Source organism: Peromyscus eremicus, chromosome 15, assembly GCF_949786415.1.
Source record: "Peromyscus eremicus chromosome 15, PerEre_H2_v1, whole genome shotgun sequence".
Taxonomy (NCBI): Eukaryota; Metazoa; Chordata; class Mammalia; order Rodentia; family Cricetidae; genus Peromyscus; species Peromyscus eremicus.
Genome location: NC_081431.1, coordinates 31,847,303 through 31,991,481, shown reverse-complemented (window position 1 = coordinate 31,991,481; position 144,179 = coordinate 31,847,303). Strand labels below are relative to the sequence as shown.

Sequence of the window (144,179 nt, the reverse complement as noted above, 5' to 3'; positions counted from 1 at the left end):
TATTGGGTGTTCTGTGTTGTGTGAGACAATCAAAGAAAGAGAGTCACTCCAAGGTGAATTTTAGGCCCTCTGTGGCACCAGGAAGGTCCAGCTTCTGATGGGTTGAAACTCAAACAGCCATTAAAAAGCCTATTTATTGATGGTTACCCAAAGTTGTTTTTTGGGTATACAAGTTCCTCATACCAAAATACCTGATTTAATCTATATATTTTTCTGAAGGGAAGCATCATACCCATCACTTTAGTCCTAATTGTGTACTGTTTGCAGTACCCAAAAATTAAAGAGCTCCAGGTGTGCCAGGACCATCTTGTAACTAAAGTCATACAAAGGCTGTAAAGCTGCTTCATACAGCATACCTATCTGCCACCACTAATACCTTGAGTAACATTAAGGTTGGCTGGATCATATGGTCCAAGAGGTAGAACAGCCTAGATACAGTGAACTCTGTTAGCCTACAGCAGGAAGCTTCTGAAACTTGGGAGGCATCATGAGTAGATTTTTTTAAACTATGGGAAAAGCTATCAAGAGCTAACTATCACCACACACACATACACATACATACACACACACACACACACACACACACACACACACACACACTTTTTTGGTGTCTGTGTCAATAATTCAGCTATTTTTAGGAAAGCCATCTATGCAAATACCTAGCCTTAGTCTTTTCTTTCCATTTTCTTTATTGTCTCTGACGCCAAAGAGGACATCTCATTTTCTTCTTTCTGAGTCAGGTGTGCACAGTTCTTTTCTTAATATACACCTTGCTCTCAGTAAGTCACCAAATGGGAAATCAACCTACTGTCAAATAGGAAATAATTTTAATCAGGTGCAAACAGTAAGGAATCTGATGCTAAGAAAAGGTGGCTCACAATGACCTTCATGTGGTGGCCATTTCCCTTTTCTAGGAATTCCTAGAAGAAACTTGAACACGTCTTCCTTATGCAAATTGATCTCAGAAAGGTACATGTAAAGCTTAATGTGTTACTGACAATTACCTACATATTTCAAAATATCTACAAAAGGTTGTGAATGTTCCCAACACAGAGAAATAATGAATATTATTTTTTTAAGATTTATTTATTATTTATTCAGTGTTCTGTCTGCATGTATGCCTGCAGGCCAGAAGAGGGCACCAGATTTCATTATAGATGGTTGTGAGCCATCATGTGGGTGCTGGGAATTGAACACAGGACCTCTGGAAGAGCAGCCGGTGCTCTTAACCCCTGAGCCATCTCTCCAGCTCATAATGATTATTATTGATGGATATGCAATTATTGTGAGCTGATCACTAATCAATGTGTACATATACGGAAATATCATCTTACCCCAACAATGTATGTAGACATAATTATGTTAAGTGAAAATAAAAGATTAGTTAAAAACCAAAAGTTGATCTAGTTCTACAAGTATTCTTACACACATAACCAGTAAAGCCTCTTAAGCTGCAGCGAATATTTAGCTGTTGAAATTCAAACATTTAAGAGAATCCTAACAACAGGACTGTCTTTGAATTCCTGAAACCATACTTTACAAGCAATCAATCTCCCCAGTGGAATTTATATAAATCACATAAAACTCTTATTGTATTTTATAATTGCTTTTTAATTATGCACATTTTCAAAGTCATAAAGGTAAAGAGAAAAGTGAACCCCAGTGAAGACATCACCCCAGTTCCAATAAGCTACTGATGTGGTTCAATCATATTGCATCTTCCTTTACCTGGCCCCCAAAGCAAATCTCAAATATCAAGAATTTGGGAGCATATCAAGTGTTACCCCCCAGAGTCCATTCTTGTGCCATTTCTTCGCTGACTACCACTTGTCTCTTTCTTCGAATACAGTCTCTCAGTGGAATTTGGACACGATGGCCTTCCAGGAACTGAAGTCAGAGTTAACTGAGGTTCCTGCTTCTCAGATACTGAAGGAAAGTCCATCCGGCCAGCCCAGGAACAAAGAGAGAAACAATGGTATGAAGTTAGATCTCTTCCCTTCTGAGCCCACCTGGCCATTGTGTGTCTTGTTGTGTTCAGTTTGGGTAGAGCAACTGTTCACCCAGGGGACAAGACAGGTAACTTTCCTTGAAGCAGAGCTGGGGAGAGGGGAGTAGAACCCTCTCTGTTGCCTTGTCTAGAAGGGTGTACAGGAAGTCAACCTTTCCCCCACAAGCCCTATATCCTCCCACCTCCCACCCTTGGAGGGGCAGGTATATACCATGCATCATCTTAGCATTTCTGTTACTAAAGGTATTTTTCTGACCTTTGTCCATCAAGGAAAAGTACATCTGTCCCTCTCTAAGTGTTCCATGAAATAAGGCTGTTGTTTTCAGAAAATAATACAGACTGTGTTACTAACAATCCCTGCTAGCACTGAAGGGTATGGAAGGGTGTCCTGAGCATTTCAAGTGCAATTCCCTGAGGGAAAAGCATCACTGTTTGCTTTTTGTGAGGAAAACTCAAGGCACCCATGAAAGAAGAAAGATTTATGTTGAGTTCACTAAACTGAAATTCTCATCTATTTATTAGATTAAAAAAAATCACACTCTGTTTTTATGATACTTTAAATGGATGCATTAAATACGTGGCCCCTCAAGTTAGGCTTGAAAAATTTGAGATTATATATAGGGAGATTATACATAGAGATTATACTTACAATGAACTGATTTCTTGTTTAAATAAAATAAACCCAACTTGAAAATCATGAAGAGCAATGTAATAAACATCCACAAACCCCTGTCAAGCTCAAGGAGAGAATTACAAGCACAGTCAGAGCTCAATACAGCCTTTTCCCTTACAGAGTGCAAGATTCATCTCCCAGACTCATCACATGATATTTGCTGTGTATTTCTCTAGACACAGCACCTGGGTGTGTCTAATCACATCTATATTGACAACAACCTCATTACCCTAAACCTTTAGCCTCCTCTATAAATGAGAAAGCCAGGGGATTGGAGAGATGACTCAGCAGTTAAGAGCACTGGCAGCTCTTCCAGAGGACCTGGGTTCAATTCCCAGTGCCCACATGGCAGCTCACAACTGTCTGTAACTCCAGTTCCAGGGGACCTGACACCCTCACACAGATTCACACAGGCAAAACACCAACGCACATAAAATAAAATGAACAAGAAAGCCAAGGCTTATAGAGCTAAGCACCTCACTGGTCACATGGTAAGTGGGTGGCAGGGCTCAGATGTCCATCCACTCTGTCCCCACCTTCTCTGCTCTGCTCCCACAATCCTGCTCTCTGTGTTTGGAAGACTTATGGATACTAGATATATGGCTTTTTTTTTTTTTAATTCATCAGGATGTGGAGTGCTAGTCTGGGTAGGAGAGCCAGTCACTCTGAGGACTGCGGAAACAATCACTGGCAAGTATGGAGTATGGATGAGAGACCCCAAGCCCGCCCACCCCAACACCCAGGAGACCACATGGAGGATCGACACTGTTGGCACAGGCATCCGCCAGGTGTACGAGTACAGTCTGATAAGCCAGTTCGAGCAGGGCTACCCTTCAAAGGTTCACGTGCTACCTCGGCCCCTGGAAAGCACGGGTGCTGTGGTGTATGCGGGGAGCCTCTATTTCCAGGGGGCTGAGTCCAGAACTGTGCTCAGGTATGAGCTGAACACCGAATCAGTGAAGGCCGAGAAGGAAATTCCTGGGGCTGGCTACCATGGACAGTTCCCATATGCTTGGGGGGGCTACACAGACATCGACTTAGCTGTGGATGAGAGCGGCCTCTGGGTCATCTACAGCACAGAGGAAGCCAAAGGAGCCATAGTCCTCTCCAAATTGAACCCAGAGAATCTGGAAATCGAGCGTACCTGGGAGACCAACATCCGTAAGCAGTCTGTGGCCAATGCCTTTGTTATCTGTGGCACCTTGTACACAGTCAGCAGCTACTCCTCAGCCCACGCAATGGTCAACTTTGCCTATGACACTGGCACTGGAATCAGCAAGACCCTGACCATTCCATTCAAGAATCGCTACAAGTACAGCAGCATGATCGACTACAACCCCCTGGAGAGGAAGCTCTTTGCCTGGGACAACTTCAACATGGTCACCTACGATATCAAGCTCTCTGAGATGTGAGGACCCCATATCCCTACCTGTAAAGGCAGAGGAAGGTGAAGTTTGGGGTTCCTGGGTGCAGCAGCTGCAGAGAGAGCCAGCCCGCTGCACGGAGCTTTTCTCTGCTTTTCAAGCTTTCATTCATCCAGGTCAATGTACAGAGTCACCATCTGATTAGACAGAGATGCAGCCTAGGAACCTGGACAGTTGCGTGTACTATATTCTCTTCTGTCAGCTTTTAAAAGGGTGTTCATCTTAAAAGTTCATAGCTTGCAGCAATCTGGAGCAAAATCTATAAGCATGGTTGTTTCTTCATGAAGCCATTGTCCTTGTAAGCTGTATGGTGATCATAAGCTTTGAGAAGCAGCAGCGTTTCTAAAGGGGGACCACTCTTGTGACTGGAACTGTTCCTGCAGAAGGTTCATTTACTACAGTTTCTAAAGCTTCAGATAGCACTGAGTTGGGTAGTATTTAACCCTTTGCCCTGTGAAATAAAGTTATCTTACACAACGTTACTGGCCTTGAGATCTGTAGAAATCTTTGCTTAAAAGCACACGTTCCAGTCTTCAGACAATGCCTCTGGGTTGGAAGATATGACTGTAAGACATCCCAGGTGTGTCCATGGGTGTGTCTGTCTGTCTGAGAGGCTTAAGCCTGCTCTTTCCTGTTTTGTTCAGGTCAGCAATGGAATGCACGCCTTCCCACCTCCATCGAATTCTGTTCTTGCCTCTTCCTGAACAATCTTGGCATCTCTCCTTCAGCCTGCCCTTTTCTAGATTCATTTCAGGTTTTATCTGTTGTTACAGACACTAATTTTTTTTCTTTTTGAGGGAGGGTCTCTCTGCATAGCCTTGGCTGTCCTGGAACTCACTATGTAGACTGGGCTTTCCTCAAACTCAGAGATTTGCCTGCCTCTACCTCCTGAGTGCTGGAATTACAGGCATGTGCCATCAGTCCTGGTCCAGATACAAGATTTTTTTGTTTGTTTGTTTTGTTTTTCAAGGCAGGGTTTCTCTGTGTTTCTCAGTCCTAGCTCTCCTGGAACTTGCTTTGTAGACCAGCTGTCCTGAAACCCACAGAGATCTTCCTGCCTCTGCCTCCTGAGTGCTGGGATTAAAGGCGTGCACCACCATGGCCGGCTAGGTATCAGATTCTTAAGCCACAACTCTCGGGGGAGCATACCTTACAGAACTTCTCTTCCAATTAAAAAAATTATGGTAGAACACATATAATAAAAATTACCATTGTAACCATTTAAAATTACTAGTGTGTATATGGTCAGAGGGCAAATAAAGGAGTCAGTTTCCTCCATCCATGGTGTGAGACATGGGTTGAATTTAAGGAGTCTGGCTTGGTGATGGCAAGAGTTTTTAGCCAGCTGAGCACCTCACAGGTCACATCTTGACCATTTTTAAATGTACGTAATGCGTCATTAAATGGTTTTGTGCCAACATCACCACCAGATGCAGAACCCTTTCCATCTTGTAAAAACTGAAGCTGTCAGCTCATAAGTAACTCTTCATCCCTGTAGTACCTGTAGTATTGCTTCCTGTGTGTAAACATTTCATGTGTGTATTTGAGTATGTGCGTATGCATATGTGTGCCCGTGTGTCCATGCAGGTGTGTGAAAATCAGAGGACTACCTGGGACATCATCCTTCAGCCACCATCTACTTGTTCCTTTTTGTTTGTTTGTTTGTTTAGACAGACATTACTAGCCTGGCACGTGAGCCGGTGAGCACCAGAACTCCTCCTGTCTCCTCCCCCAGTGTTGGGATCACGAGTATGCACCACCACATTCAGCCTTTTAAATTTCCACATGGCTTCTGGGGGGTCAAACTCAGTCTTCGTCTTGCAAAGCAAACACTTTACAGACTGAGCCATCATCCCAGAGCTATGCTTTTTGGTAACTGAAGTTAATTTCCTTCTACGTGGTGTAATAGCGGTAGCGCATTTGATCTTGCCAGTTCAGCTTGAACTTTATCCCACTGGGGCATCAGTCAATCCAAACTTCCCGTCTGCCTGTCTCTGGCTGAGGTGCATCTGTGCTTAAGATGGGCCTGCTTTCACCGCACATGGGAGAATACAGGCAGATGGCCAGCATTCGTTACCAACGTGCGTGTCTTCATTGCGGGTTCCACATCTGCTAGCTCCACAGTCTGGTGTTTGGATCTCTCAGGTATGTTGTTTGAAAGACAGAAAAGGAGAGGAAGACTTTTACATCTCCCCAGGGTTACGGAGCATTTCAGGAGTGGGTCTGAAGCATAGGAACACGGGTTCCCTTTGCTCTTCTGCTGCTGTCCCTGCTGGGGATGGGCTGTTTTTCCCAGGGGCCTGATGAGCACCAGCTTCTCTGATTTCAGCTACCCACACAAGGTTTTTGTATACTGCATGCACATAGTCAGAAGGCAATTTTACATATCTTTAGGGTGACCTCATTTTGTTCGGCCCATCACATAAGGGTAAGTGAAGAATTTCCCACTTTGGGCATCATGTAATTGCCCTCAAACGTTTGGATTTTGGAGCATTTCACATTCAGGATTTTTCAGTTTGAATTAAGACTTCAACACAGGACTCTGGTGGAAGAATACAATTCAGGCTCTGACAATTGGGTTTTAACCATACTCTCTCTCTCTCAGACCCAAAGACCCAGAAGTCAGAAGGCACGGACTCTTTCATCCCACCAGCTGCCAGGTGTCTGAATGAGGAGGAGCTGAGAAGTGTCTTTGGGTCACGAATGATTGTGATGTGATTTCTCACAGCACACAGACAGGTGAGGCAGTCCATTCAGCCCCACCTTACCCTGCCCAGGTTCCTTCTCTCCCTCCATAAGCTATACCCTAGCTTTGGGAAAGGAGAGCAGAGGAAGAAGGGGTGAAAAGAAGGAGCCTTTCCTTTCTCAGCTTCCAGGACGTTGCTCTCCTGTGTCCCTGACTGCTTCGTCATCTGTTGTTTTAGTGTTTGTTGTCACCTCCTGTTTCTTTATTCTACTGCTTTCTCCTTTTATCCTCTGGATATTATGACAGAGGTACTCCAGGCTCAGGGCTGTTCATCTCTCTGGCAATCTTAGAATTGGGGTTTTAAGTACTGTCTCCATGCTTATGACGCCCCGAGTGTCATCGTGAGTGCAGTAACTAGTCTCAAACACCAAATTTGCATATTCCTTTGCTCACTCGACATCTCCATCTGGCCGTTTACTGGCAGAGATGGATTTCCTGGGTTGCCTCATCACACCAACCGGCGCCTCTTGCTGGTGGAATTCCATCCTTCCCATTGCTGAAAATCTTTTTCTAATGTTTTACTGCATTTATTTACTTGTATGGGTAGATGCACATGCCATGGCATTCATGTGGAGGTCAGAGGACAACATATGTTGTCCATATGTAGCTATGCAGGGACTGAATTCAGTTCATCAAGTTTGATGGCAAGTGCCTTTACCTGCTGAGCCATCATACCGGCCCAAGGCCCCACATCTTGGAATCATCCGTTATCCATATCTCTTATAATCTCTATCCAACCAATCTATCAGCATCTTTTATTGGCACTTCCTTCAGACACACGGGTCCAGAGTCTGACCACTCTTCTCTTTACTTCAACCGGTACGTGTTCAAATGACTGTCTCATTCCCAAGCTACTAGGACAGCGGCTGGACTGCTCCCACCCCTCCCCCATGCAGTCAGTTCTCCACAAAACCACCGGGACAATTCCATAACACGCAAGCCAGATGATCCTCTTTTTCTGAAAGCTCTTATAAATTCTCACCTTGTTCAAAGTCACAGCCAGAGCCTTTAGAAGCCTTCTGGGACTCACCTCCTCCTCTCACCTCTACTTTCTCATCTCCTCCTCCTCCTCCTCTCTCACCTCCGCCTCTCTCTCATCTCCTTCTCCTCTCTCTCCTCCATCTCCTTTCTCTCCTCCACCTCTCTCTCATGTCCTTCTCTCTCACCTCCATCTCTTCTCATCTCCTCCTCCTCTTTCATCTCCTCCTCCGCTCTTACCTCCACCTCTCTCTCATCTCCTCCTCTTCTTCCTGGTGACTTTATCTTCTACTAATTTCTTGATGCACTTGGGTCCAGCCAACCCCAAGTAGCCTCCTTGTTGTCCTTCAAATATGCCATGGATGCTTTTGTCTTTCAACCTTTGCAGCAGCTCTTCACTCTGTCTTCAACAACCATACACTTAACTCTGTCACTGGGTTTAGATGTTTACTCAAATGTCACCTTTCTAAAGAGGCTTGCCCACACAACTCTACTTCAAATTGCATCCAGTCTACAGTTTCCTAAGGCACATAGAATCTCCTTTACTCCTTGATTATTTTATTTATTCTTCTTCATTTTCTATTTTAGCCCTCCAGGTATATGATAGAATTTATGTTTGTAGGCTGCCAGTCTTTTCCTACTGGAATGCACACTCCACTGGGACAGAGAGTGATCATCCCGCACAACACTGTAACGCTAGCACACTGCCTGACTCATATCGCATGTTCTTGGCTACTTGTTGGACAAAATAAATATCCTGGAATGTGCGTCGAAAGCAAACTAGAAATGAGACTAACACAGGAGTGAGTCTTTCCAACCCTTTCCCCTCCTTTGCTAGCTGTGTGGCTTTGGACCCTTCATTTAACATCTGTCCCAGCAGTGTATGATAGAAATGTCTATAGTTGTCACATTCTCTACCTGCAATATCCACTTATCCGGTAGGGTAGCCACTAGCCACGGGTAGCTACGGAACCCTTGAAATGTGACCCGTGCAACTGTAGAAAAACATGTTCATTTTATCTAGATACATCTAAATGTAAATAACTACACCTAACTAGTGGCTACTCTAAGGGGCACTGAGGGTCCGTTTCCTCACTTGGCCAAGGAAGAGGTGGCATATGCCAAGCACTCAGATGGCAATGACAGGTTTCAGTGTGTGCCCCCTCCCTGCCTGACACTAGGGTCAAAGTTCACAGAAGAGAACACAGCCTAGCACTGTGGTGAAGAGAATCCAAGCACTGTTGCAAAAAGAGCTTCGTGAAGGAGGAGATGAAGTAAAGGATGGCAGACAAGCACATTCTCCAACGCGAATCTGAACAAACACATGTCCAATGACGTCAAATCATTCAGAGAAGCTCCCTAAGTCATTAGGGGCCCTATGGGTTCTACCTAGGGGCCTGGGCCAGCCATCCAAGAGATATACTGCTACCCACGAAATTATTCTATAGTCAGCTGCCTTTAAGGGTAGTGTGTTCTGTTACAGAACTTGAAAATCACTTCAACCACATAGAAGTAAACTTTGAAAATATTGACAATAAATTTAAAGCTCAACAGCCCTGGCATCAGCACAGGGGCTGGGAATGTAGTTAGCTTAGTATGAAAAGTCTATATGACTATGGGAGTGCCTGGTATAAAGTCTGATAACCCCCGAAACACCTCAGGATTCTCTGGACCATGGAGGTTTTTTGTTGTTGTTGTTGTTGTTTTGTTTTGTTTTGTTTTTCGAGACAGGGTTTCTCTGTATAGCTTTGGTGCCTGTCTTGGATCTCACTCTGTAGACCAGGTTAGCCTCAAACTCACAGAAATCTGCCTGGCTCTCTGTCTCCCGAGTGCTAGGATTAAAGGCATGCGCCACCACCGCCCAGCGATGGAGCTTATTTAAAAGATGTATTTTTATAATTATTCGGGTGTGTGTGTGGGGCATGTGTTACATGTGTGGCTATGGAAGCCAGAAGCAGCATCCAGTCCTCTGCAACTGGAGTTACAGTCAGTTGTGAGCCTGTGGGCAGTGAATTCAGGTCCTCCAGAAGAACATGAAGTGCTCTTAACCACCGAGCCCTCTCTCTAGTCCCCAGGCCTCGGACTTTTAGAGTTACTGTCATCGAGGCCTGGACTTCCAACTGGTTCAAGATTTTATCATAAACAAGACTCAATCATTTTAAGAAACTCAAATAGAGATGACAGCCAGCAATGTTCTAGATAGCATAGCCCAAATCAAAGAATAAAACCAAACACACACATCTCAGAGACTTGAAAACCCAGGTTGCCTTGAAATGTGTTAGTGGGGTGCTAGCTTAAATATGAACTGTCCCCCCATGGGCTTATGGGTCTGAACACTTGGCCCCCAGTTGGTGGCAGTACTGGGGAGGCCGCAGGGTCTCCCGGGGATAGAACTTAGCTGGAGGAAGGGCCACTGGGGGACGGGCCCTGAGGTTTAGCCTGACCCTGCTTCCTGCTGAGACAGAACAAGCAGCTGTCCCATACTTCTGCACTGTGAAGCCCCCCCCCTTCCTGCCATGCTACAATGTATCCCTTCAGAGCATAAACCCAAATAAACCCTCCTGTCCTTCTTCCTTCGGCTCTTCTGTCAGCAACTAGGAAAAAGTAAGAGACACACACAAGGACAAGCGACATTCAACAGCAGCTCTAGAGCACAGAAAGGGACGACAGTGATTTCTAGGATAGTCTTCAAAGGCAAGCCCCGAGACCCCAGAGGAGCTGGCGTGTCGGCATCTATGTAGAAGCGCGTCTTCAAATAATTGAATTTGTACTTGCTTATGTCGGTAGCATCAGCTGGAGAAGGAGGTGGAGCCGAAGGCACCCTGAAGTTGACTTTGCTGGTAGGCTCTTGTTCCACGGCCACAACAGGCAGCGTTTCCCTGTCTTCCCCACTTTTCTTGGTGACTGTTTCATCTCTAGGAGGAAAAAACATGTTATTCAAATAAAGGCAGGATAGGGTGTGGTGAGACGGCTCGGCCGGTGAAGACGCTTTATGACACACCTGGTAATCTGAGTTCAATCCTTAGGACCCGTATGATGGATGGACAGACTGACACCTGAAAGGAGTTGTCCTCTGACCTCCACGAGTGTCATGTTGCGTGCACGCGTACACGTATGTGCGTACACGTATGTACGTACACACACACACACACACACACACACACACACACACACACACACGCACACATGCACACTAAAATGCAGTGGTTGTTTTTAAAGGAGGGAGCGAGCAGGAAAGCCGGATCCCAGATACCAGCACCAAAGAGAAGCACTTTACATTTTACAGGTTTTTCAGGTCACCCTTTGATCATATCTGCAGTGCTACCCATGTGCAAAAATGAGAGAATTAGGTAGGAGGTGCCCTTCTCAGAACAAACTCACCAGTCCCTGTCGGTCCTGGGGAACCAATGGGGTACAGTTCACCTTCCTCGTCCCCAGAAGGGGCTCTGACGATTAAAGCAAAATCTCTCTTCCATTGCCTTTCTCTCCCCTACCGTCTACTCTTTGTGAAGCCACACAGCTTTGTCTGTACTCAGGGCCAGTGCCCCCTCGGGCTCTTCACACTCATCCTTCTTCTTCCTGACTTTCCCCTTTTCCAGCCAGCTGGGTTGGTTTTTGTTTGTTTTCTCCTCTGCTGAGGTGTCCTAAGCCTTTCCCATCTTGCTCAGGTATGGGCTAACCCTGTCTACCAGGGCATAGGACCAGCATATGAAGCTACTACAGGGGATTTTGCTGTTCCCTGAATGCTGAGTACATCCAGGGTATAAAAGTTAGCTTTCAGCTAGAGACTAATCACATGCTACACGCAGATTCTAAACCGCGATACGGTCTTAGACCTTTCTGTGGAAGAAACCGAGACAGAAGGGGATTTGCTTGGGGTATGTGATCCCAACAAAAGCCAATCCCTCATGCTGCTGAAAGGATGTGAGCAGAGCCGTTGGATGGTGAGAGGGAGGCCCCAGAATGTGTTTATGTGCACTTCTCCTTTCAGGTGGACATCAGGGCACAGTAAGCACAACCTTCTGGAAACAGGATCTTCCTTGTGATCTAAACCAGGGCTGTCAATTCCCTGTGCACCACTGTCAGCGAGGGTCCCCAACACCCATATGTGTGTACACTAAGAAAATGCACAGACCTTCTGTCAATTCACAAATACTTTACTTCTCAATAAACTCACGAGAGCACCGAGACCAGTACTGGAAATGGAAGGCCATTTTCCAACTCAATAATGTCTGGGTCTTTGGTCAGTATCTTGTAAGATTTAGTAAGAACAGGATGTCCAGATTTATAACTGTCGTAACACCGGAAGTGTCGCAAAGTGCTGGCTCTGCCGTTTCTTGGCATTAACTCGTATTTGCCGTATCAGAATGATTTCAACCTGAGGTCTCTTTGAAGATTTTTTTTAGGTTACTTGCCTCTTTTAAGGTAATTTAACTTATAAATCATGTAAACAAACTTACATGTTAGTATTTGTAAAAAAACAAAGCAATCTCCTTGCCCCTTGCATAAAGGAACCCACACGAACCTGCACGTGCCCCAACACAGTGAGGCCTACTGTGTCTAGCCAGGTGACAATTTCAGTAGAGTCCTACCATTCTCCACAGAGATGCCATCCCCAAAGTTGACATCACAGGCATGCCAAATGTAGTAACGCAGGGTGAGCTGGGTGTGGTGGCATACATCTTTAATCCTAGCAACTCAGGAGGCAGAGGCAGGTGGATCTCTGTGAGTTTGAAGCCAGCCTGGTCTACAGAGTGAGTTCCAGGGTAGCCAGAGCTGCACAGTAAAACCCTGTGTCAAAAACCAAACCAAGGCGGGTGGTGGTGGCACATGCCTTTGATCCCAGCACTCGGGAGGCAGAGCCAGGTGGATCTCTGTGAGTTCGAGGCCAGCCTGGTCTACAGAGCGAGATCCAGGACAGGCACCAAAACTACACATAGAGAGAAACCCTGTCTTGAAAAGCAAAACAAAACGAAAAAACAAAAACAAAAACCAAACCAAAACACCAATCAAACAAACAGATCACAACAGGGGGCCCAGTCAAATTTGTATTTGTACAGCCAATTGGTAGTATATCAATCACACAGATATATCTAAATTAAACTAAAAAAAAAAATTTCTTAAAACTCAAATTCAACTGAGGTTTCTGTATTTTACGTGCTTAATCTACCATCAACAGAATGTCCCTGGGTAGATGAGGACTTTGAGGGCTGAAACACTTCCATCATAGCATCAAAGAAGAGGTGGTTCAACACATCCGGGGGTTGATGACCTCAGTTCAACCCCGGAACTCCTAGGTGGACACACACACACACACACACACACACACACACACACACACACGCACTCTCTCACACTCACACACACACATACACTCTAACACACACATGCACACTCTCTCTCTCTCTCTCTCTCTCTCTCTCTCATACACACACACACACACACACACACACACACACTTAAAAAAAATAGACACAATCCCTGCATCCACTGATTCAAAGTTCACTCTACCATGCCCAAACACAGTACCATGACCTCTTGAAGGCACCCAAACACAGCATCATCACCTCTTGAAGGGACCTGTGAAAAGTTCTGCCCTGCACAGTACCATCACCTCTTGAAGGGTCCTGTGAAAAGTTCTGCCCTGCACAGTGCGGGGCAAAGTGTCTGCCTCCCCTCTCAGATGCAGCTAGGAGGACAGTGGATGAATACATTTGCACAATCCCTACTTCCTACAGCCTCTGCCAAACTAGGTGAGGCTCAGCCGCCATTCTCCCTCTTAACTGACAAGCAAGCTAGAAGACAACCTTTTGATACCTTGTGGCCATGGCAATTCTACGCTTGTTCACCTCAGAGACCAAGTCGATGGAGGAGAGGTGGATCTTTTCCATGGAGCTCTTCTGGGCCAAGCCTCACTCAGTGCCACGGAGGGATTTAGATATGCTGCACCTGGGAAGCAGGAAATGGAATCCGGGTGTCAGGGTGCTCAGCTGGGTCCAGCCTGGTCTCACTGCCACATCCTCAGAGCTTCACCCTCCCCGGTCTAGTCAAGAGGCAGATATTCCCTCAAACCTGGGGGTGGATGAGGGAAGGGCGGGCCCTGGTCTCATTGGCCCGTTAAACAAAACACATGTGGTTATTCCAACCAATAAGCGAAGAAAAGAAACAGCCATGACTGGCCCAGGTAAGGGAGAGGAAATGGAGACCCAAAGAAGGGAACTCTGTCTCCCCAGATTACTCAGTGGCCTCTTCTCATGCTGATTCTCATCTATTGGTTGTCACTCCAGGGGAGCATTTTTCCTGAAGGGTTCTTTGGCCCATGTAAACCTTTCTTCCCAGAGTCCCCACCTTCTAGGGGGACAAGAAAGGATGGATACAAAGCTGGAGCATAGAGTTAGGTCATTTACAGCGACACACTTAGGGTCTGGATACCAGAGGGTTGGTTGGTGCTGGTATTGGAAGTATTGGCAGCCCACCCAATTGCCATTCACCATGGGGCAGCCCTTTACATGCACTTTTTTGATAGCGATCATTTCTCTTGAATTATGACTTCCACAGGACAAATAGGGCAACTGAGCAAGAGAGAAATTAGGAGGCTTTGCTAGGAGGCACCGAGCTGGGACCTGAACCTGAGTCTGTCTGATGTTCAGAATTGATGCTCTCTCTACGACAGAGGCAAGCAACCTGCGGGTCCCGCCCTCCCGCCACGCCTTTCCTTAAGGAGTAGGAGGCTGTACACTGCACCCCACTCATGAGGTGACACTGCTATTGTGACAGCATGGGTTTCAATGGCCTGAACTCGACAGCCCGGGCTTCTGGCTGAACAGGTTGGTTCCAGGACAAACAATGAACTCACCTTTGAATCCCAGGTCTGCTGATGTATGGCCACTTCCGCACTTCAGCACATGGTATTGCTAAAACAACCACCCAAAAATGCTATCATTACACTCGGTAGCCACAGAACAGCCACACTACCTCTTCAGAGAAGGAAAGAGCCAACAAATGACCAACATCTTTGTCTCCTTTACTCTTTTATTCTCCTGGAGTGAGTCTCTCTGGAACTTGAGTTGATGGGATTAATTTGCACCTGCAGCACGTAGCAGCTGACTCCAATGTTCTCTACCCACCTAGCCTTGCAAATGCCCCCTGCTGTGGCAGGGCGAAGGTGGGGCTCCTGAACAGAGAAGAACTATGTTGCTTGGGCATGAGGAAAGGCACTCGCTTAGACCATGGTGAACCGACCTGGCAAACATCTTGCCCTGTAGCTGTTGAGTACACATTAAAAAGCTGGTTCATCCTAGTGCCTACGGTGAGACACTTGGCACACAGCCTTAGTGCAGGGAGGAGGGGCTTGGACCTGCCTCAACTGAATGTACCAGGCTCTGCTGACTCCCCATGGGAGACCTTGCCTTGGAGGAGGTGGGAATAGGGGGTGGACTGGGGGGGGGGAGCTGGGGAGTGGGAGGAGGGAGGACAGGGGAACCTGTGGTTGATATGTAAAATGAATAGAAAAAAATCTCTTAATTTAAAAAGAGAGAGAGAGAGAGAGAGAGAGAGAGAGAGAGAGAGAGAGAGAGAGAAGGTGGTTCATGAGCATCTGTCTTCCCAGAGTGAGCACAGTCAGTGACCCTTCCCCTTCCTGAAATGACTTCTGGTGGACTTAGGCAGCAGAGGCAGTGTGGGGCGTTTACCCACCAACCCCACAGCTCCCCAGAGTTTTCTTGAGTGTGAGCAGCAGGAAATATTAGATAGGAGGATTTATTGCGGAGAATATTTCGGAGATAAACAGAAAATAAAGGATAGCCTCGAGAGGGCCTGGAACCTTTTCCAACGGCCCCGACTGTCTCTGTCCCAGGGTATTTATAGAGATGCCAAGGGGTAGCGCAAAAGACCTCCTCCCCTAGCACAGCCAAGTGCAGACCATCTCAGACACCTGCACTCAGGCCCGTGGTCCTAATCATCCTCTATGTGGACATGCTGGGTAAAGCCACGAGGAACCCGAAAATGGGCTCCCACAAAGCAGACAGATTTCTGGGAGATGGAGGCCAGCATGGTCTACATAGTGAGCTTTAGGCCAACCAAAGCTACGTGCTGAGATCCTGCTTCAAACAAATTACCTCTGCCAGGGTGGCAGGTATTTTGGCTTTTGAAGTGTCAGCGAATTCCCAGCTTCCTCTTTTGAGCTGAATGACCTTGAGCAAGTAACTTAACCTCTGAGTTTTGATTTTTGTATCTGATAAAGAATACTATTTTTCTCCTAGGATAGTGGTAAAGACTGAGAAAATATTTGTAAAAATTCCTCCTTTATCAACTATCCCCATTTAAAAAATGTTAAAGTGAATGTTTGAATATATATGTCTAGCCTGGGAATGGGAATGATTATATGAATACAGGTAGATAGAGGTATTTTCACTCCTGTACTGCCATGGGTAAACCTGGTCCTCCCAAACCCAATTTCCTACATTTTGAAAGCAGGAGCCCTGCTTCTTCCCTCTGTATCTCAGAACATAGCAAAGTTGAACTCCTGAGACCCCAACAACGACTTAAGTTGAAGTAGGGTCTTGAAATTTCATCTTTTTTGTTTTTTTGAGCCAAAGCTCAGACCTAGGGCCTTGTGATCACTAGGCAAGTGTTCTACCAATGAGCTAAGTCCTCATGCCCTTGAACCCGAATCTTAACTAGCATTGTGCTCCTGTCTGTTTCTTTTAGCCATGTGATTTCTGAGGTACCTAAGTGCCTAAAATGATTCCAAAGCATGGATTCTTTTCCCCCTTTGCATTTGCTTGAAGGAGCCAGAAGCAATTACTGTATGCAAATTTCAGAAGATCTAGAGAAATTGTACTGAGTTCTCAATCTTTCTTCCTAGCCTCTCTGTTTCTCTCCCTTCCCTGCCTCTCCCTCCCTCCCTCCCTTCCTTCTTGTTTTTTTCTTCTTCAGGGTTTTGTGTATCCCTGGCTGGGCATGCCTCAAATCTGTTAGGCTGACTTCAAACTCGGTATGTAGATAAGGATGACCTGGAACCCTTGATCCTCTTGCCTCCCAATTGTTAGGATTACAGCTGTGCACCACCATGCCCCCTTAATGCAGTCCTGGGGACTGGGCACAGGCAGGGCTTGCTGCATGTTAGGCAAATGCTTTGCCAACTGAGCTATATCCCCTGGTCTTCTGATAGCTTAAACTGGCCTGCTTTTTGTGTTGCTGTTTGGGTTTAATAGCTTTGGAGATAGGAAACCTCAGGAGTTTGTTGTAGTTCATCTCCATCCAAAGTGATTGACAGTAAAAACTGTCCAGAAACAGCAATTGTCTTAGAAAAATCCTACAGCGGGGGTTCTCAACCTTCCTAATGAATCATAATGTAAATATCAGGTATGTAGAATATCTGATATGTGACCGCCAAAGGGGCTGAGACCCACAGGTTAGAACCGCTGTCCTAAAGTATCCTGTAAGATGTGACATACATTCCTCTCAGACAGTTCCTCACCCCCCAGCAACAGTGCGGAGAGCTTTGAGGGCTGATCCAAGGCTTTTCCCCAGGGCCCTGATGCCTAAAACCAGGAATATGCTCGGCCGAGCTGGTAATGGCTTGGGGCCAGGCCCTTGGGGGAGCTGTGGCTTCAGGTGCTGAGAACCAGCTCTTCCCACTCTATGGGGCTGTGGTTATCAGTCCCAAGGCTGCTATGCACTCAGTCTGCAGCGCTCTTGAGATACCAGTGTCCCCTTTGTGCGACAATGCTTGATTAGCTTCCTGCTGACTTCCTCCCATTAGCTGAGGAAAGTGGAAAGAAGCTTAAGAGAACTTCACCCCCATTATTCCTCCCCCCCCCCGCCCCCGCCCCCCAGCTTTGTGTTGGTGCTACTTAGCCTCTCACCATCTCCCTACAGGACTCTGACCAGCCAAACTGCGGAGACTTGAGACATCTGGACCCTTGAGCTGCCTGCAGGCTGTGTAGCGAGTCCCATAGTCGCAGCTTTCCTGAGTCATCCGGACTGGGATGGGCTTTTCGGTGGAGCAGCCACATTTGTGTCACCCCTGCTCCCTGTAGGCAGCCCCTCACTCACACTCCTGTTAGTCATCCCAATAAAAACTCATTGCTTCACCAAGTTGGACTCTGGTGCAATCATTACTTTGGTCTGGTGTGTGTGTGTGTGTGTGTGTGTGTGTGTGTGTGTGTGTGTGTGTGTGTGTGTTGTGTTGTGTCTCCACAGGAAAAGTTCATACAACATCATCCTTGATAATCAAACTTCCTCTTCCTGTTGGATCTTTCTCATCAGCATGCAAACCTGATAACCCCCAGATCAAACCCCAGTTTTCCCTACTACCAAGTAAATCAGAGAAAACTATAAGGGCTTCGCCTAGGGGCTGGGGCAATGGCTTGTTTAGTGGGTAAAATGCCTGCTGTGTTAAGCATCGGGGCCTGAGTTAGGATCCCCAGCACCCACTTAAAAGCTGGGCACAGCAGCACATGTCTGGAATGCCAGTGTTTGAGGGATAGAGGTGGGGAGACAGTCAGATTCCAGGGGCTTGTTGACCAACCAGCCTAGCAGAATCAGTGAGACCCAGGTTCAACAAGATCCTGTCTCAAGAAATAAGGTAAAAGTCAGAGACGGTGATACGCTTCCGCAATCCCAGCAGCAGGCAGATCTCTGTAAAGACAAGGCTAGCCAGGGCTACATAGTTTCAACCTAAACAAATACATAAGGTGGAGGGCAATTGAGGAAGATACCTGATGTTGACCTCTGCCTACATACACCACGTGTACACACACACACACACACACACACACACACACACACACACACACACACAGACTATAGGGGCACACCAAACCACCTACCCACACCCACGGGGGTGGGAGGAGAGAGACAGTGAGAGAGCGTGAGCGCGAGCGAGGGGGGGGGGGGGATAAAGAGAAAATGTCATGCTTTCCTGTCTTTTAGAGTAGCTGATGATAAATGTATTACTCTGTTGTATTTCTCTCTGTGCCTGAGTTAGCATTTTTCCATTACATCTTTTAATACTGTCTTTTGCTTTGTATCTTTGGTGTCCTGACTACAAAATGTTATAGAGAGGTTCATCTCTGGTCATATCTCCTGGGGATTCCAAATGCTTCTAGTGTTTGGATATCCAGTTGTTTTCGAGATTTGGGGGATTTCCTGCGATAACTTCATTGACTAGGTCCTTGTATGCCTACAGTCTTTCTCCCAGCTCCTTCTGCTCCATCACTTCTTAGGTTTGGTCTCTTGATCATATTTCAGAGTTCCTGCTGTGTTTTTTTTTTTTTTCTCTATTGATATTTGAATTTAGTATGTCCTCCTCTCCTGGTATTCTGGCTTCTGCCTGATTGACTCAATTGATGATACCCTCCACCGTTTCTTTGTTTTGTTGTTTTCCAACGCTAACATTTTTTTTTTGTTGTTGTTTTTTAAACAAAAATCTCAGTTTCATCCCTGAGTTTTCTGCAATGTTGTTTGCTTTTTCATCCACGTTGCTGATTTTTATCATCCATTTTCCTCATTTCCGCTGTGTTCCTGTTTTCCTCTCCATGTCTTGGGCAGATTTCTCCTACTTCGTTCATCTGCTTGTTCAAACACTTTCCTTACGCAACATTTTGCTGTTCCAGCATCTTTCAATCAGAACTGGAGGGCGATGGTCTCTTGCAGGAGCTATGTTGCACTGACTTTTCTATTTCTTGTGTTTCTGTTGTGTCTCACGCGTCTGGTGGTTTGGTTGTCCCCTCCATGCGATCTGGGGATTTCTCTTACAGAGTGGCCTATCCTGGAGAGGTAAATCTCCAGTATCAGAGTGGAGAAATCAAGTGGCTTTAACAGCAATGACATCAAACTGATAGGATGTGAAAACTGTATGTGCATCGATGATGTAAAGGAGTGTGGCAGGGAGAGGGGAAAACAGAAATGAAACAAGTAAACCAAAGAAAGAAATAGTGGCGAAATCTCTGAAGGGGAAGAGAAAATTAAGGAGATTAGGAAAAATTAAAGAAACATTTCCTAATAATGAAATTCATAACCCCAATTATATAAACATAAGAAGGGGAATATAAAACAAAAAACATGTGTGGGTTTTTTTTTTTTTGTTTTTTTTTTTTTGTTTTTTTTTTTTTGTTTTTTTTTTTTTTTTTTTTTTTTTTTTTTTCTGAGTCAGGGTTTCTCTGTGTACTTTTTGGTCCCTGTCCTGGATCTCGCTCTGTAGCCCAGGCTGGCCTCGAACTCACAGAGATCCACCTGGCTCTGCCTCCTGAGTGCTGGGATTAAAAGCATGCACCACCACCGCCTGGCACATGCGTGCTTTAAAAGCATAGTAGGATAAAGCCAAAATAGTACTAAAAGCATAATAGAAAAGGTTGAAAATAGAAAGCCAAAAAAGTTTGCCTAATAATGAGTAGAGAACTGTATGAAGAAAAATAAGCCTTTGAAATGTGATAATAATAGGGTGCTTAAGAGATGGTTCAGTGGCTAAGAGACTTGCTGTTCTTGCCAGGGAGCCAGGTTCGGTTCCCAACACCCACAAAACAGCACACAACCGTGTGCAACTCCAGTTCCTGGGGGTCTCTTTGGGCACCAGGCAGACATGATGTGTACATACATACAATCAGGCAAGCAATTATATACATGAAATAAAAATAAATCATAAATGATAACGATGCTACAAAAAATGGTTAAAATCAAACACACACAAGGGGCTGGAGAGATGGCTCAGCGGTTAAGAGCACTGACTGCTCTTCCAGAGGACACAGGTTCAATTCCCAGTACACACTTGGCAGTTTATAACTGTCTGTAACTCCAGTTTCAGGGGATACAACACCCTCACACAGACATACATGTAGGCAAAACACCAATGCTTGTAAAATAAAAATAAAAATTTAAACACACACACACACACACACACACACACCCCAAGGGAAAAAGAATAAAAAATAGAGTGTTGAGATAGATTCTTTCTGGATCCAAGGTGTATCTGTTGGGGGTCGGAGGTGTTGGGTAAGGGAAGAGGGTCAATTGAATTTGTGATATATGTTGGTTTTGAGCCCATACTGGATAAGTAACGGGCGTCACCTCAGTGTCTTCCCTTCTTTATGTACTAGTGACCTCTGCAGGTTGCACATAGCTTTACAGTGTATATGGTCTGGACAGGGTTTCCCAACTCCAGTAGATCTCCTAGCTTGTAGGGTGCAAGTGGTAACTAACATTCCAGTTGTGGGCTGGGGAGAGGGAGAGGGAGAGAGAGAAGCAATTACAGCACTGAGATCCAGACAGACGGACACCCTTTCCTTTGTACTTTCAAAACCCACTGAACATCACTTACCCTGCTAGAGAGATAGATGGGCCAAAAGATGCCAAAAGCTTTTGTGGCAGCTTCAGAGTTCTTTGGACTCTGTAGCAGGGAACCCCACAGCAGTTGCTGGCTCCAGTAGTTGGTCCACAGGCTAATGTCAGACTCTGGATTATCAGTCTCCAGAGTTCTTCTCAGTTGAGAGGTTTGATCCTAGGCACGGAGGGTACTTAGCCCCTTCTCTTGGTGAACTGGATTGACTTCCTTATGATTTCTCCTTTTCCACTTACCAGCATCCAGCATCCCCACCCCCAACTGTTTCCTGAACTGGGGCAGATTGGATTTATGCTCTCCTACTTGTGATTGTTCCCTGGTCTCAAGTCCTTAGGAGAGCTCAGTTTTAAGCCAATGAATTTGCTTTCCACTGTGGACCATCCTGCCAGACACAGCACTCTGCAATACTGCAACTGGATTTGAGGTATTTATTTTTATTTATCTATTTATCTATTTATCTATTTATCTATCTATCTATCTATCTATCTATCTATCTATCTATCTATCTATCTATCTATCTATTTTTTGAGACAGGGTTTCTCTGTGTAGCTTTGTGCCTTTCCTGGCACTCACTTTGTAGACCAGGCTGGCCTCAACTCACAGAGATCCACTTGGCTCTGCCTCCCGAGTGCTGGGATTAAAGGCGTGCACCACCACCGCCTGGCCGAAATAGTCTTTTTTTCTCTCTTACCCTGACAGTTTAAAATTTCTTTTTAAATTATTCTTATTTTATGTGCATTGGTGTTCTGCTTGCATGTAAGTCTGTGTGAAGGTTTCAGATCTTGAAGTTACAGACAATTGTTAGCTGCCATGTGGGTGCTGGGAATTGAACTTGGGTCCTCTGGAAGAACAGTCAGTGTTCTTAACCGCTGAGCCATCTCTCCAGCCCCCTTATGTTTATTTCTAAGTTTATTAATTTGACTCTTATTTAATTAGTTAAGGGTTTATTAATATTGCTCACCATTTCAAAAATCAACTCTTGGTTAATAAATTTTGAGATTTTCAGACATATGTACAATGTATTTTTTACCCTATTCACCCTTTGCTATTCACCTAACTAACTCCTACCAGACCCACTTCCCAACTTGATGCTTTTAAGCCATGGAGTTCATTTGTGCTTGCCCTCACCCTCTCTGGCAAGTTTGTCTATCCTGTTGCTGCTAGCAGTAAACCCAACTTCTTCAGGATTCCAATGCAGACTGAAGACAGGAGCTCTCCAGGAATCCTCCAGAAAGGACTGTCATGCCCGACTGGGACTGCTGAGACATCCAGCCTGTAGGCTGAACAACTATGGGATTCTGTGAGACAGTATTTGTTGACATACCTAAATCCCATATATATTTATTTATTCTATCAATTCCTATTCATTTAAGTGACCCTGACTAATACATTGGCTTTACGAATTTGATGTTTCTTTTCTAACTTACCTGGCTATTCTTCTTATGAGATCTGTCCTTTCTGAGCTCTAGTGATCAGGGCTTTCTTCATCTATGTTCAGGTTTCCACCAAGTATATTCTGCAGTGCGGTCTTGGGTGTCAAGGACACCTGCTTTACTTCATCTTTCTCTTGGAATTTCCTTATCTTCAAGATAACTTGGCTGGGTATCGTAATCTTGTCAGCTGTTCATTCTCAGAGTTCAAAATCAATTATTCTCGGTGTCCTTGACTTTCCATGTGTCTGTGGAGGTAACGATGTAATTTCTTAGCTTGCTGCTTCTCTTGCAGCTTTCACTGTTAACGGCACTAAGACAGAATTTGAACTATGTGACATGGAGAGTTCCTTTCTTCGGTCTATTTGGAGTTTTCAATGCCTCCAAGTGTCCATCTTCTCCTAGATTTGAGGGATTTTGTTATTTCACAGAACATGTTTTTCCTCTATACCAGACTCACATTTGGTCTCTCAGTCACATTCCAGGTCTTGAAAGTCACGGTTATGATTGACCATGTGGGATTAAAGATGTGTGCCACCACTGCCCGGCAGTTTTAAAAATTGATCTACTGAGACTTTCATTTGCATGATTTATCTCCTCCCAAACCCTTACCTCTGATAAATCTCTCATCCAAATCTCTACATGTCTTATCCACTGACTTCTTGTTTCCTCTTTGAGATCACTAGTCAGCTTTTTAAATTAGGTTGCATTCTTGTCTGGCATTTCAATCATTCAATATTTAGATTTAGAATTTGAACTCACAAACTTTTGGATTATTTTGCTTTTCTTTCCTCCCCTTTACAAATTTGGTTTCCTTGTTATTTGTGCAAATGTTGGTTTGGGTATCTTTTCAGATGGCATTTTTTTTTTTTTTTCCCGAGACAGGGTTTCTCTGTGTACTCTGTGTAGCTTTGCGCCTTTCCTGGAACTCACTTGGTAGCCCAGGCCTGCCTCTGCCTCCCGAGTGCTGGGATTAAAGGCGTGCACCACCACCGCCCGGCCAGATGGCAACTTTTTGACTAAAGCTTTCCTGCGACTAAGCACTTTTTCCCATACATCTATACAATGTACTGATTGTGCTCATACACACCCATTGCTTTCTGGTATACCCTCCCTTTCTTTTTGAATCCCTTCCTCCCACCTAGTTCCTTTAGTACACCATTAGAGGAAGTAACATCCCTTCCTGCAACCATTATGCCACTATTTCCCCAGGAATGGGTAGGGATTTATGGGTACTCTCTTTCCGTGGTGAAAGTTGAGGAGTCCAATCTCTTTTATATAGTTGTAGGTCTCTATATGGTCATTCATGCATCCTTTGCTTTTATCAATGCTCAGAGTACTAACAATGATACCTATGGTGATATTTTATTTGTACTGAAATTGATCTTATTTGTATGTTAATAAAGTTGCCTGGGGGTCAGAGCTATTAGCAAGCCATAGCGAAAGCTGGGCATTGGTGGTGCATGCCTTTAATCCCAAACTTGGTAGGCAGAGCTAGGTAGATCTCTGTGTGTTCAAGGATACAGCCAGCATGGAGACACACGCCTTTAATCTCAATACCAACCATAGAAGACCTGGAGGTCTGTACGGACAGGCAGTGACAAGGCAGTCATGTGGTTGGGTTTACAACCAATGAGAAGGCAGAACAGAAAGTCTTTATAAAGAATGGATACTTCGCCGGGCGGTGGTGGTGCACGCCTTTAATCCCAGCACTCGGGAGGCAGAGCCAGGCGGATCTTTGTGAGTTCGAGGCCAGTCTGGGCTACCAAGTGAGTTCCAGGAAAGGCGCAAAGCTACACGGAGAAACCCTGTCTCGAAAAACCAAAAAAAAAAAAAAAAAAAAAAAGGATACTTCTACAGATACCCACAGTAAGGGCGCTAAAATAGCTCAAGTATTTTTTGGATAAATTAGGAACAAAAAAAAAACAGGGAACAGGAAGAGGGAAAGTGAGGGGAAGTATATAGGATGAAAAATAGTGGAGAATAAGAAATACACAAATCAGTAACGAAATAGTATTTCTTCCTTGCTGAGATGGACAGATATGTTTCTTGTTTACTTGTTTGGGGGACAGAGAGAAAAGCAATCATTTTTTGGCTGGATTCAAACTAATTAGAAAATGGCTGTTTGGAGTGGTCCTGCTTTTTTTTTTTTTTTTTTTGTTGTTGTTGTTTTTGAGACTGGGTTTCTCTGTGTAGCCTTGGCTGTCCTGGAACTCACTCTGTAGACCAGGCTGGCCTCCAACTCAGAGATCTACCTGCCTCTGCTTCCAGAAACATGATGGGCTCTTAAGGTGAGGTAAGGCTCCATGTAAAGCTGGGAGAGCAGTTTCATGGAGAGGGATGGCGATGGAGGCGTGTACTACCCTGGCCTGGCTGGTCCTGCCTGTCATGACAGCACATCAGCCACAACCACAGCCCTTCACTGCTTCCCATATGCAAATTAGTATAGAACTCCCTTAAGCTGCTCCCACCAGCTGAGCCCACAGACCAAGTTGGATGACCCTTTTATAGAGAAGCATTCTGCCATCACCCATGTGGTTCGAAGAAATGTTAGTGAAATGGCTGTGCTTCTCACTGGTCATCTCTGGGGTATATGTGGAAAGCAGTCCAGACTGTGCTAGGACTGCAGAGACAGCATTGGCTTGTAGCATGAATCTTAAAAGTTCTTATTAATAAAGTCAAACCTGAGGCCAGTTATTCGGGTGAACACTGGAAGATCAGAGACACAGAACAGGCCACAGCCAACCTCACCTGGCCAACTTCTCAGCTGATCCTGCTTCCTCAGACTGGATGCCTCTGAGTCCTCATCCAGAATGAATCTCAGCTGAACTGCTGCTCGAAAGCCTGAATGCTTAACCAGCCAAAAGCTTCTATATATCTTTCTGCCTTCTACCATCACTCCCTGGGATTAAAGGCTCGCTTTCTGGGATTAAAGGTGTGAGTCACCATGCTTGGCTCTATCCTTGAACAGATTTCTGCCTCTGGAATGCTAGGATTAAAGGCATGTGCTAACACTGCCTATCTTAAGTATCTAGTGGCTTTTCTGTTCTCTGACCCCAGATAAGTTTATTAGAGTACACAATATTTTGGGGAACACAATACCACCACACTGGCTGATGGCCTACCCCTATCTGTCTCAGCCCACCTCTGGCATTGACTCAGCTCGTCTTGGCCCACTTCAGAGGTTGGGCTGCAATTCCCAAATGGATGTTGCTTCTGCAGTGCAAGCATATACATCTTCTGTGACTTGTGACCAGGTCTGCTTCCAAGCTCGAAGTTGGTGTAGCTGATTGATATTCAGGAAGGCCACTCTCTTTAGTTGGGGTTAGAGTAGGGTGAGGCTTTGGAGTCCACTGATACAAAAATGCTGAGGCTTCTGTTTGCTCTACTCCCGACGGTAAAAGGTCTGTTAAATACAATGGACGGCAGCACCAGTCTGCCCCCAAAGGGAAGTTGACACGTAACTAGGTGAAAACCAAACACACCAAAGATCTGTAAATTGTACTTAAAACAGGAGTTCTCAACCTTCCTAATGCCATGATCCTTTAAAGGCTGTTGTGGTGACCCCCCAACCATAAAACGATTTGTTGCTACTTTATAACTACTTATGCTACTTTTACGAATTGTATTGTAGTAAATATGTCTTAGACAACCCATGAAAGGGTTGTTCAACCCAAAGGGGTCAAGACCCCACAGGTTGAGAACCACTGACTTACACAAATGTTAACACTTTCCATTGCAGACCTAGGCCAAAGTATCAGTGGTGTTTTATGCAACTGAGTAGCACATATGGTATGCAGACACAATGCAAGCTTTATGGAAATTAAACTTAAGGTTGGATGGAATATACAAAGTAGCGGTGACAGAAGTGACTTAATAAGAAGGCAAATATGCGATGTAGTGACTTTAGCTCTTTGTCAGGGTTTCTAACCCTCTCACAGAAAACTATAGACCTGAAAGCTCAGCCAATGTCCGAGTATTTTAAGTGTGTAGGAACCACAATCTATCAATGACCCAGTGACTGGTTCTGCTAAAGCTCTGTCTAGAAGCCATGTGTCAAACATACAGGAATAAAGAAAATCTTCCAGAGCTTTGTCAAGTCAGGAAATAATGCTAGTGACTGTGAATGTGCTAAAAAAAAAAAAAAAAAAAAAAAAAAAAAGTACTGAGAAACATGCAAATATTCAGGTCTACTTTTGGTCCTTCCACTTCTATCCAAGAATGGTAAAATGTTTTCTGTTTGGCATTTTAAACCATCAAGATCAATCTTAGAGTTCTTCTCATCTGACTCTCTAATTATAGGTTGTTTTTATTTTTCCCTGAGATAGGGCTTCTATGGTTCCTCTCTCCCCCTCCCCGCACAGGGTCTCACAGTCCAGGCTGGGCTTCAAACTTGCTACCTAGATGAGAATGACCTTTAACTCCTGGTCCTTCTCTTGTTTCATCTCCTAAAGTCTTGATTATCCTGAGAATACGAGCTATAATTATTACCCTCCACAACAATACTGACTTTGACTGAATAAGCTTCAAAATTCTTGAAATTCATCCAAAATTTGGATGACAATATTTTCCCCCCTAGAGTGTAAATGTATTCTTGGTTATATTCTCTGGTACATTCACAAGCCTTGCTTCAGATTTTGGAATGGATTAGAAGCTGCACAATTCATTATTTAGAGAATACTTTATTAGTTTTTGTAATCAAACCCACGTAGATAAGACCTTACATATTTAATACAGTGCGTTACCCCTGTACAAATGGAAAAAAAAAATTAAGTTCAACATTTCTAGACCAATATGGCTGTTAATTTCTGTACAATGCCAACTCAACACGGTAAACTGGGATACTTTTTTCCAAAGTTGACAGCACAGCTAGTTTCCAAAAATTCAAATTATATATATGTATATATATATATTTATATTTATATAAAAAGACCAATAATAGCAGTATGTTATGCATCAATAGCAGCAACAGCTTTTCCAGGTTCTGCAGTCACTTGAACAAAATTGTAGAGACATCCAGCACACTCCATTAAAAAAAAAAAAAAAAGAAAAGAAAAGAAAAGAAAAGAAAAGAAAGTAAAAAAACAAAAACCCCAGAAAACAGCACAGTCCTGTTACTCTTGTGGTACCTGGCACCATTTTTTTTTTAAATTAGTTTCTCAATCATCATCTGAGCAACATCATTAAAAACAGCTCTGATAAAGCACAGTCACTACTATGTATCATAAAGCAGGTACAAGCTATTTTACATTCACAGAGGTATGATACAGTACTGTCCTACACCTATAATACTAGAGGATACAATTGAAAAGGCATTATTTGAGACTTGATTCTACTTTTCCAGCAGAGGGCCCAAAGGATGGTATGACAAGCTCTGTAAAGAAACACACTCTTAGATAGGATTTCCTTTCACCTAGTGGCACAGTTCTAAGGATTCATTCTCTCATGAACATCAGCTAAAAACCGTTATTTAAAAAAATGAAAGAATATCCCTAAAACAAAACCTTTTAACCACTGGATTCATATGAAGATGACCTAGTGGAGACAAGCAAGACCTCACCTTACCAACACTTTATCAAATCTGTTATGCGTAAATGGTGAGACCTCCAAGGAAGGAAGGAGATGCCAAGTAGTGCTTCAAAGCTTCGGACCACAATCAAAACACAGCATCATTTTAAACAGAAGCAGAAGCCAAATGTTGCTCACTTGAATATACTCAAGAATGCTGACATCAGTATTTAATCATCTGCTCACTCATCCAGGAAGGGGAGATCAGTTACTACTGTACTTTATTGTGTTCAACCAAATCACCATGTTACAAAAATAACAAGCTGCCGTAATAAAAAATAAGGCTCCTCTATCCAGCACCAGTTAGCATCATTTTACTTTTAAGCCTAGAAATGCCACAGACACATCCAAAGAACACAAGGGAGCAAAAGAACCACAGCTGATCTATCAATGGGACCACCCAGTGCCCAACTGAACCATGGTGGTGTCATTTTCCTTCTATTTCTGGTGTTTCATTGAATCACAAAGCTCCTTCCTTAGGTCTAAACTGTATGTACTTAGGCATGTGTGGACACACTTGTATATAAACCGACTGAAGATGCATGTCAACCAAGCAGACGTTACACAGTAGGTGCAAGCCTGTAGAGCCTCCTTTTAACTGGAGTGGCAGCTCTGTCAGTGTAAATGCTCTATGCCCCTGGAGCATCTTCAAGCTCTACACAGGATAACGTCACTGACCATTCTACCCCCTGGCTGCTGGCATTATTTGACTTCATTTTCCCTGCCCACCCATCCCCAATGCCCCAAAATAAACCAAAGCTTTTAAGATTTTGTTTCTTCGGTTTTGATCGCCTGAGGTTTGATTGGTCCAGTTCTAACAGGCTTGGTGGTTATGGTGGGTGCAGGGGGTGGCTTTTCTTCTACTTTTTCCTGACAGGCACCAGGAGGGTCCGTCAGTGTTTCGGGAGGTTTACTTGAATCACTGTCCACTTTCTGGGCTTTGCCTCCTATCTGTTTGCTCTGTTGCTGTTCAGAGAAGAACCGTTGCGTGGACTGAAGAACCTCTGCTCTCTGCTTTGCCTTAAAAAGTAAGAAAACAAGAACTGAAAATACTGCAACACCACCTAACATTACCAAAGCCTCTCAAATCAATCTCAGTTCAAACTTTTGTACCAATCACAAAAATCAGTTTTCCCTAAGTTGGTTTGGCCCCATTGATCTTTCAGTTTTTAATGCATAGGCTTCTTCCTATCTTTGAAAATATTCTATGTGATTTTTAAAAAAATTCCGGAAACAAGACCACCTCCCACCATCTTTCTAGCGTCTGCCCTCTTATAAACAATAAAATACACATTGCTGTTGGTTTGCATTTTTTAGGGGGGAACAGCTCACGGATACTTTATTCAGGAAGGCTGCTTGCAAATCTGAAAACATACATGTACTGTAACACTTAAAACTTCTAGTTATCAATATGTGGTCTACAATAAAATGAAAAGGAAGCACTTATATTGTGGCATTACCAACACCTAGGACCAAATGTCTTGTGGCTGAGTCCTCTTCCCACAGCTCTCTTCTGCAGGGGAAGAGCATCAGAAATTAGTAACTACAACTTCACTTGATCACTAAGTTCTGATAGCTCCTACCACATTCTGAGCTGGTAAATAATCTTAGTTTCATTGACTATGTGCCCCAAAGAAGATACTTAGGTTAATCTGTAAATTATAGTACTACAATATACACAATTAAAACCTAACTTTCTACCCCTCTTTCACATAACAAAAAGAAAACAACAACAACAAAACTCCTTCATGTTCTAGAGGTCACCTATACTATCTAAATAAAGATCTAGAAATTTAAGAAATTTGTATTCTCCCATCCCACTATTATTAAGCTCTAATGCCATTTCTAACAGGAGAAATGTTTGAAAATCAAGTGGCAAGTAGCCCGGAGCAGAAGGCTACACAATCTGCAAAGCTTTTGGGGCTGGTACTTTAGTAGTAACAAACAGACGGAGCCCTAGGCAAGCCTAACAAAACTAAGTGATGTGTAACAAGACTTCTAAAGGGGAGACTTTGAGGTGGATTACTCAGCATTAGAAACACAAAGGCTATCAGTCAATTAACTGAATTCTTTAATCAGCATTATCACAAACATGTTTCTAATTCAGAGTAAAGCATTACTGTGCACATTTCCCTGCTTGTAAGCACTAGTCTAATCCATGTCATGATAAAGCAAGTAAAATCACTAAGATTCTTAGAGTCACCCCTAAAGTAATTACAGAAACAAACTCCAACTGGTTATACAGGCAAACGGGTAAGATTTATGCTGACAGCTGTCCCCACACAGACTCCTAATGGCCTCAGCAAACCCATGTTTATTTGTGCCTTTCATCATGAAGGATCCCAAAGTGCTTTACTGAGTTCATTTATACTTATATTCTGGAATATAGCCACCTCAAGTGGCAGGCAAAAAAAAGACGTAGAAAAGAGTTTGAGATGAAAATTACTTAAATGACTTGTGAAGAAATAAAAAAAATCAAAGACAGCTAACATGTCTTACCCATTCCAGAGTTCACATAACCATGATTATGTATTACACTGGGTGGGGGAGGGGAGGTCAGGGAGGGAAGGGGAAAAAAGAAATAAAACGGGGTAACCTGTAATAAACAATCCATATCACATTTTTTAATACTTAAAAAATAGTGCATCCAAACTCAGATCTCCCTCACTTATTTCAAAAGCAATTCACTTGGATATAGTTTAAATGTTAATTTGATTCCTGACTACAGTGGCAAAGGGGGGGGGGTCATAAAAAGGAGGAAAAGGTAAGGATGGAAGGAAGAAAAAAACTGGGGGGTGTGTGTGTGGTGCGAATAAAAGTAGTTAGCTTGGTTAAGTCTAATAAAGACAACGAATGCCTGGATACATCATTATGGGTCCAGAGGCATTTAAGACATGGTTCAGAGACAGACTGTTGCTCTGTTGGCTGTTAACACTGTACTAACCTTCATATCTTGTTCAGCCTTCAACGCAGCCTGGGCCTGATTACCTCTGACTCCAGATAGTGATCCACAAGGACCCCTGGCTACATGTGGCAAACGAGCATGGCTCATGAGGCCTGTGGTCAGCGGAGGAGGCATCTGACTGGCCAGTGCCATTGGTGGCCTCTGTACAGGCGCTGGGAAGGTGTTAGTATGTGGGGCTCTTACCAATGGAGGGACCAGGTTAGGCTGAGAGAGAATCTGAGTGAAAAAACAAAACATACAACATTGAACTGTTAAAAAAAAAAAAAAAGCCACCTAGACTAGGTTGGCTTATCCCAGAGTAAACCTGTGCCCACTCTGCCAGTCAGTTTTTGGATCGTGCCATTCCATTAATAAGGACAAAGAACATACAGGCCATGCTTATAAAGTTTAACAGAAAAATTAGGCAAAGCATGCTATGGCACTTCAGCTGCAAATTCTACGGGGGAGATAGAAAGGCTCCAAATAAGTAGGATTGTGGGATCTTTAAAGGGACAACTGCAGAAAAGCACACTTCTAAGAGAAACATGATCTGAAGGCAAAGTAATAGTAGTTCAACAAATGTGTTTCTTAGGAACCAATTCTAGCCTACGAGTTATCAACCTTAGTCAGTCTTCAATATGATCAATAAGGGAAGGAGAAGCAAACATACCCACCCACTTATTTAAAACATTCTGAAACTCTTACTGCAACTACAGCTACCATAAAACCAAAAACCCACTTTAGGCCTGGAAAACTTAAGCACTGGGACCCTTCGCTGAAAATTAAAACTTCTTCAAAAAATGGAACAGGACTCAAACTTCAAGAGTTGTGTGGGGAATCTTGAGTATTTCTACTGTCTGCTTTAAAACTAAACAACTACTGCCTGTGTATTTATAAACAACAGAAAGAATATATTTGAGTATCATACATCCACTGTTAAAACCAGACAAGTCTTCACTCAGAGGTGCACATCTTAACTGGTTCACCCATGTTATGATTATAAAACCACAACTTTAGTCAGATTAGCCACTATTTACAAGCACTACATTCATTCTCCCTCAGAGCTGCCTACCTGGGGTGCAAACTGTGCAGGAAATGGTTGAGTCATTCTCACTGTGGCAGGGGCTGACTGGAATTGCTTCTGATAAACAATGCTGTTCATTTTGCTAGACTGGCTGTTTGGACTTGTTGAAGTAGCCCTTGGAAAAGAAGTCACTGGTTAGTAAATAATGCTCTTAGATTTTCAAAGACATTTTCTTTTGCATTTACATCACATTTAGTTGTTAATTAAAAAACAAAAAAATCCCATGGTAGTGCTACTAAAAGAAGCACAGGTGAGAAAGAGTTCCTATACTTGTATTAAAAGGATGTTCTTAAAATACAGTGTTAACATCTTAGATAAAACTAACAAAATAAATGTCTTCTGCTTAACTTCTGCTTAACATAGGACTGATAATACATTAAGTGTTAAACAATTGAATTTTTTCATTATTTTTCAATTTCCTAAGCAAATTTCTTTCTTTCTTTCTTTTTTTTTTTTTTTTGTTTTTTCGAGACAGTGTTTCTCTGTGTAGCTTTGCGCCTTTCCTGGGACTCACTTGGTAGCCCAGGCTGGCCTCGAACTCACAGAGATCTGCCTGCCTTTGCCTCCCGAGTGCTGGGATTAAAGGCGTGCACCACCACCGCCCGGCAATTTCCTAAGCAAATTTAAATGCCAATTCCTTACCGGAATGGACTAGACGTTGGTGTGGTGCTTCGGCCACCAATTGGAGGTGTCCCTGGTTTGATATCAATGCCACTCCCAAAGGCTTTTAGTTCCATTTCAGACATCTGAGAAAAAACACAAAATAAAGTTAACATTCCTTTAATTCTGTGCTTAATGTCCTATATATGATGGTTAAACTATAGAATCCTATAGTTGGTTTCAAATTTCATAGTCACTGGGTCAAGCAGACTTTTATAATTGAGAGATTATGTGTTTCTATAAAAACCCTTTGAATTGTTATTAGACAAAAGCAGGGAGTGTAAAAAAAAGTAGCAAATAATAATGTAAGAAAAACTAGCATACATGCAAGTGAGGTTTTCTGTGGGGTTGTAAAAATTGATGTTTTCTTTAAATTATACCTTACTTATGTATTTATTTAGTGAGTGCACACTTCACCACGAACATGGAGGTCAGGACATTTTGTGGGTTATCAGGTCTCTCCTTCCACCATACGGGTCCCTGGGATTGAACTGAGGTCTTAGGCCTTGGCAGCAGGTGACTTTACCCAATGAGCCATCTTAAAGCTGTATCTGTTTTACTGTGTGTGCGCACACGCATACGTCTGTGTGACTGTCGTGTGTACAACATTTTACCTTCGCGGACAACACTAACAGAACACACACATCTCTCATTTCTAAGCACCATCAGCAGTAAGCCCTTCTGTACACTAACCTTTCCTGTGGCTGCCATCATGCTATGCTGTGCTCCAGCAGGGATTAAGCCTCTGAAAGGCTGGCTGACTTGTGCAGGGCGGCTCAGGCTTGGGGCCTGTGCTTGTGGTGTTGTGTGCTGTAACTGGGGCTGAAGTGTCTGAGGCAAAGCAATCAGAGGCTGTCCTGTAGATCCAAAATTAGTCAAGGAGAGCTGAGATGCTGGTAAAGGTACTGTAACCTAGAAAAAGAAGCAAAGAGAAAACTGTAATCATTTGCTTATGATTATTGTGTATATATATCTACATGTATACACACAGAGATCTTCAAAGACTTTTAAAATTAACAATGTAAGAATATTTTCATCAAATATCCATCAAATCTTTAGGTAAGTATCACTATTTTCCTTTTCCTCTTTAAGACAAGATCTCACTATGTAATCCTGGCTAACCTTGAACTCAGAGATCTGCTTGCCTCTGTCTTCCAAGTGCAGGGGTTTAAAGGTATGAAGCACTGCTCTCAACCCTAACTATCTCTCTTCTTGTATAGCGGTCTGATGACAATATACAGCCATATGCTGTGTAACAACAGGGACCAGTCTTGAGAAATGTGCTGTCTGGTGATTTCATTACCATATGAACATCAAGATTACAGTTCTGTATATGTTAACTGTAGTGGAGAAACTATATTCAATGAAATGATGACTAACTTTGAAGGTACTCACAGTGCATGTCAAATATACAAAATAGAATCCAAGCAGCCAACGTTCCCTCCACCAATACTGCCATATTATTTGCAAGTCTGGTCAAAATGAGTGTTCTTAACAAAAACTTTCTATTTTTCATACAAACAATTTTTTTTTTTTGACAGAGTTTCTCTGAGTAGTTTTGCGCCTTTCCTAGAACTCACTCTGTAGCCCAGGCTGGCTTCGAACTCACAGAGATCCACCTGCCTCTGCCTCCCTAGTGCTGGGACTAAGGGCATGTGCCAGCACCGCCTGGCACATACAAACAACTTTTACTTGTCAATAAAATATTATGAACTGTCATTCCTATCAATGGCAAGCCAAAGCAAAGGATTAATGACTTGCCCTTCTCTAGACTTCTACCTTGTGTAATAATGTCAGAAGAGAACATTCATTTCTCATTGGAAATCTAACTGCATCCATACATTTAAGGTGCTGTCTTTACTGCCACTCTTTGCTATAGCACCAAAGTTATTAACTTGTTTAGAGTTTTTTTTACCTCAAACACTAATGGGCATGTCACATTATATTCTTGAAAAAACAGTTTTCAAACTTTCATTTTCATGGATTCTTTTCTTATAAGCTGTATCATGGAAACTCAGCTTTAAAAAAAAGAGGTGGGGCTGGAGAGATGGCTCAGAGGTTAAGAGCACCGACTGCTCTTCCAGAGGTCTTGAGTTCAATTCCCAGCACCCACATGGTGGCTCACAACCATCTGTAATGAGATCTGGCGCCCTCTTCTGTGTACATAATAAATAAATAAATCTTAAAAAAAAAAAATAAAATAAAAAAAAAAATAAAAAAAAGAGGTGAAACTAGAATGAATTAGAAGTGGAGGTACAGTGAAGAGCTGGCTGTTATAGGACTGAAGGAAGCACCTTTTGCTTTCAATGGAGCTAATGGAATCCCCAGAACATTGCAGTGAAGTTTGAAAACCATTTCCTCTATCTTGGTTCTATATAAATATCCAAAGAATAACAAAAGCAATACAAAGAATAATATAGAAAATTGAGGAAATTTACCATGCCATAGTTTACCTGCTGGAGAGCACTTGGTGATTGGGCAGTGTTATAGAAATTTGTCTGACCAGGCTGCTGTACTTGTCCAGAATAAAGATTTGAGGCCTGGGTAAGATTTGCTCTTGCCTAGAAAAATTTACAAGAAAACAGAAGAAAAACTAAGAAGGAAGTTCCCATGCAATCTGTATCAATATGATCATTTTAAAAGGGAAGATCTTAGCCAGGTGTGGTGGTGCACGCCTTCAATCCCAGTGCTTGGGAGATAGAGACAGTTTGAGTTTGAGGCCAGCCTGGTATACAAAGTGAGTTTCAGGATGGCCAGAGATACAGAGAGAGAAAAACCCTGTCTCAAAAAACCAAAACAACAACAACAACAAAATTCTTCTTCTTCTTCTTCTTTTTTTTTTTTTTTTTTTAAATTACTATGTGCTTAAAAGAATCTGGATAAAAAAATAAAAAACAAAATCAAAAACCAACAAGAACACCCTGAGTAAGCAAGCACTCCTTTACCTGAAGAAGATGTGTATCAATCAGCTGAGAACTTCCTAGTCCTGACGCCTGCCCCAGCTGATGCTCATATAGTATAGGGATAGGCTGAGTATTTGAAGTCTGCTGAAAGGCAAGGCCCGATTGTGCTTTGGCAAGTTCCTGGTGCTGGACAGTTGGGAAGTTGTGGATAGCCGTACCAGAAAGGACCACAGAAGGCTGGGACAGACTGCTTTGCATAAAGGCTGGCTGCGATCTATGTAAATATTAAGGAATAGAAGGTCATGTTATACATTAATTTTATTTAGAACCTGAAATTCTTAAGAACAAGTTTCTCAAACGACCAAGTACTCTAATTAGTAATGAGGTAGAGAAGGCAATGTCTATGGCCACTTTTTTCAAGACTACAGTCCAGCATGCATCAGAGCTCTATATGCAAAAGTTCTGAGGCTCCACGTGCAAAAGCCTGCTCTTAGAACAACAGTTTACATTTTACCTCCTAATTATGATAATGATTCAAGTTTTACATGTTCATTACAAAACTGAGAGCCAAATCTAGTTTTCTCTTTGATGTGTGTGTGTGACACCCACCCACCCACACACACCCCTTTGTCTGTCTTAAGACAAGTATGGAAGAAAATAAAGCTTCTTGTTTTGTTGTTTTGAGACAGGATCTCACTCTATGGCCTAGGCTGGTCTTGAACTTGCAGTGATTCCTCTGCCTCTGCCTCCGAAGTGCTGGGTCTCTTAAGTGTGAGTCACCATCCTCTAATCAAGATGGCTGCCCACAGGTTATAAAAATCCTATCTGAACCATGAACAAAACAGAAAACAAGGCCTAGCTGAAATCACCAAAGACAGGCTTGTAACATATAATGAACATGCTTAATTGTTTAGTTTATAACATGGTACCCTAGGGTTTGGGGAAACAGAGTTAGCACTAGATATCACATAATCTGCAATTATAATCTTAAAAACATCAACTTTTAATGCAATTTACCTATATGGTTGAATTGAAGAACTGAATAATTCCTGAGCCTGGGAAACAGCAGGTCCAGCCCCCAGACTCAGCTGGGCTTGATGCTGCCCTTGCAGTGGGGCATAAATAGGAATTGGAATCTGCTGAACTGATGTTGGCTGCAATGGAAAAAAAAAAAAAACAAACCAAAAAAACACCAGTGCATATATAGGTATGAGCTTCATACATACAAATCACAAGACTGAGAAAATAAAAACAACAAAAATCCAGACATAAAAATAAAAGATTTATAGTATATATCAGCTCCCTTTTAACACTAATTTTCTTTTTAATCTAAGACTTACTGCATAATGGTAACTATTAAGCTCTGGTAATTTGGGGAATTAAAATTTTTTCCCCAAGTTTTGCTAATAGCCTATCCACAAGACAATTCAAGGTGGATTTTTTTTTTTTTTTTTTAAACTAAGAATCCAAGAGAAGTGTCAAAGAATGTTTACCTGAGAGAGGCCTGGTTGGAAACCTTGCTGCTGAGCCAGGGAAGGTGGAGCCAATCGTGCATGCTGGGTATTGAATAGATGACTTGTGTCCATATAGAAGGCCGGAATTTGAGCTATAGACCACCAGGAAAAATAAACAGTATTGTCTAAATTTCATAATTTTCAAAGTAGTAAACCAAATTGCTTACAGCAGTAAAAAAATATTTTCTAGCTGATTTCAAATGTGAGCCCTCTAAAAATTAATAGTCACAGAAAAAGTGTAAATGTTAAGACATAAAACTTCTAGTAGAGAAGTGTATGTAAATAAAACACTACAAAGACCCAAGCATACTATTTTTGTGACTATTATACAACAGTCAAATGAACAACCTTAAACTTATCAGACAGGAATCAAGATTCTTATTTATAAAATAGTCAATATAGATGAATACACAAATCTTGTAAGAACTGTTAATTCACGAACTTTATGCATTACTAGTAAAACAGTATCTTTAGATATTAGATAACAGATGTTAGCTACTAATAACCTTATTATGAATGGCATTATTCAGAATTTAAACCATCAGCGAGTTTAAGCATTTGTGATAGCCACTGTAACAGTCACCATTACAACATTTTTCTTGTTCGCTGTTCTTATGTTCTTTTCACCAAGAACTTCACTATTTTTTTTCAAGTAGGATACTTTGGAGATTTTAATGAAATAGAAGGCACGAACAAATTACTTTGCAAATTGTAAGACACTAATTTGTCATAAATGTACAAGACAAAAAAACGGAGACACACATACATATGTCTCTCTAAAAGTCCCAGAATTCTTGTCATGGAGGGATAGGATTCAAATCTACAGAAGGACATATTTGAAAAGTACATTAAAAACAAAACAAAACAACAAAAACAACAACAAAAAACCCAACAAAACCACCACCACCACCACCAACAAAACAAACAAACAAAAAACCCCAAACCACCAAGCTTGAAAGAGTTTTGAGAAGAGAAAAGCATGAGTGTTCATTTTTTAAATTCCTATAACCAAACCTAAAATTATTACCTGCTGCCGACTGAGACACATAAACTTGTGGACTCTGCTGTTGCTGGGCAATCAGGGAAGGCATACAGCTTAACTGTGAAAAATGACTTGCAGAAGGCAGGCTGCTGGTCTGTAATTGTTGGGGTTTTACTTTACAAATATTAGGAGGGTCCGACGTGGTTGTAGATTTTGTACTCAAAGAAGAGGTAGTGTAAGTGCCAGCTCCTGTATTGGAAGAAGGGAGAAAAACATAGCGTGTTCACTCTTCATACCTATCATGTCTTCTGGTTCTATGGGTCCTATAGATATTAAAGCATTCAAGCAACCACAAATCAAAAATGTTTGAGGGGATTGGAGTGTCTCAAGGGCTGGCAATGGAGTTGAGTTGATAGAGGTGCTTGCCTAGCACACACCACATCCCCAGCACTCCATAAACCAGGCACAGTGGCATATGCCTGTAATCCTAGTACAGAGTTCCTGTGATCTTCACACTAGGAGGTGGAGTCAGAATCATTCACTCATCTACAGAGTTTTAGGCCAGTCAAGAATACAAGAGACCTTGTCTTGAAAAGAAAAGGGAAGAAAACTAAACAACGGCAACAACAATAGAAACTAGTCATGTCACTACCAAGTAAGAACAGACTTTTATCCCTGTCACATTTGCTCAATCAAACAGCAGAGGGAAGCTAGACCTGGAAAAAGGAGGTCACTGGATTTCAAAGAAAGACTGGGGAACATTCAAGTCATCCTACCACAATCTTATATATTTGTTTTGTATCAATCCCCACTCGAGTAGATGGGAATTCAAGCTAGTCTGTTAAGAAGTCTTACAAATGGGCAGTGCAGAATGACTGGACAAGTTTTAAAGAAAGGAAGATACAACTGGGCATTGTTTGGTACAGCATTACAATACAGGAATCATCTCTGAGGGTTTTCTTTCATTTTCTTTTGAGACAGTGCCTGACTGGCCTCAGTTTTCCAATCTTCCTGCTTCAGTATCTCAAGTGCTGAAATCACAAGTGTGTGCCACCACGCCCACATTGGGTTTGTCTAAATACATTAATTACAGATAACAGAAAAACAGGTACAGGACAGTCCAAACACCAGTGGTGGGTGGAGTGGGTTCTCAAAATTAGCACAATATGGCATAATATGGAAAAAGAACACTGTAATAATCACCAAATAAAAACCAACTAGAGCAAGCAAATTCTGTACAAAGTATATTTTTATCCATTAGAAAGGCATTTCTCACTGCTTTGGAAACATCATGGAATACTGTAAAAGCCTGAAATAAACTTTGTTTTTAACAGAAGCAGCATGGTTGCATTTAGGAAAAACAAAAGGGATGTGCTATCCTGGAAGTCAAGCATTTAGAAACCTTTGCTTTTAAGAACTGCAAAGCCTCTAAGTCAGCAGTTGTGCAAAACTGTAAGGAAGGATGGAGTTCCTTCTAAGTCCAGTCTGTGACAGACTTTCCCCAGACCTACTCCAACAGGAAAAACACTGCCTACCTAACCCTTCATTAGGAAATACTCCATTAGTACCTTTAAACCAGACATGGACGGGGGGGGGGGGGGGGGGGGGGGGAGAAAGCTAAGGGAATTTGTATTTCTGAACTGGGTTTTAAATTATTTAGATAGAGTAAAAATGACAACAAAAAGGTGAACTTCACAGAAAAAAAATTTAGAAAGGATACATTCTTTTCTCAATAAGGAAGGATGCAGCAAAATCTTTTCTACAAGCTATCAATAAAACAGTAACATTAACATTCTGAGAGACAAATAAGAGGATAGGTAAGAGAAGGGGAGGACTTTTCCTAAAGAATAGCATATCATTTCAGCTGGGAGCAGTTCAGAGGTCCAGTGCTTGTCTAGGGTCCATCAGGCAACTATGATCACTCCTCAGAAAAAAGGTATGTAAGGAAAGCTCTGACAAATGTCTACCTGACAATGATGCTGTAGGAGTGACTGAAGCAACAGGGATTTGAGGCACTGATGCACTGGAGAAGGAGTTATAACTAGCAGTGCTCGGTCCACTGGCACTACTGCTGACTCCACTCACAATGGGAGGTGCTGCAGAAGTGACTGGAGACCCCTTCTCCCTTATATTTGGAGAGTTCTCCCATGCCTTACGTGCAGACTCCATCTGCAATAAAACAGACTTCTGTTAAAGCAAACAAAATAGAACAAAAACAAAGAAAAACCAAAATACTACATTCTCTATATTCTAGCATGTAGATTCCAAATAGTGTGTCAGACTGAGAGTTTTCAAGCCTTTTACTTGTTCTCTCACCCAAAGGGTTATTATTTGAAAACAGAATTAATCGGAGGCTTTAAGAAATGCACACTGAGCCGGGCGGTGGTAGTGCACGCCTTTAATCCCAGCACTCGGGAGGCAGAGGCAGGCAGATCTCTGTGAGTTCAAGGCCAGCCTGGGCTACCAAGTGAGTTCCAGGAAAGGCTCAAAGCTACACAGAGAAACCCTGTCTAGAAAAACCAAAAAAAGAAAAAGAAATGCACACTGAACTATAGCTAAAGCTCCACCTCCCCACCAGTATAAGAAAAAGAGTATGACTCTATGGGACGGAAGTCAGAAAGGGCCTTCTGAAGCACCTTTTCTTTCCATTCTTTCTTTAAACCAATACTTCTCAAGTGCAGATGGCAAAGTACTAGGACAAAATTCTAGGCTAGTGTACTGTCTGTAGCCATTTGTATTTGTGGCCCTGATTGACCTGTACTCTTCATTTTTTAAAAGACAGAATTAGACCTTCAAATCAGAGCAGCATTGTTCACTAACTTTCAGACAACAATGATAACACATATACAACTTACAGTTTTCTACCAGCTACATTTAAAAAAGTAGAAACAAAAAGGTAGAAAAGGTAGCATTAATTTGTTTATCAGTTGATTTAAGACTATATATATATATAAAAACTGAAATAATAATTGATACAAAAAACACTAAGACATATCCTTTTCTCTAATTTGTCTCCACTGTTTTACTATATCACAGACTGGCCTTAAACTCATTACGTACTGGATGGAGGATGACTCTGAACTGCTTTCATCTCTGAAGTCCTGAGATTTACATAAACGTCACCACACCCATTTCTTAAGCTTTTTAATATTAAAATTTCAGATGCAGCATCTATTTCATTTTCTCTTAAGCACACATCAACTTAGATCAGCCACTGTTCAAATGTTGAATAATTTTAGCTATCTAGTGTCTGAATTGGAGGGCAGAGGAAGATCCCTCTACCAAGGCTATGAGGTTCTCAGTATTACTAGAGGAAGTTTTGGGTTGAAACGAAAACCCACGACAATCTCTACGATGATTTGTAAGAGGTCATTTTCCTAAGTAACATCTTTAATACTACTAACATGTTAGCTCTTAAAATGCCAATCTCTAAAAGCCTTTCCTCCTGAGACAAGATTTCTCTGTGTAGCCCTGGTTGTCCTAGAACTCACTCTGTAGACCCGAACTCATAAATTTGCCCGCCTCTGCCTCCAAAGTGCTGGGATTAAAGGTGTGTGCCACCACCGCCAAGCAATTTCTAAATTCTTAAACAATCTTAATGTGTACTTTATCATATTCCCTTTAAAACACACACACACATACTACTCATCACTTAATTTTATGCTGACTGTCACCATTAAACCATCAAATTGTTCAACTCCTTTATGTTTAAGGACACATATGTATTTCTCACAATCACTATGCTAATTCAAATGTACTTTATTTAAAAAATAAAAGCTGTGGAGGGTAGGGTGTTACTGGAACCTGTACCCGCGCCCCCCCCCCCTTCCCCCAGATTCTGAGATCCTTTCAAAATCCTAGAATGGCACATCTAGAGACCGTTCTACTTCTGCACTGCCCTGAATTTGAGCTCCTACTCAGAATATGTACCCTAGTACTTTAGTTGAGTTCTCCTTAGTTGTTCTGAATGATGAATCCACAGCCAGGTTTGTGGTATCACCTCCATCCTTTAAGGGACAGCTGAGGTTTCTGCCTAGCTTCTGACAGAAGACTTATTTTGCTGATGAACAGCCAACCTTATTTAAGTTCTACACTCTCCATATATAATGTAACGAGAGGAAAAGTCTAAAGACATTATTTTTTATTAATTGTGAGATTTCTTCTGAAATAAACAATCTACATATCTAGGACATGTCAACTTTTAATATTCATTAAAACCTGTTAAAAGTAACTGTAAAACAAAACCAAACATCTTGTAGGGAACTTAAGTTTGTTGACCACTGTTATAGTAACCTGACATTTTTGGCGCTGCAGCGCTGCAGTAATTTGGGAAGAATACTATGTCTTTTTAGCAGTAGGCAATTAACATGGTATGGGATATAGTTCATACATATACTTGGCTTAATTTCATTTCTTAAACAGCAAGGAAACAGTTTGTCTTTGGAAATTCAAGGATACTAAAATTATATTATTTTACATGCTGGAAATAATGCCCATATGGAACCTTCTACAACTAAGTATTTTTTCCAAGAAAGGTTAAAAAAAAAGTAAAACGACAGGATGACAGATCAAGCTAATTTAATTTTAACTCTGTATATAACAGTTCTTGGAATGTTAAAAGTGAGTAAAAGGCAAAGCTCAAGAGGTATTCTAAAGAATTAACAACTGACTCATAAATACGTATAAATGACATTTGCTTATATGAAATCCAATCAATATAATCATAAAAATCATCTGAATTATAAAAAGAGGTAACAAATCCAGATTGAGACAGTCCTGAGTGGAAAATCAGCAGCAAAGGCCCAACAAGAATTGGGAGTCAACAGGAAGAAGAGAGTACATCAGACATCTATGTCACAGACATCTATGTCACAGCCTCACAGGTCTATTAACACTCTTAACAAAGAAGTGACCATGAGGTTGAGCAGCAAGAGTCTAGAAATGAACACTAGCCACATGACTGAGACGACTTCACATTCCCTTCCTCTCCTGTACAACATCCCAGAGTCACTACAACCCAGTCAGGAAAACCTGCCTTTAGAGGCTGATCCTATGCTTGCCGGGATTATGAACCGAAAAGGGCACCAATAAATAAAGACATTAAAAAAATTCATGTTTTCTCCCCCTAACCACTAACCCATCCTGAGGTGAATCAGAAATCTAAAATAACCTCAAGTAACCTTCTTACAGGTTCACAGAGGCAAAAAATCGTGGAAACAGGCTAGAAAAACAAGGCAAATGCCAGGCCTAAAAATACAGGACAGTCTGTAACCCTTGCTATCTAAGAAGCTGAAGCAGAAGTGTGGCAAGGTTAGAAGCTAGCCTGGGCTACACTGTATCTAAATAAGTAAACAAACTGCTGGGATGTGGTGGTACAGTGCTTGCCTCAAATATGAGGTCCCAAGTTCAATCTTTAGTACCTCAAACTAAAACTTCCCAATTTTGCTTATCAAGTATGCTATGTTAATAGCCTTTTCATAAAATATTCCTGCATTCATTGAATTTACAGATGACTTATAAGAAAAAAAAAGCATTCTTACCATAATTAGTACTTTGTATTTGAGTACAAATCACAAACTGTAATTCTATTTTTATGTCAAAATTCACAAGCATAATAGACTTGCCATTGCCAAGCAGTGTTAAAAGTCAACGTAATTTTAAGGTATAATTTGATATAACTCAAAAACTACTATTACTGTGAACTTACATCCCTTGCATGCAATGATTAAGGAGCCTTGGAGATGGACGCTGTACATACCTTGAAGGTGAGGCTGAAAGTAGTGGGAGGAACTGAAGTTAGGCTGGAGCTCTGTTGTATAGTCTCCCTCTTAGGGAGGGGAAGGGTGTTGGGCAGGGGCACCTGAAAAGGCAGGCGACATATCACAATCTAAGTGTGCTGCAAAAGCCCCATCAGTCACAGTGCTAATGTATTCTAAGGGTGCTGTATCTGACTAGTTAAGTTACCATGCTTACAGAGGCTGATAACTATGTTTAAAGTTCTGAAGAGAAAAACTATCCGCTTGGGTATGCACAAATTGTCAGGAAAAAAAGAAACTGCCTTGAACATAAAATACATACTACTCAGGTAGTACTCTTCATACTTGAAGCGAAATCTTGTGTTTTAAACAAATTCCCAGGTAGTGTTGTTAATACTACTGATCCAAGAGTCATACTCCGTGCAATAAAGTTCTAAGAAATACGACTTTCTTATCCTGAGTATTTAACCTAACAATGCAAAGGTAGAAAACCTATTTCCAACAATACAATCAGCCTCTTTATACCTAGATTCAAGAACAAGAGCAACCTCTGGAGCCAAGTATGGAATCCACCCTTACCTCATCACATCAAATCGTTCTATTGTGTAAGGAGAGGACTACAGCAAATACTATTAGAAACTTTAGCTATTATGCACAATCTGCATTTTTTTTTTAACCTCATTAGTCCCTAGATCTTGTAATTTTACTATGTGTACTGCTTTATGTTTGTTTTTGATGATTCACTCATTTATTCAGAAAAAAATTGCTTGGGGTGATTTCAGATTTAAAAAAAAAATCACACAGAGATACTATGGACTATCTCTAATGGAGATCTCTCAAAAACATTTATTAGTTAACAAAGATTCTTTAATAAATCTTGAAACTAGCTAAACTACAGTAATAAAAAAAAGTCACCTGTACTTAACTCTGTGGGACATTTAAAATACACAATGATTTTAATACTGGATAATACGAGCTACTACACAAGTTAAGACATTGATTTGAAAAGCCTATACTGGGGCTGGAGAAATGCCTCAGTGTGCTTACTGCTTTTACAGAGGACCCAGATTTAGTTCCTGGTGCCTCACAACAATACAGTTCCAGATTATCTAACATCTTTTTCTGACCTCTGGGGACTCCTGCAAGCAAGTGGTGCACATAAACTCACTCAAGCTCATACATATACACATAAATATACTTTAAAAAAAAAAAAAAAAAGCCTATATTAAGTCTCAACAGAAATAAACCTACACACTTGGCCCATGGAAGCAACACTGAAGTCATCTAAACTGAATGCTCAACAGCCCTAACCTAAATTATGTTTTTGCTTTTATAAACGCCTTAGATATATTACTAATATATAATGTAGATTATTCACATATACACAAGACTGGATTTCTTCCTTCAAAGTAGTTGTCAGTGTACAAAGTCACATGCTAATTGTCCTTAGGAGCAAATGGAGACTAATGAAGTGCTCATCTCTGTATATATTTTCAAGTGACAAAATGTTATAGGTTTAGAGAATTATAAAATTTACATTTATCCAATTATATTTCAGATCATAGATCAGCAGAGAGCATCAAACACTTTCTAAAAAAAAGTGATCCCCCCGCCCCAAGACAGGGTTTCTCTATGTAGTCCTGGCTACCTTGAAATTCACTCTGTAGATCAGTCTGGCCTCGAACTTCGAGTATCTGCCTACCTCTGCCTCCTGAGTGCTGGGGTTAAAGGTGCGCATCACCACAGCTCAGCTGAAAAAGTGACATCTTACAAATATTTTTTTTCTTGTTTTAATAAGAAAAGATGGCACAATTAAAGCATAAACTCATGAACTTTACTGTAATGTTACTGGCTCATCATCTAGCAGTGGAAACTCAACAAACAGCTCTTTTTTCTAAGTTTCCTATTATATAGGAAATTCTCTCATAAAGGTGGAGAGGGGAGTGGTAGGTTCCAGGGTCTGGTGCATGAAGCAACCTTACAACTTCTACAAACTGGACAAGTTAATCAAGTTCTCAATATCAAGTACAACTCATTCCTCTCTATTCCTTTTCCTCAGCTATGTAGTGCAAATGCTTTGATTTGACTATCATTTTAATGAACTGACCCCTAATGTAGCTCACCTTTCTAAAATTCCACATACTTGATGCTAGAGGGACGAATAGACAGCATGAGGGGAAAAATATAAGACAAAAATCAAGATTTTTATACTGAAAATGATTAAGTCCTTTTGAAGAAAATTTTAATTGTAGCTATAAAAGTATTTTTGGAAAGAAAATCAACATTTAAATACGATAGCTTTTGATTATTATAGAAATTTATATTTAAAAGGGAGATCAGATGACCAAATTTCTCCCTTATAAAGTGAGGAACATACAAGAAACTTTCAGATGTCCAAAATTATACTGTGCATGTGACCACAGCAAGTTAGCATATTTAGAGTATTTTCTCATCTATAGTGAACTAGGCAAAACGATATATTGTACTGACTTAAAACATCCAATTATAATCTCGTCCCTGGTTAACTAAGGCTTAATTTGCCACATAACATCACCTAACACTAGAGAATTTAAGAAAATTTGGAATATTTATGTACATATTATAGATCAATTTTCATAAAAGGAATGCTGGCAAAGCCTGGTCTATGTATTTAAATTTCAAAAGAAATGCTTAATTCTTTGGAAACAGTTTCTTTTATTCTAATGACCTTAAATGAGTACAGCTTCATTGCACCATTAAAAAAAATCTCATTTGTGAACCAAATTACTTACCAAATAAAATTAACTGTAGTATATAAGGGAAAACCCAACACTTTTTACCAAACTAGGTTAATAGGATGAATGCCCATTTAAAAAAAAAAAAAAAAAAAAAAAAAAAACAAGCCTTAACACAAGTCTTGGTCTTAAAAAGCTGCTGACTTTTTTTTTTGGGGGGCGGGGGAGACGATGACGACTTTGATTTTAGTAGGCATATTTACTACAGTGCTCATAAACACAAACTTACTATCAACTCATTCCCTGTTAAGAGTCCAATATTGGTCATGACAGTGTATATAAGACAAGACAATGTATTAGATGACAGCCAGGTTTCTATCCAAACCCGTCAAATCTCTGATTACTTACATTATTAACCAAAGTATCCTCCATCTTTGCATTATTAGTAGACACAGTGTTAGGCAGAGAAGAAGAAGGTGTAGTATAGTCTGTTACAGACTCCTGTGGAGGAGTAACAGAAAAAGTCCTTTTAAAGCCGAACTTATAGGTCACCTTTTGACAGTTTAATAGAATAGAGGTAAAGCTGTTTTGGAAGGAAAGAGATCATAAAACTTTATGCCCTAAATTTCAATCCACCTACTAATAGAAGGCCAATAAAGCATGGTACCTTCAAGGAACAATATCTCAATTGCTGCTAGACTTTTGCACATATTTAAAATGTATTTCACAGCACTAAGTAGGAGGCTATCAACAAGATTAAATATTTGTGAGTTATTATCTTATTTATTATTGAGAATCTCTTCTTTGGATATGGTAAAGTAGGACTGTTTTAGTTCCTACTTACATGAAGAATTAAAGGTGTATGACAATTAAAAAAGAAAACTATTAAAAAAATGAACATAAAATATCACTTCTTCCTTCATTTTCAAGCAATATATGTCTCCAGATAAAAACAAGTATGTGTTCCCAGTCACTTTCCATAACTTGCCTTTACAGGCACATCTAGTCACATACTGGGCTTGCAGACAAGTGGATGTTGGAGTCTTTTACATAAAATGTTACAGTATCTCTACACAAACTACCATCTTTTCTACATTACTAACAACATGTAATACAACAAAATGTTCTATTACTGGATATAATAGTTTAAAGACAACAAAACAAAACAAACAAGCAAAACTTCCTAACAATAATAACAACAACAACCACCCCCTATTTTTCAGGGAGAGTATTTTTGATCCAGATTTGAGTTCGGGAATCCTGAACTCAGAGACATAAAGGAGCCGATTGTATTTTAAAAGATACACATCTTTCATTCAATGTGGAAACCAAAAGCCAAGTCAATATTTTTAGTGTTCAACCACAGAAACAGTAATTTGTTTCAAGCGTGTCCCTTTTTTAAATTTAGAATTATAATAGAAGGCCAGATAAAGCTATACTAGACAGAGACATCTTTGAAATGCTTACAAACTCAAGGGAAATAATTCTGATCTTATAGTTTTCTATTTAAGCCCATTCAACAAAATACAAACTTCTACAAAAATGAAACTTTTTTGCAGAGACATTTATATCATATGGGTATCTCACAAAATATGAAAGCTTGCTAAAGAACAACCAGCATAATACAATGCTCAGCATAACAAGTACATTACTGATGTTCCTGCCACTCACTCTGCACCAGGGCATGCTGCCTACCTTTGCACCAGTGCCGTACTCTGCAGACGACACCGAGATCATTGCTCCGATGTCAGCAGACATCTCTGAGACGGCTTTGGCTTCTTTTGCTGCTCCAGGGTCTGTGCTTCTGACCACAGCTGGGCTGGGTTTCTCCTGTCCTTCTGGCTCTGCCTGTTGGGCATCTTTCACTTTTCTATTTTTTAATGATCGCTCCTTTCCAATGGGACCAGGTTTATGTTCTTTGTTTTCTACCAGACTCAAATCTGGAAGCTAAAGTCAACGTTTATGACACACTTCATTATAGCGAAAGATTTATGAAACATTAAATCCAATTTAAAAATCATTTTCTTTGTCCATTTCAGAATCACATCTCCCTTATGAACAGTACTCACCTTCTGAGCTTTAATAGGCCCTGCCCGTGGCTGTTTCTGACGCTGCTCTTTAGGTTCAGGAACTTTGTCGGTTGGTTTTTCTGAAAGCACAGGAACCACCTCATTTTCATTCCCATTTGAAGCTGGAGCACCAAACTGAATTGTGTCAATTCCAATTTCCACACCATTCTCTTGACCATTTCTTGTTCCCTAATAAAATAATGTTTAACATTTGGTATATCACAGTAAACAAAGTTCAGACTTCACTGAAATATGTATACAGTTTAAATGTTCAAAGTCCTAGCTAGCTCTGTGATGAGAAAAATCAAGAAAAAAGCTTCAAGTTATGCCATCATTAAAACAAATGTAAAATCAATAAATGCCAAAGGTATAAATGGAAAAGTAAGATAGTAACTATCAGTATCAACAATTTCTTGGAAGTCTGCTTTGAGAGTAACCTAAATAAAAAACCCAATAAAGTACTATGTGAATGGTGAGGTGATATGTACACCCATGGAATCAAGCCACTAATTAAAACACTAATTTTCTGAACATATTCTTTGTGCTAGGCAATATCATTTGGATTTTCTTGGGTAAAATGAAGGGCCAAAAAGTTGGATAGGGGATATTACGAAAAGCTAAGACAGAAATAAGCAAATGGCCCTTTAGAATAGAGGAAATTCCTGAGCAAAACATACTGGAAAGGAATACCAATAGAAAGTGTCTCAGAAAAACTGGAACAGCTAATGTAGAAGTTAATAGCACAAAAGGTGAGTGAGGCCAGAGCACAACAGTTGACAGTGATGGAAGAGGGCATGCAGGAGGCTAGATTCATGAAGCAGTTACAGTAACTTATAAATTGCTACTTCCACATTATTTCTGACCTTACTGAACTTAGTGTGGCTAATTATACTATGGGTGCCAAATGACTTGTCACTTAAGTCTAGACAAAACTGTTGTAAGTTAGAATAAAATTTTATTTTAGTCAATGTTGAAATTTCTATAGGAAGTTAGAGTGTTCTTCAGTCATTAAGGGAGAATGGTACAGTAATTTACAAATGAAAATGACTAATGATGTAGAAATTACAACCTCATATGTAGTTGAATGAATAGAAAATGACCAATAGTAACTATAAGAGAATACCTGTTTTGAGTTCTCTAAGCTAACCGAAGAAATAAGCAAGGACTATTAACAGGGCCTGATAGAGGGCTCCTCGTACAGACTGATCCATGTTTGGTTCCCAGTACCCAGGTCAGTCGGCTCAAAGCTGACGGACACTACAGCTCCATGGTAGTGGATGCTTCTGGCCTCTTTTGGGTACCCACAACTGCACACATACCCACACATACATCTTAAAAAAAACAAAAACAAAAAACAAAAACAAACAAACAAACAAAAAAACCAGAACAAAACAAAAAACCTATGGGTCTTGATCACAGCACCCATGTAGAAAGCCAAGTGGGCTTGGACTGGGATGTACTTGAAATCCCATCAATAGACAGGTGGAAGGTAGATCCCCGGGCTTCAAGGGCCAGCCAGCTTAGTCTAATCAGCCTCACATTCTGGTCAGAGATAGTGGCTCAAAATGCAATGTTGATGACTCCTGAGGAATGATACTTCAGGATGACCACTGATCTCCACATGCACATACACACACATGTATACTCAAACAAAACATAATGGAAAGACATCAGAGAATTCTCTCCAATGTCTGAAATGCCAATTTTGCTAACATAAAAATTTCAAGGTAAAGGAACAGCTTTCTCTCAGAAAGCAGTTTCCAGCTGGAAATTGCAAAGAATGTGAAGATGGTGAGAAGCAAAGTGTGGGAGATAAACAAGATACTAGCAAAACATACAGTTGCAGAATGCCTGCAAGACAATTTCTGCAGCCAATCAACCAAACAAATTTTTCCATACTGAACCTTTTCGTATCAGTATGAATAAACTTACTGTAAGAAATGCACTCTATGATGAATCCTAATAATGCTAATACCAACAACAGATACTAAACGGAGGCTCTTATATAGAAATACAGTGACTTGAGTTATTAAAGAGGTCTCCAAAGAACTTTAATACCAAAATAGATGATGAAGCCTACTCCAGACCTGTCATGTTAGAAAAAAGGAAAGGCAGATAGGGTAACAGACTTCCGTAAAGAAAAAACAAACCGAAACCACTACATCCTATTTACTTCCCCAATTTTCTGCATGTCTTATCCCCACTGTGTTACTGTACATTACATACAGGGCACATTAGGAGGAATACATCACAAGACAATTGTTTTGTTCTGCAAGTATCAAGGTATACTAAAACTAAGACTAGCCACCAGATAATGCCTTATGTGCACAACATGACATTGGTGGTCCAAAAAAGACATTCTGATTATAAAATTCTTATGCAGCACATGGCTGTACCCTGAAGCTCTATTCACCTCATTTTCTCTTAATTTTATTCTAACAGGTATTCATGTCAATGTCACCAGTGGCCCTACAGCATTAATTTCAACTGTCAATTCAGCACAGGTACTACTTCTTCTATCAGCAGCATCTGACACATTTGATCCACCCCCTCTTTTCAGATGCCTCTCCAATCAGTTGACAGCTACACCTCCCACATTTCTGAGGGGGAAAGCCTCACTTATTTTTCATTTTTTCCCATTTTCTATCTTCATAATTCATTTTTACCTTTTATCCAACCTCATTGCTTTGCATGCTGATATGTTAATGACTTCCCAAATAAATCTTCAAATCAGACTCTCTTCTGACCTACAGACTCTTAAGAGCCAGCTAAATTGACATTTTCACTTAAATCATATGCTTATGCATGTGTGGGTAGGTAAGTACACCTGAATACCAGTGTCCATGGATGCCAGAGACATCAATCAGATCTCCCTAGAACTGGAATTCCAAGAAACTCTGATCCACCTGATGTGGGTGCTGGGAGCCAAACTTGAGCCCTCTGCAAGAGCAGTAAGAACTCTTAACACTTGTGCCCAGGCAATAACATCTTAGATGTAGCTATATGAACTTCTTATTCTCATCACTAATTCTGATTCTTGTGTAGCTACTCATTTGAAACTGATGGGAATTTTTTTCTTTCTTCCTGTTCACACCAATAGCTCTCCTTTTCCTGACATTGTACATTTATCACATAAGCTCAATGACCTTTAATGACATTTCTTTGGTTTATCATTTGACTACTGTCATTTTAACTCCCTTGCCCTCTCATCCACACAATTCCTAACAGAACAATCTATAGTCATGCCCTGTCACTCCTTTGCATCCATGACACCCTCCAACAGTCTCCCATGTCTTCCAAAGCCCCTATAACCTCTCAACTCTGTTCTTTGTTCACTCCAGCCAATGGACTTCTCTGACTACTCTGAATACACCAGATTTGTTCTTGCCTCATGACTTTCATAACTGCTATTCCCTGAACTGAGAACTGACCTTTTTTTCCTCAGATATTTGACTAGCCTACTCTCTGTATCGCCTCCAAATCTTTATTCAAATAGCACAGAGGTAGAATCTCTTGGCCACTTTAAATTACTTCCATCTACTTTGACAAAATCCTTGCCTAGTCTCCTCATTAAACAGAATTACTGTCGATTTCTCCGTACACTATAACGGAAGCCCCACGAGGACAGTGTCTTTTGTTCTATCTTCAGCACTAGTTTTGCAAACTTAGAAGGGAGAATGGGCACCGACAAAAACATCATTTACCAATACTGCACATAGTGAGAAATGACAGAACAGTAACCTGTAAATTGTAATTATCCTATTATATATGAATACGAGGAGAGCCTGGAAAATAGTGACTCTATTACGGTCTGTACCACAAGGTCTTTTCTGGATATCAGAATGAAAACAAATGTTTAACCTTTAGCTAAAGGTGAAAAAACAACTTGTAAATATAGAGGACCAGTAGCATTAATATCACCTGGGTACAAAACCCAACCCAGACCTAGTGGATCAGAAATTCTGGGCATGAGCTTAATCTGTTTCAATGGCCCTCCTAGGTTAATAATGAGCTACAATGAAGTATGAGAAATTATTTAGAAACTATTGAGAGCTGCTGGTAGCAAAGACCATGGAGTATACAGCAGGTGACAACTAGAGTTCAGAAGGTCAACCTATCAGAACTAAGGGTTCTGTTAGAGGAAATCATCACGCAAGGCATTATGGAATTACTGCCTTTTGAATGAATTGGCTGTTTCTTGTTGTAATCTTCTTGTGCAATAACAGCTATGATTCTCCCCATTTACCGTGCATTCTCATGTTATGTGTACATGTAATCTCACAACTGCATCTCAATCTTATGGGCACACTTAGTTGTGGATGGTCTAGAAGATGGTTTCTTACTTAACTGTACAATTTTTATGAATAGAAACATACTAAAATATGCCTCATACTAGATCTATTGTTCCATTAGAGGTCTTCTCCTCTATATTTAGCCACTGACAAGGTAAATATTGACCAGACAAAATGTCCTCATAGAACTTTCACAGAGCAGAATTGCACATGCCTGGCCTTGCTGGATCAAAACTCTTCAGAAGAATTAGAGTGAACTAGAAGTGATAGTGCAGGTATCTGGCTTTGGTATATCCTAGTCCTTCTAGAGATCGATAGCACCTATGTTGCCCTAAGCTTCCTCCACTAGCACCTCCCCACTCTGATTCAAATAACAATTAACACTTTGTTTTTATTTCTGTAACAGTTTTTAGTGCAAGACTTTTAGGCTCAGTAGACTAATCACATATAGGTCCTGAGATTCAGTGACTAACAGGAAAAGGCTGTTAGCTGACTAACCATGTCTGGATATTATTAATCACATATAATAGTACATGTATTCTTTGCCTTTTCCTAAAATCTCTCATTGGTTTAATTTCTTTCCTTGTAACCCTTGTAGCTATCCCTTTAAGAGAGAACCAGAACTTTTTACAACCTACAGCTGTTGTCAGTCACCAATTAAGCTGACCAAGTTTTTGCCAAGTGTGAGTCTAATCAGAATACTTGTCCCTGAGAGTTTATTTTGTAGATTTTACTAACAGTTGTTATTGAATGGAGGTTATGTATGTATGTACGTACACACACACACACACACGTACACACACACACACACACACACACACACACGTACACACACACCCCTCCACACTTGGGGAAACAGAAAACAAGAAAGATGGAAATAACTAGATAGATATGAGAGAACAGCAGAGAGGGGAACTGATTGAGAAGAACAAGATGAGGATGAAGATGGAAAGAACTAGATAGAGAGGAGAAAACAGCAGAAGAGACTGAGAGCAGCTAAGCATGAGAACAGAAAAGAAACTGTGTAGATAGAACTGACTTGGAATAAAGTGAATGGACTAAAGAACTCAGTGTGCTAGATTCATTGAATAGCCCTCAGATTAGTATCCTTAGCTGCTTGTAGCATCTGTTCTGGACCCTGGTAGAAATCTCCTCAAGGTGGGCACTTGGGGGGATTTTGGTAAAAAAATATGTCACTAATTCCATCAATGCCAGTAAGTCTATTCTCACCTCCGATGAAGTTGCTGATCCAAATGACGTCAAGGGCTTATTCCATGCACTGACTGAAGGTGGCTGTGGTGGACTAATAGGACCTACTAAAAGTCATCGAGAAAAATGTGACCATTAAAATTCAGATGTTGAAGTCTAATATTCAATCCTTAGTTGCAATGGTAGCCTGACAATAAAACAATTCTCTACATCACAGATTTTTTTTCACACTGCCCCCACTAACCCAACCCCAGCTGGGTTTCTCCTTGTAGTTCTGGCCGTCCTTGAATTCAGACTTGCCTGTCTTCTAAGGTGTGTGCCTTATCAAGCTAACAGATTCTTACATGTCAAAATAAGTAAGTTACACACATATATTATCACTTTTTCTACATAAAACATGTGCTGTTCTACCCTTTCATGCTATGGTGCCCTTCTTTCCATTTCATCTTAAATGGTTCTCTTTCTTAAGTTTATACATACTTTACATTTCACATGAGAGAAACACGTAGCTTTACTTTCTAACCTTCCAATACCTCTCTTGTTGGCCAACATATCTTTTCTACCTCCCATGTAGTTCCTCTTTACTTTTACCTGTGTGCACTCCCCTCCCCCATTCACATACAATCTAAAGCACACATAAAGAAAAACAGACTACTTATTGTGAATCTGGATTATTTTGTTTAACATGTTGATCCCCATTTCCATTCATTTCTCTGCAAATGACATAATTCATTCTTCTTTTGGCTGAATAAAATTCCACTGTGTTATACTAGAACTTTACTAATTTATCTGTTAATAGGCGTCTGGGCTGATGACTTATACTGGCTATTGTGAATACTGTTAAATAAACACCAAAGCTTGAGCATCTCTACTGAGACATAAATCTCTTCAGATATACACCCAGGAATGGAAGAGCTGGATCCTATGGTAATTGTATTTTTAGTTTTTTGAAGAACCTGCATACTGATTTTCATATTGGCAGAGCTAATTTACTAGTTGTGTATAAGGGTTTCCTTTTTTCTCAACTATCATTTGTTGGTTTTTCTAACAGCCATTCTAACTAGGGTGATATGAAATCTCAATATAAAAAAAAGTATGTTGTTGTTAACTATGCTTATTTTAGAAATAAACTATTTCAAGAAAGAAACTAACAACAATTGCTACTACTGCTCCCTACTAGGAAAAACGAGATGGCTAGGTGGGGAAAAAAAAGCTTAACTGAATTTTTAAGTAAAATAGAAAACAAATGTGTTTCTATATATTTTCCTACCCAATACTTCTCTCTGTTGCATACTTACATTTTTTAGAGATGTCATTCAGCACAGCTGGAGCAGCCACTTTGTTATCCCATAATTCAGCTGTTAGAGGACCATGGGATTGTGGAGTCTGGATAGATTTTCCTGTGGCTACATAATCTGTGCCATTAGATGTTTGAGCTGAAGGTAATCTAATTGAAGGTGGTGGCTGTTTTGAAGATGGTGTTGGAGGTGGAAGTGGACTCTGGACTGGTTTGTGGGTCTGTGTCTGAGTTTGTACTGGTGGGGCTGGGGCTGGGGCTGGGGCAGTGGTTGCAGCCGAGGCTGGGGCAAGTGGAACTGAGGCTGCTGGGGCTGAGGCTGGGGCAGTTGATGTTGAAATAGTTGGTACAGCTGGGGCTGAGACTACTGGGGTTGGGGAAGAAACTGAAGCTGGTGCCAGTGCTGAAGCCAGGATAGGAATTGAAGCTGAGGCAAGAATGGGGACGGAGGCTGTAGTTGATGCTGAGACAAGGATAGGAGTTGGAGCTGGAACCGAGACTTGGGGTGAGGAAGAGGCTGTGACTGAGGATGAAGTGGACACTGTAACAGGAGCTGAGGCTGGAGCTGGAGCTGGGGTTGGGGTTGGGCTTGAAGGGAGAACTGGAGCTGGGGTGGAGGCTGGAGCTAGAGCAGTGGCTGAGGCCAGAACCAGAACTGGAGCTGGGGTGGAGGCTGGAACTGAAGCTGCTGGGGATGTGAAAACTGCAGCTGAGGAAGAGACGGAAACCGCAGCCGAGGTTGGAGCTGGAGCTTGCTGAGTCCCTGTGGCTTGTTTTTTGGCAAACCTTGGAGGGAGTTTAGAAGTCTGACCTCTTCCTTTTTCATTTACATTTTTTTTGTTCCACACCTTAAAGAAATGGACAGAACCATTTCTGTTGTCAATAATATGCCCAAAGGAACAATGCACAAGTAGAAGTAATTTCTACTTCTTATTATTTCTAGAACTTCCTAGTACTAACTTGGCTATTTCAATTTTCCAAATTGGACACTGTCAGGGTACTAATGAGATTTAAAACTATAAGAAGATAATAAAGAGAAAAAAAAATTTTATATACAGGCTCAAGCACCCCTCCCCTGCAATCTGAAATATTTAACAAAGTTTAAAGTGAATTTGACCTCCCCCGAACCCTCCCCCAAAAAAAGACAAGAAGTCACTTCTGGATCTGTGCACTGTGACCATTCAATTTCCAAGGAAATTTAAAACAATCTGAATTCTACGATGGAACAAATTAGTAACACATAAGATCTATTGTTGGAAAAAGACAAGCTACAGCAATTATCTCATTTTGAAAATTACCTACTAGAGTTCCCAGGTGTGAAGATAAAAATCACTCAACTCTTTAGCTAAATACAAATGCCGTTCTGAGTAACCCTGACCATTTGCTAACATGCTCTGAAAAACAACATATGAACTGGCAACAAAATGACGAGCTTTGAACCTGTACAACTTGTTCTTCCTTCTTTCGGCGTTCCTCATCCTGTAACCGCTTTTGCTGTTTTTTAGATACCACTTCAGTAAAGCCATCATCATTCAAATTTGACTGGGGATCTTCAATTACAGTTACTTCAGGATGATCATCAATTATAACAACACCTGCAGGCACAAAAAATTTTAGAGTTTAACTTATTTCTTACCTTGTGAGATGGCCCATAATGGATTAGCAAATTTCAAAGCTATTGCACCTTAATGAAAAAGTTTCATACACAAGATTTAAAAAAAAAAAGTCCTAAAACTCCATGTTTGAAACAGAGTGTCATGTAGCCCACAACAGTCTCAAACGTGTACAGCTGAGGCTGGCCTTGAACTCCAGATCATCCTGCCTCTACCTGTCAAGTGCTGAGATTACAGGTGTGTGGCAGCATTCCAGTAGCTTATTGAGAATACCTGTCCATGAGCTACTTGGTAGCTTGCCAAACCAACTAGAGGTATTGCAATGCTTCTGCTGAAGTAACTCTTGTAACTAACAGTATATCCACCTCACATCACCACAAAAAGGGTAAAGAGAGCACAAGGTATTTGGAAAGAGGAGAGAGGCAACATTCTCCTAATAGGCTGGGGGTCTGCCACCATGGAAAGTCCCTAATTGCATATTCCCCATGTTCTGTTATGATTGGTTGAAGTTGAAGGATTGCCCTCTTTTGGTTTTTTCCTTTAAAATGCTTGCTCTCCCGTCTTGGGGACATGTTTCAGATTCTATACCAGCCACTTCCCTGATGTATCACCCTTTTTCAATAAATTTTCTGTTTGCTCGAACCCGGCCTTCCTGGTGGATTCTTCCTGGATTTTTAGACCCTAACAACTCAGTTGACCATTTATTTATTTATTTTCTTTTTAAAAAGAAAGTTCAGAACTGCTTCAGTTCTAATTAAAAATCTTCACTTAATGTTTTCCTGTGCTTTCTCATGCCCATTTTGCAATTTTAATGGTTTGATCAATTTTAACCTACACCCCCAATTCCATGAAGAACAGTGAAACCTTCCTGGAGTATCATTAACAAAAATTGTACTCAATGTTCATAAAGTTTAAGCCAAGTTAGAATTTCACAGTCAGCTTTATGTCTAACATAAAGGTCTAATGCTTTTTTTCCTTATGTTTTCATAGTATCTGCTTAAATTTACCAAGAAATAAAGGAATCTATAACATACTTGCATAATTGTTGAGATCAAACTGTGAGAGAGCATCTACTTTCTCTTTGGTCTTTTTAGGACCTGGTTTGGGGTCCTCTCTCTTTTTTCCAGTAGCATCCTTGGAATTCTTTTGTCCAGCACCATTAGGTGCTCCTTCTTGGTGGTGTGCAGCATTACCATTGACAGGGTCAACACCAGCTGTGCCTGAGGACTGGTCATCAAATGGCCTATAGAAAATAATGAGATGATTTTCACATACTCCAACAATAGAAAAATGTTCTTCCTGGCATGTGGGAGCCCGTTTTCGGGTTCCTTGTGGCTTTACCCAGCAGGTCTGCATAGAGGATGATTAGGACCACAGGCCTGAGTGCAGGTGTCTGAGATGGTCTGCACTTGGCTGTGCTAAGGGAGGAGGTCATTTGCTCTACCCCTTGGCGTCTCTATAAATACCCTGGGGCAGAGACAGTCGAGGCCCCTTGGAAAAGGTTCCAGGCCCTCTTGAGGCTATCCTTTATTTTCTATCTGTTTATCTCTGCAATATTCTCCGCAATAAATCCTTCTATCTAATATTTCCTGCTGCTCACACTCAAGAAAACTCTGGGGAACTGTGGGGTTGGTGGGTAAACGCCCCACAACGGCAGTTTGTAAAGTCATACCTAAGACACACCAGCACTGAAGAAGGCCCAGTCTGTCTCAGCCACCTCTGAAGGCATAACCTCACTAAAACTGAGGATCTCAAATACAGCAGAGGTCTTTGAAGTTCTCCCCAATAATTAAATTCTAGAATTCTAAACCTCAGGAGGTTATTGTGTCCATTTGTCCAATATTTTATAAATGAGCTACAACATGGATACAGGAAAAAAAAATCTGTCGTATCTGTGATTAGATCCACTCCTAAAGTGGGCACTATATGAAAACAGGATTTTAAAATAGCACTCTAAATGCTATACTATTTGGCATATATACATACATATATATATCTATATATCTTAGAGTTTTAGATACTGATGTAAACATATTAAAAACACCTTTAACAGAAAAATTCACTTCATAAGCCAAATACATTCCTAGTTTTTGTTCCCTGACGTAACAATTCTCGGGTTTATTTTAATAAGTTCCAAGATAAAAAAGGGCTTACTGATTAATTTTCTTATCAGTCCACACAATTTCTCAAGATAAAGGATTACTAAATGCCTGACATGACTCCCAACACTTGAAGAATTACTTATTTCTTCCAAATGGGCCCTTCAAAACTCTTGTTGCAACTACAACCATCCACTGGTATTTCTGTAAGTTTAAAGCTGTTGCTATCTACACAGCTCAAAAGTCAGATCAAAATTTTAAGTACTATTATGTGAAATTCGACCACCAAGGTGTTTGTTTTGCCTGTATTTATGTCTGTCCATGTGTGCACTGCCCAAAGAGACCAGAAGAGGGAGTTGGAGGACCCCCCAGAAAGGGGTTGTTAGCTACCACATGGGTGCTGAGGGTCCTCTGGAAGAGCTGTCAGAGTTCTTAACCACTAAGCAATCTCTCCATCCCCACCCAAACCTGGGAAATTTTGCCTAAGGAATGCTTACTGTGTAGTACATGCTACAATATCCCATACTCTGGTTTTTCTTCATATCCTTAATACTGAAACCAATATTAATTAACATTTAACCAACATTTTCATATTTAAAAGAAAAAGGCAACCTTAGCATAGTTTTAAAAAATTTTCTTTCTTTTTTCTTTTTTTCAAAAGAAGCAGAGTCTAATCTCTCAGGTTTTCTAGTCAAGGATGACCTTGAACTTGGTTTTATGTAGTTCTAAGCTACTATATCCCCAGTCCTGAAAACTCTAAAAATAAACAAATATCCAATGCCATGGGACTCATGTTGGCCACCCAAGCCAGGGTGGATGGGCAGGAATTTGCTTTCTGGGTCTCTCTAGTTGCATTATTTATTATAAATTTTATAACTCCAGAAGGGAGTATATGTTGACAACTCAATAAGGACTTTTGAGCAAATAGCACAGAGTGCCAGGATACATGTCTGTAACATATTCAAGTCTTAGAACACCCCTTGAGAAACGAAAAGAGGAGAGCTCCTCATTAGTGTCAGGAGCAATTAACAAATGAAGAAACTGCATGTTTCTTTCTCGTTGTACCAGTACTTCCAAAGCTATAGACACATTCCCAAGACAACTGTTTTAGAAGACGTGACTCAGCACGTGAGGATCCACACACGTAAGTCCTGCTGCTCAAGGACCACTACACCTGAAGAACAGAAAACAGCACTCAGGAAGGACAATGTCTTCTTCCTCTACCTAATTAGCCCCTTGTGCAACTTCCAACTACATCTCCTACTTTTACCTTTTTTAAAGGCACAAGTTTTAATTATTAAACACAGTGCTCACCCTCTCTTTCCACTTTTTGATGGTGGGCCGTTTCTTCTTTCATTTCTAGGACCTGAGAAATTCCTTCCTGATTTGGGTGGGCCATTGTTGCCACGACGATTCTGTCGATCAACCCCAGGTCTCTGACTAGAAAAACTTCTCTTTGCTATTTCTCTTTTTGGAGGCAGAACATTCTCGCCAGCCTTTACAACTGCTTGTGAACTCACATCGGCATTTTTTTTTTCATCCCTCTCACGTCTCTCATTGAAATCACTACTTTCAGAAGCAGTTTCCCATTCCTCATTTGCCTGATCTGAAGAGTTCTGATTAGACAAATCTGGGGTCTTATTTCCAGATATGTCCCCAGGGGGATGAACTGGCTCTTGAACAACATTACTAACTGTGCCATTTGTAGGTACCAACACCTCACTTGTTTTTGAAGCAGCCTCTCTCTCTCTTAGCCGTCTAAATCGAGGAGGCTTATCTTGCCTTGGTGGTCGAGTTGGACGTTGCCTTCGTGGCCTCTCTCTAGCTGGGTCGAATTTTCGCTCAAACTTTGGAGGTCGTCTATCTGCGGGTACAGGCATAAACTGCTCATGTCTTCTTGGTGGCTCTCCATCTTCAGGTTTGGGAGGTTCTGCTTGCCTTGGGTTCCACTGATTGTCCCGATAAGCAGGCCTTCTTAAGGTGGCAGGGCGTGATGGTCGGCCTCCGGGGTCCCTTCCACCTCGTCTGAATGTTCCTCCTCTACCTCTCCTTGTAGGCTCTCCTTTAGGAAGGAAACCTGGTTTAGGTTTATCTTCATCTCTTATATAAGGGTTTTCTAATGGCCTATTGTCTATTCGGACATGGTTTTCAGGCTTAAAAGACTGGGGCTTGATAGGTTTTTTGTTCTCAGGCCGTTCCTCTCTCTTAGGAAATTTGCCTTTGCTTAAACTACCCTTGTCACTCGCACTTTCATGAACGTCACTGTCTGTGTCAGTCTCGGAACCCCTCTGTCGCCGTCTTTTGGGAACGACCTCAAAATCGGAACTCTCACTTCGTGTTTCACTTTCTTCTCGTTGTCTGAGAGGTCCTGAAGGGCCATGCTCTGCTCTTGGCTTACTGTCTCTATACTGAGGATAATCACGAGTGTGCCCTCTACCACCTCTGCCACGACCCCCATAAGAGCCTCTGTAGCTTCGACCCCTGGAGTAATACTCTCCTCTGCCTCTGCCTCTGTAGCCTTGGTCTGGAAACCACTCTCTCTCTCTAGCTTCTTTCCAGTAGGTCCTAGGAGCTGGTAAAGGGGAGTCTTTTTTAACTGGTGCTCTAGAATCCGGCCGAGGTCGTTCTGCCCCAACAACGTCTTTGTGGATGACTTTCTCAGGCTGCTTTTCTTCTTTGACTGTTGGTGCTACAACATTTTGTTGGTTTCCAGTTTTAACCGGAGGCTCGACCTGGACACTAGCCACAGGTTCCAAAGGCTTCTCACTCTCTTGAGATGGCTTCTGAGCCAAAGCGGAAGGTTCTGTTGATGGTAGTTTCTCTGGTTCTGGCTGAACTGGTGGTGGAGCCAGTGACTGTGCCTGAACTGGTGTTGGAGGTGGTAGAGGAAGAGGAAGCTCTTTCTTCTCTGGTTTTTCTGTTTTAACAACTTTTTCAGTGACCTTTTCAACCTTCTCACCTTCTTTCTCCTTCCTCTGCTCCCGCTCCTCTTTCATGTCTCTAAGCACAGGTTTTTTAATGGGACCGGACCTTCTTACAGGCCTATCATTACCATCCTCTCTTCTGTTGGAGCTTGGTCTTGGACCCCAACGAGTTTCTGACTTAGATTTGTATATTTTCTCTGGTTTGGGTCCTTCAGAAGATCGCAGAAAGCCATCTTTTCTTGGCTTCTCCTCTGGCTTTTCTACAGTTTCTTTAGGATCAATACACCTGCTGCTAACTTTAGGAAGGCTGACAGAGGGCTCGTTTCTTTGCTCCTCTGCTTTTGGAGCATGGTTAGATCCATGAGAAACACTTCTTTTCCGGGCAGGCTGACTTTCTAGTGCCGAAATTCGCTCTTCTGGAGGAGTAGGTAAGCTCTTTTGATCACTCACATCAAAACAAGCAGACTGATTATTTGTATCAGCATGGTGAGGTCTTACATCTTCCACTGATCTGCTTAAAAACTTTTGTCCTTCTGTTTCAGCTGAGTCTCTAGCAGCATCTGTTTTTGAATGAGTCTCCAGATGAGTATGTTCTATAGAATAAGCAGCAGGAATTTGCTCATGGTCCAAAGCAGTTTCAGGCCTGTGATGATGAGAATTCAAAGGTATAACCAACAAAACAATCTTTCCCATGTGTACATATATCCCACCCCACAACATTATTCCCATAATTTTCCAATTTTAAATTATAAAGAATAAAATACAAAACAATGAACTCTAACCATAAAGAGCATTGTTATTCTCAAATAAAAAGCTTAGCAAAGAGAACACAGCATGTCTATAAAATTGAGTGAATGAAGCAAATATGACACACAGACAGTATTACTCAGGGACAAGTAAGAAAAAATACTGGTAAACACTATAACACAGATAAAAGTCTGAGCTAGTGGCAAAGACATCAACTGTTCCATTCCACTTACAGGGTGCATGTAAAGTAATCAAACTCATTCAAGTAGAATATAGAATGAGGTTTAGTAGAGGGCTCAAGGTAGTCTGAAATGTGGAAATGCTGTTCTAAAAATGGGGTCAAGTTTTAGTCATGCAATATGAAGCTCTATAGCTCTGCTATAAAATGCTGTAATTGCATACAGTAATACTGCCTTGTACACTTATATAATGGGTGTTACAACCTCAACTTAACAAACCAAAAAAAAAATGTTTAGACCATGTAGATGTGAACTTCTGATGCACTAAGACAAATAATTTCCTAACTAATATACAAAAGCAGGCCTATTCTAGTTAACTATGAATAATTATACAACATAATCATTAAACTACATCCTATAAAAGAAACCCCAACCCTCTGGTTGTAGATTATTAGAGTTCACCACCAACTGCCCCACTATAAACTATTATTTCTCTTTACCTGTAGTCTTAATTTCTCTAAGGACTGAAAATGTCTATCATTTCTCACTAATATAGGAATTTTATCACCCACATGCCAGACTATATAAGGTGGCAAACTTTTTTTTAATATATGATGTACTATAAAAAGTTGTTTTAAAACATCTACTAAGTTTAAGCATCTAATTCAGTCCAAAAAACTAATTTACAACTAGTTTGCCCTCATTGATTGTCCAAAGACAAAATGAAGCACATTAATAGGTTATCAGATCCATGCGCAGCCCTAAATGAGAATTATCTTTAAAAAAAAAATTTAATGTGTGTGTATATGTGTGTATGTATGTATGTAGTATGTATGTACGTATGTACGTACGTATGTATGTATGTATGTATGTGTGCACACACACAAACAGTGACAGAGATGGGAAGAGCTTGTGTCATGGTACATCTGTGGAAATCAGAAGACAAGTTTTAGGAGTTGGTTCTCTACTTCCACTATATGGGTTCTAAGCATCAAACACTGGTCATCAAGCTTAATGGCAAGTACCTTTGTCCCTGAACAATATTGCTGGACCCCAGAAGGATCTTCTGAGATACTATAAAGTTGCTTTCTTAAGCACAATATTCTAATAATCCTTTAATCAGTTAAATAATTTATTACCTTGCATCCCCAGGTTCTTCAGCTGACTTGGGAGTAGCTGCCTGCTGAGGCTCAGCATGATAGGGATCTGACCCCCACATCACTCGAGGTTCAGAAAGGGAAATTCCGTGATCTCTTGCAGATCGAGCTATATGCTCGAATGACTCCGAACTATTTGGTGACCCTTCCATCTGGTCTCTTCTGATTAATGGCTTAGGAGGAATCATCCCTGTAAGAAAAGTTCATACACATAAAAGAGAATTATATAAAGTGAGAGAGAAACAAAACCATGATAAAAACATACAGAATGAGTGCTGTTTAAAATTTAGTAAGAACAAAACCAAGGGGGAAAAACACAATAGGAGTCTACTTTACTTTAAAAGAAAAAATTATATATGTTAAAAACAACTAACAAAAAAACAGAGATCAGAATTATACCAACAAGGCAAGTTTTGGGAGAAAATTACTTCCTACAGCAATTTTATTCATCCTAGTTGCTCAATATCCTATTAATTAAAATATGTAACTCAAACATTCAAATACTGTAGATTTAGTATCAAGGTGAGATTTAAAAACAAACAAATATACATACATAAACCCTTCAAGATAGCCCTGACTGTACTATTTTGTGGCACAAGCCTTTTGGGTCCTGAGATCAAAGGTATCTGCCACCATGTTTTGAATCAGATACAATTTGTTATCAGCTTTTCAATCACTCCTAAAAGGTCCACAGTATCATTTTGATGATAGATTATCTGGCTTTATTTTAAGTAGATCTCAAAAGAGCTAACTTAACTTTTGGATAACTTATAAAAAAATTCAAGAGTTGATAAATGATGGAGGAACTCAAAAGGAAGGGATACACATGTAGATAAAACTCAAATGCTGAAATATTTGGCAGAGTGAGAATACTAATAACAGTTTTCCGCAAGAATAATTTTCATCTCCAAAATTTACAATACGTCTATAAAAGGGACAGCTAGCAGTTTGTTCTTGTCAAGAGAGCTGGCACCAATGCCTGCACTAAAAGCTCTAACTTTCGGATAAAGACCTAGAGGTCCTTGGTCCTAACAAATTTCTAATACTGAGGGAATCGTGACAAAAAGGGGTGACAGACAAAAACCCCTGTAATACTGCAAGTAAGCCATGTCACACTGTCACTATAACATACCAGGATGAATGGGTGGAATATCCATTGCAGGCCTCCCCGATATTATTCGAGGATCCATATAGGACTGCATCATGAGCCATCTTGGATCAAAACCCATAGAAGCCAAATGCTGAGGGTGGGGTTGCATTGGCTGGTAAAGAGGTCTGTGTGGTGGAGGAGGGACCGAACCATTAGATGGCTGTGAAGGAACCGTCTGTGGAAGTACACCTTGCTGCTGCTGCTGCTGCTGCTGCTGCTGCCACTGCTGCTGTTTCATCTGTTCCTGGAAAAGCAAAAATCACACGTTTAAGTTTCTAGTTATGATCAAATAAATTGTATTTGAAAACAATGGTGTTTTGTAATATTTAAAGACAAAGACAATTAGCACAGAGTTGGCAATAGATTAAATAAGTTACAGTACTTTCTTATAATGGACATAAGCAACTCATCATGTCCTAGTAGAGGAGGTATACATGAATAAAAAAGGCATTACAGAAAAAGTCAAAGTAAAACCAATTCCCACAAGTGTATTGAAAAGAAAAAAAATTAAGGCAAGTTTCTATGCTTTATATGGTTTAGGTTTTATGTTAAATTATCAGAAAACTGAACAATAAATCTTTTCAATCACACAAAAGTGGTGAAGCATTCTAGTTTTCCTATTACCTGCTGCCGCTGAAATCGTGGTGGCAATGATTTCTGAAACTGTTTGAAATAGCCCGATAATCCAGCAGGTCGGGGCTGAGAGCCGGACTCAGGTTCTGCTTCCTGCACCACTTGCGTGGTCTCCTTCTCACTGCGACTGCTGTCCTGTCTAGTGAAAACTGCTTCCTCTTCTGCTCAAAGAAATAGTCAGAGATATCCTATCAAATACATGCTGTTGTGAGAAAATGAAGCATAATATACTTTAAAGAGGAAAAAGCATTTCTCCCCTAAACCTTCATTTTGTATCCACTATTAGATTATTAGACTATTAGATTATCAAAACAGATTCTCATAAAGCTAGACTCTAAAGAGATCACAGATCCAAATCCTTCACTACACAAAAATATATTTACTTCACAGTAAACACTCAGGTCCTAATGTTTCCCATTTATTTCAATAAATATTGATGTGATACTCAATATTTACATGTTAAGAGCTACATGAACACCAAGTAACCTATATATATTAAAAAAGAGCAGAGAGTCAAGTGTGGTAGTGCACACCTTTAATCCTAGCACTCAGGACATAGAGGCCCATGGATTTCTGAGTTTGAGGTCAGCCGGGTCTACACAGGAATTTTCAGGCCAACTAAAGCCACATGGTGAGACCTTGTCAAATCAAAAACCAATGTACCCTGCCCCAAATCTGGACTAATGGATAGTGTATCACAAAAACTAGTGCAACTGAACAAACATGAAGACCTCAGAGTGGATCACTAGTTATGCTGAAACAAATTTATTCACAAGGGGGTGACTAGTATTCACACTAAACCTCAGACTTAGATTTTTTTTTATCCCAAGGAAAACCAGTTCCATATATTCTAGAGAATGCCATGTCACACATACATGCAAAGACCTGCTTCCAATCTCCACCACTCTCCAATAAAGCAGAGTAAGTGAATTACATATAAAATGTAGGCCGAGCATCATACCTTTATTACAGTTGGTTTCACTTTCTTGTTTTTCTGTCACAGGCTCTAAAATGGGCTCTTGGGGTTCGACTTTCTCTTCTTTCTCCTTTTCCTTCAACTCACCCTCTTTCTCTTCTTCTTTCATCCTTTGCAGTTCTTGTTCCTTCTCCCTCTGTTGTTCTAGCTCTTTCTCTTGCTGTCTTTCCTTCTCTATTTCTTTCTGTCTTTCCTGCTCTTTCTCAAGCTCCCGCTCCCTCTCTCGTTCCTGTTCCTTCTCTTTTTCAAGTTCTCTCTCCCGCTCCCTCTCCTTCTCCCTCTCCCTTTCTCGGAGTTCCTCTGGAGATGGTTGCTTTTCTATGATACCCAGCTTCTCGTCCAGCTGTTTCAATTTCTCTGCACACGCTGCCTTCCGCTGTTCCTCCATTCTTCGCTCTTCCTCCTCGCGCCGTTTGCGAGCACGCTCCACTGCTGCAGAGATTTCAGACTGTTGTTTTCGTCTTTGCTTCCAGATTTCATCATTATCAGGTACTGGAGGCTTTGAAGGAAAAGGGCCTTGTCTTCCAGGTATTTGTCGATCTGGAGGTGGGGGATGCTGAAAGGGCAAGATATCAAAGATGAGAATTCAATTTTTGAAATAATTTGTTTTATATCTATTTGTGTATGCAAGTGTGTACATGTGGAGATCAGAGAACAACCTGTGGGAATCAGCTCTCTTATTATTGCATTATATGGGTTCCCCAGAGTAAACTCAGGTTGTCAAGCTTGACAGCAAGCACCCTTATCCACTGAGTCATCTCATTAACCTGACAACTTTTTGTGACCAATGTTGGATGCCATAAACATGGAGAAGTGGGAAGAAGGGTCCACTAAGAGAGAGAGAAAAGAAATTAATTGCCCTGTCAAAGCATATACATTAAAATGAAAAGAAATAGGGCCAGCAAGATAGCCATGGAGGGTCAAGGCACCTACTACCAACTCCGACCACCTCAGTTTAATCCCAGGTCCCACACTGTAGGAGAGAACTGACTTCCCAAACTCTGAGTTCTGCATGTGCATACAACTTAGGAAATTAAAAATAAAACAAAAAGAAATAACATGTAAAGTCTAAGTCTGGACAATCCACCAAATTAGGAAGAGAAAAATTAGGTCATCAAATACTGAGTGAACAAATACCCATTCATTGTGCTAGGTAAGCATTACTGCTCAGTTTATGCTAAGATAAAAAGCACAAGGATTTTCAAAATATCAACTTAGAAATAACATAAATTTAAGCGTATGCTTTTATAGCGGCTTGCAGACAAAACTGCCTAACAGGGGAAATGCCTCAGGGTGGAAGAAGGGCCCAAATATGTAAAATGGCAGCACATGCGCACCGAGAATATGAACGAGGAAGGACTAGAATGAGGATTCAGAGAAAGAGATGGAGGAGATGGCTGCCAAAGAAATAGCCCTAAGTAAATTCTCAAAACTCAGTCTGGTAAGAGAAATTGACAACTGAATCCAGAACACAATGGGGAGTTGAGAGGAGCATGTGAGTGATACTTTTCATTGATGGTTTTAAATGATGGCTAAAGCTTAAACAACATTGCTGGAAACCCTGCAAAGATAAGAATGAGGAAAAGCACAGGAAGGGCTAGAATATAAACAATAAAACTCAAGATTTTCAACACGCAGAAATGAAAAGTTACCAGTATAAAGAAAGACTGAAATTCACTTATAGCCCAGTCAGGAGTCCAAAAAAGAAAAAGAGGAAAAATAATGGCCTGGTGGAAACAAACAACAGCTAAGAAGTGAACATGCACCAACAGTGCTGTCTTATTAAACCATCAATCTCTTTTCACGGCTTCACCTACAGCTCAGAGCCAATCTAAAAAAGGAGAAATAATTTCACAAAAGGATATGATATACACAGGAAACTTATTTTCCACCACTCTTCTGCTCTTATCCATGACTTCTAAATACCTTAACCATAACACTTTTTCCTGTCCTACAATTTCACTGAAGCAGAAAAAGTTGTATCTTTGGTCTATTTTCTCTGGTGCACTGTAATTAGTTTGGTGGTTAGTCTGTGGTAGCTTACACCACTCACTGCTGTTTAGTGTTTCTCTACCAGTACAGGAAACTATGACCCATGTGTATCCTGGGTTGCTCTTAGTATTCTACCTAACTACATATAAGAGTTATAAACACACTAGTCTGTGTATTTTCATTCTTCTGGACTAAAAACCTTGCAGTGACACTCTCATGTTTCCTTAACAAGAAACTGTCAAGCTGCCTTCCTACACTGTTCACAAGGTTTACAGACTTCAAAGCACTGTTCAAGTGTGTAAGCTATCCTATATCCTCGTTGTTATGGCAATGATGAATGCACAGGAAATACATCACTGTTGTTTAAATTTGCATTACAATAGTTAATTAAAGGTACTGACTACCTTTCCATGTGCTTACTGACCATTCATGTATTTTCTTTGTGAGTGTGTGTATATTTGTGGTTTGATGTACACAAATGCATTCATTACTTATGAGCAAAGCATACGTGCAGAGGTCAAAGAACAGATGTCGTCTTTGCCCTGTACCTTATTTTAAATAGGTGGCCGGGTGGTGGTGGTGCACACCTTTAATCCCAGCACTCGGGAGGCAGAGGCAGGTGGATCTCTTGTGAGTTCGAGGCCAGCCTGGTCTAAAAAGTGAGTTCCAGGAAAGACGTAAAGCTACACAGAGAAACCCTGTCTCGAACCCCCCCCAAAACAAATAAACAAACAAACAAATAAATAAAATAGGTGTCATTGTTGGTCATCACCGTGTACACCACAAACATCTATGAATTCTCCTGGATGTGTGTATTCTGGCGATTTGAATTCACATCCTCATGCTTGTATAGCAAGCACTTTAGTCACTGGGCTATGTCCCAGACCCCACACTCACATCATCTTCCATTGTGAAGCTGAAACCATTTTGCCGAGCTATTTGCCTTATTATTATAAAGTGGCTTTTTTCTAAACATAATTTAGTACAAGTTATTTGTTAAATTAATATTTGGAAATGTATTTGAAGAGGGAATAAGCATGTATGTGTGTAAATACACATGTATTCGTGGCAGTGGTGGTGACTAATGACTCATGCACCTAAGTTTAAATAACTCATTAGAAGAATGTTGCTATGATGGAGAACAAAGAAATGGAGTAGATGTGGCAAGACGATGAAGAGGTGGTATGTAGACAGCTTGTTTTTCTTAAATGCCAAGAAATAACACTGTAGTAAGTGACAGGACTGACTTTAGGGAACAAGTAAATGGCTGGACAAGCAAGGACAGCAGGGAGGAAGACTATGAGTGTGGAAGTGGCAGCTATCAGCCGAGTGCTTCTCACTCTTTAATGAGATGCACATTGTGCCTGTTAGAGATGAACGATGAAAAAACTAGAAGAAAAACATGCCAAAGCCACCGAGTGAACAATATACAACTATTTCATCAAAGTTATAAACATACAGCACCTTTTCATCAAAAGAAAACTATAAATAAAACCAAACACAGCATACCATACACCAACACTTATCTAAAATCTACCTGTTGTGCAAGCAACTTGGGAGGTGGTGGCAAGTGTGAAGAAGGTCCACGTTCCTGTAATGAAGAACAAAAGATTGGGGCGGGGGAGATTAAAAAAAATTATCTCAAATACTTACGATGCACTCTACTAATTTTCTTAATGAGAACACAAGATTGTTCAAAGTCAACCAATCAGCCTTGTCCGTATTTTAGGAAAAGCATTATCAGTCACTGTAAAATTACTTTTTACAGAACCATTCTCCCCACTGCCATTTCAATTAAGGTAAGAAACAAACCCACTATGCAAATGGTGAAAATTTCCTTTTCCTTTCAAAGACTACCTGCCTGCTTGCTCCTTTTAGCTTAGTGATGGGTATGTTCTTCCATCTGTTTTGTATAAATTCAAATACATGCCGCCTACACAATGATTCTTAATTAAAAATTACAATGAATTTCTTGAATATACCCCCTTTCAGTTTGCAAAGTAGCTATTGCTACACCATCTCAATTCATAGATGAGATCAAAATACACCTCTATTCTGACCTGAGTTGATTAACAAGACAAAAGCGAAGTCTCATTTTTGGCTTAATAATTTTAGCTACTGTATCAATAATTCTAATTAACAGGCAATAAAATCAGCAAAGGTTCAGGCTTATTTAAAGGAAACACACAGTCCCAGTCAAGTACTGTGACATAGGTCTGACAGTTCAGCACCCATGAGGGCAAAGCCCAAGCCACAGGGCAAGACCTTGTTTCAAATAAGCAGTTACATAAAACTACCACCACCACCCCACTCCTGCCTGCAAACCATATAACCTTTCCCAAGTCCCTCCAATTTTGAACGTAAGATTAATTCATTTGAAGTATTGTTAATGACAAGGATGTGCACGGCCCCAACGAACCTGATTAAATGGAGGTCCCTTTCCATAAGGACTTTTTGCTACTGGAGGCTGAGCAGGTATCTGAGAAGATAATTTAGTGCCAGACGCTTCATCTATTTCTTTTCGGTTTTCTGTGTTTTCAGGTGTTTTTGAACTTTGATCCTCACTGAAGAATCAAAATGGAGAAGATATCAAAAAAGCTAAATAGAATTATATCACAAGCAAATGACTTCTCTCTGTGTAGAAATGTTTTATGTATGATTTCAGGGGAAGAAAGTGTATAAGGCAATGAATGATAGGTTTGTGACTTAGTGATATTAATTCATTCAATAATACACACTATGTTTCTGTAGTGGCTTGAGGACTAGTTAGTTCACATTATCAAAAGTTAACTAGCATAGCGGTATGGCAGCTGCTCAAACTAGATACTCATCTGTGATGCAAATGACTCTAACATACCGTTTTTTTCTTTTTCTGCCCACTCAAAATATATCACCTGAATATAAATAAGTGATATTGGACTATATTCTAATTTATTCTGGTTCAGTAAGGAAAATAAATCAAATTAGTATATCACAGACATCTCACAGATGATTGATCATGAAACTATAGCATATTACAATGCCATGCCTGACAAAATTACCAACAGGGCATGGAAAAGCCTAATATTGTATTATACATTAACCCTGATTTACAGAGTGAGATCCAGGACAGGCACCAAAACTACACAGAGAAACCTGGTCTCGAAAAACCAAACCAAACCAAATCAAAAACAAACAAAAAAAACCCTAACCATTTTAAAGGTACAGGGGAAAAAAAAAAAAAAATCCAAGACCTTGAAGCAACTAAGTAGTCTAAGAAATTGTCTCTAGTTCTGCTAGTAAAATGGTCCCAGATACTCATAAGCAGGCAGACACCAAGTATACAAACAGCCTTTTGAAAAATGTACCCTCTGAAGAAATATAAAATCTTAACTCCTTGATTAGCTGTACTGTATTAATTAGGCTTACTAATCACTCCCCTACCTCACTAATACTTCAGGAGAAAAATGAAGAAATTTTATATATATATATATAAAAAAGTCTATGAAGCATCTTTGCAGAACAATATTCTATCAACAAAAATCACCCTGTCAACAACAACACTGTCCCAAGTTACCTGCTGTTCTCTTTAGGACTACTACTTCCTTGCTCATCGTCATCACTGAAATTCAGCTGTTCTGTATAATCTACTTCCATCTGAGCACCTGTTAAACGAATGAAAATTTAGATGGGCCTTATAAAACACCAATCAGTTTAAAATGCTTAATGAATTTTGCTTCTTACCTGCCCATCCTTCATCAGCTTCAGCGTCTAGGTTATCAAATTTATCGAGCTCCTTCAGTTCTGATGCACTAAGGATGGATGGGCGTTCAGGCTCAGAAGCCCACGAAGGAGGAGGACCTCTTCCTCGAAGGCCTCTAATGATTGGGAGGGCAGAGAAAAAAAACGCACCAGTTTCAATTATATTGAATTGAGAGTATTAAAATGCTGGAATTTAGTTTCATTTCAACATTAGTGTTTTCTATAGCAAGATATACATTGGCCATGATATGACTATAAAAATCACTATTATATAATTAGTAGCTTACAAAGTTCAAAAACTTATTTTATTTAAAAATGCATAATTAATAATATTATTTAAGAGGATACTAAAAATTTCACATTAAGCAGAGAAAAAGAATGGGGCGACCAACATGACAAGAAAAGGGGAGGAATAATTACCACTGGTTTTAGGATCATGATTTCCTGTTTTCAGAATTTGTGTCAATTAGATTTTTCAAATACTGAACTATTTTAGTTTTTTTCTTAAAAGAAGTAGCTAATTACTAGCAAATGTCCTTTTGAGAATAGAAAAATGAATACCTAATGTTCAAAAAAATCTTAATATGCACATATCTCTTGTAGGCTTTTCTAAATAGTCTTACTTGTTAGTTTCAGATAAAGAAGGTGGGAACCTCATGGGACCATGTAGAGGAGGATATGCCATCCTTGGGTACTGTTGAAACATCTGTGAAGAAAACAAGAAATTTAGTAACTTATGATATACAAATCAGATTGAGTGGCTCTTAAAATGTAATGAAGTATGAATGATTAAGGCAAATGATATGAATAATTAACTTTGTCTGCTAATATAGACATCACTCATCCTCAATAACAAACCACCTCAGTAACGAACCACTTATAGGAACAATGATTCCAGAAAGTCTTTTTTGTTTTCAAGGCAGAAGCCTCACTATGTAGCTGTGCTTGGCCTGGAATTTGCTACAAAACAGCTGTTTGCAAATTCAGAGATCAGCCTACCTTAACGACGTGCCCTCGCACCCCTCCAGCAAATTGTACCACAAAAGTATTAACCTGGGCATATGAAGAACCTCTGTATCTCATTAATAGAATTATAGCTTATGTAATGACACAAAAAATGTAAAAGCCACAAATTCGTAATACACAAACCCCAGGAAGCCTTATCCAAGTAGGAATTTTTTGTGTAAGACAAGTGGAAAGATTCACTAATAAAGAAGAGCTCACTTCAGATTACAGAAAGGGAAAAGTCCATACCAAAATTAGGGCAAGAGATGGGTAAAGGAGTATACGGAAAGACATTAAGCATGGCACGGAAAACAGGTTCTCAGCCAAGTTACTACACAGATGATATAAACTAAGACCTGATAAAAAGTCAAGTTGATTTTTGTGGGATCTCAGCTTTCAAAAGGAAAGCTTAAAAAAGGGGGGCTGTGGGGCAGGTTTTGAAAACACCAACAACTAAGGGATTCATCCTATGATCTGGAAGGGGAAAATCTCAAAAAGTACTTACTCTTTTACCGACACATAAGGCAATCATGTAAATAATATCAATGGTGTATCTTAAATACTCTATGTGTATTCTGAACCAGATTAGCTTCTGCTAAAAAATGTCTTGACACAAAACAAAAATCTTTTTCCATAAGGAAAAAAGGGTTGTTTGTATGACCAAACTTTTAAAGAAGGCATTCCTACTAATTAGGGCTGAAATGAGGTCAAATTAAACAACAGATGAAGTTCAACTATGAACTTTGGAGGAAAATGGGGTGGGGAAGGGGGGTGCACCTGTCTGCATCACACACCTATATTGAAAGGAGTAAAAATAGGCAAAATTATCTTTAGTTTATTAGATCCTCCTTTTGATATTTTCAGACATGATTAATTTATTTGGCTTACAGCTTAAAATTTGGAGTTTGTCATACATTAGTAACAGAAACAATTCCTAAATTCTCAATATATACTTGTGTTAAAAGGTGTTTGCTTTTGATAACTAGAGAAACACTTTTTCAACCAGAATCAGAGGCAACTGGTATTGAAGCCTCCTTCTCTTTCCTTTGCTTTGGCATTCTAACATTCAAACCTGGAAGCTCAAATATCTATAAGCAAAATCTAAAAATGAGGAGGTAAGAGTATAATCATTTTTAAAGATCAGGTCAGTTTGTAAAGTTTTTTTGTTTGTTTTTTTTAAATCAGCCTCATCCTTATTAGGATGTTCTCTCTCAGCACTGGGGAGACAAGGCCAGGGGCTCATGCACAATGAACTGTAACCCTCCACCTTTAGAAAATATTTAGCAATTCATTTTCCTCTGCTTTTCTAGAATGGTAAAACATGCCAGGAAGAAGGAATAGAGCACACACAACTTAAAACAACAATTCAAAACATAAAACAATGAAAGGAAAAGTATAAAAGACAGATGTACCCACAGGTAACAAGATCTCTAACAAGAAATAGGAACTTATTCCAAAGAATCAGTCATTGCCTGGATCCTAACAGTAATGTAATATTTAAGAATTCATTTTTTAATTTTAGCTGGTAATGTACTTTACTTGGTTGTCTCCTTTCAAAATACAAAAAAAATTAAAAAAATAAATAAATAAAAAATCCACAAATGAAAGAGTATCTAGGATTGCTTTAGTAGCCTGAAATCATGGAGAACGGGCATTTATCACCCCTTTTTTTTTTGTAAAAATTAATTTAGGTAGGCGTAACAGCATGCCTATAATCTCAGCACTCAGTAGCCTGAGATCGGACTCCTTTTGAAGCCTACTTGAACTTCATACAAATCTTGTCTCAAAAACAAGACCACACTATAGATTTAAAAATTTAATTAGAACTTAAACAGTTTTAACTTTTTTTCCCTAGCCATGAACTATTGCTTGGGCAATTTGGCAAATCCCATGAACCTCTTCTCCAAAAAGTTTTAAATCCATAAACCAAAATACACACTGATACAAAGTATTACAGTAAAATTCTATTTCCACAACAAATAAAAGCTGTGATATGACAATTAATATACGTGCTTCTTTTGTATGTTTGTTTTTGACGTAAGGTCTCACTATGTAGACCATGCTGGCTTCAAACTCATAGTGTTCTACCTGCTTTTGCCTCCTAAGTGCAGGGAATTAAAGGTGTAGGCCACCATGTCTGGTGATATATGCTTCTTTATTGACCCATAAATCCAATGTTGAGTGTAATGTTCTGTTATTTGTTAATGATAAAGGTACCTGTGCTGCCAATACATATGATTTGCTTACTTTACTATATTCATAATTAATTTTTAATTTGATGTTAATGAGACCAAAGAAGCACAATTTCCCCTAGTCCAATTTTCTTCTTGAATCCCACAGTAGAAATTCCTTTTGACTGCTTGCATGTTTAGCAATACTCACATATGAAGGCATCATAGCTCTATACTGAGAAGCAAGGGCAGCCTGTTGTCCATTCAGCTTGGTCTGTGGAGGACCACAAGCTATCCTCTTTTCCACTACTTTCAGAATATCATTTTGTTCTGATGTTATAGCCGTGCTTTCATCCTGGCCAAGTTGCTTTTCATCCTGATCAGAGGAAGGTGAGCCAGCAGACTTACCACCATCTCTCCAACAAGCAACATCTGGTACGGAGAGAAAAAAGAAAATATTTAGTAACATAACAGTGACACCAACCAATCTATGCCCATTTCAAGAAAATGTCATCAAATAAATGCAGTAAAGAAGTGGGGGAGAAACTCAGTGTGGGTCCACTAAGTCTCTTTAATGAATTCAGGCAATCTAGAGTCATGGCTTCCAAAGCAGAAAAGTTGTAACTCAGGCTGCCATGACAAGCCATCAGAGGAGGGCTATTAGAACCTCTACGAGCTTTATCAATATTTTTGTAGAGGTTTAAAAAAAAAAAAATCACTACTCTCATTTGCTCTACTGTCAGATAGTCATGTTTCAAGATACATGAGAATTCTAGCGGAGAGTAAGGTGAGGTGCAGCCCAGAAGAGTTGATGGAGATGCTCACATCCATTTATTTTCCGTCAATTATTACTAGTTACATGGGCCCAGGTGAGAGATTCAGTGAAATTATCTTGTTCAAATCCTTAACCAAGTAAAACCACTGTGTGCTTTTAAGGGAACCGTGAACAGATTATTAAAAGAGATAGATAAACAGTCCCCATTCTAGAAAAAAGTCCAATCTTTTACATCAGTCTCTCTATCACTTATTTTGGGGAAGACATGTCATAAACAGTACCAGGAAAGGGGCTGTGAGAGAATCCCTTAGTCATAACTTCTAACCAGGCTTCTTTTGGATTCCTAGCCTTCAGAAACATTGTTGGGTTCAGTTTGTTGACTCACTCTGCCATATTTATTAGGAGGCAATAAGTAACTTTTAGGTCAAAGTTTAATCAACTGCAGAAATAACGGAGCTGACACAAGTTCTAGTATGAATTAATTGATTACATTATGAAGGTTAAAAAATAAAAGTAGATGATATATTCAGGTTTGACAAGAACTAGGCCTAAAATGTGAAATACAATATAACATTAAAAATAAGAACCAGGGCTGGAGAGATGGCTCAGAGGTTAAGAGCACTGGCTGTTCTTCCAGAGGTCCTGAGTTCAATTCCCAGCAACCACATGGTGGCTCACAACCATCTGTAATGAGATCTGGTGCCCTCTTCTGGCTTGTAGACATACATGTAGGCAGAACACTGTTTACATAATAAAGAAATAAAATTTTTGGCCAGGCGGTGGTGGCGCACGCCTTTAATCCCAGCACTTGGGAGGCAGAGCCAGGTGAATCTCTGTGAGTTCGAGGCCAGCCTGGGCTACCAAGTGAGTTCCAGGAAAGGCGCAAAGTTACGCAGAGAAACCCTGTCTCGAAAAACTAAAAAAAAAAAAAAAAAAAAAAAAAGAACCTATAAAATTTTTGTCAGAGGAACCTCATGAATAGAGTGTCTGTTGAAATCTTTAGTGATGACATTTACACGTCTCTCAAACATTTCATACTTCTAGTTAAAAATATGGACCTATAAAATTTTTGTCAGAGAAACCTCATGAATAGTGTGTCTGTTGAAATCTTTAGTGATGACATTTACACGTCTCTCAAAACATTTCATAGTTTTAGTTTCTGCTTTATAATGCACATAAAGTATCCATCACTATCCAAAATAATTTATTTCCTCAGTCTGAGTTCAGAAAGCAAGAAACTGTGGAATACAAACAGAGTAAAGAAATGAATAGACCTTATACAACAGAAAAATATGCTTAAAAACTTGTTACTGTAAAAAGATCAAATATATGGCTAGGCACAGTAGCATATGCCTATAAATGCATGCAGACCTTGGAAGGCTGAGGTAGATGCATGCACTCCAAGAGGAAAGGGAATGGACAGGGCAAATGGCAAAGACAAGGGGAAAAAGGATAAGATATTATTTACATACAAGCTGGTGATACTTCTGGACATCTTAGAAGTTTTGATTTAGTAAGTTAAGTATAATACATTTCCAACAATCTCTAAAATTACAGTGGTACTACTGTTGGTCCCAAACCCCAGTTTTAAGTAAATACAGCATTAGTCTCTAGAAAGTAGAAAAGTGATACACACACACACACACACACACACACACCAGCATACATGAGGTGATATCCCAAGATAAAACAGGTAGAAAGCATTCTCACTTGGTGGCCGTAAACTGGGGCCGGGTCCATAGTTTTCATCATTTGCTTCTTTTTCTTTCTTTTCCTGATCTCCAGCTGCCTGCAGACTGGGAAATTCCTGCTGAAATTGACTGTTCACTTGGATTCCTACATTTATTTTTTATTTAAATAAAAAATTAAGGTAACTTTTACAATGAAGATAATTCAAGCAACCCTCCCACGATAGCTCTTGCTTCTTTCTGATTAATTATTCCAATGACTGCTTATATTAATAAAATTATTAAACTGCACCATAGCCTTTGAAAAGTTAATGAACAGCCATGAGAAGACAAAACTCTTGAGAGGAAGGGGCCAGATATATACAGAGGACTAAGGGAGGCTGAATAGGCAAGTGAAATGTTACTTTGTTTCTTTTGTTTCAACTCCTCCTACTCAGGTCCAACTCCTTTGCTAAAAGCTTTTAATAACTAGTTTAAACTGTATTACTGAAATAGACTTTTGGGCTAAAGATCACCAAGTCCCAAGCAAGGCTAAGATGCTTTAATTTCATTTACTACTTTAAATTATCACTAAATACCTAAGGGCATCTCACTATTCGCTTACATACTTGTTCATTTTTATAAGGAGTATGACAGCTACTACTGTGCTTTATGAACACTCTCTAATTTTTCAACACCCAGAAGTCCTGAAAAAAGTGTGGGACATTTAGGGAATACAATGTCTATATACAACATATTTGTATTGATCAGTGCTGAGGGTAAAACCCATGTCTTTTGAGCCATGTCTTGATACTTAGATTTTTTTAAAAGGTAGAGGATAACTTACAGCTCTCCTTCGATCATATATGACTTTTGACAAAGAAATTTAATTAGCCTAATAGAGTTTATAAGGCTATGAATATATCTCTTTGGCAATGCTTTTCACATTGATGATTTCCTACATGGCTGTTCAGTAACCATCAAACCTAACCAGATACCCCAGCTAATGTCCACTTACCATCTCCTTGCCCACCTTGCTTGTTACTGGCCCATGATTTGGGAGCAGGTGCTACTTCTGGGGGAGCTGCAACCCCAGGTTTTGGCTGTGCTGGTGATACTTCTGGTGCTCTTTAAAAAAATATTAATCCATTATTTCAGATATATCATGTTAAATATTTTTAATGCATGTAAATTAAGTGCTAACTTTGGCTACAAGTTTAATACTTATAGATTACAGCAGCATCTCTCATAAATGGTTTGTCCTTGTGTCATTCATTACCTTTAAAGTTATGGCTGTTTTCTTCTATTCATCTCTACTTTTGAATAACCCAGAGATGACAGCTCTGCTTACTTTCCATTTTGTTAAAGAAATACTCATAACCGAAAATTAGCCACCAATACAATGTTTCAAAGAAATACATATAAACAGAAATAGAAGTATATGTAGATATACAGTTTAGGTTGGAATAATTAGGAGTGAAGGCTAGGGAAACTCTATTGACAGTTGATAGATCCATTACTGCATTACAATTCAAACGTAATAGCAATCTGTCTAATCCATTCTCATGAATAAAACACGATTAAAAAGTCTATAATTTTATTCAATCCTTGTAATATGGCAATATTTAAAAATGAAAGGTAATTCAAGAGACTAAAGATGCCAGTATTATTTCTGGTACACCCAGCCCTAGCTAACTTGTTACTATAAAATAATTCCACAACCAACTAAGTTTCTACAAAGGTGGCCAAATATACTACATAAATTAAGCAGAAATATGGAAATTTGATAAGATCTATGCAAATAAAGCAATGTAAAACCTATCAACTCCTCAGTAACTTATTCAAGTTTTAAAAATTACTATTTAGCTCAGCTAATAATCTGGCACAAATCTCGACAAAATATTTACTGAATGAATGATTAAGGCAGACAGTACTAATTCTTGTTTTTCAGTTAATAGATAATGCTTGAGCATCTATGATACATCAAGCAGTTTTAATGCTAGAGACAGAATTCTTTAGCATCTTGCAATTTAGGCAATAGAACCAGTTTTTTAATTTTTCTTTTCTTCATTTCTTTCAGAATCAATTTTACTATTAGAAAGAGAATGCCTGATTTGAAGAGAGTGGGAGAGGAGGGAGTGTGGTGCAGACTGTAATGTAAGTAAACTTGCTGATTAGCTACTATGTCATCTATTCTGTTGACAATGCCACTAGACTCCAAGGATCTAAAGACTGTAATGCATTCATTATAGTTGTATGGCTACTAAATATTTACTTTTAGACAGAGAGAGAGAGAGAGAGAGAGAGAGAGAGAGAGAGAGAGAGAGAGAGAGTATCTGTATCTTTTTTCTGACAGTGCTTCTCTTTGTAGCTCTGTCTGTCATGGAACTCACTCTGTAAACCATACTGGCCTGGAACTCATAGACCTGCATGTCTCTGCTTCCCAGAGTTCTGGGATCAAAGGCGTGTACCACTACCACCTAGCCTTATCTTTTTAACTCTCAGAATTAATCCAGGACTTACTAAAGTAGAGTGCTGGGTCCACTTTATGAGAAAAGTTTGCAGTAGATGTGGCAGGACTCATAAATTTGTTCCTAGGATGTTTTATGTTCATTTTTCATGTTGTTGCTAAGTAGTGTTATGAAGTCCCAAGATTTTATCATTTTTAGATAGGAGGCATCAGATGAGCATGAAAGAGCAAGCTGACTTGTTTTTTTTTTTTCATCTGATGAAAGATCTCTCTGAATCTTAATTTTGTCATACAGTGTTTTTACATGTACTATACACAGAACTGTCAGCACACAGCAGTTACTGACACAGACGTTTCCTATAAAGATATGTGTTCTTTTCTAACAGATTTTGACTCACTTTTCTTCTTCATGCTGTTCTTGTTTTGATGCCCATCCTGTGCCGTCCTTCGGCACAATATTCACATTAGGATCGTTGCCTTTGTTCTCTGCTTTGAGACTTGGGAGGTTAGCAGGTGGAGGCATCCGCCGGGAAATACCAACTTTTCCAAGACTTTGTAATCCATGTCGAGCTGCAACTAAAAGATCAGTAACATCAATTTTCTTAGAACATCTACTGTAGTATCTATCCATTTTATTCTTCAAATATAGAGGCACAGGAATCAACGGAATCTCTGAATAGTCCTTAATCTTAAAGTTAAGCTCCATAAACTCAGTTTATACACCCGTAATATAAATTGAAGGCAAAAAATAAATTAGCCACTCAACAGATAAGCTATCTTGGGAACCAAGCAAGACCTGTCTCAAAAAACAAAAAACATCACCAAGCCACCCAAATCAACCCCCATTTCTAAAAATGCAACACTATATACTATGGGCCTGGCAGAGGTTGTTGTGTGTGACAATGCTAGTTTTAAAATGTTTCCAGGCAACTTATTCTATATTCAAAACTTAAAATGTTGAGAAGAAAGCTCAAAGAGGTAGCACACATCTTTAACTCTACAATCTGGGAAGTAGAGGCAGGGAAATCGTTCTAGGTTGGAGGCTGGCCTGTTCTAACCCAGATAGTTACACAGCAACAAGACTTTGTCTCAACACCCCCAATCCCAAACAAACAAAACCCACAAACAAAAGACTATTACAGAATAAATTATATTCATAAAACTGTAAATGCTCCTTCCACTTTTTCACTGTAGTTTCATCAGGACTTTTCTTCCCTGTAGCTAAACAGAGTATATATGGCTCTGTGTCTTTCAATATGGTTTCTTTTCTCTAGCCAGAAGGGAGACTAAAGCATGTATAAATGGTTTTGTGAGGGGCTGGAGAGATGGCTTGGGGGTTAAGAACACCAGCTGTTCAATTCTAAGCATCCATGTTTGGCAGCTCACAACCATATGTAACCAGCTCCAGCAGATATATCATTATCTCTGACCTCTGCAGTCACCTGTACTCACATCCACATACCCAGATGAAGACACACACACCTACATACAACTAAAAAATAGAAACCAATCTCCCAAAGGTTCTATGAAAGTGCATATTTTCAATGGTAAAATATTTAATTCACATTCCTTGAAAAGTATGTGAGTACATATAAGGCCAATATAAATGGGCTTGCCCTAACCTCTAATCAAAAGCAGCAGATACAGTGCCATCTACATTAACAAATCTATGAACATAAATGCTACTGGATCTACTCACCTGTAGTCTTCTGAGTTTCCAAGGACTTTCCTTTGTAAGTATTAAACAAACTGAGTGTTGCATACTTTTTCCCATCCTTTGCTTTTGTGCTCTGGCCTGACTTCTCCGACATTTCGGTGGAAACTCATCGAGTCCAAAACCTCCTGCCACACCCCTTAAAAGTATTCTTTGTGATACATGCAAGAAAGAAAAATAAGAGGAAATTTTTAATATTAGCACACTAAAAAGTTTAATAAATTTACATCTCAGGATCTTTTCAAAAAGATAGGTATTGAAGGAGATATTTATCTTCAATACATATGCCAATATTTTCATGACCTCATTAATATAGGCCAATGTTAACTAAAATAAAACTATATAATGCACTTGACAAATACATTATTCACAACTGCTTCTGTTAAATGGTATCCCAGAGTTATAGGGCTATAATCCTAAGATGAATACTTCAGATATGATGAACCTAGCATACTGTCTACTCAATAAAGACACAGAATTTAACTTAATTTTTGAAATGACTGGCATCAGACTACTAGACGGAATTCATGATAAAAGAAAGGAGAAATAGGGGCTGGAGAGATGGCTCAAAGGTTAAGAGCACTGACTGCTCTTCCAGAGGTCCTGAGTTCAATTCCCAGCAACGACATAGTGGCTCACAACCATCTGTAACAAGATCTGGTGCCCTCTTCTGTCCTGTAGTCAAACATGCTGTATACATAATAAATAAATCTTAAAAAAAAAAAAAAAGGAGAAATAGACGAATTATTTCTCATACAACTTCCTTTCAATTTAAAGAGATAATGTTCATGTGTGTGTCCTAGAGAGGCTGGTTAAGGCAAAAGCAGGGCAGGGGTCGGCTAATAATAGTTCACAACAGAAACTATTAATAGCTTAAAAACTGTAGAATAAGAGCTAAGGACAGTACAATTTTCTACACACACATTTTAAAAACTCATAAGGTATCAGCCACGTGTCATACAAGGTTTTTGTTTGCTTGTTCTGTAGTTCTGAGAATCTGACCCAGTACCTTATCTAATATGCTAGGCAAATGTTCTACCATCAGTACTACCTACAATCCCAGCCCTCCAGATATACATTAAATTAACCATATCTACTTGTCCTTTGATAGTTTGACTCACCTGTCATCAAAAGAACTACATGTACAACTTGAGTGCTGCCTGTCTTGCTATCTACCTACCTACCTACACAAATATGTTCAATTAATTAATCTCAACAGTGTTAATAATAATGAGGATTTTAAAAAGGAGGTATGTATCCAGGCATGGTGGCCCAAACCTTTAATTCTAGCATTGTGAGGAGGAAACAGGTTGATTCATGGCCAGCCTGGTCTACATAGAGTTCCAGGCCATCCATAGTGACACACTGAGACCCTGCATCAAAAATCAAAAGGTGCTGGAGCTGGAGTGGGGAGAAATGTATGTACTTACACAATCTAACCCACCAGCAAATTTTCAGTTTCATGATACAGCAAGAATTATGTACAGTGACAAGGAGGAACAAATATATTAAGACTCATTATGAATAGGCACATTTACACTGATTCTCAACTCTTGCTATACATTAGAGTTACCTGGACACTAAAATTATTCTAATACAGGAGTGAGAAGCTAAGCAGCAATGTGCAGTTCTAAAGTTTCTCAAGTGATTCTAATGTGTAAACAGCCTTAACCATTTTATCTTTTCTCTTACCCCAAATTAAGTTCTATTCTTCCTACTGTGGGGTATTAATTTCTCATCTCTGTAAGGACGTTCATCAAAACTCCTATTACTTCCAATACTAATTGATCATTCAAAATTACGTACTACTGAAGAATACATCCCACTGCCTAATTATATTTTTTCTCTTTTCAGAACATTTTTAACTGTACGTAGAATATAGGGACATTTAAGAAGGGTGTTTACCAGTATTTTGTCCAGCATAAGAAAATAAGTCGAAAAATGAAATCGGAGGGTACAAATACTTAAATATTAAACAGAACTCAACATAAGAAACCCAAATATTAAGTCTATGAACAGAATTCACCAAGCAATAAAACCAGTGAGCAAATGTACTAAAATGTTCAATTCAGAAAGTCAGGCACGGCTGGAGCATGCTTGTAATCCCTGCATCTCAGAGTAGAAAAAGAGGCTCGCTCAGGAGTTCTAAGCCAGCCTGAGCGGAGTTCCAATGTTGACAGTGTATACATATATAAACTACCAAGTGAAGCTTCCTTGTTCCAGATGTTTATAGTAAGACATCACTCGCTTAGAGAGATCTCCTATGAGATTAGCTATCTTCCATCCCTACCCCATGCATAAGTGCTGAGGCTCCAGCTGGTGCCATCCATTAAACTGTCTATCATTTCTTCATTCCCTCCCCACCTTAATCAGGTTTCCAAGCCATGCAGGTTATAGCACTGTTGGACATTTTGCTAAATGAAGTAAGTCAAAAACAGAAAGAGCAACACCAGTAATACTAAAGAACTTCCTTTATATGTGTAAAACTCAACCAACCAATACACAGAAACAGAGTGAGTAAGTGCTAGGAGGTAGAGAGAGAGAATTAGATCAAAAGAAGAGCCTTGCAATTGGACAGCATGAGGACTACAATTAAAGTATTGTATACTGCAAACTTAGTAAAAGCCATAATCCCAGCATTTGGGAAGCAGAAGGGGTATCAGGAGTTCATGGTCATCCTCAGTTACATAGTGAGTTCCACACCTACATGAGGTCCTACCCCAACAAAAATCAAAGAGTGGGTGGTTGGGTGCCTTTAACACATGTCCAAGTAACAATGGGAAGCAAGGGATACAGTGATTTACTTAAAACTCCAGTAGTCATTTGGTGTTTACCAAGACAGCACAATGTACACTTCAAATACATACAAAAACCTAACTTTAAAAGGGAAAAAAACCTCCTATAAATTATAAAGAAATTCTAAATCCAAAATAAGCAATTGTTTCCTGAAAACCACAAATTATTGGTTTTACATAAAATAAAGTAAAAACTTCCATGTTAAAATGGTTTTTTTGCATAGTTAACATTCTGTGTAAGATGTCTTTCTAAACATCCTTCAATAGTTCTTTCCAAATAAACTGTAGAAAGTATACAGTGAATGTACTTTCTTAATTTAAAAAAAGTAGACAAAGGATCCACCATTCAGTACATTAGAATAAAGTAATTTTTTTGTTTTCAGAAGTCACAAGTCACTCGATTTTGTTTCATTTTGTTACCTAGTATGCTGGGAGTGGGAGGAAGGTTGTTATAATATGATAACAACAATCAAAGATAAAGGCAAACTATAATCTACTTGCATATAATGCTACAAATATACTTCTTTGTTGTTTTAAGACAGGGTCTCTCTATACAGTCCTGGTTGTTCTGAAACTCCCTATGTAGACCAGGCTAGAACTAAAATCAGAGATCCCACTGCCTCTGCCTAGGATTAAAGGCATGGGCTACCATGCCTGGCTTTATAATATAATTTCTAAAGGAACAGATATGCAGCTAGAACCCAAGCAACTCAAAATGGGTGCCACCAAGAGTTAGTTTCATTTTTGAGGATTATAATGGGCCACAGAATTATGGCTATTCTGTTAGAACAAAGTAATGACCAACACAAATAGCACAGAGACATGAAATATATAAAAAACATCAAACACAGAAAGTAATTGGGTGCAGTGGCCCACATCTGTATCTCAGCAATGAAGGCTAATGTAGGACCAAGCCAATCAGGATCAGCCTATCAAGTTCCAAAACCAAACCAAAAAGACAGATTAGCAATTGAGTCTTTAAATAATAAGTAGTCATTTCTGTACATAGTATTTCCTAAAGAGAAAACTAGAAAAACTATGGTCAAAACCATTATAAATTTAATGAAAATTCCCATACAAAGACTTACTAAAGCTAAAATACAATATTCAAAGAATCACTTCAGGGGCTGGAGATATGCTCAGTGGCAGAGTACTTGTCTAGCTTGTGTGAAGCCCTATGTAAAGAGCTCAAGTACCACAACCAACCGACCAACCAACCAAACTCCACTGAGGTGGGGATACAGTTCAAGTATGTGGATTTGATTCTCAGCATGCAAACAAACTGGAAGGTATGCTTAACAGCCAACAATGTAATTTACCACAGTAGCAATGGAAAGTAGAAATATCATGTATCTCCATTGAGGCAGAAAAAGCCAAAACTCATTTATGATAAAAGCTCAGTAAATTAAAAGGAAAGGAACAATTACAAGACTGAATTGCTTACCCCTATCTCCTCAAAGATCAGAAACAAAGAAAGGATATCCACTTTCCTCACATCTGTAATAAAATTCTAGCCAGTAGAAGTTAAACAAAAGGGAATCAGATTGAAAAGAATGAAGTAAAATAGTCTTACCTGTTGATCATAGGGCAATATGTGTAGAAAACCTGGTAAGTGCCAGGGGAAAACTTAGAAAACACTTAGGGAGGTTTAAGACCTGTTAACTGAAAACTACAAAACTTTAGGATAGCCTAGATAAATGTACGTACGTACATACGTGTCTGTGTGTGTGTGTGTATGCATGCTACCAGGTTAATGAGCCAACACCTAATACGCGTGCACGTACGTGTCTGTGTTTTGTGTGTGTGTGTTGTGTGTTTGTGCTTGGGTATGAATGAAGGAGGAAAGACAACTTGAAGACAAGCTATAGTTTGGAGGAAAACATTTCCAAACTAACCTAATGCCTCTTACTCAGAACATACAGAGTTCTCAGAATTTTTTTTTTTTTTTTTTTTTGGTTTTTCGAGACAGGGTTTCTCTGTGTAGCTTTGTGCCTTTCCTGGGACTCACTTGGTAGTCCAGGCTGGCCTCGAACTCACAGAGATCCGCCTGGCTCTGCCTCCCGAGTGCTGGGATTAAAGGTGTGCGCCACCACCGCCCAGCGAGTTCTCAGAATTTAATTGGGGAAAACCAGTACTTTTAAAAATAGGCAAAAGACACAAGTGGCAAATAAGTCTATGGACATATTTAGAATTATTTTTCACCATAACCACAAAATACTTCTTCCACACCTTCAAGAGAACTAAAAATACAAACTAATGCACTCAAGTTTTGGTAAGGATATGGAAAAACTAGAATTTTCATACACTGTTGATGAAAAGAAATGGCACGGTGCAATCACTATGAAAAACAATTTATTAGTTACTTAATCCCAAAACAATTATGTTGAATGAAAACTGGGACCACTTCCACATATTAAATACTTTTTATGCTAACTAAATCTTAATAAAAATAGACTTGGGGGAAGGGTAAGGCAGGGTTCCATGTAGCCTCAAATTCAACCAAGTGAAAGACTTGGATTCTCCTGCTTCTACCTTGTAAGCATTGGGGTTAAATGCCTATGCCAGCATGCCTGGTTTTAAGTGGAGCTGGGAATCAAATCCAGGGACTCATGCATGCTAGTAGTCAAGTAACTGAACCAAATTCCAACCCCTAAAAAGGTTTTTGTTGTATTTTTTTAAATCAAGGGCTCCTAGATTCTTTGCTAACAAAATCTTACTACTAAATCTATTAGAGCAAATACAGGCCAAGAATAGGCCAATGAGAGATTAGAAATGAGATTAAATCACCAGGCAGTTGTGGTGCATGGCTTTGATCCCAGCATTCTGGGGGCAGAGGGAGGTAGATCTCTCTGAGTTTGAAGCCAGCCTGGTTTACAGAGCAAGTTCCAGGTTAGTCAAGGCTACACACAGAAAAGCCCTGTCTTAAAAAACAAATAAGTATACTGGGGGCTGTACAGATGGCTCAGTGGTTAAAAGTACTTACTGCTCTTTTCCAGTACCTAGGTCCATTTCCCAGAACCTACATAAGGCCTGTGATTCTAGCTCCAGGGGAACTGACACTTCTTCTGACTGCATGCACATGGCACACACACATAAACACAGAATAATATTAAAAATGGCCTATAAGTGATACACACATTTAGTATCAAAGGATGGGAGGACTGCAAGAGGTGATGGTAGAAAAAGAACTAGTCTAGCAAGACAGGGAAAGTGAGAAATCAGCAGCCCTGACCAAAAAAAAGTAAATGTATGCAACAGACAATATAGGAGAAGAAAAAAATCATCTCAGAACATAGTAAGCAGGAACTGGCATGAAAACTGTTTAAGATTATAACCCCATAAATGTAAGAGAATCAATTAAAATTTTTTAAAAAATCTGACAAGACACACACATGCAAATTCAAAACCAATACTGCAAAACTATTTAACAGAAAATACTCTATCAAAACACAATGAATATAAATCATATTTACACTCCAAGTCAAGTATTTCTATTACTAGACAAAGCAAGAAGTTTAAAAAATGGGTCCAGCATAGCTGTGGTTACATACCTCTGTTAGTCCCAGTGTTTGGGACATGGAGGAAGAGGGTCAGGAGTTTGATATTATCCTTTGGCTACACAGTAAGTTTTAGGCCCACATGGGCTACATGAAAAGTCTGTCTCAGAACAAAGAGCTATCCAAACAATGAAAGAAGAAAAGGTAGAAATAAATAAATTAGAAAACAAAGCCAGTAAGTTCAAGAGCTAGTTCTTTGGGTTGTGGGAATCAAGGCAGCTATAGCTTACTGGTCAAGCATTTACTTATCAAGGCCCCAGGTGCAATCCTCAACACCAAAACAAACAAACAAACAAACACTATACACAGAAAAACAAAATACCCTCCCCAAGAACACAGATGGTCTAATTTTAAAAACTAAGATAAAATTAGTGAGCCAGGATAGTGTCCCACATCTTTAATCCCAGCACTTGGAGGCAGAAGCAAGAGTTCTGATTTGAGGCCAGTCTGGTCCAGAGTTACACAGAGAAACCCTGTCTTGAAAAACTAAACCAGATAAAACTAGTGGTAAAATGACACACAAAATCTAAGTCTTAAGAAATAAAAGTTATCTAGGAAAACTACCAATTTTTGGCTCAGAAAAATCAAAAGAAGAGTTGTTAAAAAGCTATCTAGCCTCCCAACTCCCACCCATTTCTGGCTTGGCCCAGATAGCCAGTTTCACATGGGAATTCTGGAGTCCTCTCAACAGAAGTCTTAGAACAGTGCTCTAGTAAGTGAAGACTACTGTAATACATAGTCTTCCATGGACCGGAGATACAACAATCGATCATTAATAATTTAGGGCCTCATTTTCTAGTGTTGTGATTTAAATGACTAGAGTGTCATTTCAGACGCCAACAATGCCACAAATTAGGGCAACAGCATGAGAAAGGTGGACTCACTTCTGATTAGCTGGTCACTGAAGGCTTCTCTGACTTGGATCCAAAGGTGAGGAAGACAACTTTAAAGATGACAAAAAGAAAAGACAAATACCCCGAGGCCCTAAGATGCCTGTGGTGTTCAAAACCAGAGAAAAGAAAAGCAGAGGTGAATGAGAAGGGCCAAATTTTATCTGTGGAACACACATGAAAAGCCCCATGTGATGGGATGGTGTGCATCTGCAATGCCAGCAGCATTCCTACAGCAACACGGGAGGTTGGAGGAGAATCTCTAGGATGCTCATGAGCCAGCTAGTCTAAACATCTGGCTGCAGAAACAACAAAGACCCTTCTTCAACAGAACTGTCCCAAATGATGTCCTCTGACCTCCACACCTGCACTGTGACAACTGTGACACATACCCTGGTCTCTCTCTCTCTCATACACACACACAAATGCACACAAAGAAACTTTTAAAAAAGTACCACAAAGACAAAGGCACCATTTGTCTTTTTATAATACACCTTAACATTAAAACATCAAACCGGGCGGTGGTGGCACAAGCCTTTAATCCCAGCACTCGGGAGGCAGAGGGAGGCGGATCTCTGTGAGTTCAAGGCCAGCCTGGGCTACAGAGTGAGTTCCAGGACAGGCTCCAAAGCTACACAGAGAAACCCTGTCTCGAAAAAAAACAAAAAAAAAAACCAAAAAAAACAAAAAAAAAAACCAAAAAACAAAAAACAAAACCATCAAGTACAGCTATTAGCTTTCAACACATACCTGATATGTAAATGTTGCTGAATGAATATATACTCTGAAAAGTTTTCTTTGTGTAATTGGCTAAATTTATATTTGAGAAAATATATTAACTTGCTCCAGCAAGTTTAAAATAGTTTCACTGGATGAGGCTTTAGTATCCAAAGATAAATGTATACAACACAGAAGTGTTGGTGTTATCCTTTGGGACTAGTGTTAGAGGTACAAGTTAATTTTAATACTGTGCACAGTAGAGTTATATGTGCCTGTGATGAAAGGTAAGTTCCTGACAAGGACGAAACGAATGTCATATTAAGTATGCAAATGTTTGTCTATTACCTTTCTAATTTTTTCCTGTGTAAAACACAAGACTCCCTCACAAGTTAAGTCTTTGCTCATCAGCTCCTTTTCTATGTTCACTTGTAGCTGTACAGGTCATACTTTATGGAACCTGTAATCAACAATCTGTAAGTAAAACAAGAATGTGAGTGGAAAAAAAAATCAAGTGGGTAAAGGGCAGCAAAATTCTGAAGGCTTCTCTGAGGTAACATGAGCTAAAGACAAATCAATCAGTGCTCTCACTCAGGAAGTACAAATTTATCAAAGATCTTAAAAATAATCTATGCCGGGGGTTAAGAAAATGTTTCAGTAGGTTCCACCCAAACATTAAGACCCTAGCTAGAAACCCCAGTCCCCAGGTAAAATACCAGTCACAGTCATATATGCTGTAACACTAACATCTAGCTGCAGGTGGTGGGCGAAAGGCAGAAGGAGCTGGGCCTTGCTGGCTGACTAACTCTCCAGTACTGACTAACTCTCCAGTACAGATACACCTAATGGTCCTCTTCTGGCTTCTTCGCACATACACACCAACCACACACACACACACACTGTCTCATTACCAGCCAGTTTATGCAGAATTGCTGGGGCCAGGCTGAGTAGAAGTATTCTTTGAAAAACTTCCCCTATGTGTCTCTAAGTACAGCCACAGTTGTAAACCACTGAACCTTAGCCCAGAAGTGTAAGGCCAACTGTAAAATTCATGCCTAAAGGGGAAAAGGAGTTCAAGCAGACAGAAATCAGATTTTATAGAGCTTGCCAGGTGGACAAGAAGTGCTACCTTTGTGGACATTCTACATGCCAAGAGCCAATGGAAGAAAACTAGTTTAAAAAAGGGGCTGTATGAATACATGGTTGCATTTGACATTAATTTCTCAACAAACTTGTACAACTAATCTAATTAGTAATCTCCCAAACCTTTCAAACAGAAAGCTCAAGCATTTGTTTTTAGCCTTCGAGCTTGATTTCAAAAACACATCAGCATAATTATAGGGATCAAAAGCACTACATTCTCTACCTGTATCATTTCTAACTTTAAAATACCTCTTCAAGGATTAGAAAGATTGTAATACCCAGAGGAGCAGGATCTCTGGAAGTCACAAAGAGGTCACCTATACAAGACCAAAACAATGGTAACACCAGTTGATGTGCCAACATGGATGAAGGAACACCCACATATGAAAAACTACAGGCAATTAACAGCTGCTGAGAGAAGGAGAAATCAGTCTTCTCCAGGGATAAGGCTCCCCCTCTTATAGGCTATCGGATCCCAAGGAGCCTGACCTAACATATACATGGGAAAAGCCTGAAGGGATCCAGCAGGTTGTATTTATAATTATATGTATATATGTAGCAATAGTTATTAAAGAAAAAGAGGCTATGAATTTGTGAGGTAGTAGGGGAAGTGAGAAGAGTTGGAGGGGAAATACACATGAAATTCTTAAAAATAAAATAACAAAAAAAGCCTCTATACTTGTACAATATTAACAATACATTTCATGGTCACTCATACTAAGGTCCCTAAACATCTTAAGAACTCAATCTGTAAAAACAAAGCCTTTTAAATAACCCTTCCTTGCTTTTACCATTGAAAATAATAATTTTCTCTAAAATCAGAGGTTCTATGACTGAGAAAGCCCCCCAAAACAGGATTTTTCCACCGAAATTAGATATAGTGCATATGCATTTTCCAGATTTTGTAAAAATGTAGATTGTTTTCTAACAGATTTTGGCCAAAAAAAAAAAAAAAAAAAAACAAACAAACAAACAAAAACCCCCTAAAATTATATAAATAAATAAATGGTATACACGTGGTGAATCAGTGTTTTTAAAGCAAGTAGCTTGTTTCCAAAAGATCTAAATGAAATTTGGGAAGCAGTTTATCATAATACAAGTATCAGCCTTTCAAGATGAAAGGATGCTACTGAACAGTGCTAACAATGAATGTTTTTCATGAATGTTCAGCTAAAATGCAGATGTGGAAAAAATAATCTAAGTGGTTTTTACATCTTTGAAAGATGTAAAATCCCTTGGCTTAGCAAGTATAAAATTCTAGATTTTAATACTGCAAGCATTAAATAATCTTTAATATTCAATATATGCATAAAAATAACCCCTGTATTTCAATAAACGCCAATCTGCCCAATGTAAATAAACAACGAAAGTATGTTTCTGGCCATGCGGGTTTCTAAATGTTTATCACCCTGTCATTACTCCTATGTAACAATTTAGATCCCTTAAATATAGTCCAATGCTCCATTGATTTTTATGTGACAACATGAAAAACAATCTGTTGGGGGCTGAAGAGACGGTCCTTTCCAGAGGACCCAGGTTCAATTCCCAGCACTCACATGGCAGCTTACAACTGTCTGTAACTCCAGTTCCAGGGGATCTGACACCTTCACACAGGCATGCACAAAGGCAAAACACCAAAGCACATCAAATAAATAAATACATTTAAAAAAATGACTTGTTGGGGCTGGACAGATGGCGTGGCTCAGCTGTTAAAATCAGACTCCTCTTACAGAGGATCCAGGTATGACTCCAGAACTCATAACGATAACCATCCAATTCCCTCCTCTGGCTTCCTTGGGTACTGTACACACATGGTGCAGACATACACGTAGGCAAAACACTCAAACATACACATAAACAAATCTAAAATAAAATAAATCTGCAATCTGGGCAGGGCAGTCAGTGGGTATAGCTTAGGGTTTGGTATGTAAAATAATATAAAATTACTGGACTGGTTTTCAGTACTTAAAAATCTAAATCATTAAAACTTACAAATGAAAAACTTATCAAAAAACAAAATAAAGCAGTAAAAACAGCGGCATCAGTATTAATTCAGATGATTCTCAAAAAAGTGCCTAAGATAACGACAACTTTCATTAAGGAGATAATTTTTTTAAAAATAATTAACATGTTATTTAAAGTTAAAGAGATTCAATATAGTTGTTTCCTTCCTCATAATTCAATACAATATAAAATGTGAAAGATAAATCATTACAAGCAATAAGTGATGCCTCCACTAAATACATTCACCTGTTTGGAAATGTCATTTTCAAGTTGCAACAACATAAAAAGTACCACAGATTATAAGAGGAATTTGTGTAACCAGAAAATGACAAAGCCCTAACCCAGAGGTGATGGTATTTAGAGACATAGTTTTGAGAGGTTATTAGGCTTAGATGATAGCATTAAGTCATGACTAGATCAACACTTTATATAAGGAGACAATAGAGTTCATTCTCTGTCCTGAGAGTACAATAAAAAGGAGTCATGTGCAAACGAAGACAGTCCTCACTAAAACAAACCATGCTAGCAACTTTAGCTTGAACTTCTAGTCTCCATAACTTTGAGAAATAAATTTCCGTTGTTTAAGCCATCTAGTTATACTAGGTTCAGGGAGGAATGATGTATTAAGTCTAGAACACAGTATTTTATCACTTCAATTTTAACTAGATTGTCCAATTTAAAATGACCAAACATTTACCAGGCCCAAGCCATCCTAGATTCAAGGTATTCAGTATTCATGAAATTTAAACTTTCTAAAAAGTTATTTATTTCCCCCGTCTTCTGTGTTTTTGAGACATTACTCTAAGAACCAGACTTAACAATACTTCTTAAATAGATGATAAAAGATAAATTGGATATGAGACCTTAGACTCACAAATACAGGATAGGGTATTTTCTTTAATTTTGCCAAATATAAATAGACTAGATATTATAACTATAATTCTTTCTTGATAATTGTTTTGTTATATGTAATTTTACTATGTTAAAGTTAAAACCTTCCTTTAAAAAAAAAAAGGGTGCTGTGGATACGGCTCTGTATGCTGTGAATGTGTTGTTCTGATTTGGTTGATAAATAAAACGCTGATTCGGTCAGTAGCCAGGCAGGAAGTATAGTATAGGTGGGACAAGCAAAGAAGAGAATGGTGGAAGTGGAAGGCTGAGTCAGGAGATGCTGCCAGCCACCACCATGAGAAGCAAGGTGTACAGATAACCTGTAAGCCACGAGCCACGTGGCAAGGTATTGATTTATAGAAATGAGTTAATTTAAGATGTAAGATTTAGCTAGCAAGAAGCCTGCCACGGCCATACAGTTTATAAATAATATAAGTCTCTGTATTTATTTGGCTCTGAGCAGCTGCAGGAGCAGGGTGGACACAGGAAAACTCCAGCTACAATATTGGAAGCAGAAAAATCACTTTTTTTTTTTTGAGACAAGGTTTCTCTGTGTAGCTTTGCACCTTTCCTGGAACACACTCTGTAGCCCAGGTTGGCCTCGAACTCACAGAGATCCACCTGCCTCTGCCTCCCGAGTGCTGGGATTAAAGGCGTGCACCACCACCTGGCGAAAAATCACTTTTAAGAATGGGACCATTACTAAGTACAGAACCCACAAACCATTGTGGATAGGAAATACTTCAAGAAACTATAAACAACTTATAAGAAAACCCATAAACACGTAACATTTACATTGTTTAGGTATAGTAAGTAACCTCAAGGTGACTTATAGTCTATAGACATATAACTATGTGTTGTGGGATAATCTTTGTACACTGTGAACATGTGTCTCTGTCAAGCAAGGCATCTTCTGGTTGGTTTAATAAGGAGCTGCATGGCCAATAGGTAAGCAAGAGAATAGGTGGGATTTGGGGGGGGGAGGGAAAGGGGGAGAGAGGAGAGAGAGGAGGGAGGGAGGGAGGGAGGGAGGGAGGAGAGAGAGAGAGAGAGAGAGAGAGAGAGAGAGAGAGAGGAAGAGGGAGGGAGGGGGGAACCCGAAAGGCAGAGGGAATCAAAAAAACAGTATGGAAGAGAGGTAATGAGCCATGTGGCAGAATGTAGATGAATATAAATGGGTTAATTTAAGTTTTAAGAGCTAGCTGGAAACAAGTCTAAGCTAAGGCCAAGCTTTTATACTTAGTAAGTCTCTGTGTCATTATTTGGGAGCTGGCAATCCAAAGAAAGACCTGCTATAACCATATGCATTGATTAGATATGAACACCATGCTATTTTACTTATTTTGAGACTGGGTCTCAAAAGGTAATTAAGTTGGTCTCAACTTCACACTATGTAGACGACATCCCTGACCACCTGATCATTCTGTTTTCTACTTCCAAGTGTTATGACTACAGGCACGTACCAATCATTTATGTAGGATGACTTGGGCATTTATGGATTTTGCTTTGAGCAGGGGAGAGTTATCTGCACCCACTGGGTGGTATGGATAATCCTTCTGAACACTGTGTAAATTACTTAGTTCCTGTCTCCTCACCCTTATATACCTTTTTCCGCCCAGCTCTTTCACTTCCTTCCTAGTGCTGGGATTAAAGGCATGTGACACCCAAGTATTGTGATTAAAGGTATGTGCCACTACTGCCTGGCTCTGGTTTTCTCCTAGACTGAATCAATCTCATGTAATCCTGGGTGGCTTTGAACTCACAGAGATACAGACAGATCTCTGCCTGGAGAGTGCTATGATTAAAGGTATGTGCCACCACAGCCTGGCCTCTATGTTTAATCTTGTTCTGTTCTATGATCTTTAGGCAAATTTTATTAGGGTACAACAAAATATCACCACATATAATGATATCTCAACTCACTTAATATGTTATGTTTAATACACATAATATGTACTGATCAGATCAGAGCAACTGTCGTATCCTCTATCTCAAGTGTTCATTTCTTTGTGTAGGAAGCATCAAATGGTTTTAAATTACATTTGTTTCTATAATAGCAAGGATAAGAGTACCACAATATGTTGAAGGCCTCTAAAATATCAAAACTTATCATTTCATTTTCAGAATGAGACTGGTAGTCAGGTGATATTTGGAAACAACATTGCTCTATACCTATAATCCCAGCACTTGGGAGATGGAGGCAGGAACATCAGAAGTTCAAGCCCAGCTTGGATGAGACCACGCCTCAAACAAACAAAACCAAAAATAAAATGGAAATAAAAGAATTATGTTTCTGGGACAGAGAACAAGCTTTACAATTAGAAAAACAATCTAGCTAGCAAATCTTTTGTACTAACAAATGCTGAAAGAGTCAGCTTCTTATGTGGGTCATGACAGAAAATTTGGTAACAGTAAAAAGCTTCTAAATTTGTAATTCTACAATGAATCCTAAGTGCTTCTGTCAGTGCTCAACCATGTTGTTTGGGCAACTTTGTGTATACCCTCATGCCATGAGCCAGATGCTGACTCTAACACCTTGGTTAAAATTGGTGAAGGCTGTGTGCTATGAATTCCAGTGTTTTACTGTACATATAGCTTTCTGTTTGTATAGAAACATAATGGTTTAATTATGGAAAACTATTTTCCTATCAAATATTCCTCAGCATGTATCAAGTTAGTTTACCTGTTGATTGTATTATGCTTTACTGCTTGGTTTTAAAATTGCCCAAGCTCATTCCAGTTTAGAATACAATTACTACAAATTTTTAAGATGGTCCTTAACATACTTCTGATATTTGTATTATTAATTTATGCAAAATGTCATTCTTAGCACTATACCAGTCAACCTCTGAGAAATGAAGATCTTTACATCCTGCAAATCAAATACTTAAAGTTTAATTACTTATGCAATGAGTAAGCTATCACTAGTATAAAAAGTTTTTATCTTTAAACAGTAAAATGCCAAAAGAATTATTTTAAAATAAGTTAATGGCCGGGCGGTGGTGGCGCACGCCTTTAATCCCAGCACTCGGGAGGCAGAGGCAGGCGGATCTCTGTGAGTTTGAGGTCAGCCTGGGCTACCAAGTGAGGTCCAGGAAAGGTGTAAAGCTACACAGAGAAACCCTGTCTCAAAAAACAACAACAACAACAACAAAAAAAAAACCCAAACAACAACAAAAAAAGTTAATGATCATTACTAAATGTTTGACTTGTATATCTTATATAGCAGGGTCACAGACAAAAGAAGTTGTAAGTGAAAAGGTTAAGAAGCCCTGTCCTAGCAGCTGAAGCGATATATGGCTTAGTGGTAAAATATGGACTTTGCAAACATGGATGAGAATATGAGGAGCAGGATGCAGTGGGGGTGTGGGTGTAGGTGGAGAAGCTGCACTTGTAATCCCAGTGCTGCAGAGACAAGGATCCCTGGGATTTGTTGGCTAGTCAAACAGTGAGCTACCGGCTCAGTGAGAGATGATCTCAGTAGGTAGACAACTTTGAGCAAAACATCTAATGTTGGCTTCCACATATGCAAACACACACACACACACTCTGCACATACACACAAAGAAGCCCTGTTCTAAGTAAGAAGCTCTTGCATTTACTATTTATTTCAAATGATTATCAGGGCACCCTTACTGAAAACCTACAGGATTTTAAACTACTCTTTATATACAATTACCCTTAAGACTGATTTCATAGTTTAAAGCCAATCTTATTTTTTGGAAGGGCCAGAATGTTTTAAGCTATGGGGAGAGTATTCTTTCTCAAATGCTCACCCTTCTTATCAATCTTTCACATAACCGAAGGGTTACAATAGGGGATGGATTTTAAACATAGCATCTAAGTTATGTTACTAACTCTTCCAATACCATTGAAATGTTGGTCTTCAAACATTCAAGGGAGTGTATCCTTCCCTTACACTTTCTAATTTCATTTTTTCCAAGTTCAAGTTTGTCATAAATATTACATGACACTTTTGTCTTCAAAATGTCAGAAGACTCCTCCTGCCTATTGGGAGATGTTTTGTCTTTCTACCATTTGATCCTAATTGTGGTAGATAGTATACAAATTTCAGTATTAGAACAAAAAGTCCAACTTTATTTAATAAAAAAAAATAAACCTCATACAGCAATATAACCAAACTTCACACCTCTTTCCAAAGCCTCCATCCATTAATGCTCTTTTATTTTTTTGTTTAAGACAAAGAAAGTCACTTGCTAGATAGCCCAGGCTGGCCTGAAACTAGTCACAATCTTCCTGACTCACTATCGCAGAGTGCTGGCATTACAGGCTTGAAGAACTACATTCCCTTTTCTTTTCCCACTTTTAAACTAAAATTTGTATCCACTTCTCTAACTTTCAACAGAAATTCTATACCTCCCATATTGTGCTTCTTCAATTTAGATCCAAAAAATTTCAACTTAATTCTAAAAGTAGCTTCTTGAATTACAGACCACCAATAGCCACCATATTTTGAAAAATCAAAACAAAATGTTTTGAGGACTAAATTGTTATTAAATTAGGACTCTAAAATGCTTTCTTTGAAATTTGACATGGTATTTAATATACCATTTTTCACTCATACTAAAAATATTAAAAAGTTATAATACCCATCTTTAAAGTATATTAAAAATGGAACTGGAGTTACAGATGGTTGTGAGCCATCATGTGGGTTCTGAGAACCAAACCTGGTTCCTTTTAAGAGCACAAGTGCTCTTAGCTACTAATCTCTCTCTCCAGCCTGTTTCTGATGTTTTAAATGTGTATCTAGTCAGCTTCCCTAAGAAGCCTTGCAGAGGTATCCACTGGCCTCCACAAAGCCTTTGAGCAAATAGAAAATATATCCTTCTGGGAATAACTACAGTTCTTGGAGAGAAGCTGATGTCTTTAAGAGCACATAACTCCACTACTAGAAGATGGGTTATACTTAAGTTCTTGTTGCCTTCTTCAGGCTAGTACCTTTGTGTAATGCACTGACCATATAATCACGAACAACATTGCACTTCTTAAATTACCATCTGAAAAGAGGAAGGAAGATACATCACTCTTTTCTTCAGACTCAAAATTTAGAACCTTATTTGACATGGTCTTACAATATTGCCTTGGCTGGCCTGAAACACTCTATGTAGACCAAATTGGCCTTAAACTCAGAGAATGGCCTGCCTGTATCCCCACTAGAGTGTCTATCCTGACTAGAGTGACACCTATCTCCTCTTTTATTTGTGCTTTAAATATGGCTGAAGCCAGGCATGGTGGTGTACACCTTTGATCCCAGCACACAGGAGGCAGGTAGATCTCTGTGAGACTCTAGCCTGGTCAACAGTGAGTTCCAGGACAGCCAAGAGTACAGAGAGACTGTCTCAAAAATCCCCAAAACAAACAAAATAAATAAGGACAAGACTCACAACACATGGTACCATAGAATATTAAGTTCAAAAGATACAGAAAACACATTTAATGTTCTCTTTACAACATCAAAATACTGGACCTGAACTTGACAGCTGATACAAACTGAAAAGAACTAACTAAACCTAAGTTCTAAACTTATAGTTCTGAGTTTCACACCCATGAAAATCAAGGTCTCATTACTTTTCCCCACCACTCTGCCTTTTAACCTATCCCCAGTTCTTGACCTAATTTTTTTTTAGGGTCACCAAGGATATCTCACCTAAACCCAAGGCTGTTTACCACATTTTTCTGAATTTGTTACATTTAACTCTAGTACGCTTATGTTTATATTATTCCTTCTGGCCCAATTTCTGTAGTAGTTTCACTTCATCACTCTTGTTCTCTTGCTGTAGGGTCTTAGACATTAGAATGTCAATTTTATCTAAGTTCATGAAGATGGTTGTCAAGTATGCACTAGGACTACTTTGTGTTCTTTTCTGTAATGTTGCCATTTTCTGTTTAATCAATCCATTCCACTGTAGTTTTTTAATCACTTCTGGCCTTCATTATCTGCAACTGTTGCTTATTTTACCCAGCAATCATTTTTTATAGCAGTTATTTTCTAACGGGTAGAAGGACAGGCTGGTGGGATACTAATTTGAAGTGGCCCACAAGTCAGAATTTAAGAGTATACATATTTAAAATATATTAGATGGTTAAAAAAAAAAACACCAAATATCAATGTACATTTTAATTTTAAATTCACTTAATTAAAAGATAGTAAATTAAAACTGAACTGAGTGTAGTACATACCTGTAATCCCAGTACTCTGAAGGCTGAAGTAGAGGGTGGCAAATTTAAAGCAGAGACATGGTTGGAGGTGGGGGTGGGGCAATAAACTTACGTATTAACAACAGATGGGTTGAAGACAAAGCCAAAACCTGGTGAATGACTTCAGTTCAGGAAATACCAGCCACAGGGACTGAGTTATCACTCAGGCTCCTCTGGATCAATGATTAAAATCTTTACTGCTGCTTACTAGCTAGGTAACCATACTCAATCAGCTTCAAAAAATGTTTTCTAGGCCGGGCGGTGGTGGCGCACATCTTTAATCCCAGCACTCGGGAGGCAGAGGCAGGCGGATCTCTGTGAGTTCGAGGCCAGCCTGGGCTACCAAGTGAGTTCCAGGAAAGGCGCAAAGCTACACAGAGGAACCCTGTCTCGCAAAACAAAAAAACAAACAAACAAACAAACAAAAAAATGTTTTCTAGAGTTATAATGCAGAGAGAAGAATCCACTTCTAAGGTTTACTGTAGTAGAGATTTAAAGCTGCCCCCCGCCCCCCAAAAGGTGAGGGCAAAATTTTTAGCCTAGAGCTGGGTACGAAGTCCTTAACAAATATTAAAAAGTTACAGGGCTGGGGATATAGCTAAGTGGTAGAATAGTTAAGCATGTGCAAGACTCTACTCCAGCACTGAGAACAATCAACTAACTAACCATAACTCTGGAACACACCTGAACCATAGTACTTGAAAAGCTGAGGCAGAAGGATATGAATTAAAGGCCAGTTTAGCTACATTACAAGCCTCTGCCTCACACAAAACCCCAGTCAAGCTGGATAGCTAATGCCTGCAATTTTCTCACTAGGGAGGGCTGAGGTAGGAGTTTGAGGCCAAGTCCTGAGCTATGGAGCAAAACTCAGAAAAAAAGAAAGTAAACAAAAATTACAATTATTCGTATTTGTGTGCATGTGCCTGCAATCAGAAGACTAGACTATGCCGGTCTTCTAAGACTCTCCACTTACAGTCTCTCACTGAACCTGAAGCTTACTACCACCACCACACCCAACTGCTGGGGATACAGGCCTGTGAAGTAATGCCTAGTGTGGATGAGTGCTGGGGATTTGAACCCAGATTCTCTTGTTTTCACAGCAAACACTCTGACCCAACGAGTCACCTCTCCTACCCCACAATTTTTTTTTTTTTATCTTCTAGCCATCATGTCTTCCTTTACCGTAATCAACCAGACACTTGATCCATGCTATCTTTTTTTATGAGTAGATTTTCTTCACCAAATTTCCTGCACCTTCTCACATGCCTTTGTTTTCACCTTTAGGTATGAATCCAATGAATATAAGGGAACTTTTGTGCTGTGAAGGGCAGTACTGGGAACTAAACCTAGGGCTTCATTAATGCCATACAAACAGCTCTCTCTAGTTCTATGGCAACCTCCACCCACCTTATTTATATAGCCCTGGGTAGCCTGGAACTGCTAAATAAATCAAGCTGGCCTTGAACTCAGACAGCATCTACCTCCCAAGTGCTGGGATTAATTGTATATACCCCCACACCTCATGATAACTTTTAGTATTAATCTTAAGACTAAATATCTTGGTAGTAAGAAACAAAGCCACACTCCCCTGATTCAGCAGATCTGCCAAAGTGAAAAGGTTCTTTAATAGTTGAATAAAACGGAAGATTAAGCTGTGGGACCATAAGCCTTTCAATCCCAGCACCAGGGAAGCAGAGGTAGGCCAATCTGTAAGTTCAAGGCCAGCTTGGTCTACAGTGAGTTCTAGGCCAGTTAGAGCTAGTCTCAAACAAACAAGAAAATTTTGATGCAAATCAATCTCACAATGAGTATTATTAAGTATACTCTTTTGCATGGATCTATTACTTGGTATTTCTAACCCTTATTCAATAATGTAAAAAGAAACTATGCCAACCACTATATGAGGTAGATGTATTAGAATGGAAAATAATGCATGATAAACTATGTATGCCAACTACCATACAAGGTGGCATGGAAAAAGCCTAGTAGAGAAAAATAGACTATCAGGGAAATCAAAATTTCCCAGGAAGCAGTTTTTTAAGAATACTAGTGATGCTCTCTATAAATGCTGGCTGTACCTTCCTTTAACATTCAGCATCCAGCAGTGCTACTACAGGGGAATCCAACACACTAGCAGTAATAGCTTTCATCACATATGCCTGCCAATGAGACAGAAGTTGCCTGTTGAACCTCAGTAATAGCACTCATTTGATTGACTCTGCTAGCACATAGGTGCAGACATAGGCCCATAAACATGGCTGGCCTCCCGTTAATCTAACAAAATGAGAAATATGTGGCACAAAGACAAATTTATAGTTAGCTTTAGACGGAAAACACAACACAAAAGTGACTCTAAAGAATACTTGATCCACAAAGATGCTAGAACTATGACTCAGGAAACTAACACTAACTCAGACTTCCAAGCAACAATTAACATCGACTGAGATTGAGATAAGTATTCATTGTGTTACTCCACTCACAAGGCAATAGACAAGTGTTACTTTATTGAAGTCAAAATGTCTTAGTCAGAACTTTCCTCTTTTTTGTTTTTGTTTTTTTTTGGGGGGGGAGGGGCACAGGGTTTCTCTGTGTAGTTTTGGTGCCTGTCCTGGATTTCACTCTGTAGACCAGGCTGGCCTCGAACTCAGAGATCCGCCTGGCTCTGCCTCCCGAGTGCTGGGATTAAAGGCATGCACCACCTCCGCCTGACTGTCGGAACTTAGATATAAACTTCAGGGCTGCTTTCACTGTAAGAATACAGTCCTCTGCTATTGGTAGCATATGCCTTTGATCCTAGGACTTGGGAGGCAGAGGTAGGAGGACCTCTGAGTTCGAGGCCAGCCTGGTCTACACAGTGAGTTCCAGGACAGCCAAGCTACATAAAGAGGAGAGAGGGGGGGGGGGGGAGGGAGAGGGAGGGAAGGTGGGAGAGATAGAGAGAATGAGAAAGAATATACAGTTTTGTAAACATGCAATTGATTTCTTTTGCAATTTTACCAATGACGAACTATGTAGATACCGGTATGGCATAAATTGCATAGAAAGATGTCACCCAGCTAACCTCCAACTTGAAGTGTGGGAAGAGGGCAATGCACAGATTCAGGGGCACAGTAGTATCTTCAAAGACATTTAAGAAATTCTGCACTTTGTTCTGAGCTAGAACTGATCCCAGGGTTATTTACTATAGAGAGCACAAAGGAGGAATCTTTATGAAACAAAGCCCGGTATGTAAATATAAAGAGAAGCAGAACAGGAAAAAGAAAACTACTTAAGTAACCAAAGACTTGGGTTATTCTGAGAACACAGATTATCCTGCTTGGAAAAGTTTTATCTATTTATCTATTTATTTATTTATTTATTCTTAAATCTTTCTACCAGTACTCCACTGTTCTCTCTCCGTTTCTAGATGTCCTTTTTAAAAAAACCATGCACTAACCATAGTATTAAATCCTTTACACAGTCTCTAATTCTACAGCAAGCCTGAGAGGTGCTGCTATTATCATCTTTAGTTTATAAATGAAAGAATGGTCTAACAATAATTTCTCAAAATTAAAAAAAAGTCCCTTTCAGCATTCACCTGGTCTTACTACAAAGCCTAGACTGGCCTCAAGCCCATCACTGTCTTCCTCTAGTCTTCCTATCCACAAACATAAAACCCACAGTTAACACCTGGCAACACTTTAACCTTCATATGTAACAATGTTCAACACTGAAGGCAAGCTTAAAAAAAACTACCAGTTAATAATGTACCTCACTTTAGCAAGGATTATAAAAGCATAAGAACAAATGGGCACCCTGACAGTTCACAACATCCCCTTTGGGTTTCGAAAATACAGCTTTGACTACAGTACCACTAAAAATTTGTGTGACCTTCATCTATTACTTCAGTCTCTCAAAGACCATGTCCTCATCTATAAAACAAGTATAAGAGCACCTTCCTCAAAGATTAGAAGGAATAAAGAAGGATAATGTATATGAAGTTTTTGTGATTAGTATATAGAGGTTAAGTCATGAAGGGAGAACAGTCGGCATTCTATGCTCATCACACACCTACAGACCCCACCAACCCGTCCTCCAAAAACAAAACAAAAAACCAAAAAAACCAAAAAAAAAAAAAAAAAAACCACACCAACAACTTATTTGGAAAAATCCATTCCAGAAAAGCAAATAACAACTATTTTTACTATATACAACAAAGTCAATCTACTTCTAATTGCCGGAGAATCACTGTATTTGGGGAAAGCCAGAAAAGATGCTGCAGTGCATCTGTGACACACACCTAAAAATGGCTCCAGCCAAAGCAGCATCTTAATGACCAACACAGAAGCTTAAATCTACTTTTTAAAAATTCTGGAGGTTCGACATGGTGGTCGCCTAATACTCCCCTACCTATCACTTCTATTTACAGGAATTGACTACCAAGCACTTAATCAAGCATCCTCCAGTTCTTCTGGTGCGTTCCAAACGAGAAATCCTAACAGAGTCGCCTACAATTCTAAGTATCTGACCGGGGTATGAATTTATGAACCTAGGCTGAAGACCAGTCAATGCGGAAATCCGGGTATTTTTAACAGCTAGGAATTAGCAGGCAAGTTAAGACACCCGCACCCCAAAGATCTTGAACGAACTTTAGACAAATATACATCTCTTTAAAGGGATTAGAGCGCTTCATAGGCGTAAAACCAAACGGCGGTCCTCACTGACTCCCATGCTCTTTTCTTCACTCTTAAACCGGGCCTTTGCCCTAGCAACCAGCGGTCCTAAACGCTCTCTCTGAAGAACAGGCAGCCGCCGAGCGGTATTCCCGCAAATGCGGAGCTGGAGCGGCCTAGCGGGAGGAAGGACTACCCAAATCCTCCCAAGAAGTTCTTCAGCATGCTCCCAGCGGAAGTAGGGGTCGGTCCTGGGTCCCCGCAGAGCCTCTCGGATCGCCCTGGGCCCCCCACCACCACACTGCTCGCTACGAACGCGAGCATCACCCCAGGAGCGTCCACGGGCAGCAGGGGCCCTCGGAAGCAGCCACGGGCACCAATCCTCCACGCCGCGGAGGACCGCGGCGCGCGCAAGGCCCGCGAGCAGGAGAAGGTGCCTCGGCCGCCGCAGGGCCGGCCGGCTGCGCCGCAGCACACGCCGCGCACATGGGCGGCGGGCCCGCGCCCGGAGCCCCGCGGACGCCGCGATGCCGGGAGCCCCAGGCAGAGGCGCCGCGGGCCCCAGGCCTCCTCCTGCGCCCCGCGCTCGCCCTCCTCCATCGGGCCTCCTCACCGCCCGGACGCCCTGGCTCTCCTTACCCGCCAGGGTGAAAGACCAAGTCTGCGCGCTTCCCAGGGGCTCGCCAGGTACGGATCAGGGGGGTGGGGAGGGAGCCTCGAGGGACCGTCCGCAAGGCCGCCCGGTACGGGAAGCCCGAGCCGCAGCCGTACAAACCGCCAAAGCACTTTCGCTACCTCCTGAGAGGGTGAGAGCAAGCGAGAAAAAGAAGCAAGATGGCGGCTAGCCAGCCCCTACGTGTTACGTCATGACGTCGCGCACGTCAAGAAAAATCTCCGCAAGCCCGCCCTCGGGGGAGGGGGGCGGAAGAGGAGGGAGGGGGGGCGGTGAGGCTGCGGGATCACGTGACGCCTCCGTGGCAGCTCGACTGCGGCCGAGGGTAACGCTGCCTCCTACTGGAAGGAGGGAGCTCCACCAACCAGACCGCTCTCGGAGAGACAAAAGCTCTCCTCCACCTGGGAAGATTCCGGAAGTCTTGAGTCGTCCGGAATACAACTTGGTTTGTTTGTCTCCGTGCATCGCCACAATTGACGGATGAGCATCTAAATTTACAACCAGCGCTTTGCTAGACTCTTCCCAGTGAAGTAGGGGGGCAAAGTGAGAGGGCACGGTGTGGCACTTGGAGCAGGCTGAAGTTACCTCAGCGTGAAAAAAGTAATCCAAGTGTGAGGCACAAAAAAGGACTGGTGTGCTCTGCTGAGACCACTTTTGGCATTTGTAATTATGGGTGTAAATTAGGCACTGTTTACATTAATGATTTTCCTGGCAGTGTTTATCTCTTGGACCATCTAGCAGAGAAAACAGTCAAGAGTCAGTCACTCATGCAGATGTTTCCTAGAGAGGTGTGACGTAGAGACAAGAAAGCTAAGTGAGGAAGGAAAATTATATTGTATCTGGGGGCCGAGCCATGTAGGATCTTGCCTCACGTGTACAAGGCTCTGGGTTTGATCTTTCTTTCCCAAAAGAAAGAAAATAATTCGTGGATGTGTGATGAAGTATCTATAATGTGTAATAAGTTCAAAGATTTCTTGCCTGTCTCTCCTGGTCTAAGTAAAGCTCTCCGCTAGTAATTGGTATGTGTTCATGGGATGACACCACAGTGTTAGAAGGTTAAATAAAACCTCAGAGCAGTAAACCACAAGCAACTTCCTCCCAGTTGACATTTGTGATCATTTGTTTTAGACTGTTTTGCATTGCTGGGGCTTGAACCCAGAGCCTTCCACGTGTTAAGCAAGTGCCAATCCAACTAAACTATAGCCCCCAGCCCCTTCAATGGTCATTTAAAATGGGACATATTGACTGATTGATATAACAGGCCAGAGAGAGGCCAAGAAAGTACCTTGGTGATTTTCCCACAACCCATTAGAATCTGGTCTTTAGGATCCTGGTACTGAAATACCTTTCTTGAGCAATGTAGAACACCTCCAACAATCAACTGAGTTGACATTTGCCCAGGTTATGAGACTGACATGTACAAACAGAATATTAATTCATGAGTTTCTAAGAGCCGTGTCAGGGTTCTCTAGAGTAACAATTTATGGAATCAATTTCTATATGTGTCTATATAAAAGGGGAATTTATTAAAATGACTTGCACACTGTGGTCCAGCTAATCCAACGATGGCTTTGGATGATCACACTTCACTGGATGTCTCTGCTGGTCTTCCCATATATTCTGAAATCTCAAAGTAGGCTTTTATGCCAGAGAAGGAGTGGACTTGCTAGTGGGGCAAGAGCAAGCAAAGAGCAAGTTTCCTTTGTCCATGTCTTTCTATGGGCTTCCAGCAGAAGGCATGGTCCAGTTGGAGGTGGGTCTTCCGACCTTAAAATATCTGGAATAAAGGTGTGTGATCCCAGCTCAAAGATGCAGATTAGAAGTGGATCTTCCCACTTCAAATTAAGCAAAAAAATCTCTCACAGGTGTGCCCCACATTTTTGGGTTTTAGTCAATTCCAGATAGTAGTCAAGTTGACACTCCAGAATAGCCATCACATGCTGTAACGTGTATACATCAGTGCTCATATTTGCAGAGTTAGTGCTTTTCTTTCCTTCTTCTTCTTCTTCTTCTTCTTCTTCTTCTTCTTCTTCTTCTTCTCCTCCTCCTCCTCCTCCTCCTCCTCCTCCTCCTTCTTCTTTTTTTCCAAGACTGGGTCTCACTATGTAACTCTGTCTGTCCTAGAACTCACTATGTAGACCAGGTTGGCCTCAAACTCACAGAGATCCACCTGCTTCTGTCCCCCTCCCCCAGGGTTGAGATTAATGTCGTGGGTCACTTTTCCCAGCTAGCTAGAGCATTTTCCTATGTAGCTAAACTTACTTAGGAAACAAAAGCTGAAATCAGACATGGTGGCCCACACTTTTAATCCCAGCACTCTAGAGGCAGAGGCAGGTGAATCTCTGTGAGTTTGAGGCCAGCCTGGTAGTCTACAGAGCTAGTTCTGGGAAAACTAGGGCTGTTCCATGGAGAAATCCTGTCTTGAGAAACCAAAGCTGTTGTCAGAAGATGGTTGGTGGGCATAGATTCAGAATAAGTAGTTATATGTAAGGCCATTTCTTGATTTATCTAGCTCCACAAGAGGATGATTTTGTTCCAAAGGTTGAAATATATATTGAGTTTCTAGTGGTTGTAAATTTCTACATTGATTGCCAACATAGCAGGGACATCCTGCTGTGCTCTTGATTTAGGCTTCTTTTCTCCTTGACAGCACTTGCACGGCCACCAGGCCTGAAGTGCCCCTGTGTGTTCCTTCCTCTGTTTCCATAGCTACCTCTTAGCAATGTTCTCTCAATAAAAATCAAATCACAGTGGAGTCAGGTCAGTTTGTGCTTTAAAGGTGAGTTTACTCATTTCTGCTCTTACTCATTGCACGCAGTCTTAAAGTTTAACTCTCAGAGAGCAGGCTTCTTTTCCTTAGTTCCCATTGCTTTTGGTGGTGGGAGGGGGGAGAATCTGACTAAAATCACCATGCATTTTTTTTTTGTTTGTTTGTTTTTCGAGACAGGGTTTCTCTGTGTAGCTTTGCACCTTTCCTGGGACTCACTTGGTAGTCCAGGCTGGCCTCGAACTCACAGAGATCCGCCTGGCTCTGCCTCCCAAGTGCTGGGATTAAAGGCGTGCGCCACCACCGCCCGGCTTGGATGATTTTATTTTAAAGTTGTTTGTACAATAAACAGCCTTAGAAGACAGCATCATCTACACACACACACACACACACACACACACACACACACACACACACGTATGACAGGCAGAGAGATAAAGATCCTTTAGATAGTCTTTGAATTCTCCATACGCTATGCTCCTTGTGTTGTGGTCCCTCTTTGTACCATGCTGTGGGAATCAGAGGATGAGAAAGTAACACAAAAATGATACTGTGGCATCTGACATTGTTGCAGTTAAGATTACCCTTTGAGGGTTGGAAAGATGGCTCAGTGGTTAAGAACACTGGCTGCTGCTCCAGAGGACCAGGGTTCAAGTCTCAGCAACCACATGGTGGGTCACAAGCATCTCCAGTTCTAGGGTATCGAACACCCTCTTCTGGTCTCCTCAGGTACCATGCACACAACTGGTGCACAGACATACATGTAGGCAAAAACACTCATATGCATTAAATAAATCTTTAAGAAAAAATTGAAAAAAAAAAAAGATGCTTGCCACCAAGCTTGATGACCTGAGTTGTGGGAGACCAGCTGGGAGACCAGCTCCCACATTTTATGACAGAGTACTCTTAAGGAGTGAGGGATAAGAGAGTTAGATATAAGAATAGAGGGGAGAGAAACAGATAAAAACACAGAATAGCCTCAGGAGGGCCTGGATCCTCATCTACCACCCCTCCTGTCTCTTCTAAAGGGCTAGTTATAGGAATGCCAAGGGGTGGAGTAAAAGACCTCCCCCCAGCACAGCCAAGTGCAGACCCTCTCCAATCACCTGGTAACCACACATGTGGTCAAGCCCTCCTCTAATGCAGCTCTGCTGGGTAAAGCAAGCTCATATCTCACTAGGAAACCTTTGTGGGTCTCCGCACTGCGTTTAATCCCTAAGACCCATGATGGAGAACCAGTTTCCACATGTTATCATCTGTCCATGCATGCAAATGGCAGAAAACACTACACAATAAAGACATACAATGTAATAAAAGTGTTTTTAGAAAATATTACTTTATAAACACTTTTTGCATTGACTTGATGACTCGATGGATAAAGCACCTGTTTGAACCCCAAGACCCCCTCCCCACCATAGAAATGTCAAGTAGGTATGGCAGCCATCTGTAATTCTCAACACTGAGAAAACATACATGAGTTCCCAGGGCAAGCTGCCATCTGTGTGCTCTGGGTTCAATTGAGAGACCCTGCCTGAACAAATAAGGTGGAGAGCAATGAAGGAGGACTCTGATGTCAATCTCAGACCTCCACATGAATGGCACACACGTGCACCTGTACCCATACATACAGGCACACTTACCACATATGTATGCATGTTTGTACGTGTACACATATCAAAAAGAAAAGTTTTTTTTCATGTGTATATACGTGAAAAACTTTTTTTTGGTAGTGCTGGTTTTTTGAGACAGGGTTTCTCTGTCTAACAGTCTAGGCTGTCCTGTAGACCCGGCTGGCCTCGAACTCACAGAGATCCGCCTGCCTCTGCCTCCCAAGTGCTGGGATTAAAGGCGTGCACCACCACCCAACAACACTGGATTTTCAATTGCTGGTATGAAATTAGGCAAACTAGTTTTTAATTGAAAATGAATTGACTCCCCAAACAATATGATCTATTTCATTTGTAATTGTTGAGCCTTATTTGCTAATGATTTTTTTTTTTATAAAGTGTTTACTTAGCTGGTTGTGGTGGCACAAACCTTTAATCCCAGCATTTGGGATGTGGAGCCAGGTAGATCTCTGTGAGTTTGAAGCCAGGTTGACCTACATATCAAGTTCCAGGACAGGCAGGACTAAATAGAAAGACCTGGTCTTAAAAAAACCAAAAGTAGCCGGGCGGTGGTGGCGCACGCCTTTAATCCCAGCACTCGGGAGGCAGAGCCAGGCGGATCTCTGTGAGTTCGAGGCCAGCCTGGTCTACAGAGCTAGTCCAGGACAGGATCCAAAGCTACAGAGAAACCCTGTCTCGAAAAACAAAACAAAACAAAAACAAAACAAAACAAAAAACAAAAGTAAATGAAGATTAACTAACACCAGGCGGTGGCGGCACACGCCTTTAATCTCAGCACTCAGGAGGCAGAAGTAGGCAGACCTCTGTGAGTTCAAGGCCAGCCTGGTCTACAGAGTGAGTTCCAGAATAGGCACCAAAACTACACAGAGAAACCTTGTTTCGAACTGCCTTCTCCCCCCCCCCAAGAAAAAAGATTAACTAATTAATTAATTAAATGTTTAGTTAATCTTTGACTGATTCTAGAAAGCTAAAGGCACTAAAAATGTATGAGACAGCAGGTTACAAATAAAAGAATCAATCAGGATGGGAGTGGTGGTGTGCCCCTTTAATCCCAGCACCCTGGAGGCAGAGGCAGGTGGATCTTTGTGACTACAAAGCCAGGCTAATTGTAGCAAGTTGGAGGCCTGCTAGGTTTATATAGTGAAACATGGACTCAAACAAACAAGCAAATAAAGAAATGAATTAATAAAATGATGACGCTGGAAGCCCATGGAAAATCAGAAGGTGAAAGACAGGAGGGTGGTAAGTGGAAGGTCAGCTTGGGCTGTAAAGACTCAGCTTCAAACAAATCCAGGATGTCTCCGACTTAGTAAAACTGAGAAGCATGATAAACTGGATATAAGTAAAGATGTAACATCCAGACACTATATGAAAATGTAACTTCGTTAGTGACTGCAGATGTTACAAGTTTGCAAATGAAGACAAGAACAATATTACCATTGCTTCCAGGAACCTCTGTTAGGGCTGGAGAGAAGGCTCATGGGTTCCTGTTTCTCTGCTAGTGAACCCGTGGTAGGTTTTTAGCACTCACATCAGGTGATTCACACCCTTTGGTGTGAGCTCCCAGCCATCTTCTGGACTGACAGTACCTTGAATACATGTGGCACACTTATGCACTCACGCACACACACAAGATAAAATTGAAAAAGAAATAGCCTTTTGCCAACTCATAAGTTTTATTGAAGTATTGCAATGCAATACATATGTTTACATTATATATAAAGTGAGATAATATTTTTATTTGCCAATCAATTATTAATAGCAAAAAACTTTTTTAATTGAATAAAAGATACATTTTGGTTGAAAGTATTCATTTGTCATATCATGTGCCAATACATTCTGAAGTAATTGGGATTTACTCTTTACTCAAAATTTTCCTAACATCTTCTTAGCTGAGAGAAGCTAAGTTCTTAGAGTGGTGAGTACCAAGTCAAGAGGCTGTACTGCTGTTAGTGAGCAGAGAACATGATCTGGGACGTTTAGTCACCCTGGGCTGGAGGAGGAAGGCGGGAGGAAGAAGAGCGAGAAGATGGAGATGAGTTGGTTCACAGTTTGCCTCAAGCATTCTTAAGTGAGTTGGCCTGAGCCAGGAAGTGAGTCACGATGTAAGATTGAGATCTGAAGGGGAGACCACAAAGACGTGGTTCAGGTGGAGCAGATGCAGAAAAGGAATATAGGTGGTAGTAATTGGAGAGATGGGAAAAAATGCTTTTAAAATATTTTTAGGCCAGAAAATAGAGACTTGAGGTAATGCTGACAAATGTACTCACAACACTCAATTATTTCTGAAATTACCAGCCTGACTGCTGGGTCCAGCATTTTTTCAAAGCTGAAGGACCCTTTATTTGTTTCCTGCCCAACCTATTGTACATGCAGTACGCAAGTGAAGCTACCCAGTTTCAAATCTTTTCTTGCTCCATGGTAACCAGACATTTTGAGCAGCATCTTTGTGGAAGAGGGAATTTCCTGTGCTACAAGTCTACAGCCCATGCCTAGCTCAGTTCTTGTTTATTAGTGTCTTTGTATTCTCCATTCTTATTTCTGCTGGGGCTAATTAAATGGTTATTTCAGAAATACTTCTTTGAGTTGATTAGAGTCTCATTGAGATAATTGCTTCAAATGGGAATTAGTTCAATACTCAGTACAGAGCCACTGTTAACTTCACACGGCACACGGTCTTGGTAGAAAGAAGAGAAAATGGGATTAGTGACTAAAAGCATTAAAACGCTTTGTAAATATCTAATACCCTGGGTAAATTACACTCAACTGTAACTGTTCATTCCAGTATTCAGTATTGCTTATATAAAACTTAAAAAAGAATTTCCTTATTGTGTGTGTGCATTGCATCCATACAGGCACCCTTAGAGTCTGGAAGATCACGTGTCATAGCACACATGAAGAAGTCAGGAGTCAGTGTTCTTCCATTGTGGTTCTGGGGACCACATACAGGTTGTCAGGCTCACAAGGCAAGTGCTTTTGCCCATGGAGCCATCGCACTGGCCCCTGTATGAAACTTTTAATTTGGAAATCTCAGCCATTATAGTGACTAATAAAAGAGTGCTATACATTAATGTATATTTGACTATGACACCTACCCAACCTGAAAGGATGCTGGCAAAGTGACCAGCCATCCTGTTTTTCATGAAACCAGTCTGGTTTTAGTGCAGAGGGTCTTATGACCCAGGAAACCCCTTGGTCCAGGGCAAAGCAAGACAATTGGCCCACCCCTGATGCCTACAGTAGACTAGAGACAGGAATTGCAGCCTCAAGCCTCCCAAAAAGCTCCCCTTGAATTTTGCTGTCTGCCCAAAAAATATGCTCAAAGATCACAGGCAGAGAGCTGTGTCTGGTAGAGAGAGGGCCTGTTATCCAGGGGTAAGCCAGGCTGCAGAGAGCTGAGAAGGTAGGCCCCAGCTGCCAAGACAGCAGCTAGACATATTGCCTCTGTGCTTTGGTCTGGGTTGTTATCCCTCTATTAATTCCTTCTACTTTGTTACAGCTGCCAAGTTCTGAATACCTACTGGTGGCCAGCATGGTGTGAAACCTGTGCACATATTTGATACACTGATTTGTGGTACAAATTATAAAACTGAGGCTCAGAGATGAAATGATTTGCCTCTAGCAAATCATACTAGTGTCAGAGCTGGTGCTTGAACCCAGGTCCAATTTCACACATCCTCTGCCTGAGTCCTCATCACTCTAGGAGGTCCTCTCCTCCTCACATGCTTTCTGGTATGGGTGTACTAGGCAGTTTTTTTTACAGTCTGGCCGAATACCTAGGATGAAGAAACTCAAGGAAGGAAGAGTTATTTTGGTTTAGCGTGTTAAGGGCTACATTCCCTTGTTGCCGAGGGGTCCAGCCCCCCGCAGGTCAGAGAAACTGGAGAGGAGATGTGGACTAGGTGAGCGGACTGGAACAGACACACAGACACACACGGAAACTTAATTTGAGGGCCAAAGCTTAGTTCTCCATCATATTTTCTCTCTGTTGGCTGTTCTTCTGACCCTGTTCTTTCTCTGTTCTGTTTTTACCCGGTGGTTTTCCTTTTTCTTGTTTCCAGTTGTCTCCCTTCTATTTTTTTCCTGATGGTTTTCCTTCTACTTCTTCCCTGATGTTTTTCTTCTACATCTTCCCTTCTTATTATTTCTTTCTCCATCTCTTATTTTTCTCTTACTCTTTAATACCTCCTAAGACAAAAGTTTCTACGCAAGGAAAGATTACCTCACAACCATAAGTTATGTATTTTCCAAAAGCAAATTAAAATCTTTACATAAGATGAAATCACATTAAGATCACCAGTTACACATTTTCCTTAGAATCCCACAAGTAGTTAAACATTTTTCTTTGTATTAATTTTCCCACCATAACATCTTCACCCCAAAGCAATGACTCTTTTATAGTTGATTAACAAAGTTTTAAGCAAGCCAAGTATATTTCAGCCAACTGTTTGTGGTTTTAGTGCAGCAGATTTCTGTTCTTAATTCTATTCGAGAGAAATTTTAAATGTGTGGTCAGTTCATCATCTATTCTCTTTTACACACAATAGGGTCATTTAATTTCCTCTCACAACTTTGTTTTTTCAAGGTGCATACCGGGACCTGTAAGTTACATGACCAAGGAACTCAGGCCTAACCTTGGGTGTAGGGACATAATTGTTCTCTTTAGTCATCAGCCTGTTTTTTCACAGGCAGAATTCGTGGGTCTGCGACGCTTGAAACTTCCTTGTTCTTGTTTTCCTTCCACTACAAATCTCATGTTTACCAAAGGGGAAGGTGACTTCTAGCCTCTTTTTTACCTTTTTTGTATCTCATATTGGAGCAATGGGCAGAATAATCTAAACCAATTCCATAATCATCTTCACTAACTGTCTAAACCACCTGTACCTTTTAGGCTCACCCAGAAAGTCCAATTAAATCATAGATCTAACCAATCATCATTGCTCTTATAAAAATCAATAGGGTTGGGGATTTAGCTCAGTGGTAGAGCGCTTGCCTAGCTCTGGCAAGCGCCTGGGTTCGATCCTCCAAAGAGACAGAGTTCTCTTTAAAAAGCCGGGCGGTGGTGGCGGTGCACGCCTTTAATCCCAGCACTTGGGAGGCAGAGGCAGACAGATCTCTGTGAGTTCAAGGCCAACCTGGTCTACAGAGTGAGTTCCACAGTAGCCAAGGCTACACACACAGTAAGACCCTGTCTTAACATAAAGAGTGAGTGGGAGGAAACTTTATTTTAACTATTTAAATCTTTATTTTATCTATTTAAAATCTTTCAAACTATTTTAAATAGTTTGGGAGGCATCCTATGGCATGTCATATGTCATAAATATATATTTTTGGCTTTATTTTTAACTTAGTGTTTTCAACTTAAGATATACTTGAATTATTATTATTATTATTATTATTATTATTATTATTATTATTTTTAGACAGTCTCTCTATGTCAACTAGGGTGGCCTCGAACTCACAGAGGTCAGCCTGCTTCTATGTCCAGAGTTCTGAGACTAAAGGTGCACCATTACACCCAGCTAGAATTAGTTTTTTCTTTTTTAAGATAATTTATTTATTGTTATTTTATGTGCATTTGTGTTTTGCCTGCATATATATCTGTATGAGGGTGTTGAATCCTGGAGTTACAGACAGTTGTTGTGAGCTGCCATGCAGGGAATTGAACCGGGGTCTTCTGGAAACGCAGTCTGTGCTCTTAACTGCTGACCCATCTCTCTAGCTCCCAAATTAGTTTTTTCTTTCAATAAATATTTACTAAGAATCTATGATGCACTAGATATTTATTCTGATGATGGAAGACATAAAAATGAGTTCTTTCAGGGAGTTTATAGTTAGGTAGGACGGGGAGTGGAGTAAAGTAAAAAAAAAAAATTACAAGCAACTATGTCTAAAAGTTATGTGAATTTTCTTTAGAGAAGTGTGTGTGTGTGTGTGTGTGTGTGTGTGTGTGTGTGTCTGTGTATGTGTGTGTGTCTGTGTGTGTATACATGAAAATCTAGCAGGGTGTGGTGGGACCATGTTTGGACAAAAGGGAGGCAGTTGGTTTGTATATAGAGACATGTAAAGAGGTCCAGCAAGATGACTTAGGTAAAGATCCTTGATTTGATCCCAGAAATCTACATGGTAGAAAGAGAGAACTAACTCCTGAAAGATGTCCTCTGACCTCCACTCACATGCTATGACATGTCCACTGACCCCACACACACATGAATGAATGTAAAAAAAAAAATTTAGAGAGGGTGAAGAATGCTCCAGACACAGGGAACACCATGTGGAAAGACTCCCTAAAGCCAGGCATACTGAAGATTTCAAAGTATTTTAATTAGTAGCTTTGTGGTTTTGATCATGAAAGAGAAGTGAGGGGGAAGGACAAAAGAAGAAAACTTCAAAGGTATTAAAAAACCAGATCCTAAAACACCCGGCCAATTGAATATGAGTTATTGAAGTAGAATAAGGTAGAAAAGACCAATTATCACATAGTGACTTACTGATTTATTTAGTGGTTCACTTGAAACATCATTTGCACTACCTATTGCCTAGCAGACTTCACTTGCTACCTGGAACAGAGTGACCTAGAGAAATGGCTGAAACAATAGTTCATTGCCTTTAGCAACCTGACCTAAAAAGCTTACACCTGTCAGCTCTAACATATGCCTTGGAGAACCAAAAGCCCAAAAGCTAACTGCCATATAGGCTTCTGCTTGCCTGCTCATTTCACCTTGTGGTTTTAGAATATTAAATTAGAGTGCAATGTGACTTGAGACCAAAGCCTTTAGGGAACTATTCTGTCTTTGGTCCACTGGTGGCATCTCTTCTCTTCCACTCTTCTCGGTGTCAGTGTCAGAAAGAGTCCCATTTCATCCCAGGAGTCAGAGGAGTCTATTGGTAGGATGTTTCTGGATACTGTGTAGACTATGTAAAATTAATAAATTGTGTTGATAGCACATGTAAAATTGAGTACCAAGTTTATTAGTACTTAGGGCACTTCTGCTAGGTATTCATTGACTTTGGACTGTATGTTAGGTACTGTACTGGCTGCTGGAGATATAAGTGATTGTTGATTGCAGTGTTTATGTAGCTGGAAGGTAGAGTACGGTTTGCTTAGACACAGAAGCAGCTCTGAGGAGCTGCTGTCCTCAAATTGTCTTTATTCCACAGAAACTTCACCAACACCATTCTGCATAAGCTATTTTGTTTTGTGTTTGCATAGTTTGGCTTTAAGGTCCAGTCAGACTGCAAAATGGAAAGTCTTGCCAGAGGAAATTCTAAAGGTGGGTGGGAGACAAAACTAAACTCTGAGAAAATTTTTTTCTTCATTCAAAGGTAACTGGAGCAGTCAAAGGAATTTAAGAAAGGAAGAAACTTGTTTGTATTTTAATTTTAAGGCATCTGTCTGTGTTGTGCAATACCAGAACCTGATCCTTCTAATAGTGTACTCATTATCCTGCCTCCTTCTATTATTTCTTTTTTGTTTGTTTGTTTTTGGTTTTGGTTTTTTGAGACAGGGTTTCTCTGTGTAGTTTTGGTGCCTATCCTGGATCTCGCTCTGTAGGACAGGCTGGCCTTGAACCCACAGAGATCCGCCTGGCTCTACCTCCCAAGTGCTGGGATTAAAGGCATGCACCACCACCACCCGGCTATTATTTCTTCTTTTAAGAAGGATATCTCATTGTGTAACTCAGGATGACCTCAAACTCAGAATCCTACTCAGGCTAGGAATATGCTACCATGTCAGGTTTATCCATGTTACCAACCACCCCCAACTTTCAGCAATCACTATTCTACATCTAGGTCAACTTTTTTTTAGTTGGAGCATGTGAGAGAGAACTTGCAGTATTCCCCTTTTTGTGTCTATTTGACTGACCATACCATCATCAGTTCCACCATTTTCCTGCATACGACAAGGTTTCACACTTCTTTATGGGTGAATAACGTTACGGGTGTGTGATTACATCATGTTCTTTATCCATTTGCCCCTTGATGGGCAGCAAGGTTGGCTCCATATCTCAGCAGCTGAGAAAGTGCTTCAATATACATAGGAGCACAAGGATCTTTGCTTCGATTCCATTTGATTTGGATGTACACAGAGAAATGGGGTAGATGAGCTGTATGGTAGACCTACTTTTGCTTACTTACATTTGTTAAAAAATAAACAGGCACATTAAGTTTTTTTTTTTTAACAAGCTGAATTGAGTGTTCAGTGATTCATGAACCAAGCAACACCCGACCACAGCAGTTCAGTGAGTCACAGAGGAGGCACAACGGGAAATCGTTCATAAAGTTTGTTGGAGCAAGTAAAAGAACAAAACTACTTGATTGGTTAAAGTGGAAGTGGTTAGTTGCAGTTGATAATGGGCAAGGTCCCTTGTTAGCATTAGTGAGTGAATTCTAAGTGATTATGCTTACATTTCCATTCACTCTTGGTACTATCCATGTTGTTCTTGGTGTCCTTTCCTTCTGTAAGGATTCAAAGTGCTGTAGCCTTCTCAGCCAGTGGCCTCCTACTTAATAATTTTAGGATTCTGTTGAATTCTAGTGGGCATTTCTGTGGGGACAGGGCTTATGATTGTAGAATCCTTCCTTTATAAGCCAAGGAATAAATAAGGCGAAGCACTTAAAAAAAGACAAACACCATTTCTGAGCAGAGAAGTGTTATTCAGGAGGAAATGGGAGTGAGGGAACACAGACCAAAGCTGAGTGAGCCTCCAGTTGGTCCAGACCTCGGATGTGGTCAGATCTTATTGAGTTGTTAGTTTCTGGTTTCGACACATTTATTATGTATTCATTCGTCAAACATTTATATTGGATTACTGTATGTAGAGATTGTTCAAGCCCCCCTGGGTAATTATTCTCACATATTCTTGGTGCTGTCCAGCAGAAAAATGGCATTTAAAAACAATCCCTTTATGTGATTCTCATGAACTATTCTGAAGTAATATACTGGCAACATTGCTCAAAATCATAGAGATGCCGAGGAGAGGACTAAACATGACATAAGGAAAGCTGGGTCTTTTTTTTGGGGGGGGGTCAGTTTGTCACTCTGAGTAACATGAATGCATTTGCTCATACCCACCCCTCTACAAAATGCTACCTAAAGAGAAGGTCAAGCAATATTTTTTATTCATGCTACTGTTGATGGCAGTTAAATGGTACTAGTAGAAAACTCCATGGGCTGACAAAAATGTGTTTGTATGTACTCTGGTTTGTGGTTGGAAGCATACATGATGGTGTAAACCCTACTTAGGGCTGCTGAGTTTCTGGCCAAGAAAGGATGAAATAGAGAGGTGTGCCAAGTGGGCCGTCCAGCTAGAAAAATCAGGATTTCATTGACATAAACCAGTATCGATAAGTACCTCTTTATAAAGAAAATGCTTAGGCTTCACCTTCCCTGTAGACAATTCTCCGGTGTCCTTGAAAGAATGGTGGTGATGCAGGATATAAGATGACTTCACTCATGCCAACATAGCTGCAGCATGATCGTGCCATAGGTTGGGTCTAATATGTCTACCAGAGGCACAGGTGTTAAGTCTCTGTCACCAGTAGGAAGTGGTATTGGTAGGTAGCAGAACCTTAAAGAAGTGGGACCTAGTGGAAGGAGGTTAGGTTATTGGAGACAAACCAATGACTTGAAAGAGACATTGAGACTATGGGCTGGTTCCTCCTCCTCCTCCCTCTTGTTTTTCTTTCCTTCTTCCTTTTTCTTCCTGGCTGCCATAAGGTAAGCATCTCTGAAATCTGCTCTGGCCGTAATGTGTTGGCCTACTATGAGACCAAAAGTGGTAGGCCAACTAAAATCTCTCAAATTGTGAGCCAAAACAAACCTTTTCCTTATGAGTTATCTCTTTCAGATACTTTGTCACAGTGACTGGAAGTTGACTAACAAATTCTGAATACAAATGTATACATTTGTAATAGCAGGAAATGAACAAATACAGATCAAAAGAATGTATAAGAATTTTTTTTTTGTCTTCTTCAGTTTCAGAATGTGGAGTAATGAATGTTGATTGCATTTTGCATAATTGAAAAAAATTTATTCTGTTGGAAATTTAGTTTCAACATTAAATCTAATCAACAAGTATATTTCTTTTTGCATGTATATATGTATGTGGTAATGTGTATATGTATGTATGTATGAATGTGTATAGGCATGTATGCATGCAATTGTGTGCACATGGCTAATGCTGGATATCTTTCTCTATTGTTCTCTGCCTTATGTATAGGAGCAGGATTTCTTAATTCAACCCAGATCACCTTAATTTGGCAAATATAGCTAACCATCTTGTTTGGGGGATTCCTTTTTTCGAATTCGTTAACTCTGGGATTAAAAGCGGCCATTATACTCAGTCAGCTTTTATGTGGGTGCCAGGGATCTGAACCCTGGTCCTCACGTTTGCACAGGAAGTGCCTCATCCACAGAACTATTTCCCTACTTTCCCTGATTAACACATATTATTGTGCACCTGTTAAGGATAGATGGGTCTTGATAAACAATCAAATGGCAATAAAGGCACTGATACTTGACTAAGTTCATCCAAAGGCAAATAGTTGACACGCTAAAGTTCTCTAATTTCATCAATGTTTTGTTTTCATAAGGAAGGCAATATGATCTGTTGCCCTGCCATTTATAGTCTGTGAGTTTTAAATTTCTAGATGTTGAGTTTTTTGAGAGGGTTTTATATAAACTCTATGGAAGATGCTTGAATCATAGTTGAACTTGGGACAATTTTTTTCCCCCCTCAGGCAGAATCTCATCTAACTCAGGCTGGCCTCAAACTTGCTATGTAACAGAAGGTGACATTGAACTCCTAATCTTCACTCCTCTACCTCCCAAGTGCTGGGATTAGAGGTCTGCCCACCTCAGGTGACTTTAGGACAGACAGTTGACATAGGACTTTGATGATGAAGTAATCACCCCAGCGAAGGGAGGGACTCAGCTTCAGATTTAGGCTTTTTTTTTTTTTTTGGTTAAAAATTTCCACAATTGATCAAAAACACTTTTCCCCTAGAAAAGAAGTATGATGAAATATATTGAACTGAAGCTGAGTAAAATCTCAGGAAGAGACAAATAACTAAAAATAACAGGACATGATTAATGGTTTTGATTCACAGCCTATTTTTATTCTCTGGACTCTGAGCACCCACATTTACATTTGCACAGTGACAGAAGGAAAAATGAGGTAGAAAATTTTAGTTTTGAGATTTTTCTTTTTAATCTTTTTTTTTTTTTTAGAATTCTTAGCTTTATTGAAAGGTTGTAATTTAGACACTTGATTGATTTGTGTATACATAAAGTTACGTTTCTCTAGGTCTAGACATTGGTATATTTAAAGATTTGCTCCCAATTTTATGAGGTATGACAAAGTTAATGTGGGCATATTATTTTTTAAAAAAATCTTCATCTCTTAGAGATAATTATAGAAATGTTTGTAGATAAAATGACATAGTGCTTTAATTTTGCTTTAAAAATATTCCACGTGGCCTGAGAGATGGCTGAGTTGCTAAGAACACTTGTTGCTTTTACAGAGAACTCAAGTTTGGTTCCTAGCAACCACCTGTTGGATGGCTTATAGATCTCTGTGACTCCAGCTCAGGGGTTCTGGTGTTCTCTTCTGTTTTCCCTGGACATCCACATTCATGTGCACATAACTTCCCCAACACACAAACACATAATTAAAGATAAAATAAATCTAAAACTAAATTCCGTTAAGCAAATAAAAACAGAAAATTAAGTAAGAAAGCACATGGAATGAGACGGCAGAATGTTGATAATTGTTCCAAGTGGGCCTATGAATGCTTGGGAGTTTCTTATATTCCCTTCTTTCATGAATTGAAGAAAAATTTCATAATAAAGTATTTTTTTTTAAGTTTTTTTTTCTTGTGACTTACTCCACACCTTATTATTTTTCAGCTTCCTTTTGCAATTTTTCTTTTCACAAATTTTCTTCCTCAGCCAGCTCAGTCTGCTATAACAAACTACTGCAGCCAGGGTCATTTAAACAGCAGACAGTTATTTCTCACCGTCACAGAGGGTAGGAAGTACAAGAGCAAGGCTTGGAGCTGGAGACATGGCTCAGTGGTTAAGAGCGCTTGTTGCTCTTGGAAAGGACCTGTGTTAGATTCTCAGCACCCACACTGTGGCTCACTATTACCCATAACCCCAGTCTCTGGGGATCCAACAGGCTTCAAGCGTCGTGCACATACATGTAAATCTTCCATACACATAAAGTAAAATAAATTAAAAAAAAATAGCAAGGCAATTCAGTTCCAGATGATAGCTTTCTTCCAAGTGTCTGTAGTGGATGTGGAAGATAGCATGATTCTTCTTGTGGGGCCCTAATACACACACACACACACACACACACACACACACACACACACACACACACGCACACGGCTCCTATGGACTCTTTAATTGCCTCTCCAGGGCCCACCTCCTCATTCTACCACATTGAAGTTTAGGCTTTAACAAACAAAATTTAGCAGGCACATTCATTGCACAGTGCCTTGTTCTAGAAGCACACCTAACACATAAGCAACAACACCCCTCCCATTCATTGTTCACAGTATAACTCCAGCACACATTTGTTGGATGCTTGGTGGTGGTTTGTGCAATTGCTGCTGACACAAGAAAATTCAAAGAAGCTCATGATCCGGTCACCACGAACAAGTCACATTTCTAAGATTCATCTTTAGTTTCCTTACTGGAAAATGAGAAAACTAGACTCTATGACCTCAGCAATCATCTTTACTCCCCTTTAAGTCCAGCTTCTTGGTAATAAGGACTATCATGATCTTTTTTTCCGATTGTGTAAAATAATTAAAGACTTATGCTGTCTTGGTATGGCGTCACAGGCCTGTTGTGGTGGTTTGAAAGAACATGGCCCCCAAAGGGAGTGGCACTATTAGGAGGTGTGACTTTGTTGGAGTAAGTGTGGCCTTGTTGGAGGAAGTGTGTCACTGTGGAGGTGGGCTTTGAGGTCTTCTGTGCTCAAGCTACACTCAGAGTGACTCAGTTCACTTCCTGTTGCGTTTAAGATGTAGAACTCTCAGCTCCAGCACCATGTCTGCTTGCACACCACCATGTCCCACCATGATGATAATGGACTGAACCTCTGAACTGTAAGTGAGCCACCTCAATGAAATGTTTTCATTTATAAGAGTTGCCGTGGTCATGGTGTCTTTTCACAGTAATAGGAACTCTAGCTAAGACACATAAGCATTTGGGAGGATGAGTCAGGAAACTCAAGCATTTGAAGCTAGACTGGGTTACATTAACAAGACCCTGTCTCAAAACACAATGCAAAAAATAAAAACCAAACCAACCAAACAACCAGCTACATGTGTACTTAAAGATGGAAGACCCAATGTATGATCTTTTTATGCCTTTTAAAAAATACAAAGAATCTATTTTACTTCATCACTGAAAACAAAAAAACAAAACAAACTCTAAAATGTTGCCAGGTGTACGGGTGCGCACATTTAATCTCAGCACTCAAGAGGCAGAGGCAGGCAGATCTCTGAGTTTGAGATCAACCTGGTCTGCTGAGTGAGTTCCAGGCTATATTACCCAAAGCCAACACAACAACACTCCTAAATCACCAAATGTGTATATTTTGTGAGAGAGACTGAAAAATTACTTCCAACTTCACCTCGTAATGGTATATAATTTCTTTATATAGAGACACAGTCTGAAAGGCTTTCTTTCCTGAGAAACATATTCTCATAGTTATATTAACCAAATAAAGTAATTGCTACCACTTCTGGCAGCATATTGTAATAATGAACAAAAGGCTAAATTGCACTAATGCAATTAAGCAGATACATGTAGAATAAATACCATAGAATACATCAGTTAGATTTATTATGCAGAATATGGGAATAAAACTGTAACTTGTTCTGTATGGAATTACCTAAGATTAAGACTTTTAAATTCTGATTACAGTAGCTATTTTCATAAAAATATAGTCAACACTCATAATTTATATTTTGAGTGATCATTATATGAAATGAATGTATGATTCACACTTTCCTAAATCAAGATACGTCTGTGTCACATAGAGTAGTATTAGAATTTTCCAAGCAGTTTTTTTTTTCAGGCACAAATACTTTACCATATGTATCTGGCTAAAGTCCTCAAGAGTCCTTTTCCTCCCCAGCAATATAACAAAACCAAAAAGTACCAAAATATTTTGGTAGCAACATGTTTTTCTGATAGCATTAATGCTCAAGGGGTTAAATGTATTCTTTTTTTAATTTTTTATTTTTTGGTAGGTTTCTTTAGGTAGCACAGGCTGGCCTTGAACTCACAACCTTTTTGCTTCAGCTCCCTGAATAGCTCAAGCTATAGGTATGTAACACTGAGGTTTTAAATTATCATTCATGGTATGTGAAAAATCATGAACACTGTAATTACTTACAGTTTTGTTTCTTAGTATTGCATGTGTGTATGATATGTCATGGTGTGTGTGTGTGTGTGTGTGTGTGTGTGTGTGTGTGTGTGTGTGTGTAGGTTGAAGGATAGGTGTGGTATTGGTTCTCTTAGATCTTCATGTGGGTTCCAGAATTAGAACCCAGGTAGCCAGGCTTGTGTGGCAAATACCTTCACTCACTGAACCATCTTGCTAACATATTTTAATTACATCATAAAATAATTGTTATTCTTCTGAAATATATATATATATATATATATGAAAAATTAAGTTACAGATTACAGATTATTACTTTGATGGTATTAAATCATCACCAAAGTTTAGGTTATGGACTGTGGCTTTGATCCATTTCAAGATTATATTCTTACAAATGATTTTCCCCTTATTTATTTATCTATTTAATTTTTCTATGTGTATGGATGTTTTGCCCGTATGTATGTTGTGCACCAAATGTGTGCAGTGCCCATGGAGTCCAGAATAGTGTGTTGGCTTCCCTGGGTCCTCTGGAAGAGCAGTCAGTGCTCTTAACCACTGATCTCTCTCTCCAGCCCCTTTATAGGTTATTTAAAACAACAACAACACAAGTTCACAGGGACTAGAGAGATGGCTTAGCAGTTAAGAGCACTGACTGCTATTGCAGAGCACTGGGATTTAGTTCCCAGCACCCACTTATCAACTCTCAACCTTTCAACATTCTCTAACTCCATTTCTAAGGAATCCAATGCTGTCTTATGGCTTTTGTTGGCAATGCATGCACATGATGCACTTAAATAAATGCAGGTAAAACATGCATACACCTAAAATAAAATAAATAATTATTTATTTATTATCAGTATTACCGTGAGCTACCCAGGAATTAATCAGGTTCCTAGGCTATAATCGACAGCGGATGCTACAGGACACATAATCTTCAACTGCTATCTCACACTGCCTAAGGCGTTTATCCTGTGCATGGTGACGGCCACCAAAGTCCCACTCCTTCCTTAGTAGTGCCAGTTGCTGAGATATTCACTCCGTAGTTGACTTTGTCCTGAAGCGTCACCAAATGTGGCAAAATGTCAAGGGATGATAATTATTTTTCTCAGAGCACAGATCCCATCATGAAGTGCCACTCTGCACATCCAGTGTATTCTCATTTTGTCTTGTGGGTGTAGATGAATTGCTAAACAGTCTTATTAAATAAAAAACGTGGAGCCAGATATCGGGGTTGAGACCTGAGAGATCAGGGAAATAGGAAAAGCCACAAGCTAACCTAACCTCACCGACACCTCAGTCTCCAAAAAGAGACCTGCTTTCTGGATATCCACGCCTATATTCCTTCCTGTTCTGATCACTCATTTGCTCTCTCAGTCCAGCTACATCACTTCCTCTTTCTGCCCAGCTCTGTCACTTCCTGTCTGTCTGTACAGACCTCCAGACATAATGCTCTATGGTTAGTGCTGGGATTAAAGGCGTATGTCACCATGCCTGGCTCTGTTCCCAGTGTGGCCTTGAACTCACAGATCCAGACAGATCCCTGCTTCCCAAGTGATAGGATTAAAGGAGAGTGCTACCATTGCCTGACTTCTATGTTTAATATAGTGACTGGCTTTTTCCTCTGATCCTCAGATAAATTTTATTGGGGGGCACAGTATATTGGGGACACAATACATCACCACATGTGGGAGTGTTGACATATCTTTACTTTCTTTAAACATATTTGTCCACTTGACATTGCTTTGATGTCCCAGTTATTAAAAAGTGTAATGCAGTGTGATACTTAAATCTTGATTGTATCACGAGTTGACTAAAGCACTCATCTTGGGGAGGTCTGTGAGGGCATTCCAACCAGGACTAGCTTCGGGAAGAGGACAGCACCTTTTTGAGGAGGCTCAGCCATAAAGAGGACCCAGGAAAAATCAGTGCTTAGTTCGAATGCAATGGCAAACTCAATTTATGGGACACAAGTTTTGTTGAGATTGTAAAAAAAATGTTGCTAGTGGAGCACACGGGCTTGACTGAAAAGCGGAGATTGGAGATAAGCTGCCGGACAATGAAGACTTTCGTAAGAAAAGAGAAAAACAGCCCTCTGTTAGTGCTGTTTATTCACCTCCAGCAAGACAGCCTCTACTCTTGTTAACTAGTTTGAGAGGGTCTACAGTCCATTATGGCAGGGATGCGTGTGTGTGTGTGTGTGTGTGTGTGTGTGTGTGTGTGTATTTGTGTAGGTGTTTGTGCATGTGAGTACAGGTCTCTGCTAAGGCCAGAGGTATTAGGTCCCCTTGCAGTTGGAGTTACAAGCAGTTTTGAGCTCCCTGATGTAGGTGTTAGGAATTGAACTCAAGTCCTCTGGAAAAGCAGTTTATGTTCTTAACCACAGGGTAATCTCTCCAGCCCAGCTATGAGATTACTTTTGATCATTCATTGGAAGTTGAAATTAAAAATAAATATTTACATTTTTTAATATAAACTAGGTGAATTTCAAAAGTACTTCTCCCATCTTCACCTGAGTGACATTAGGTAAAGATAACAACAGTTTCATAGAAATGCCCTAAAGTCAGACTGTGGTCAGGGGAACCCCTAATGGCAGGAGGGAGCTTGGTGTTGTGAACAGGTTAGAAAACTAAGAACCAATTGTCCTCCCAAGCACTGTGTGTCAGAACTGCTCCTGCTTCAGTGAGCCCATGGTGCAGTGAGTGGATGAAATAGATGTGTCAAAACAATCCAGTTCTCTTTCCGGGCTGCGTGTAACTTTGGAAGATCCTGCCAGGCTTTGCTTTTGAGAATGATGAGCTCAGCACAGCCCTTCTGTGCATCTGTGGATGTTCCTGATGTGAACTCAGTCTGTATCAGAGTTGCTCTTGGCTCCTGGATTCAACGTAAAAATGACTTGTAAGAATTTCCAGGAGTCACCAGCCTACTTAAACTCACCTCTTGTGAATGCCTTGGCTGTGTATCCAGGGAACACTGTGAGACCTCCAAGGAACAACTTTGGTGACACAAACAAACTGCAGCCATGGGAATACCTTTGAGGCAATTCATTAGTGAACTACTGCTTCTTCTCCAGAAGGTAATGCTGCTGAGAGGTGGGGAAGCCAGCTTCGTGGCAAACAGTAATGCTCCCCTAGAGGCAGCAGAAAGAGAAAATTATGTGGCTGGTTGGTGGTGCTTTAAAAAAATGCTTCTCTCCATCAGAAGCTGTCATAGAATATTAGACTGTTACATTTGTTTATGCTGTAGAATATTTGTTTAATGATGCAAAGATGTGTTGCATTCTTTTATGTTGCATTTGTTTAACTCTGTGAAGCTGTTGCTGCTTTGCCTGTCTAAAACACCTGATTGGTTTAATAAAGAGCTGAGCGACCAATAGCGAGGAAAAAGGATAGGTGGGGCTGGCAGGCTGAGAGAATAAATAGAAGGAGAAATCTGGAAGGAAAAAAAAGGAGCAAGAGAACAAGGAGAGGAGGATGCTAGGGGCCAGCCACCCAGCCACCCAGCCAGCCACCAAGTAAGAATGAAAGTAAGATTACAGACATAGGAAAAGGAAAAAGCCCAGAGGCAAAAGGTAAACAAGATAATTTAAGAAAAGTTGGCTAGCAACAAACCAAGCTAAAGCTGGCTATTCATAAGTAAGAAAAAGTCTCCATGTGTGATTATTTGGGAGCTGGGTGGTGGGCCCCCCAAAAAGAGTAAAGAGCTCAGAGTAAAAGAACAAACAACAACAAGATGCTGACTTGAAGCAGTGCAACTCTGCAGACCCCCCTCCCTAGCCTCCTGAGTGCTGAGATGACAGCTGTGTACCATGCCCAGCTGGTATGTCTTCATTAATTTAGTAAATATTTGTTAACTCCTATTATGTTCTAGACACATGTATTAACCCCTCCCCCCAAAAAAAATTGAAGAATGCCCCTGAGGTTTCTGATCTTTCATTCTGGTGTGGGAAACATACTAAACAAGTGGATGTGTATAAAGATAGTTTCCGATGGCAGAGTGCAAAGTGCCAAGCAGACCTTACTACATACATAGTGCCATCCCTTCGTGTCTGTGAGTTCTGCACCCGTGGGTTCAACCAACGTGGGTTGAAAATATTGGAAGAAAAATTGCATTTGTATTGAACATGTACAAAAGTTACCCCTTCCCATTATTCCTTAAACTGCACCTATTTACATAGCATTTACATTGTATTGAGTAGTAGACACAATCAAAGGTTGATTGTGAATATATGGGAGAATTACACAGGTTATATGTGAGTACTATACCACTTTATATAAGGGACTTGAGCAGTCACAGATTTTGATATTCCCAAGGATCCACAGACTCTGAGAGATGGCTGTACTTATGATTATTTACATTCTTTTCAAGACTCTTTTAGATGTTGAGACAATAGTTTGTTTCAATTATGCTCTTATCTATGAAAGCATAATTTATAAAAAACCTTCCTGAATTTCAATTTTCAAAGTAAGTTCACTTCTTTAAGATGAGGAAATTGTGAATGCTCGTGTGGAAACAGAACTCACAGTATCAGTAAGGAATATGACATCGACGCTAAGCACCACGACTTTCACACAGGACACAGGTTTCAGTGGTTTGAAGGTCTAATAGTTTGGATATTCTTGCATCCCTAAATAACTTAAAACTACACTCATGATTTCCTAAATTTGTTTATCTCTTTCTTTTCAATGTTTTATCCCTTATAAGGGAGTAGGCAAGAGGATGATGATGATGTGATTTATGTGTGTCCTGTGGGCTATTTGTATATAAAAATGGCATGCTGAGAGTGTAAGGATGGTGTTTGTGTCTAAGTTGAAGGTAGCATCTGATTGTGTGTGTGCCTGTATGTGTATGGATATGAGTGTGTATGTGTGAAGATATGAGTATATGTGAATGTGTACATGAGTGTGAGTGTGTGTATGTGAGTATTGTGTGAGTGTCTGAGTATTTCTGAGTGAGTGTGTGTGTGTGTGTGTGTGTGTGAGAGAGAGAGATTGTATTTCCCTGTAGAAATTCACACATAAGAGGAAAACCAGCAAAGTATCCCATCAATTATTTTCCAGTGAGTGCATCTCTTTCTGATCTTGTAACGAAATTCCAAAGGGATGTGAGAAAACGGTCCTGTTAGCTTGAAGCAATCACCTTAGAAACTCATAAAAAATGAGTTCTTGGGCTGGAGAGATGGATCAGCTCTTAGAGGCTAAGCTTACAACCAAAACTTCAAGGATGGACTCTTAAACGGTTGCTCCTTCAAAGACTTATTTATTCAGGCTGGCTTTTATTGTTTGTTTTCTTATAGGAAGCTGGAAGAAAAGCTCCTTACAGCTAAGATAATTTAAAATCCCTCAATAAAAATTTTAAAATGTTGAAAGGGAAAACCTTTTAAAGATGGTTAAAATCTACCATTAGTTATTCAGTTAGTTTAAAGTTAAACACAATGTTCTGTTACAGGATATTTGGTCACACTGTAAACCCCGAGATTTTTATTATTTACTGAAAAACCAGTTCTAGTTGTGGTGTGGCTCAATCCTAGCATACATCTTTAATCCAAGAACATACTGCTTATTGTAAACAGGACTAAATAAAGTTAACCGTAGGTCAAGAGGCAGAGCAAGCAACCAATTGACAGGGAGAAAAACCATAGAGAGTAAGAGGGAGTCAGGAGGATGGATAGAGAGATACACAGGAAGTAGAAGGGAAGGATATTGAGTTTGAGGAGTCTTGTTTGAGATGGAGGAGAAAGGTCTCTTTTGGGGATGTTAACAGAAGACAGATCAGCTGGATGCTTTCTCTGCCTTTATGAGGTAGCAGGTTTTCACCCAGAATCAGGCTCCTGAGTATTGGTAAAATTGAACAATTGAGATTTTGATAAAAACAATATTGACTCCCAGTATCGCTTTAAAGTATGATTTTAAAATCAAATAGTTGACACAATTTTCCTTTTCTTTTATTGTAAATATTGGTGTACCTCTGAAGGAAATAAAAAGTGATTTGTGCATTTTTAGTTCGTAACAATTTTTAGGATAATGTTTTTATGCCTTTCTATTCTCTTAGCTTGTTAATTGAATATACCACCCTTTTTACATTGTTTATTTTATTACTACAGGAGACCATTAATCAAGTAATCTATTTCTTGAGGTAAACAGTGATTACATTTACATAAGAAGTAGTTTCCACTGAGTTTTACATTAATGAAAGTTGACACTCCAAGAAATGACTTCTGTAGCTTCTTTAGTATATTTTCTACTGAGAAACTTGGGAAAGCTTTTAGGAACCAGGATCATTTTAAACTGAGCTATTATTCCATTAAGAGGAACATCAGAAGATATGTTTTGTTATGCTAGCAAGTGAGTAATCAAGCTGGGGATGTGGTACATGCTTGCAATGCTAGCATTTAGGGGCCTCAGGAAGGAGAATTGTTCAAGGCTAGCCTGGGCTACACAATGGGACTGTTTAAAAAAAAGTATCACGAGTCTGGAAATCTTATAGTATTGATATTGTGGGCTGACACAAACAACCTGGGTAATGTGAGCCTGAAAAGTGAAGTGTGCAGTCTTAGAATTTATCACCTTAACATTCTACTTATGTTCTTACTATATCTCTCCTCGTCCTAATTTCTTTTTCTAAACTCTGCAGAATTGAAGTCATGTAGTTTGTCTAGTGCTTCTGTGTGCCAAGTATTATACCAGAGCCACCAAAGGAATGAGTAAGTGAAATTACCTTAGCTCCAAATGGACTTAATAAGACACATTAAGGTTCAGGATTTGACATTTAGGCTGACCTATTTTAAATCCATATTTCTCCACCCCAGTCATCTTAGACTTGATTTTCAGTTTTCACTGAAAGGTCAGAGGTTTCCCTGTCAGATAACAAAGTCTTTTAAAAAGTATATGTGCCATTTGTTATTCTGGGGCTTAGAAACACACTAGTGGACAAAATCTAAAAAATATCCAAGGTAGCGTCACTCACATTGGAACCAGCCACAGTCTTTTACCTCTTGATATCAGACAAGGAAGACATGCCACGGCTGCAGTCTTCAAAAATTACATTGCTATCATGATACAGATCTCATTTATTTTGGCTCTCACACTTTGGCTGTCTTGACACTGTGTCTTCAAGGAGTAGCTATATAGCAGAATGTGCCTGGCTCACCAATGCTGACTGCTGCCTAGTTTCACACTGAACACATATGACAGAGTTGTATTCCTGACTGCAACAAACAATACTGAGATGTACATTCTTTTTCAGATAAAGTCTACATCCAAGTTTCCCTGGGGATAACACTGATTGCTTGTTTCTATTTAGTTGCACAAATATAGTTATCTCTTGGTATTCTGTAGAAATTAGACCTCTCCTGCACATAGATACAAGTATCTTCCTAGGGTAAGATGTCACAGTATTTAGATATCAGATATTACTTATGTATAACATCCCCATGTTTTAATCATCTACAGATGACTTATAGTATAGAATATAATGCAAATACTTGTTATATTGTTTAAAGAGTTTGTCCATGCAGATACAATTTTTTGTTTGTTTGTTGAATCTCTGGACATGGAACCCACATTTATAGAGGACTGACTATTCTGTGAATTCACTCTTTAGTAACCAGACTGGCCTCAAGCTCTCAGAGATCTGCCTTCCTCTGCCTCCCAAGTGCTGGGATCAAAGGTATGCACTACCACCGCACCTTGCACAGATGAACAGTATTGATAATATTCATGTTTTCTAAATTCTTATCAATCCTTAGTAGTGTGGAAGCTTTAAGTGTTTTTTTTTTTTGTTGTTGTTGTTTTTTGTTTTTCAAGACAGGGTCTCTCTGTGTAGCTTTGCGCCTTTCCTGGATCTCACTCTGTAGACCAGGCTGGCCTCGAACTCACAAAGATCCGCCTACCTCTGCCTCCCAAGTGCTGGGATTAAAGGTGTGTGCCACCACAGCCCAGCTAGCTTTAAGCGTTTGTGAGGTGGTAGTTCATTGCTATTTTTTCTTTTTCTTTCCCTTTTTATTTCCTTCCTTCCTTTCTTCTTTGTCTTTTCCTTTTCTCTTTCTTTCTTTTCTTCCTTCCTTCCTTCCTTCCTTTCTTCCTTCCTTCCTCCCTCCCTCTCTCCCTCCGTTCCTTCCTTTCTTTCTTTCTTCTTCTTTTTTTTTTTAGATAGGATCTAGTGTAGCCCAATCTGGTCTGGAACTTACGATGTAGCCAAGGATGTTTTTGAATTCCTGGTCTTTCCGTTCCATCCTCCATGTGCTGGGATTACATCATGGCCCAGTTCTCTCATTGCTATTTTAACTTGTTTTCTTTTGATTACTAGAGTTTCTTTTTTCTTTCTTTCTTTCTTTCTTTCTTTCTTTCTTTCTTTCTTTCTTTCTTTCTTTCTTTCTTTCTTTCTTACTTTTTTGGTTTTTCAAGGCAGAGTTTCTCTGTGTAGCTTTGGAGCCTGTCCTGGAACTCGCTCTGTAGCCCAGGCTGGCCTTGAACTCACAGAGATCCACCTGCCTCTGCCTCCTGAGTTCTGGGATCAAAGGCGTGCGCCACCGCCACCTGGCATGAGGGATTTTTTTTTATTTTAATTAATTAATTTATTTTTCTATTATCAGCTTTATACAGTACAAATTCTTATCCTAAAAGTGAAATGTTTCACTGAGGCTTGCCCAGTAATTGAGTAAAACCCAAACTTATTATAAGCCACAGTCATCCTAGGGTCCCCCCTGCTGTGTAGCCTCCCTGGATCTGTGGGTTGCAGTCTGATTGTTCTTTGCTTTATATCTAGTATCCACTTATGAGTGAGTATATACCATCCTTGTCCTTCTGGGTTTGGGTTACCTCACTCAGGATGATATTTTCTAGTTCCATCCATTTGCCTGCAAATTTCATGCTGTCATTGTTTTTCTCTGCTAAGTAGTACTCCATTGTGTATATGTACCACATTTTCTTAATTCATTCTTCAGTTGACGGGCATCGAGGTTGTTTCCAGATTCTGGCTATTACTAATAGTGCTGATATGAATATAGTTGAGCATGTATCTTTGTGGTATGACTCAGCATTGCTTGGGTATATGCCCAAGAGTGGTATGACTAGGTCTTGAGGTAGATTGATTTCCAATTTTCTGAGAAACCGCCATACTGATTTCCACAGTGGTTGTACAAGTTTGCATTCCTACCAACAGTGGAGGAGTGTTCCCTTTGTTCCACATCCTCTCCAACATAGACTGTCATTAGTGTTTTTGATCATAGCCATCTGACAGGTGTAAGGTGGTATCTCAGAGTCGTTTTGATTTGCATTTCTCTGATGATTAAAGATGTTGAGCATTTCTTTAAATGTCTTTCAGCCATTTGTGATTCTTCTTTTGAGAATTCTCTGTTTAGCTCTTTAGCCCATTTTTTTTAAATTGGATTGTTCAGTATTTTGATGTCTAGTTTCTTGAGTTCTTTATATACTTTGGAGATCAGTCCTCTGTCAGAGGTGGGGTTGGTGAAGGTCTTTTCCCATTCTGTAGGCTGTCTTTTTGTCTTATTGACGGTGTCTCTTGCCCTACAAAAGCTTCTCAGTTTCAAGAGGTCCCATTTATTAATTGTTGTGCTCAGTGTCTGTGCTGCTGGTGTTATATTTAGGAAGTGATCTCCTATGCCAATGCATTCAAGAGTACTTCCTACTAGATTACTAGTTTCTAAAAATTATTTTTCATAGATGAGATATCAGATTCTTTCTGCTGTGATTTTCCCAGTGTAATATTTTATCCAATTTTCTGCCTTTCTTTCTTTCTTTCTTTCTTTCTTTCTTTCTTTCTTTCTTTCTTTCTTTCTTTCTTTCTTTCTTTCTTTCTTTATGTTTTTTGAGACAGGGTTTCTGGTATAGCCCTGGCTGTCCTGGAACTCGCTCTGTAGACCAGTCTGGCCTCAGAGATCCACCTGCCTCTGCCTCCCGAGTGCTAGGATTAAAGGTATGTGCCACGGCCACCTGGTCTGTCTTTTGTTTATGGACTTACAGAAATTCTCTACATTTTCTATATAATTCTAGAATTTTAGAGATGGCAGATAATTTTTTTTTCTGAGACAGGCTCTCCCATAACTCAAGCTGGCCTAGAACTTGCTCTGTATCCCAGGGTAACCTCAAATTCTTGGTCTTCCCTCCTCCCTCTCCAAAGTGCACTATCATGCCTGGCTGGCATATATTCTTCTCAGCTGTTTCTTGTCAACTATATTTATGACATTCTTCTTGAAAAACAATCTCTGTTTTTATGGTTTAAACCTATGAATTACTGCACTGACAGTGTGCTTTTCAGGCTGTCCTCCCTAACGCCTTATCTGTACCAAGTGCACAATGGTGCTCTCTCACGTGTCCCTTAGTGTCAGAGGTCTCAGGTTACAATGAACTCTGCAACTTACAAGGTGTAGTAGGACTCAAAATATCTGCTGTTCTTTGTACGCATTACAAACTGTTCCTTACAGCGCCTCAAAATTCCGATAGAGCTGAAAATATATTGTGAATATGTGTTAGTTTTAGAAGAACCTAGAGATTTCTACTTGCAAGCTATTTTACATAAATGTGGCATATCTTTTCTGGCCTTCCTTTTATGTTTTCAGTGAAGGACTATATTTAGGACTGTTGAGTGTGGAACATGTTAGGGGTGCATTTAAAGATATGCTCACAAAAGTGAAGTGAACACGTGGAAGCTGTTTGCATGTCCAACAAGAGAAGATCAGTTTAATGAAGGGATATGGGTGTATGTGCCAGTAGAAAAATCCCATCACCAAAGCCATTTTTAGACAGTCTTTGACGACACCAGAGAGGCTACTGCTGTACTGAGACATCACTAGTTGGTGAACTCACAGGAACTTACTTAAGCAGTCTTTATCATAGCTTTGAGGTGTGTCCAGATTTTTCTGAAGTGAGCATACTATATTTTCGTGATTGTTTCTTTTTTTCTTTAAAGAAAATTGTTGGAAGGAAATCAGTTTTGCCTTTACCACCATCTGACTCTCTATAGGAACACTGAGAAAACAGTTTCTGAATCATCTAATGAGCTCATCAAGTAGCGTGCATAACTCATATGCAAATTTCCTAGCTTGACTCGCAGCCTCTTCCATCTGCCAGGATTCTTCACAGTTATTTAGGCCGCCTGACTCAGCTAAGCACGAATGAATGTAACTTCACAATTTGCTTTTTCATGTAACAAATATTTAATCATCTGCTTCTGTGTGCCAAGTATTGTACCAGAGCCACCAAAGATTAAGGAATGAGTAAGTGAAGTTACCTTAGCCCCCAAGGGACTTAACAAGACACAGGAAGGTTCAGGATTTGGCTTCTAGGCTGACCTGTTTGAACTCCATATTTCTCTACTCCAGTCATCTTAGACTTGGTTTTCAGTTTTCTCCGGCTTGGAATTTCTCATCTTGGAATTCCTTCCTCTCTGTTATCACCTATAAAACTGAACTTACTCCTCATGACATTTGAGGACTTCCCTCGTCCTCTTACTTCCTCTAACATCACACTAGCACTTTAAATGTCGTGCAGACTTGACACAATGTTTGTGCTGCCTTTTTTTTAAAAAGTCATTTCTTGCAAAAGTAGTAATGGTGTCTTCATTGCTGTCTATACTAAATACTATGTTTCTGGCCTCATTGGGTAGGGAAAATGGGAATTCAAGCACTCACTCAGATTTTGAAAAACACAGTACCATACTTTTGCTGTTGCAGTGCTGGTCAGCAGTGGGAAAAACGGGGGAAATTGTCCTGGAAATCTTGGACATGTACCAGGCTCTATTAGTGACAAACCACTTTGACTGTTTGAGTTTCTTTCAAGATGATTATCTGATTTCACTGAGGCCAAGGGGTTGGTAGGCTGGTCAAATTAACAGAATGTGACAACTTTGGGACCAAAAGAGTTGAACCCAGGAAATAGTGCTCAAACAGTTAGAAGTGCTCCTGTCGACTCCGCACTGGCTCTGCTCACTTGGAGAAAGCTGCTTTTCTTCTTTTCTTGTCTTTTCTTCTCTGTAACATGAATTGCTAAATGGTCTTACAGTAAAAAAACCTGGAGTCAGATATTGGGTGAAAAATCAAGAGATCAGAGGAATAGGACAAGCCGCAGATAACCTCACCTCACCAACACCTCAGTCTCCAAAGAGACCTACTTCCTGTATACCCACGCCTACATGCCTTTCTGTTCTGCCAACTCATTTCCTCTCTCCGCCCAACTACATCACTTCCTCTTTCTGCCCAGCTCTGTCACTTCCTTTCTGTCTGTATAGACCTTCAGACCTTTATGGTTAGTGCTGGGTTTAAAGGTATGTACTACCATGTCTGGCTCTGTTCCCAGTATGGCCTTGAACTCACAGAGATCCAGACAGATCTCTGCCTTCTGAGTGATAGGATTAAAGGCATGTGCTACCATTGCCTGACCTCTATGTTTACTATAGTGGCTGGCTTTTTCCTCTTATCCTCAGATAAACTTTATTGGGGTACACAGATAAAATGTCACCACATGAGCCTGGCAGTGGTGTTGCACACCTTTAATCCCAGCACTCAGGAGGCAGAGCCAGGCGGATCTCTGTGTGTTTCAGGCCAGCCTGGTCTACAGAGTGAGTTCCAGGAAAGGCACAAAGCTACACAGAGAAACCCTGTCTTGAAAAACAAAAAAAAAAAAACATCAAAATAAATAAATAAATAAATAAATAAAGTCACCACACTCCCCCCGCCCCCAGGTAAGGTTTCTCTGTGTAGCCCTGCCTGTCCTGGAACTTGCTTTGTAGACCAGGCTGGCCTTGAACTCAGAGATCTTCCACCTCTGCCTCCTGAGTGCTGGGATGTACCACTACTGCGTTTGAGAAAGCTGGTTTTATTCTAATTCCCACAATGCCTTTCAGTCATCAAGCTTTGCTTCTCAGGCTAGGCTCCTCTCTGAATCTGCCTGTTCCTTCTTGGAGCAAAAACTGAGTAGGCCCAGGTGGCTCTCACCAAGCAAGGCAATTCTCTGAGATTCTCCCCACTCCAGGTGCCAAGAGACAGCCCTGCATTGTGCTGTGTGTGAGTGACTTGCTATAAATGGGGGTTCCCGTGATTCTCCCCTCACTCGGCTTGTTCAGTTTACTAAGAGCAGCTACAGAGCCCAGGGAAATACTTTATATTTACTGTTTTACTAGAAAGTATATTAAAATGACACAGATAAAGAGCTAGAGGAGGAGATGGACAGGGCAAGGGATCAGATACGAGCCCAGAGCTTTCCAGCCCTTTTTAGGTACACCACCTTGCTAGTATATCCAAGTGTTCAGAAATCAGAAGCTTATATAATCTCTGCATGGAGCTTTGGGCCTTACCCTCCTCCCTGGAGACTGCTGAATGAAGCTCAGTTTTCTAATCCTCTGACCACTGCAGTTTTAGGCCACTAACTCTGTCCTGGTGCTCAAGGACTCCATAAACTCAGATGGGACCCGAAGGCTTAGTTAGGGTTTCTATTGCTGTGAAGAGACATCATGATTACAGCAACTCTTATTAAAACAAACAAACAAACAAACAAACATTTAATTGGGGCTGGCTTACAGGTTCAGAAGTTTAGTCCATTGTCATCACGGTGGGAAGCATGGTGGCATGCAGGCAGACACAGTACTGGAGAGGTAGCTGAGAATTCTACATCTGGATCTGCAGGCAGCAGCAAGAGAGAGAGACCCAGAGCCTGGCTTGAGCATTTGAAACCTCAAAGCCCATTCCTAGTGACATATTTCTTCCAACAAAACCACACCTACTCTAACAAGGCCACACTTCCTAATAGTGCCACTCCCGATGAGCCTATGGGGGCCATTTTCATTCAAACCACCATAGCTTGTTATGAAGAACATGAGATGCTCTTATCACTTAGAAAATTCGGGAGTTTTAGTAGCTCTGTACAGACATCATATATTACAATAAAAGGTACTCCTATCACCACTGCCCCTCAGGAAACTCCAAGGGATTTATTCAAGAACTATGTATAAAGACTTTGAGATGATATAGCCATCTGTACCAGGGGCATGGTGGTGAATGACTTTAATCTTAGCACTCAGGCAGCAGAGACAGGTGGATCTCTGTGAGTTTGAGGCCATCCTAGTCTATATCACAATTTTCAGCCAGCCAGGACTATATTGTGAGAGTCTGTCTCAAAAGGGTGAGGATTCTGGGGATAGAACTCAGGCACTCAAGCTTGCAAGGCAAGTACTCTATCAACTGAGCTGTCTCCCCAGACCAGTAACATTTGTATAAGGGACAAACAACCCTAGATTTTAGTATTAGAGGAGATAGGTTGGGCAGTCCTGTGGTCAATACCCCATAGATAGCAAGGAGTGACTCCAATCCTTATTATGCAGAGTTTGGCCCAAGCTGGAATATCTAAGAAGAACCCTAAGAAATAGCGCAGTTTCTGCTTGAAGAAGGCAGGGAAGTCAAGGTTACTGGCCTAGAATCACCTAGGAGACAAGCTTCTGGGCATGGTCATGAGGAACTATTTAGATTAGATTAGTGGAGATGGGGAGACCCGACAGAATGTGGGTGGTACCATTTCATGGTCTGGAGTCCTAGACCAAATAAAAGGGAAACAGTGAACCAACTGTTTCCCTTTCTGCCTCCAGACTTCAGATGTGATGTGACCAGGTCCCTCAAGACCTTGTTTCTATCACTACATCTACCATGATGGACTCTACCTTTGAACTAGGAGTTGAAATAAACTCTTCCTCTCTTAAGTTCCTTTGATGGGTGTTTTAAAGACAATAACAAGACAAGTAACTTACACACTATTATAGGAGGAGGGGAAAACTTAATGTGTTTAAGGAGTCTGAGATTCATTGTTAGTGGGAGGGGAAGCTAATGCAATGTTTTTAACAGGGAAATGTATACTTTTGGGATTTGGAAGGGAGCATGGATTTCAAGGGGAAGGGTAGCAGCAAGGAGACAGATGCTTTAGCTGAAGTGGGAGCTGAGTGTGGAGATCTGCTTCCATCAACACATTATGGAATCTGGAGATCTTGTATTAGATGGGGAGGTGAGTGAAGAATGGGAGGGACTAAGGATGTATCTTGGGCTTTAACTTGAGACACTCAATGGGTAAGATGACTCTATCCCCCATGAACTCCTAGGAGAACAGGGATATTCACTTCACGTGTAGCTCGTTCTTTGGCTTGGATTCTAGAAAATTTGTTGTGATTGGATTTTTCTCTTTTATTTTTGTGATTATAATTACATAATTCCTCCCATTCCCTTTCTCCCTCAAATCCATCCTCCCATATACACCTCCTTTCTTTCTCTCAAATCCATGGCTTCTTTTTTCACTAATTGTCAGTACATGCATACATTTATATGTATGTACATATATATTCCTAAAGTTAACCTGCTCAGTCTGTATGTTACTCATATATATGTTTTCAAGGGTTTTGAAGAGTCAGTTTCACTAAGAGCTCTGAAAAAAGGCTTGCTTGCTTTTCAGGTTCCTCCTGATGTTCTCTAGCGCAAATGATATCCTGTTACCTCCCATTCCTCACCAACCTCTACTGTTACATTCTACTTTATCAGTGTTGTTGTTAGAATGTTTCTTAGAATAGATGTGGTGTTCTGTGTGTGGGCTGGGAATGGCAGAGTGCCCTTCTTAAGCTGTTACCTTTTTTGATGTAGATGCTATTCTTATATCCATCCACCTGTTTGTGTTTCTCAGTTTGTGGTAAGATAATAATTCTGGAACATTTTACCCCTCGGGGTGTTACTGTGCCAATTCTTCCTACAATCCTATACTTACAGAGTTACATACTTATTGAGTATGACTAGTCTATGATATCATTCAGACTCATATTTAGTAGATGGGAAACCATGTTCCAATTTATAATGCTATAATCCATCTATATAATGCTATAAATATAATAATCTTATTTATCATCAGTATCGTCATTTCATGCATTTGTGTGCAAGTTTGTGTATGTTTCTAGAGGCACATGTACCTATGTGTGTTTACACACACACACACACACACACACACACACACACACACGAGCATGAGAAGGCCAGAGGTTGATGTTAGATGTCTTTCTCTGTTGCTCTCCACCTTATTTTTTGAGACAAGGTGTCTCACCTGAAACTCATCAGTTCAGCAATCTAAGCTGGGCAGAGAGCTCCAGGAATCCGCTTGTCTCCATCCCCAGTGCTGGGGTTACAGAGACATACATGCTGCTGCACTCAGTGAAACTCATCAGTTCAGCAATCTAAGCTGGGCAGAGAGCTCCAGGAATCCGCTTGTCTCCATCCCCAGTGCTGGGGTTACAGAGACATACATGCTGCTGCACTCAGTGAAACTCATCAGTTCAGCTATCTAAGCTGGGCAGAGAGCTCCAGGAACCCGCTTGTCTCCATCCCCAGTGCTGGGGTTACAGATACATGCTGCTGCACTCAGCTTCCTTACGTTACATGGATGCCAGGAGTCCAAACTCAGGTCCTCGTGCTTGTTTGGCAACTGTACCATCTCTGCTGTCTGACGCTAATGTAGAACCTGACTTTCATAGCATCATGTAAGTCAGAGTCAATAGATATTTAGTTTATTCAAAGTAGCCATTTCATAGGTTGACATACTTGCTCTCTCAGCTGGGTATATGAAGCCCCTGCTAAAAGCATATGCACATGTATGTTGCAATCTTGATTTTATTTTAGGAACCACCACTGCCTAGCTGCTTTAATCTCTTATTGCATTTTTCTTACTGTAAAAAAGAATGTCTTAGACAAGTTTTAGAGCATCGGCTAACACTGTTGTGTGTGTTTGTGGAAAGGTAGTATATTAAGGATGACATTTCAAAAATCAGTGGCTTTTCAGACCAATGGAAAACAATGAGATGTCCAGTTATTTATAAGAAGAAAGAGTCCATTCCTATCTCACAGCATGAATTACACTAATTTCAAGTTAGTTAGAGACTAAGTATAAAGATTAATTCCCGAGGGGCTGGAGAAATGACTTAGTGGTTGAGAGCAGGCACCGCTCTTGCAGAAGACCTATGTTTGATTCCCAGCACCCATGTTGGATAGCTCACAACTGCTTCTAACTCCAGTTCCAGGTGAGCTGATGCTTCTGGCCTCTGTTTGCACCTACACTCATCTGCAAACACTTCCACCCCCATACATGCAATTAAAATATAATAAAAAGTAAATTTTTAAAGAGTTAAAAATCCATCCCATAATGTACTAAATTAAAACAAGTCTTGTGTTTTGGTTAGGGTTTCTATTGCTGTGAAGAGACACTATGACCATGGCAACTCTTTTGTTTTTTGTGTTTTTTTGAGACAGGATTTCTCTGTGTAGCTTTGTGCCTTTCCTGGAACTCACTCTGTAGCCCAGGCTGGCCTCAAACTCCCAGAGATCTGCCTGCCTCTGCCTCCCGAGTGCTGGGATGAAAGGCATGCGCCACCACCACCGCCCGGTGACCATGGCAACTCTTATAAAGGAAAACATTTAATTGAGGTGGTGGCTTACAGTTTCAGAGGTTCAGTCCATTATTATCATGGTGGGACATGGCAGTGTGCAGACAGACATGGTGCTGGAGGGCTAGCTGAGAGTTCTACATCTTGCAGGCAATAGGAAGTGACTGTCTCACTGGGCATGGCTTGGGCATGTGGGAGTCCTCAAAGCCCATCTCTACAGTGACACATTTCCTCCAGCAAGACCACACCTGTTCCAACAAGGCCACACCTAATAGTGTCACTCCCTTTGGGGGCCATTTTCTTTCAAACCACCACATCTTACCTTAGTCATTTTCTGGAAGGGAATATGGGAAGTGAGACATAAGCAAGATACCACACCTGGAAGCCATGAGAAAAGTAGGCTCACTTAAAATTCAGTGTTACAGTGGTGAAAATGACCATAAACAAATCTCTGCACACCTATAATCCAGCTCTTGGGAGGCTGTTGTAAAAGTTACATAGGACCTTAAATAGGTGTTAGGAAACCCATTACTAGGAATTTCACCCAGAGAAGAATATGTCTATATAAATATCTAAATATGGCAGCCTTATTCACCATAGCCAATGTCTGCAAACAACCCAGGTGCTCATCAACTGGTGAATGGAAACAGCTTGTCTTATGTGGAGCATGAGATGCCTCTCAGTGGTAAAGCTTGGAAAAATTACCTCCTACTAGCCCAACCTCCTAAACACTCCAACACTTCAACACCCCCATACTGGGACCAGGCAAACCACTTCCAGTCTATGGGGTTAGAAATCAAATCAGTGGTTGCTTTGGGCAAGGGGCAGGAAAACAAAGGTGCCCAGGACACCAGGGCACATTTTGAGGTGACAACACTGATGACTGACAACCATGTGAATTAATAAAAATTGTCACACTGTATGCTTAAGTGGAGAGTTTCATCATAAGTAAATCATACTTTAGTGTGATGTTAAAAACTCCATGTAGTATTTAAAACTTTAGAAACATGAATTAAGTTGTGTCACTTTTACATTTAGGTCAAATCAGAAACACTGACCTTGGCCTCAAAAGTCGTGATTTATTTGACTTTAGCCTTGGGTCTTCATTGTCCGTCATCTTGTCCCTTCAGCAATGTGATAACACTATCCTTTGCTCAGGGACGTCTTACTTACTGTCCTTGGTTTGCAACACCTTGACTCCTGCACTCGGTATGCAAAGAGCAACTGTGTCTCCTCTGAGTTTAAAGGCTCACTTCCCCCAACCCACTCCTCCATACACCCCTTCCCGAAATGAGGTCACTGGGTTATTCCCTCCTGTGCTGTCCCTTCAAAGCCGATCTCACGTCTGTCATTATTTATTTTGTGATGACTTATTTAATTTTCATCTTTCTACTTGAATATAAGCACTAGGAGAGTAGGGCTTATTCTGTACATTCACCTCCAGTGTGTGGCTGCCTACTGAATTGGTTTATATAAAATGAATGAGCAGGTTAGTTTATTGACTCAGAATTTCTACAGGTGGAAACTAGAATATTTAAAAGGGTTCCCCACAAAGTACTTTACTGCTAATGTAAAAATGAAAACACTTCACAGAAGTTGTTGCCTCTTCTCTCTTTCCCTTCCTCCTCCTCTTCCTCCTCCTTTTCTTCCTTTAATTCTTTTTTTTTTTTTTTTGGTTTTTTGAGACAGGGTTTCTCTGTGTAGCTTTGTGCCTTTCCTGAAACTCACTCTGTAGCCCAGGCTGGCCTTGAACTCCCAGAGATCTGCCTGCCTCTGCCTCCCAAGTGCTGGGATTAAAGGCGTGCGCCACCACCGCC

At 40.3% G+C, this 144,179-nt stretch overlaps 2 protein-coding genes across 12 annotated transcripts in view; one reads left to right on the top strand and one right to left on the bottom strand.

Moving 5' to 3' along the window:
• Myoc (myocilin) overlaps positions 1-4,587 on the top strand; it is an 11,318-nt gene extending 6,731 nt beyond the window's left edge. Inside the window, exons 2-3 of the mRNA XM_059280693.1 lie at positions 1,850-1,975; positions 3,309-4,587. Coding sequence (XP_059136676.1) covers positions 1,850-1,975; positions 3,309-4,093 — 911 coding nt within the window. The 3' untranslated portion in view covers positions 4,094-4,587. The remainder of the gene's footprint in view (positions 1-1,849; positions 1,976-3,308) is intronic.
• Positions 4,588-28,373: 23,786 nt separating this feature from the next.
• Prrc2c (proline rich coiled-coil 2C) lies at positions 28,374-106,313 on the bottom strand. Of its 11 annotated transcripts, XM_059281076.1 has the most exons (36): positions 106,114-106,312; positions 82,592-82,757; positions 81,291-81,468; positions 79,441-79,550; positions 78,466-78,591; positions 76,192-76,412; positions 73,428-73,510; positions 72,787-72,920; positions 72,620-72,707; positions 71,483-71,627; positions 70,601-70,654; positions 67,057-67,627; positions 66,087-66,256; positions 65,445-65,706; positions 64,295-64,502; positions 60,620-62,872; positions 58,241-58,449; positions 57,034-57,188; positions 55,595-56,441; positions 54,318-54,403; positions 48,796-48,984; positions 48,422-48,673; positions 47,135-47,227; positions 44,015-44,116; positions 40,224-40,425; positions 38,302-38,505; positions 37,254-37,366; positions 36,778-36,914; positions 35,803-36,034; positions 35,296-35,418; positions 33,551-33,769; positions 32,840-32,943; positions 32,186-32,312; positions 31,114-31,350; positions 29,630-29,682; positions 29,002-29,189 (listed from the first exon to the last, which is right to left on the bottom strand). In XM_059281076.1, the coding sequence occupies exons 2-36, from the start codon at positions 82,701-82,703 to the stop codon at positions 29,117-29,119; spliced, it is 8,472 nt and encodes a 2,823-aa protein (XP_059137059.1). In that variant the 5' UTR covers positions 82,704-82,757; positions 106,114-106,312; the 3' UTR covers positions 29,002-29,116. The 11 variants fall into 11 exon arrangements, with proteins under 11 accessions (XP_059137053.1, XP_059137055.1, XP_059137056.1 ...); XM_059281070.1 differs by lacking the exon at positions 29,630-29,682 and having other exon boundaries at positions 28,374-29,189; positions 106,114-106,309; XM_059281072.1 differs by lacking the exon at positions 29,630-29,682 and having other exon boundaries at positions 28,374-29,189; positions 35,311-35,418; positions 106,114-106,309.
• Positions 106,314-144,179: the final 37,866 nt, after the last annotated feature.

What these genes read in the sequence shown, in the direction of transcription:
- Prrc2c (XM_059281070.1), bottom strand. Translation starts at nt 82,703, where the DNA reads ATGTCGGAGAAGTCAGGCCAGAGCACAAAAGCAAAGGATGGGAAAAAG. An exon ending in GAACAGCATGAAGAAGAAAA is followed by an intron (nt 79,551 to 81,290) that starts GTGAGTCAAAAT and finishes ATTTTTTTAAAG; the next exon opens with AGCACCAGAAGTATCACCAG. An exon ending in GAATGACATCTCTAAAAAAT is followed by an intron (nt 54,404 to 55,594) that starts GTAAGTATGCAA and finishes GATGACTTTTAG; the next exon opens with TAGGTCCTATTAGTCCACCA.